This window comes from Mustela lutreola, chromosome 1 (assembly GCF_030435805.1).
Source record: "Mustela lutreola isolate mMusLut2 chromosome 1, mMusLut2.pri, whole genome shotgun sequence".
Taxonomy (NCBI): domain Eukaryota; kingdom Metazoa; phylum Chordata; class Mammalia; order Carnivora; family Mustelidae; genus Mustela; species Mustela lutreola.
In genome coordinates, this window is record NC_081290.1 from 200,108,298 (window position 1) to 200,230,193 (window position 121,896).

At 43.1% G+C, this 121,896-nt stretch overlaps 2 protein-coding genes and 1 pseudogene across 8 annotated transcripts; 2 read left to right on the top strand and 1 right to left on the bottom strand.

Annotated features, from left to right (window-relative positions):
* Window positions 1–44,701: 44,701 nt before the first annotated feature.
* On the top strand, window positions 44,702–77,969 carry TMEM45B (transmembrane protein 45B). 3 transcript variants are annotated; one of them, XM_059184902.1, is made up of 8 exons: window positions 44,740–44,844; window positions 45,795–46,014; window positions 64,776–64,876; window positions 72,126–72,321; window positions 74,094–74,300; window positions 75,165–75,349; window positions 75,825–75,970; window positions 77,010–77,969. In XM_059184902.1, exons 4-8 carry the CDS (start codon window positions 72,141–72,143, stop codon window positions 77,116–77,118), a joined length of 828 nt encoding a protein of 275 aa, XP_059040885.1. In that variant the 5' UTR covers window positions 44,740–44,844; window positions 45,795–46,014; window positions 64,776–64,876; window positions 72,126–72,140; the 3' UTR covers window positions 77,119–77,969. The 3 variants fall into 3 exon arrangements, with proteins under 3 accessions (XP_059040895.1, XP_059040877.1, XP_059040885.1); XM_059184894.1 differs by lacking the exon at window positions 45,795–46,014 and having other exon boundaries at window positions 44,707–44,844; XM_059184912.1 differs by lacking the exons at window positions 45,795–46,014; window positions 64,776–64,876 and having other exon boundaries at window positions 44,702–44,844.
* On the top strand, window positions 67,131–67,223 carry LOC131822952 (U6 spliceosomal RNA; annotated as a pseudogene).
* Window positions 77,970–81,197: 3,228 nt separating the features above from the next.
* Window positions 81,198–121,379, bottom strand: NFRKB (nuclear factor related to kappaB binding protein). Of its 5 annotated transcripts, none has more exons than XM_059184953.1 (27): window positions 121,273–121,379; window positions 120,128–120,211; window positions 118,334–118,489; window positions 115,669–115,870; window positions 106,112–106,239; window positions 105,447–105,621; window positions 104,759–104,860; window positions 104,080–104,153; window positions 102,990–103,074; window positions 102,363–102,543; window positions 102,001–102,109; window positions 101,660–101,786; window positions 101,352–101,417; window positions 97,612–97,691; window positions 97,457–97,503; window positions 93,642–93,702; window positions 93,039–93,213; window positions 91,645–91,751; window positions 91,103–91,226; window positions 90,847–90,926; window positions 90,492–90,712; window positions 90,099–90,369; window positions 89,299–89,511; window positions 86,257–87,024; window positions 82,778–82,884; window positions 81,853–81,988; window positions 81,198–81,737 (listed from the first exon to the last, which is right to left on the bottom strand). In XM_059184953.1, the coding sequence occupies exons 3-27, from the start codon at window positions 118,466–118,468 to the stop codon at window positions 81,612–81,614; spliced, it is 3,900 nt and encodes a 1,299-aa protein (XP_059040936.1). In that variant the 5' UTR covers window positions 118,469–118,489; window positions 120,128–120,211; window positions 121,273–121,379; the 3' UTR covers window positions 81,198–81,611. The 5 variants fall into 5 exon arrangements, with proteins under 5 accessions (XP_059040936.1, XP_059040926.1, XP_059040919.1 ...); XM_059184943.1 differs by having other exon boundaries at window positions 104,759–104,896; window positions 118,334–120,020; XM_059184936.1 differs by lacking the exon at window positions 121,273–121,379 and having other exon boundaries at window positions 104,759–104,896; window positions 118,334–120,020; window positions 120,128–121,062.
* Window positions 121,380–121,896: the final 517 nt, after the last annotated feature.

The following is a 121,896-nucleotide window of genomic DNA, read 5'->3' on the forward strand; positions in this document are numbered from 1 at the left end:
GAGTCAGTGGTGAGGGAATCATTAGATCCAGCAAGGGGCTCAGGAAAGGCATTCTGGAACCGTGAGGGCTTTCGGAAATTCTGAAAAGAAGGTAGGTGTTCACATCAAGCGTAGGTTCAGGGCACTGTGAACAGCATGGCAAGGGCGACAATGGATGAAATACAGTGAAAATTAATACTGGAGTGTGGGCAGGATTGAGAGAATTATTCCATTAATTCAGTTCCTAGAAGCACTTCCTTCTGAAGCAGCCAAGAACTCGATCTGAAGTCCTTGCTTTGGTCCAAATGGTCTGGAATTCTTCAAGGGAAGAAATGAGCCTTCCACCCTCACAAAGGAAATACCCGGCCCTGGTGGAACCCAGGCCCTCAGGAGACCTGCCCGAGGATGAAGGTCCACGGGACCACAAAGCCAGGCACCCGGGCCCTCCACGGGGAAGCACAGAGCACACTCCTCCTGCAGGGCTGGCGCTTCACACACCTGACTTCGCCTCAAGTTCAAGGATACTCTTTCATCTTTTCTGCCCATAGTGCCTAGCCCACTACTTTTTATACCAGAAATATTAACTGGCCAAAAGTATGGTGATCTTTTTCATGTGATTGCTTTTGGGTAGTAGGATGGGTGGTCTCTGAATTCGTTCTCTAAGGTTGAACAAAGTTACTGAACTGAGGGTAAAGATGTATAATGATCCCCGCTATTCCTTGCATGTCAGCTAACTGCCAGGCCCTGTACTAATTGCCTTTTTTATAGGTATAGATGATACAGATCTATCTCATTTAATACAGCAAACTTATAGGTAGAATTGCTGTCCATAGTCCACAAAGGAGAAAACTAACCACAGTCTGTACTCAAACTACACTTAAGTGGCTGGTCAGAGACTCAAAGTCAGGTCTTTCTGCTCTGTTACCAACATCCTGGCCTTGCACAGGGCATCAAAGACCACAGTCAAAGGTCTAAGAAGTGAGTTAAGGTATGATTTTCTCTGGTTCCTCTCCACCCAAAACTTCATCCACTTCTTGGACACTCAGATTGTCTCAATCCCTACCAGATTCACATCCTTTCATTTTCAACATTCAGTCTTCCCTCTTCCCTCCTGCCCCTGCCTGAGGGAGAGGAACTTTTGGAAGCAGAAAACCCATGCAGGGAAATAAAAGAGATTTGGACTCCATGAAATCTCTGACCTCACAGCTAGAATCACTTCAAGGGGTAAGGTGCTGGTAAGCCTTCAGTCACTTGTTCTCTGCCCAGGGCCATTTGGAGAGGATGGTTCCAGAAGGGATAACCTTGGCTTGTAGCATTCACCTCCGACGGAGGTCACCCAGCCTCCTGCCTCCCGGTCCTGCCTCTCTGATGAGCGTCCCAGGGTGCTAACTTGACAAGAACGGGGATAAGGAGGTGTGTTCCTTTCACCCTTGAAAAGAAAGATTTGCCAAAGAAATTCATACTTGTGCTAAGGATAGCATATGCCTAGGATCCAGTTTTGTGCCTCAATGACAGGCTCCCGCTGACAGATGCCAGGATGAAGCTGGGACACCTCTGTTGCTCATTCCGTAGGGCTTGTTCAGAATACCTTTTCATGCCTCCACTTTTTCAAACCCTGGTGTCCTCTCACCCTTCAGAATAATAAGAAGCTCAGAAGCCAGGAGAGAATACTGTTGTGAAACTGTCTTGGACCTGGGCTGTGTGGGACCGGAGATAAATCTTGGAAAGTAAGAGCAAAAGAGAGGAGATAGATTTTTGCCTCGTGGCTGCTGTGGGGGAGCTCTGCACAGTCCTGTACTTTCCAGGAGAGTTGAACATGAACGTGTCTCTGGATGAAACTTGGTCCAGAAGACTATTAACATAATCGCTCCAGCTGTATGGACACGCTGAGAATATCTGAGATTGATTTGGTGGTTCTGGTGTCTGCTCTAGGGAGCAAGAGTCAGAGGGCGCGCCCTCAGCAGTAATACGTCCCCAGGAGTGAGACAGCACCCCCTAGTGGCGAGGGCGTGCGGAGGTCATTGCAATAGCGTGGAAACAGCGCCACCTACTGAACATTCTGTAACATGGGGATTTGTCAACTCAAACTTTTCAGAAGGTACGTTTTCATTTGCTTATTTAAATTAGGCAGTATTGGGCTTATTGAAAGTGTACTGGTGACACGGAAAAGGAAAAAGAAAATACAAGATGGTTTGCTTACTGGAACAATGGGAATCAGAGAAAAATAGGCAGTCATTATTTCAATAGTAAGTGCTGTCTATGAATACTGAGTTGTGAACATAGGGCAGGCAGGAAGCATCTGCAGTGAAAAAAGCATGGATTTTGGAGTCAGACAACGGGATCAAATTCCCATTAGTTTTGTGAACTTGGGAAAGTTACTTAACATCTCGAAGCTCTAGTTTTCCGCATCTTGAAAGACCGAGGTCCTTGCCGTGTGTTACAGAAAAAGTTAAATGAAATAATGTATCAGAGTTAAAAATAAAATGTGTATCAAGTAAATCAGGTACTATGTATAAAAAACAGGCTTCGAAATCATAACATAAAATATCTAACATAGACATTTTCCCCAGTGTAAGAATTTTGAAATATTCCTGAAATGGATGCATCAAAAAGAGAAGAGAGAATATTTGTATTTTTTTAAGTAGTCTAAATTTTCTTTTCCCTAGAGTGGTTAATTCTGATGCTTCTCCAAAAAAAAATAATCCATTTCTGGTCACAGGGCCTAGAAACAGAGTTCAACAAAACTGAGATTCCACTCACATTTATTGACAATGTCGGCCACATGCTAGACATTTTCAGAGATGCTTATGAGCAATAAAATATGAAGCTCCGAGATCATCCCTTCTCTCCACCAGAAAAATCTTGGTCAAGAATAGAAAAACCTCCTACTTTCAAGACTCCTCAGAAAAATCCAATACCGGCAACAACCCAAATGTCCACTAACAAGAAGACAGATTGTAGTCTCTCCATACAATGTAATACCACCGGGCAAGAGAAAGGACAAACAACCAGACAAACACAACAATCTGGGTACATCTCAAATCTCAGGGGGAAAAAAGCTCAGATCGCCCCCCCCAAAAAATATATACACACACACACATATACATACGCTATATTTTGATGAAGTTCCAGAATACAAAAATCTAATCTGTGCTGGTAGAAATCAGAACAGTAGTTTGCACTGAATGGGGATGGGGACCGACAATCGGGGGCACTAGGGAACTTCTGGGTGATAGAAATGTTTTAAGTCTTAATTTCAGTGATGGTCACACAGGTGGGTACAGGCAATGCCATGCTGGAACCCACTGGAAACATTGAGAACACTGATTGCCACATTTTCAGGAAGTTTGCAGCCAGTTGATATCCGTAGGTTGGAATTCACTATGGTTAAAGTATTCATTCCACAGAAATTCAAATACTACAAAGCAGGGGCTTTTTATTCCACCAGACAACCAGAACTTAAACATTTACAAACATACCACTGTGCCTTCATACCTTTGTCAAAACTCATCAGACTATATGACTAATATCTCTGTATTTGCAAGCAATCAATCATGGAACACTACATCAAAAACCGATGAAGGACTATATGGTGACTAACATAACATAATAAAAAAATAAAGTTGAAAGAAAATAATACCTATGTATTACTCCATACCTCAGTAAATGAGAGGGAAATCTCCACTATCAAAGTGTGAAAAGGAACACAGCTGTGAGCCTCTGTTGGGCACTCAGTTGAGAGGGGAAGATTGTCAGCAGCTTCCTGGGGCTGACAAGGAGAACGTAAGGAGCCTTTTTGTCAGTCATAATGGATCCAAAGCAATAATCCAAATCAAAATACACAGACCTCATATACAAAGCCAAATTTTTACAGTAGAAACACAGATAATAGACCTTTGGCCTCACCTTAGTGAGGAGAAACTGGAGCCCTACATCAGAATGCGCTGTCCATCTTCTACAATTTTATTAACTTTATTTTTTAAATCATAAAAGAGATTCTCTTGTGTACAGTTCCATAATTTTAACACATGTAAAGAGTCCTGTAATCATCAGATTACGAAGTAGTGCCATCACCCCACAAAATTCCCTCACACCCTGCCTTTATAATCACAGCCCTCCCCCACACACAGACTTCTAACTCCTGGAAACCATTTGTCTATTCTCCATCACTACCTGTCTTTTCAAAAACTGCATATAAGTGGCATTTGAATGAGCAATATAAGATGTATTCTGTTGGAATGACATCTTCCACTCAGCATACTTTGGAGGGTCATTGATTGTCGCACATATAAATAGTTGATTCCTTTTTATTCTTGAGTAGTAGTGCATTATGTAGATGTACCACAATTGCTTATCCATTCTCCCACTGATGGACACTGGGATGTTTCCAGCCTGGGACAATTATGACTAGAACACTGGTAAACATTCATATACAGCTTTTTATGTGAATGTAAGTTTTAATTTCTCTAGGGAGTTGATCAATGTACATTGACTTTATAAGAAACTGCCAGAGTATTTTCCAGAATGGCTGTACCATTTTTCATTCCTCTCCCCGCCCCCGCCCCAGAAATGTATGAAAGTGAAGTTGCCCTTGATATTACTAGTGATTTTTATTTTAACTAGTCTAGGCATGTGGTGCTATCTTATGGCTTCGTGGTACCTTAATAGTACCTTTGTGGTTTTACTTCACAATTCCTTAATATGTAATGATGTTAACTTAATTGTGTGTGCTTATCTATATTCTTATGCTCTGCACAGGAGTCCTATGACAGACGTGTGATTTGCAAATATATTCTCCAGGACTGTATCTAGTATTTTCATTCTCTTAACAGCATCTTTCACAAAGGTTTTTAGTTCTGATGAAGAACAATATATTGGGGCGCCTGAGTGGCTCAGTGGGTTAAAGCCTCTGCCTTCGGCTCAGGTCATGATCCCGGGGTCCTGGGATCGAGCCCCACATCGGGCTCTCTGCTCAGTGGGGAGCCTGTTTCCCCCTCTCTCTCTGCCTGCCTCTCTGCCTACTTGGGATCTCTGTCTGTCAAATAAATAAATAAAATCTTTAAAAAAAAAAAAAGAACAATATATCAACTTTTTTTGTTATAAGCCATGCTTCTGTATCCTGTCTAAGGACTGTTTTCCCAGCCTCAGGTCACAGGGGTTTTCTCCTGTTTTCTTCTGAAAGTTTTAGTTTTCCATGTTACATTTAGATCTGTTATCTACACTGATCTCATTTTTGCCTTTGTAAATGCCGTGAGGTCAGAGTTCTTTTCTATGTTTGGTGTTTGTTTGTTTGTTTGCTTATGGAGCTCCAGTTATTCTAATATCATTCATTGAAAAGATGATCCATTCTGTCCCAAACTGTTTTTGTACCTTTGTCAAAAACTAGTTGGCCATGTTTGCATGGATCTATTTCTGGACTCATCTGTTCTACCAGTCAGTGTGTATCCGTCTGCAATTCCACATTGTCTTGATGATGGTAGCATCATGGCGTTTCTTAAAATTGCATAACTTTGATTCCTGCAACAGTGTTCTTATTTTTCAAAACTGTCTAAGCTATTCTAATCCTTTGCTTTTCTTTATAAATTTTCAAACCTATACCAACAAAATGTCGTGGTGAGATTCTGACTGGACTTGTGTTTAATCTATAGGTCAATTTCAGCAGATTTTACTTTTTCATGACATCTTCCCATTTATGAACATAGTGCGTCTCTTTATTTACTTAGGTCTTTGAGTTCTTTCACCAACATCACAGTGAGATTTTTATCTACATATTTCACTTTTGTGAAGATTTTTAAGTGATATTGTTTTTTAATTTTGCTTTCCAATCATTATTTCTGGTTGTGATCATCCATTTTCTGTCCAACTGGCTAGGCCATCCATGGTAGCCAGTACTGGGTAAGCACACCAGTCTCTTGATGTCTTGGTGAGGTAGTTTCCAGATAGGATTAACATTTAAATCCCTAGAGCCTGAATAAAACAGATCATCTTTCAGAGTGGGAGTGGGCTTCATCCAATTAGAGAAAAGATTAAGATCCCCCAAGGAAAAAGGAATTCTGCCTCCAGAGAGTCTTTTGCCAAGTCTTTCCTGGGTCACCAGCCTGCTGACCTGTCTGTAGACTCAAACTCACCAGCCCCCACAGTTGTGCGAGCCAACGCCTTAAAATAAATCTCTTTCTAGCTCTTTCTCATATATAAGAGAAAGATATATATATATATATATATATATATATATATATATATATATGCATAGGGAGACTAGAGAAAGAAATACACACACACACTCCATATACTTTTTCTTTTCACACATCCTATTGGTTGTGTTTCTCTGGAATACCCTGACTAATACACTGGTATACAGAAATATAATTCATTTTTTATATATTGACTTTATATCTTAGAATCTTGTTAAATTCACTTACCAGTTCTAGGAAGATTTTTACAGACTCCTTGAGATTTCCTACATACAGAATCATGTCAACTATAAATAGAGACCCCTTTATCTGGGCTGGGATGGAGAGCCCAGGGTAAGAGGGCAGTATCTCCTCAGATTTTCTTATTAGGTGAGATATTTTATGAGAGCAATGAATGTCCCTGGCCCTTTTGAAAGCATGAAAATTCTGAGAGAAAGGAACCGAGAACAAGGGTTTTCTCGATTGTGAGGTGGTAAGGAGAGGTGATGCAAACACCAGGGTAGGGAAAACGGGCCCAGACAGGGGGGCAGGAGACAAGCAGAACAAAACCCAAAGATAAACCCAGTGAGACCAGGCCTTTAGAGCAAGCAGGAATCTGAGCTTAAACGGAGGCTGAGTCCATCGCAGGGGTCCGTGTAAGTCTGGTGCATCTCTGGGAGTGCCCAGTCTTTTAAGGGGGTGAAGGGTGGAGCTGCTAAGAAGTTTTCGGGGCTACAGCTCATTATGGGAAAAGCAGAAATGGTCACTGCAAACTAACCCGGAACAGAGCCCAGGATAGAGCATTCTGAGCCCAGCAGGAGATATTTCATTGAAAGTCTCCAGAATTCTGAGACATAAGCATCCCTTCTTGGGAGCCCATCTATTAAACTGAAAGTCCAGGTTGAGAGAGGCTCCCCACAGCGTAACACATTGGCCGCTGGGCCCAGCAGAGCCGTGCTGGGACAAGTCCGCAAAACTCATGCTCAGTGTGCAGGAACGCACCCAGACCCGGAGGTGTAGCTGCTGTGCAGGGGCAGCTAATTTGTACGTGAGCTCATGAAATGCTCCTATAAGACCTAAGAGTCTGGTCACCATATCCAACTAGGAATCTGAACCCAATTTCAAGGTTGGCGGGGGGGTGCGGGTGCTGGAACTGCCGTACCACCAAGCAATTCTTAGACACCAGCTGGGTGTCTTACAATTCAACTCAATTCTGATGCTCTCTACACCAAGATAGCGTGTACACAGAAATAGTGTCTACACAGAAATAGCATCTACACAGAAATAGCGTCTACTCAGAGATAGCATCCGATCCCACAGGTTAAGGGTTCAGTCCCGCCAGGCCGTCCCCAACACACTCCCCTTTCAGATGCCAATCATAAACCCAGGTAGTCACCCGTGGCTTCTGAACAACCAAACCGTCCATAAATCAGAGATGACCACACCCCTCACCGTGGGTTCAATTAATTGTCTAGAGCAGCTCAAAGAACTCAGGGAAACATTTTAGTTACTAGACGACCAGTTTATTATTAAAGGATGTAAGTCAGAAGAGCCCGAGGGGTGGGAAGCAAAGGCCAGGTAGGCGGGAAGGCTCTCAGAGCTTCCAGGCCCTCTCCAGCATTTCCCCATGTTCACCAACCCAGAGGCTGTCTGAACTTCATCTGCTTGGGGTTTTATAGAGGCTTCAATACACAGGCTTGATTGATTAAATCACTGGTCATTAGTGACTGTACCCAATCTCCAGCCCCTCCCCCCTGGGTGGGGGCACTGAAAGTTCCAGCCCTCTAGTCACCTGGCTGATCCCCCTCGCAACCACCCCTCATTCTTAGGCCATTTAGGGGCTTTCCAAAAGTCATCCCATTAACATACCGAAATACACCTGTATTTCTCTTGACACAGGACAGCCCAAGAGTTCCAGGAGTCCTGGGCCAGAAACGGGGTCAAAGGCCAAATTTGTGTTTCTTATTATGAATCACTATATCCCAGGACAGCAGACACTTGGTGTAGACTTTGAAAGGTCTGGAGATCCTGTGAGATCATGGGGGTGCGGGGACCAGTGAAACTGGAGTTTTTAACCCATGATATGCTGTTTCTACAGGCTGTGAGGTCAAGAGAAATTTTTAACTAGGGAGATTGCATTTTTGTCCCTTGAGAACCCTCCCTATTCCTCCATCACAACACCTTGGAGACCTGCTTTTGCCGTTCCCACAGAACCGGAAGCTGTGACGGTGACCACCGACGAGGCTGCTGACGATGGCAGGATGTCGTCCGGTTCCGCCTGAGGCTGCCCGTTAATCATCACACCCCTCGCTCCTGCCTACTTTTCTCTCATCCCATGGAAAGTCCCTCACAGCTGTCCCCAAGTTCTCCCCGGCTATAGAAAGCTCTCCCTCAACAGTCTGTCAAAACACCATTAGTGCCCCCCAACACGGCCGCCGCTGCCCTGCGCCTTCCTCTGCCGACCACTCTTCTCTTCCGCCCCTCTATCTCCACCTCCAGCAACCTTCCCCAGCTTCCCTCGAACCCACTCCTCCCCATCCTTTCTCCGCCTCCTTCCCCAGTCCCCCACACCAAGACGGAACACTTGTCAGAGAGTGTGTTCCCTCCGGGCCCCTCGGAACCTCCCGCAGCCCAATCCCCGAGATTCTGGGGCTTCCTCTCCCCACCCAGCTCCCTGGCATCCCTGGGCCTCCCGACAGCTGGGCCCTTCCTGGATGCCCTCACACCACCAAGCTAAGCCAAGGTTCCAAAATAGCCTCCCAAACAATGATGACAACTGCGCGGTTATTTTGGAAGGTCTGTAAGGCCGAGACCCAGAACAATGCAAGAAGACAAGGTGACCACCGGGAGGGAAGCATGGCCAGCTGTTTGGATCGACAAATTCTCACGCCTGGACTTCTGCATTTCTACAAAAGGATGACCAGAGCATGGAGGAGCATGAAGGATGAATCTGAAACCAAATTCCTACAGCTCTCATCCCTGAAATACACAAGGACTGTGTTTAAAAAAAAAAAAAAAAAAAAAAATTCAATGGAGTAAATTCGAAGATTTCATTGGCTTTATTAAATGATTTATAAGTGGGCAGCATCCCATCTAGCAGATAGAGGGGAGTTCCACTGATGGAGACAAAAGAAAGGTTTTTAAGGGTAAAGACAGCGTATTTAAAGAAGAAGAAGAAGAAGAAGAAGAAGAAGAAGAAGAAGAAGAAGAAGAAGAAGAAGAAGAAGAAGAAGAAGAAGAAGGAGGAGGAGGAGGAGGAGGAAGGAATTTATTAGCAAGTAATGCATTGTTTAGGCAAGGCTGTGCTCCTAGGGGAGAGGAAGGGGTCTCTCAGTAAATTTCCTAGTATTAGCCAGGATTTTTCGTGTTGACTGATTAAAGGTTGCATTCCTACTGCACTTAGGTTAGGCATTAAGTCTTTGTTTGCTGCCTGGGCCTAAGTGACACCATTTGGGGCTTGTGGTTTTCTTTTCAACAACTGTGAAGACATTTCTTTAAAATTGGCTTTATTGTTTTCACAAGATGACCAGAATCAGGGCCGGGATTCTTATATATTAAGGTCTATGCTAAGCCCTGGCTCTCTTTAAAAAGTGATTTCAGGGGTCCTGGGCAGTTCAGTCAGTTAAGTGTCTGCCTTCAACTCAGGTCATGATCCCCGGGTCCTGGGATGGAGACCCACATTTTGTTTCTTGCTCAGCAGGGAGCCTGCTTCTTCCTCTGCCTACTGCTCCCTCTGCTTGTTCTCATTCTCCTTCTCTGTCAAATAAGATTTACTTATTTTAAGTAAATAAATTACTGAATTTACTTTACTTTACTAAATTACTAAATTTACTTTTTTTAAGTTTTTTTAAATAAAATAAATAAAAAATAAAGTGCCATTTCAAACTAGCCCTGAATGGATTCTAATTATGTATGACTGTATATTTATTTTTTGTGTTAAATGAAAATTCAACTGAGTAATTTAAAAACCCAACCAACTTTTTTGAATGGTTCATGAATCAGGTGGCATCCCATCTAGCAAACAGAAAGGAGCCCCATTAAGCTGCAGTAAAGGAAAGGTTTAAATATAGAGAGGGAGCTAGGGGAAAAGATATTAATAGCAAAGAACCCATTGTTTTAGGCAAAGTCACTCTCCTAAGGGGAATGGAAAGGGTCTATCAGTAAATTTCCTAGTGCTGGCCAGGAAATCCCAAGTTGACTGGTCAAAGGTTACACGGGGAGAGGAGCTGAATCTGTTCTTAGGTTAGGTTAAGTATTGTGTTTTGGGGGCGCCTGGGTGGCTTAGTGGGTTAAGCCACTACCTTCGGCTCAGGTCATGATCTCAGGGTCCTGGGATCAAGTCCCGCATCGGGCTCTCTGCTCAGCGGGGAGGCTGCTTCCTCCCCTCTCTCTCTCTGCCTGCCTCTATGCCGACTTGTGATCTCTCTCTGTCAAATAAATAAATAAAATCTTTAAAAAAAAAAAAAAAGTATTGTGTTTTGGTTTGCTGATGTGGGACCCTTAACATTGAGTGACTCCATTTGGGGCCTGTGGTTTTCTTTTTAACATCTGCAAATTTTATAAAACATACATATAGAAACATACATAAGTCATTAAACTCACAGCTTGATAAACATTCACCAAGCAGACCTACCTGGGTAACCAGCACTCAGATCAAAACACAGAATATTACAAAATCCCAGAAGCCCCCCAGCCCCACTTCCTGACGCTCTTCCATGCCCCCCAACCCCAAGACAACCAGTGTTTTAACTTCTAACATTACAGATTAACTTTCCTGTTTTTTTTTTTTTTTTAATCTAGTAAAATCATACAGTATGCACACTTTGGTGTCTGGCTTTTTTCACTCTGAGTAATTTTGTGAGATTCATTCTTCTTGTGTGTGTTTGTAGTTAATTCATTCTCATTGTTGTACAGTATATCAGGGAGTAACTACACCACAGTCTATGTTCATCCATTCCACTGTGGGCATTTGGGCACTTTCCAGTTTGGAGACATTAGGAATGGAGGTGTTGTGAACATTCTAGAACATGTCCTTTGGTAAACATTGCATGCAGTTCTGTTGGGTATATATTTTGGAATGGGGTTACAGTTCTGGGAAATATATTTCAAAGAAAGAGAAGCAAGCTCAAGTTTGATACAGACTTGATTGAATTCCACGAGTGTAGCACACCCAACATGGCCATGGGCAGTGAATGGAGCGTGTTTCCGAAACAACTATCGTACTTTGACACATGTACAGATCTCAAGGAGATTGTTTAGAAAAGCACCAGACTTCTTTAAAATCATGGGAAAGACAAATTAAAAAAAAATTAAAATTAAATGATGGGAAAGAGCCGTAGGAAATGATTCCAGAATCACTCAGATAAATAAGGCTAATGGGTGGGGCCAATAACTATCTTAAGAGAATGTAAGAGTATATAGTTATTCTTCATTCTTATATGTGGAAATTTCTGCTGTGAATCACTGGGAAAGGAGACAAGCAGGAGATGGGAAGAAGGGGACCATATGCGCTTGTAGGCCCTAAAAAATCTTCCCTGGGAGTTATTTATAATCCTGCATGGGGGTAAGGAGGCAGATCTTCTTCCTTAAGGAAAGAAGGTTCCATGTCACCATTCTATGTCCTTGGTCCTCATACTACATGGGAGTAAAATAATTTCATTAATGCCATCAGATTCGCTCACCCATATATACAAAATATTTATGAATAACCCTGTCATTTCTGCTCTTTAAAGATAAGGGACAGAATTAGTCTTACCATTTCAAAAATAGAAAAAATAGTACCAAGGGAGTCTGCATTTTCTAACTTCAGTTTTAGTCAATGATTTTGGAAGTTCTGTCCTAGCAACTGAAGTGACCCAGCCAGAGAACCCAACGGAGCCCAATTCATCTTCTCACGCTGACGAGGCAGAGTGGCTGTGCCTCGAGCGCCATCTTGTGTTCACCGTGTGACAGCGACACGTTCTACACATTGTGGCAAGCGTTAGTCAGTCATTCAATGTTGGGCACTATGCCTCCCTCACTCCATTAAGTCCAGGCCATTCAGAGATGGTAAGACAGTTTTAGAGTTCAAGTTTTTTTTGCCATATGGATTGGGGAAGCTTACTTTAACCTCACTGCGCCTCAGTTTCCTAAACCTGAAAATGGAGATAAAAGTAAGAAACTCGGGTTCTCAGAGGAGTATGAGAGGGAAGAAGCACAAGGCACATCAGGTGTTCGTCCACTTGGCAATCGCTCCACAGGTGGTAACCACAAAGCAGGCTCCCCTGAAGAGATGACATTCTCAGGGGGAAAGCGGGCACGTAAGTGGAACACAGAAAATACATGATGAGTATTGAAAAAGAAATACAAAATGTTTATGAATATTCAATCTGCATAGACAAGCATCAAAACTAATATTACTGTCATGGGTGACCTTCAGGCATTATGAATTAAGACTTCATTGATCTCAGTCAAAATATGAGTACGTGCTGGGGCACTTGGCTGACTTAGTCCAGAGAAGTATGTGACCCTTGATCTTGGGGTCATGAGTTTGAGCCCCATGTTGGGGTAGAGATTACTTAAATAAACTTTAAAAAGAATAAGTACGTCTTAAAACAACAATAGGGGACTTCATGTGTGTCCACAGACTTTCAGGCAGAGATAAGTTGCCTAACATCATTCTGTTTCAAACTCTATTTCTCAAGCCATTGTTGTTAGATATTCACATATTAATATATCATATCTATGTATTAACATTTCAGAAATTTATTTCATCTACACCAAATATTCTCTAAGTTCATTAACCTTAGAGAGTTAAAAGCAGAGACTAAGGTTGACAAGAATAATGGCATTTTTTTTAAATTTCTTTTCAGTGTAACAGTATTCATTCTTTTTACACCACACCCAGTGCTCCATGCAATCCGTGCCCTCTCTAATACCCACCACCTGGTTCCCCCAACCTCCCACTCCCCGCCCTTTCAAAACCCTCAGATTGTTTTTCAGAGTCCATAGTCTCTCATGGTTCACCTCCCCTTCCAATTTCCCTCAACTCCCTTCTCCTCTCCATCTCCCCTTGTCCTCCATGCTATTTGTTATGCTCCACAAATAAGTGAAACCATATGATAATTGACTCTCTCTGCTTGAGTTATTTCACTCAGCATAATCTCTTCCAGTCCCGTCCATGTTGCTACAAAAGTTGGGTATTCATCCTTTCTGATGGAGGCATAATACTCCATAGTGTATATGGACCACATCTTCCTTATCCATTCGTCTGTTGAAGAGCATCTTGGTTCTTTCCACAGTTTGGCGACCATGGCCAGAATGGCATTTGAATAACAGCAGTGCCTCTGTCTGGAACTCACCCCAGCAAAGACAGCAGGATACAGTTTGCTTTCAGCCTTGGTGCATGTTATCAGAGTTCCTGGGTGTTTTGAGAAAGGTCCCTCTAGCCTCCAGACACTACCAAACCATCTTCTTTGCAATCAGCTCCCTTCCACTGGTCAGCTGGTTTTTCCTCTCTTTGCCAGAGCTGCTTTCCTCTCTCTCTCTTATGACTCGCTTTACTGATACTAAAATCTCTCCCCTCGCTCACCCTCGAGCCCTACAGTGTCCTGAAGCTGGGCCCACATACTCCCACTGGAACCCTTCTAGTCACCATTACTCCCTCTGGCCTGAATGCACCCCCTCAGCTAGTCCCTAACACGGGTGTGGGTGCCTCAGGCCAGAGCGGGGACTGGAGGCTGCTGCTCCGGAAGAGGAAGACCCACTTTCCCTTCTTTCCTTGCGGCATCCCCAGGAGGCGGCCTCATGCCAGCAGCCCGGCTGGTAGCCACCCAGACCCTAAGTCTTTCACTCTCTTTCAGATACAGCACCGAACAAGTATAATGTGCAGTGTTTTGCCTCTCATTGAAAATTACCAGGCATGAAAACACACACACACACACAACTACCATCCATAATGAAGAGAAAAAGCAAACACGAAGCCAAATCCAGAAACAGCACAGGTTATACAATTAGTGGACAAGAACATTGAAACAGGTTGTGTGTAAGCATTTCCTGTATATTCAAGAAGTTAGAGGAGAGACTGAACATGTTGGCAGAGATGTGGAAGAAACAAAAAGACCCAAATTGAACTTCTGACATGACATGTGCCAAAATCAAGAGTCGGACCTTTGACCAACTGAGACACCCAGGCACCCTCAGCTTTCTTTTAAACTACAATTCTGAGATGAAAACACACTGCATTGGATTGACAGAAGATTATACAATGAAAAAGAAAAGGCTAGTGAACTTGGTGACAAAGCAGTGTACACCATCCACAAGGAAACACAGAGGGAAAAAATACTGAAAAAACTGAAAAGATCATCAGGGCACTGGATGACAACTTCAAGCCTAAGGTATGAAAAAGGAGACCCTAAGAAATCTTCCAAATGTAACAAGGAGTCCCCTAAAATGCCAGAGAGCCCATCAGAATTTTTTAATAATTTAAATGGAGTAAAAAATTTATTTTTCGTAGGCTGACATGCTGTCATCCTAGGACTTTCAATCACACTGCTCATTTATCAGTGTTTTTCTATTACTATAAAAATAATAATGACCAAGAATGGTTCATTTCAGTAATATGAGAGCTGTTCAACAGTGGGACTCCTGGCAACATAAACTATCATATTTGTATGCTAAAGAAGAAAACCTACATGATTTTATAAATAATTGCAAAGAAAGTTGTTTCCTCATATTTTTTTTTTAAGGTTTATTTATTTATCTGAGAGAGGGAGCACATGTGCGTATGGCAGGGGGAGGAGAGGAGAGAGAATCTCAAGCAGATTCTGCACTGAGCAGGCAGCCCTCGGCAGGGCTCAAATCACAACCCTGAGATCACAACCCAAGCCGAAACCGAGTTGGAGGCTTCAGTGACTGAGCCATCCAGGTGCCCGTGTTTCTTAATACTTAATAGTAGCTCTAATAAAAACACTAACTAAAATAGGAATAGAAAGAAACTTCTTAAATATGATGAAACTATTTAGCAAAAACCAACATTCAACTTCAGCTTTCAATCATAATGGAGTAAGAGACCAGATTCACGCTCCCTCCTTAAACAACCAAATGCTAGACCAAATATGTGAAACAAAAGTTTTTGGATGTTGTACTTCAGCCAGCGCAGGTCGGTGACCCCAGAGAGAAGGAAAATAAGCAAAGTGATCCCGAAAAGTGTCCCAGCTCACCACCGGAGAGTCTCTAGACTGGACACAGAAAGTGGAAACCAAAACAGAGCCCAGAATTCTCACTGGGTTAAGGAGAAAGTTTCAGAGCTGGAGGAGGGCAAGGTGAGGAAAATGCGTTAGCAAAGCATCAGCGAGGGAACTGTACAGAGAGAAAGCTCTGGAGATCCGCAGGGGCGTCCCTAGAGTCTTTGGCTGAGCACTACAGGGTCCTGCGTGTGGAAGGAAACCTGCAAGGCTGCATAAGGAACACCAAAGAGGAAGAGGTAGACCAAGCTGGGGAGCTCTCACAGGGCCAGAAATAGTGCTCCCCCGCTAGCCAGGGTGGGCAGACTGCCTGTCACCTGAACCCTCTGACACAGGGCTCAGAAGCATAGTGCCTCCGTTGGGCCAGATTGGCCCTTGATGAAAAGTTGGGTTACACCTGTCCTATCAGAGCCTAAAAGCAAACCTAAAAAAAACCAAAAAACAAAAAACAACCCTTTCCAAACAATGTACTGCATTCTAAACCAAGCCCATAAAAATCTAAAGGAATTAAAAAAAAAAAAAAAGCACCTGATAACAGACAACACACAATGTCTGGAGTCCAATCAAACATTACCAGGTATGCAAATAAGCAGGAACTATGACCTATATCCAGGGCGGGGCTAAGGGGGGCAAGGGTAGAGGGCGGGCTGGGGGGAAAATCTATCCATTGATCCACAAAAAAAAAAATCAATTTGAATGAACACAAAGAACTGTATTTTAACCAAGATTCCACATTCTGTCATCAAAGCTTTTAGCAGCGGATGCTGCCTCAAGGTTACAGAATTGGCAGATTTCCTCTCCCTGATTTTTGATGCTAATAAACCAAAAAGTTGTTAAAAGGGAAGAACAACCAAAGGCCAACTGACAGATTGCTCCTGGAGAATTCTCTAAGCTTCAAGGTTTCAAATCCTGCTTCGCTCTCGACTCCTTTCCATTCTTCCTGCATTGCGTGTGTGTTCCTTCCTTCTCTTGGTAAGTATATTCCTGTTTTTATTTTTAACAAAAAATATTTCAAAAACAAAAATTTATATGTATATAGACACACCCCAGCTTATGCCTGGCCACTATTAAATAGATGCTTCGATTTTATCCTTTTTGCTTTAGATCTCTCAAATAACAGAAAACACTTACAGTACACTGCTGTGTGCCAAGCCCAGTCAGAGCCGTGCACATATGTACATACTCTCATGTAAAATACATATGTTGGTAATCAGGTCAGCCCTGTGTGGCAGATACTATCATCATTCCTATTTTGCAGTTGAAGGAATTGAGTTCTGAAGGCTGCAGTAAGTCACACGGTTGATAACTGGCAGATTTGGGTTTGGGCTCAGATCATCTACAACCAGAGCCCATGATTTTGATCATAAACTCTACTGCCTTTAACTAATACAGAGGCTATAGGATAGATTATCTATTTTTTTAAAAAATTAAGCTATACAGATAAAACCAATACAGATCTCTCCCCTTCTTTTTCTCCCTATATCCCGCCAAATATTCCCTATCTCTCTCTCTCTCTCTGGCTGCCTCTCCGACTACTTGTGATTTCTCTCTGTCAAATTAATAAATAAAAAAAGCTTTAAAAAAATAAAAAATAAAATAAAAAAAATTAGGGGCGCCTGGGTGGCTCAGTGGTTTAAGCCGCTGCCTTCGGCTCAGGTCATGATCTCAGGGTCCTGGGATCGAGTCCCGCATCGGGCTCTCTGCTCAGCAGGGAGCCTGCTTCCCTATCTCTCTCTCTCTCTCTGGCTGCCTCTCCGACTACTTGTGATTTCTCTCTGTCAAATTAATAAATAAAAAAAGCTTTAAAAAAAAAATAAAAAATAAAATAAAAAATAAAAAATAAAATATATCCCGCCAAATAACCACTCAGCTGAAGATGTTCTCATACACATACATGATTTCCCCCTCACCTGTTCCCACCTTTGGATCTCGGATGAGGATGATTGAATGAATCCCACTCTCCAGTTTTCACCTTCATTGTTAACTATGATTTTCATAGTAGTATTACGCATAATATTCAAACGAGTTTTTTATGTGTCTTCTAAGTTCCATATTGGGATGCCTGGGTGGTTCAGTCTTTAAGCGTTTGTCTTCAGCTCAGGTCTTAATTCCAGAGTCCTGGGATCAAACCCTGCATCAGGCTCCCAGTTGTGCAGGAAGCCTGTTTCTCCCTCTCCAGCTTGTTTCCCTCTCTCACTGTGTCTCTCTGTCAAATTTAATAAACAAAATCGTTAAAAAGTAAAAAATTAATAAATTCTGTATTTAATGATTTAATGTGTATGTATCTTCTAAATTCCATATTTCATCCATGTTGGTGGTGATGGTAATGGTGTTTGTGTGTGTGCGCGCATGCTTTAAATTTATATAAAGGGCATTTTACTGTATAGACCTTGTATTATTTCTTACTATTTTTACTCAGCACCGTTTTTACAACATACCCTTGTTGTTACATACATTTCATTGTTGCTTCTAATGCACACAGCATTCCCTAATATGTATCAATTGCATTGTCTAATTGTCTCCAACTACAATGACCATTTATATACATGCCTTGCTGTGAGTCTGCATGTGAATTTCTCTGTGACATATGAATGCTTAATTTGACCCAATACTACAACTACTCTCCAAAGAAAACTGTACCAATGTCACCACTTCCCCCCAAGCAATGCGGGAGGGTTCTTATTTTTCCCACACTCTTACATTTTTTTAGCATTATGGTGATTTCTAATTTTTGCAAATCTTATGTTCAGTCTTTTAATACAGAGTACATTTTTCTAATTGCTAATGAACTAGAGTACCTCATTACTACTTTTCATTTGGGTTTCTCTGTTTGTAAATTTGGTTTATACCATTTGCCCATTTTTCTGTTGAGTTTCTCATTGTTGATTCACAAGAGTTGTTTATATATTCTAGCTAATAGATAGAGAATAATAGTCTCTTGTCAATTTTAGATATGGCAAATATATTCTCCCAGATCCTTCATTTAATACAAATCTGTAATTTTGATGCAATGAAATCCATTTAATTTTTTTGCTTCCTGCTTTGTGCTTTGTGGTCTTAAGTTGCCATAAAGATATTTTTATATAAGCTTTTTTAGGAATGTGCCTTTAGATCTTTGATACATCTGAAGTTCACCTCTATAAATAGGGAAAGATAAGGAAGAGATGCAGTTTTAGTTTTCTATTCATGGGCCAATTTTTCAAGAACATCTACTAAGCATTGATTTGTGGAACCAATGTTTGTCATGTATCAAGTTTATATAAACAGGTTGGTTCTATCTCTGAGCTCTCTGTTTTGTTCCATTAGGCTATTTGTTAATTCTCTTTAAATTGTCTTTGTCTAAAATGAATTAAGCATAAATGTAAGAATTCCTTTCTGGACTTTCAGTTCTGTTCCCTTGATCTATACACCTATACTCACACCCGTTCCACACTATCTTAACTAGCATATTATAATTTAAATTCAGAAAGTGTAGTCTGGGTGGTTCTGTGGGTTGAGTGTCTGCCTTAGGTTCAGGTCATGATCCTAGGGTCTGGCAGTCGATTCCTGCATCAGGCTCCCTGCTCAACTGGGAGTCTGCTTCTCTCTCTTCTGCCCTGCTTGTGTTCTCTCTCTCTCTCTCTTTCTCAAATAAATAAATAAAATCTTTTTTAAAATTTTTCAAAACATAGGGGCGCCTGGATGTCTCAGTTGTTAAGTGTCTGCCTTTGGCTCAGGTCATGATCCCAGATTCCTGATTCCCGCATCAGGCTCCCTGCTCCAAAGGAAGTCTATTCCCCCTCTCCTGCTCTCCCTACTTATGTTCCCTCTCTTGCTGTGTCTCTCTCTGTCAAATAATTAATTAAAGTCTTAAAAAAATTAAAAAAAAATTAAAAGTGTAAGTTCTCCAACTTAATTCATATGTAACAGGGCTATCCCTCAGCTTTTTAGAACATTTTATTATGCAATTTGTTAACACACAGAGAAGTAGAAGGAATAGTGTAATGAACTTTTATTACCTATTGTCCAGCTTCAACAATCTTGCTTCATCTGTACGTCTCCACCCAGTACCCGTGGTGGGTTATGATTTTTAATAGCTTTACTGAGATATAACTAACCCAAAAATCCACCAATTGTAATGCACAATTCAATGATTTTGAGTAAATTTAAGAAGATGTGCAAACATCACCACAGCTCAGTTGGAGAAAACTTCCATTGTCCCAGAATATTCCATCTTCCCCAACTGCCATCAGTCCCTACCCCTGCTCCTGCTCCAGCCCCAGGTGTCATGGCCTGCGTGCGACAAATAGCCAGGAAAAGTGAGGGTAAGAGTATGGTGAAAAGAAATTAAAAGACAAAGAGATGGGGGCAGGAGGAGCACTGAGGATGATGTCCAACAGTACCGATTTTATTCCACATCTTACAAGCATTTATAAGGCAGACCACAAGAGAAGGAGTAATACATCAGTACCTAGTCAGATGACCACAAGTTTCTGTAACAAGTTTACATTAACTACAAGCAAACCTCATGATGCCAGGTAGTCTCGGCTAATGGCATTAGCAAGACAATCAACCAGGGAGCGGGTTATGGGAGGTACAGGAACAACAAGGACCAATTAAGAGTCCATATACACTATGGAGTATTATGCCTCCATCAGAAAGGACGAATACCCAAATTTTGTGGCAACATGGACGGGACTGGAAGAGATTATGCTGAGTGAAATAAGTCAAGCAGAGAGAGTCAATTATCATATGGTTTCACTTATTTGTGGAGCATAACAAAAAGCATGGAGGACGTGGGGAGTTAGAGAGAAGGGGGTTGGGGTAAATTGGAAGGGGAGGTGAACCATGGGAGACTATGGACTCTGAAAAACAATCTGAGGAGGTTGGGGGATCCAGGTGGTGGGTATTATAGAGGGCATGGATTGCATGGAGCACTGGGTGTGGTGAAAAAATAATGATACTGTTATGCTGAAAATAAATAAATGAAAAAAAAAAATTCATGGCCCTGACCACATTATTCCCTTCTAAAGGGAGAGTGTGTGGGAAGTCACGTAGGCGAGCACATGACACAGAGCACAGACCCTTTCTCAGTGTTACTCAACTTTCCTGTCCTTGACTCCTTATCAAGGTGTCTGGACTTTAAAGGAGACACAAGTCAGGGCCTGGTTTAATCCACAGCTCCAACCATGCCGTATCCTCCAACACCCAGGCAACCAAACATTCATCTGCTTTCAATCTCTATACATTTGTCTTCTCCGAACATTTCTTATAAATGGAATCCTACAGTATGTGGTCTTTTCTAACTAGCTTCTTTCGCCCACTGTAGTTTTTACAGCCATACATGCTGAAGCTTATATTATTGAAGCTTATTTTGGTAGTTCATTACTTTCCACTCTTGAATAGGATTCCATTTTATAGATGTAACACATTATCATTCACCTGTGGACTGACCTTTGAATTGCTTCCAATTTTGAATACTACGTATAATGCTACTATGAAAATTTGCATGTAAGCCTTTGTGCTGATACATGTTTTCATTTTTTGGGGTATACAGCCAAGAGTTAAAATTTCTGGGTCAGATGATAAATTTGTTTAACATTTAAGAAACTGCCAGATTGTAATCCAGAGTGGCTGTTCTGCTTGATGTTGCTATAAGAAATATACGAAGGTTCGTTTATCCATATCGTCCCCAATTCTTACTATTTTCTGTATTTTATTTTTGTTTCCACAATTACTCCTGATTAATATCCACTTGGGTTTTGGGGGGGTTCCTTTATTTTTTAATCTAACTTAGTGTGTGTATTGGTATCTCATTATGGTTTAATTTGCATTTTCTTAGTTCTAATTTTGCTAACCATCCTTTTATAGGCTTTTGTTTATTTTTTAAAGATTGATTTATTTATTTGAGAGAGAGAGAGAGAAAGCACACGAGCAGGGGAAGGGGCACAAGGAGAGGGAGAGAGAATCTCAAGCAGGCTCCCCGATGAGCATGGAGGCCAACACAGGTCTCCATCCCAGGGCCCTGGGATCATGACCTGAGCTGACACTGAGAGTTGGACACCCAACCAACTGAGTCACACAGGCACCCTTGTTTGGGTGGGCTTTTAAATATTCATATACCTTTGTTGGTGAAACATCTTTTTAATCATTTTGTCAGTTTTTTAATTGAGCTCCCTTATTATTAAATTGTAAGTCTTCTTAGCACGTTCTAGACAAAAGTCTTTTATCAGATACATAACCTGGAAGTAGTTTCTCCCAGTCTGTGGCTTATCTTCATTTTCTCACTGGTGTCTTTTGAGTTTTTCATTTTGATCATGTCCAATTTATCAAAATTTTCTCTCTTAATCATGCTGTTGGTATGGATATCTTGGGTCCTCCTCGGTCCATCCTGTGCAGACATGTAGAAACCTATCCAGACCTATAACTGTCTCATATCCCAGATCCTCCTGTTACCTTTTTGGCCAGCTCCCCAGGTCATTGTTAATGCCAGCCAGGACTACAACCATTGGTTTTACCTCTCTGTTTGCTCCTGAGATCATATTTCTTCCAGTCCTGCTAGGAGTATGTTTTTTTGGTTTTTTTTTTTGTTTGTTTTTTATTCAAAACCAAGTGAGCCCCCTCTGATGGTGAAGCTGTGGGTGTTCACAGTTTGAACACCTTGGTAGAATATCCCACAAACTGAGGTGGAAGGTGGAAGAAATGGGAGCAGCCTCGGGTAAGAGAATCACAGAACCTACTGTTCGTTGGAGTTTTGTTTGTTTGTTTGTTTGTTTAACATTTTATTTATTTATTTGAGAGAGAGAGAGAAAGAATGAGAATGAGCATTGGGAAGAGGCAGAGGGAGAGGACCAAGCAGACGAAACCCCCCTCCCCCGCACCGAGTGGGTTGCCCAACACAGCGCTCCATCCCAGGACTTTGAGATCATGACCTGAGCTGAAGTCAGGTACTTAAACTGACTGAGCCATGCAGGTGCCCCAGAACCTACTGTTTCAATTCAAAGTTTAGCATTTCATTAATAACTACCTCTAAATTAGTCAGATGCCTTTGGTCAATCTCTAGGGCCCTGGAATGGTTGTTTTGACAATTTAGTCCAGTTTGATAATTAATTGTGGAGGAGAGAATTTGCTGGGGAGTTCCTTCTTGGCACTGATCAATACTGCTTTGGGGATGGAATAATGCAGGCAAAATGACACTTCTCTTTTTTCTATTTTATAGAATTTTTGTGTTTTATTTATTTATTTATTTTTAAATATTTTTTATATATTTTTTATTTTTTTTAATATTTTATTTATTTATTTATTTATTTGACAGAGAGATGAAACACAATGAGAGAGGAAACACAATAAGAGAGGAAACACAAGCAGAAGAAGTGGGAAAGGGAGAAGCAGTGCTTCCCGCCAAACAGGGAGCCTGATGTGGGGCTTGATCCCAGGACCCTGGGATCATGACCTGAGCTGATGCTTAATGGCTTAATGGCTGAGCCACCCAAGGCACCCCAAAAATGACACTTTTCTTCTAAGACTGGGAACAAGACAAGAGTGCCTCTCTCACCACTCCTATTCAATGCAATACTAGAAGTCATAGCCACAGCAATCAGACAAGTAAAAGTCATAAAAGATATCAAAAGCAGAAAAGAAGAAGTAAAATTTTCTTTGTAAATAATACAGTCTTGTGGAAATTCCTAAAGACTCCACCAAGAGACTTAAAACTGGGCATCTGGAATACAAATGGCGGCCTCCTGGTCTCCGGCCCAGAGGAGCCAAGAGCTCAGGGCCCCACTCCTCAGTGCGCCCTCAGAGAACAGCGCCCAGTTACTCCCGTCTGCCTGACCTCCGGCCGCGCTCTGAGCTCACCGAGCCTGCGACCGGTTCAAGCAAATCCTGGGACCAATCAGTGACACACAGGAATTAGAAGAGTTCTGGAAAGCTGTATTTCTGTCCTCCCTGTACCTGTCATGGAGAGAACTTCCCAATTCACATTGAATTGGCCAGCTCCCAGTAGGCTCCTCTGGGAGTAGAGTGCAATATGGGGCTTGAACTCATGACCCTGAGATCAAGATCTGAGCTAAGGTGGAGAGTTGGACACTTAACAAATCAAGCTACCCAGGCACCCCATGGAGTGACAAATCTTAACAAGACTTCCCTTCACGGTGTGGAATTCAGACGAGGGAAATATAGATGTCAAGTTCAGGAAGATCAGTAGTCTGATGCAGATTTTCTCTCCTCAACTTTAACCTCCCGGGTCCAACAGCATTTATCACTTTCAGGCTCACAGCTGGAAAGACAAACCAGAACAAGAGCCTTTCACAACTGTTCTAGCAAGATGAACACGTATGGAGATGGCCCATAGGGAGATCCTGTCCTGCTACCTGGGTGAAGTCCTGGCCGATACAGTAAGCAGTCATTTTTCAATGACGGAAAAAATACTATGGTAACTCATCATTAACAACCAATTTTGGTCCTTCAGTAAATATTGTCATGGAAAAGGCTGCATCAGAAAACAACTTAGTGAAAAAAATGCTTTATCATATATTGGAATTGCACCTCACGCCATATAGTATGTATCAATGTTTAGACAAATACATAATAAGTAAATGCTGGCAATGTATCATATTACTAAAGGTCTTTCAGAAGAGATTACCAATATGCCACAGTAGTATATTAAAGGTACCTAATAAGTAGTAAATTTGGTTGTTATTCTTATAATGCTTTATAATGATTACATTGTTTCTACCCTTTTCTATAAAATTGTAGAATAGATCTGGATAGATACTAAGGCTTGTTCTAATTTCTAAAATTTTGTGATTGAAAAAAAAAAAAAACTGGGCATCTGGGTGGTTCAGTCAGTTAAGCATCTGCCTTCAGCTCAGGTCATGATCCAGGGCTTCTGGGTTGGAGCCCCACATCAGGCGCCTTGCTCACTGGGGAGTCTGCTTCTCCCTCTCTCCCTGCCCCTCCCTCCTGCTCCTTCCCATTCTCTCTCTTGTTCTTGCTCTTGCTCTCGCTCTTCCTCAAATGAACAAGTAAAATCTTAAAAAAAAAAATAAATAAATGAAACTGTTAAAATTAATAAATTTATTTAAATTGCAGTATAGAAAATCAACCTAGAGATAATAGTTGTGTTTCTTGCTATACAAAACAACAAAGTATCTAGAAAAAAAGTAGTCAAGAAAAGTGTCATTCAAAATAGCATCAAAAAAGAAAATACTTAAGAGTAAATTTAACCAAAGACCTGAAAGTTCTATAAAACTATAGGACTTTGATTAAAGAAACTTAAGACATAAATAAGTGAGAAAATATCTAATTTTCATGTATTAGAAGATTGAATATTGTGTAAATGTCCAGATTCAATGCAGTCTCATCTTATCTATCTCTGTCCAATGGGTTTTTTTCCATAGAAATAGAAAAACCAATTCTAAAATGTGTATGGAATCAAAAAAGACCATGAGTACTCAAAGCAATCTTGAGAAAGAAGAACAAAGTTGTATGCATCTCACTTTCTGATTTCAAACTATACAGCAAAGCTATAGTAATCAAAATAGTATGATCCTAGCATAAAAATAGACATAGACCAATGGAACAGAATCAAGAGCCCAGAAATAAAGCATTGCATTTATGGTCAACTAATATTTGATAACAGTGCCAAGAACACTTAATGAAGAAAGGACAGTGTTTCCAAGAAATGGTGTTGGGAAAACTGGACATTTGTGTGAAAAAGAATGAAATTGGACCCCTGTCTTACACCACTCACAAAAATTAACTCAAAATGGGAGAAGGAATTGAATAGATTTAAGCATAAGAACTGAAACCATAAAACTCCTAGAAGAAGGCATAGGGGAAAAGCCCCTTGACATTTGTCTTGACAATGGTTTTTTTGGATGTGACACCAAAAGTAGAAGCAACCCAAGCAAAAATTAGTGAGTGGGACTATATCAAACTAAAAAGGTTCTGCACAAGGGCATCTGGGTGGCTCAGTCAATTAAGCATCTGCCTTTGGCTCAGGTCATTGTCCCAGCAACATGGGATTGAGCCCCACATCGGGCTCCCTGTTCAGCAGGGAGTCTCCCTCTCCCTCTGCCCCTCTCCTTGCTCATCTCTCTCCCTCTTTCTCTCTCTTGAATAAATAAAATTTTTATAAATAAATAAATAGCCTCTGCACAACGAAAGAAACAATCAACAAAATGAAAACAAAACCTACAGAATCAGAAAATACTTGCAAATTATATATCTGATAAGGAATTAATATCCAAAATATTTAGGAAACTCATACAACTCAATAACAAAAACAAAAAAACAAAACAACAATCTGGTTTTAAAATAGGCAAAGGACTTGAACAGACTTTTTTTTTTTTTTTCAAAGAAGACATACAAATGGCCAACAGGTACATGAGAAGATGCTCAACATCACTCATCATCTGGGAAATGCAAATCAAAACCACAATGAGGTGTCAGCTCATACCTGTTGAAATGGCTAATATCAAAAAGACAACAGATAACAAATGTTGGTGAGGTTGTGGAAAGGAACCTTTGTGTACTGTTGGTGGGAATGTAAGTTGAATATATAGAATATAGTTACTACAGGAATAGGTATGGAAAAAATTTTTAAATAGAACTACCATATGATCCAGCAATCCCACTCCTGAGTGTATACCACAATAAAATGAGATCACTATCTGATCAAGATACCTGCATCTCTGTGTTCATTGTAGCATTATTCACAACAGCCAAGACATGGGAAAAATCCATCAACATATGAATGGATAAAGAAAACATGAGATATATCAATCTGTCCATATCTATATCTATCTACATATGGAATTTTATTCAGCCATAAAGAGGAAGGAAATTCTGCTTTTTGCAACACAGATGAACTTTGAGGGCATAATGCTAACTGAAAAAAAGTCAGACAAAGGAAGACAAATACCATATGATTTCACTTACTTATGGAATCTAAATATCCAAACTCATAGAACTGGAGAGTAAATGGGTGGTTGCCTGGGGCTAGGGAGTGGGGGAAATGAGGAGATGTTGGTCCAAGGGTATAAGCCTTCAGTTACAAGTTGAGTAAGTTCTGGAAATCTAATATCAGAAGGGTGACTATAATAAATACACTGAATTGTGTACTTGAATGTTGCTAAGCATAGATCTTAAATGATCCCACTTTAACAACAACTTCCCAAAAATGGTAATTATGTGAAGTGACAGATGTGTTAACTATGTTATTGTGATAAACATTTCCCAAAATATACATATATCAAGTTATCACAATGTAAATCTTAGACTGACGTGTTATATGGCAATCATAGCCCAATAAAGCTGAAAAAATTTGAGAATTTTTACACATTTTACTGGATATTTATTCCTCTTTTTTAAGTGGCTATTTAACTCCTTTGTTTATATATTTCTTAAAGATTTTGTTTATTTATTTGACAGAGAGAGAGATCACAAGCAGGCAGAGAAGCAGGCAGAGAGAGAAAGAGGGAAGCAGGCTCCCTGCTGAGCAGAGACACCCCCCCACCCCCATTCGGGGCTCAAACCCAGGACCTTGAGATCACGACCTGAGCAGAAGGCAGAGGCTTAACCCACTGAGCCACACAGGTGCCTGCTCTATTTATTGAAAGACTATCCTTTCCACCAGGGCACTCCAAACTTTGACATAATTCAAGTGACAGATTATGTGTGGGTCAGCTGCTGGACTCTGTTTTCTGTTCCTTTTGTTAATTGGTCTGTTCTTGTGCCAATTTCCATACTATTATGCTTACTGCAACTTTGTAGTAAGTCTTGATAACTGATAACATGAGTCTTTCGGCTTTGTTCTTCAAGTTTGTTAGCAGTTCTTACCGTTTTTGCATTTCTGTGTCTGTTTTAAAATCAGTTTATTGTTTTCCACACACACACATCTTGAGTGATTGAGATCACATTGACTCTGTAGATCAATTTAGAGAAGATTAAATCATACTGAGTCTTTCAAAATGTGAACATGATATATCTCTCTTTTACATAGGTCTTTTTTCAACTCTCTCAGTGCTGTTTTATAGGTTTCTGGGTAGAAGTCTGGACATATTGTGTTAGATTTATTTATTAATGATGATTACCTAAGTTAATTGTCTCGTTAGAAATTGCCAAATGGTGGGGCACCTGGGTGGCTCACTCAGTTGCCTCTGACTCTTGATTTCAGCTCAGGCCATGATCTCAGGGTCATGAGATGGAGGGCCCTCCCCATTCCTCCCTGTGCTGGGCATGGAACCTCCTTAAGATTCTCTCTCCGCTTCCTTCCCTCCCATGCTTGTTCTCTCTCACTCTTTCTCAAAAAAAAAAAAATCCAGATGGTAATTTTCTAATTCTATCATCCATTCTGTACTTCCTAGATAGAATTTTTCTACAAATACTCTCCTGCATTCTCTAAAACTATCTAATTTTCTCTGCTTTACAGTTCATATAAGGAAGGAAGGATAGGGGCTCCTGGGTGGCACAGTTGGTTGAGTGTCTGACTCTTGGTTTCTGCTCGGGCCTGATCTCGGAGTTGCGAGATCAAGTTCCACATTGGAAGCCCAGAACGGAGCCTGGTTGAGATTCTCTCTCTCTCCCTCTCCCTCTGCCCCTCCTGCTTATGCTTTCATTCTCTCTCTAAAATAATTAAATCTCTCTCCCTCTCCCTCTGCCCCTCCTGCTTATGCTTTCATTCTCTCTCTAAAATAATTAAATAAGATTTTTTTTAATTTTAATTTTTATTTTTTTTTTTTAAAGATTTTATTTATTTATTTGTAAGAGAGAGAGAGAGAGTGAGAGCGAGCACAGGCAGACAGAGTGGAAGGCAGAGTCAGAGGGAGAAGCAGGCTCCCTGCGGAGCAAGTAGCCCGATGTGGGACTCGATCCCAGGACGCTGGGATCATGACCTGAGCCGAAGGCAGCTGCTTAACCAACTGAGCCACCCAGGCGTCCCGTAATTTTTATTTTTTATAAATATATATTTTTATCCCCCAGGGTACAGGTATGTGAATCGCCAGGTTTACACACTTCACAGCAAGATTTTTTTTTTTTTTAAAGAAGACGGAGGTGGAGGAGGAGGAGAAGAGAAAGAGGAAGGAGGAGGAGGGCAAGAGGAAGAAAAAGGAGGAGGAGGAGGGGGAGAAGGAGAGGAGGAGGAGGAGGCAGAGGAAGAAGAGGAAGAGGAAGAAGAAAGGCTTAATTCCTTCCCTTTAGTTACTAATGAGTTGGCACTCCAGCAACCCCCAAAACTCACTAGTTGTGCTCATTGGTAAAGGAAATCTCATGTGCAGTCTTTCAATCCCCAGTCAGCACCCTAAGAATGGGCCTTGGGCCCGGAACACTTCCTTACCAAGAGACACGCAGCCCGTACACCCGTGCCAGGCTTACAGCCTTCTTCTGCTTAAACATGTGTGTCGATGGCCTCAGGCACACCCCCTAGCATTCATTATTTCTGGCAACATGGGGAGGTGTTGGGGGTCTTTCCACTCTGGACAAGAAGGGCACCTACAGACCTATTGCCCTGCAGTGGCTGTCAGGAATGGAGGGGGACCTTGGTGGTCATGGGGTGGCCACACACACTATTGGAACTGACCTTGTGCTGTTTCGTTCTCTGTGAGAGTAAAGCTTTGTTCCATCCAGTGCTCTGCTGGCTTTGTTTTCCTTGGTGCCTCTGATACCAAGATGCAGTGAGCACAGTGTCTGGACTTCTACTCTGGGTGGCTGGCGTTGTGATAAGCTTTGCTATCCTCTAGGTAGTTGGAGTCCTCCCCTCACTGTGTTCTGCTTGACAGTCTGGCATAGTGAGCAAGGTCGCCCAACTGTGGCATGGTGGAAGCACAAGGGCTTGTCATCTGCATTGTCTGGGGGTGGTGCCGGCCCCTTAAGGATCATGGGCTGCTTCCCTCTGCCTTATGGGCATAAATGGGATGTAGATAATCTCCCTGTCAATAGGACTGAGCTGCTGCAATGGATGAGGGCAGAGGTACAAGAGGGGGGTCCTAAAAACACCTATACCCTGGCTCTTGGCCACCCTCGCATTGCTACACCACCAGCCAACTCGCATGGTATCCCAAAGGTCTGTCGGGGGAGTTCATTGAGACGACATGACTGCCGGTTAACTTGCAAGCTGGACTCAGGCAATGGAGGCTCTTCATCTCCTCCCTGTCCTGAGAACGGCATTCTGCTCAGCTTTCCAGCTCCCAGAATCTGCCCCAAGGATATAGCCTTGGATATAGTGGATATAGCCAAAAATAGAGTGATGTAGTATTGAGACCATCTGGATAGTAAATACGACTAAAACCCAGGTAAGGTGTCTACACAAACTTAAGATTCAGTAGGTAGGTATAGAGCTCTATTCATCTTGTAGCTGCCCAAGACAAATCTCATATTTAAGTACCATTGCTTGTTAAACCTGCCATCTACCAATCTGGAGTGGCCTGCCTCTTCAGTCTCTTCCTGCCTTCTGGGTATGGTGACCAGTTTCAGACTTTTTCTGGGAGGCTCCCAAGGTTGTGAACCAACAGGGTCACTGGTGATGTCCAAGGGAAGTAAGGGAGCCCTGTGGAGGTAGTTCCACCTAGTCCCCCTCATTTTGGGGCCTCACATAAGACCTGTTTTCACTCAATGCCAAACTACTGATGGCATCGCTAAAAACAAAACTGTTGAAATAAGATCCTTATCTGAAAATAAAATACAAAAACTGGAAGACAGATACAGACAGAGGCCAAGGTAATATCTTGCAGCATGGCTGGTGTTTCCATTTGATAAAGAGAGACCACAGACCCAAATGTCTCAGTCTGGGGGCCACAGTTAAGAATGGGGCCGAGGTCAATGGCCCTGTACCTCTGTCAGGATAAAAAGGGAAAAGAGAGAAATGGAGAGTTTTATGGGGCTCTTGGATACTGGTGCCATAAGGACCTGAAAATTAATGACTTTGGGACATTTGGGGGTAAATGAGGAACCCATGGCAGACAGGTGCTCATATGCTCAATATGCTAACTTGGGGTGGGACTTGACCTTCAATTAACCCAGGTCACCACAGGTGTTTTGGACATCCATCACATCAATGATATCTTAGCTGGAAAGTCCACCAAAAAACAGGAGGAGGTGACACTTCGGTTAGTCATTGGTACAATGACTAGTGGCAGCTGGGCTATAAACCTAGGGGAAGTACAGGACCCAACACAGCAGGTACATTTCTAGGGGTCACTTGGGCACAAAGCCAAAGAAGTATCCTTGAGAGAGTAAAGGGATTGTTGGCTCTGGTGGCATCCACTACTAAAAAGGAGGTCCAACATCTCATAGACCTTTTTGGGTCCTGGAGACAGCATGTACCCCACTTGGATGTTCTTTTGTTCCCCCTAGTTAAGGTGACCCACGAGGCTATCAGTTTTGAATCATGCCCTCTGTTGCAGCAGGTCTAGAAAGCTAATCAACTATCTGTGGCCCAGCCACTGCATTTGGGACCTTCAGAGCCTAGACACCACAGGTGTCCACAGCCTCCCTACGTGCTGATTAGGCTACGTGGCAACAAAAAACTGCCACTAGGGGGTGCTGGCCTCATGGATTCTGGACCTTAAGTTGCCTAAGGCAGCCACCAGAAACACTCCTGTTGAAGACCAACTCCTTGCTTGTTTTCCAGCCCTGGTAGGGACTAAACACCTCAGAGCCAGAGCACCACCTGTGACTCTGTGACCTGAACTGCCCATTCTTGCTTGGGTGCTTGCAGACTCCACCAATAAAATTGGACAAGCTCAATAGAGCTCAATTATTAAGTAGGAATGATATATCCAAGGTGAGGCCTAGCCACGGCCCCAAGGGACCAATAGCCTCCATGAACAAGCCAGTTCACCAGGAAGGGTTGAGCAACCCAGAGGGAATGCTTTGCTTTACCTCCATGGCTACTCAGCGCCCAAGATCCAAAGGTATTCCTGCTGACAATGTGGAATGGTTCACTGATGGCTCTGCAAACTAAAGACAGACAAAGTCATCACAGCTGTGGCCACCATTTAGCCATAGTGGTCATCTTTTGGCTGGGACTGGATATGGACACTCTGTTCAGTGGGCTGAACTCCAGGGTTGGTTGTGGTGATGGTTGTGTGGGCCACCATACAATGTAACCAACCCTTGTTACATTTTCACCAACTTGTGGGTCATTGCCAATGGCCTAGCCATCTGGTCAGGAGAATGGCAACTGAATGATTGGACTGTTAAGGGATTCCCTGTGTGGGGACAAGAACTACATCAGCAGCTTGCTGCCTGGAAAGGAAAAATATATAGTAATGCTCATGGCAAAGGACTTTTTTAAATGGAACATGAATGAACTCTCATACTAGTGAAGCTTGTGCCCAAGGAGTAACAATAGTAGCTCAATGGATACATCAATGAACTGGACATGGAAGCCCACTTGAGGCGCAGCAAAATGTAAAGGCCCAAGTAGTGATGCTGGAAGATGGCAAGACTAAGGACAAAGTACAATCTTGGGATTCTTGCCAAGGGACATACCATCCAACCAAGAGGGAGGTTCGAAGTGTTATTGGATCTGCCACCCACATACTTTGAGCCTTTCCGCCCCAGGCTCAAACAGTCCAAGCGTGGTCTGTTGCTCCTTTGATGGGGGTCCCAAGCCATCAGTGGTTCTGATCAGAGGCTGACGCCCTCAGTGCAGGTTCAGATCCATAGGGTACCTAGTACCCCATCCATGAGGCTTTCTTGGAACACAGACACAAAGCGAGAGGCAGACTTTAAATATCATTGATGGTAGAGGTCCGTCATCCATCAGGCAACTTTACTCTGCCACCTAACTTTCAGTTAAACTAGCCATGAGCTTCATACAATTGTTCTAGAGATTCTTCTAATGAGTGCTCCCTGACCAGAGAGACATGTGCTCCTCTGAGTTAGATGTTCTCTGAGGAGTACACTGGCTTATGAAGTGCTTGTCACCCTCAGAGGGGGATTTCTCTTTGGAATTGCAGGGTTCTTGGGTGTTACTACAAAATGATACTCTAAATTGGAAGGGCCCCACAATTGGGCCACACTGCAGGGTTTCCAGAGACACTACTAGAAAAACAGCTGGACAACTGGTTCCATTCTGCTGACTCTGTCCTCATACCTGGCAAAGGCTCACATGCCCTGGGGGGGAAAAATGGTATATCATTAACTATGGCAGAGATAGTTAACACTGCTCCCCACGCTATTCTCCGTGAACTCACTAGACGTGGAGGTGATGGAACAGGGCAGTATCCGTGCTGTTGCCAATGCCTCTTGCTGTGTAAAATATCAATAATTCAGAGAATGTAGAAACCAAACTAGAAAATCCAGGCTCCGATGGAATGGTTATCAGCTCTCATATCCCTGTAAACCTTGATGTGTTTAGTTGAAATAACAGGAGCACTTGGGGTTCCTGTTTGAGGACCATCCTCCAGGAAGGCCTGGCCATCCTCTTGGGTTTGGTCCTCCTAATAACCCTAGTAAAGTGTTGTCTCAAAATGACAGAGAGGCAACAAACCGCATCCATCTAGTAGGTGGTTTAGTAGCCCCATAAGACCAGATTTCACCTCCCACTTCAAGGTGGGCAAAGGTCCTGCTGGATTTGATGTGTTTCATCTGCTGTTTCAGTGGATGGGTGAGGATCGGTGGGAGGCTCAGAAAGTCAGTCTCATGCAGTCCTTCAACACTCAAGGCTACATAAGGATGGGTCCTAGGCCTGGAACACTTCCTCACTACGAGACAGAAAGCCTACACAACTGTCCTGGGCTTCCAGCCTTGTGTAGGAACACCTGTCACTGTTTCAGACTCAATGTATGCTCCTTTGTTCTGCTTGAGACTGCATCAGTGCCCCTCAGGCATACCCCAGCATTCAGTTTCTCACACTCTATGGTAGAGGAGCTGGGGTCCTTCTGCTCTAGCGTGAGGGGGTGCATGCAGACCAGTTGTCCTACATTGGCTGCCAGGGCTAGAGGGGCACAGTCTTCGAACTGTTTCTTCTCCGTGTGAGTAAAGCATTGCTCTGTCCAGTGCTTTACAATGTGTGTTTCCCTTGCTGACTCTGAAACCAAGAGGCAGTGGGCAAAATGTATGGATTGCTATTCCGGGTAATTGACACTGTGATGAGATTTGCTATTGTCTGTGCAGTAAGGGTCCTCTCCTGGGATTGGAAAACAGTGTGGTGTTCTACCCAACATTTTTTTTTTCTTTAAAGATTTTATTTATTTTTTTGACAGAGATCACAAGTAGGCAGAGAGGAAGGCAGAGAGAGAGAGAGAGGAGGAAGCAGGCCTCCTGTTGAGCAGAGAGCCCAATGCGGGGCTCAATCCCAGGACACTGAGATCATGACCTGAGCTGAAGGCAGAGGCTTTAACCCACTGAGCCACCCAGGCGCCCCCCAACATTTGTGGGTTTTTTTTAAGATTTTATTTATTTATTTGTTAGAGTGAGAGAGAGAGAGAGAGAGCACAGGCAGGCAGAGTGGCAGGCAGAGGCAGAGGGAGAAGCAGGCTCCCGTGGAGCAAGGAGCCCGATGCTGGACTCAATTCCAGGACACTGGGATCATGACCTGAGCTGAAGGCAGCCACCTAACCGACTGAGCCACCCAGGCATCCCTACTACCCAACATTTTTATCTTTCTCTTTTGAATATCACTATGTTTTTATAAATGGTTGGTAATCTATTGGATTTTCAATTTGTCCCATCTTTAGAGTGTCCCTTCAAGCTAGCTTCCTTGTCCTTTTGACAAAGCTCCTGTTCTTACCTAGGTTTCCCCAAGTCAGAGCCTGAGAAAAAAGTTTTTATGCAAGTAGTATATTCGGGCAAGTGATTCCAGAAAGCAGGAAGTGTCACAGAGAGGGGTGTGTCACAGGAAGGAGGGACAGTTGGCCACTGGGAATTTTTTGACTGATACTTCTTGAGGAATTTTTAAAAATATATATCAGAATTATCTACCCAGATCACCTGGGTGACTTAGTCGGTTAAGCATCTGCCTTTGGCTGAGGTCATGATCCTGTAGTCCTGGGATCAAGCCCCATGTCGTGTTCCCCATCTCCCTCTCCCCCTGTGCGCTGTCTCTCTCAAATAACTAAATAAAATCTTTTTTAAAAAATTTTTTTCAATTTATTTATTTTCAGAAAAACAGTATTCATTATTTTTTCACCACACCCAGTGCTCCATGCAATCTGTGCCCTCTATAATACCCACCACCTGGTACCCCAACCTCCCACACCCCCGCCACTTCAAACCCCTCAGATTGTTTTTCAGAGTCCATAGTCTCTTATGATTCACCTCCCCTTCCAATGTACCCCAACTCCCTTCTCCTCTCTAACACCCCTTGTCCTCCATGATATTTGTTATGCTCCACAAATAAGTGAAACCATATGATAATTGACTCTCTCTGCTTGACTTATTTGACTCAGCATAGTCTCTTCCAGTCCCATCCATGTTGCTACAAAAGTTGGGTATTCATCCTTTCTGATGGAGGCATAATACTCCACAGGGTATATGGACCACATCTTCCTTATCCATTCGTCCATTGAAGGGCATCTTGGTTCTTTCCATAGTTTGGCGACCGTGGCCAATGCTGCTATAAACATTGGGGTACAGATGGCCCTTATTTTCACGACATCTGTATCTTTGGGGTAAATACCCAGGAGTGCAATTGCAGGGTCATAGGGAAGTTCTATTTTTAATTTCTTGAGGAATCTCCACACTGTTCTCCAAAGAGGCTGCACCAACTTGCATTCCCACCAATAGTGTAAGAGGGTTCCCCTTTCTCCACATCCTCTCCAACACATGTTGTTTCCTGTTTTGTTAATTTGGCCATTCTAACTGGTGTAAGGTGATATCTCAATGTGGTTTTAATTTGAATCTCCCTGAGGGCTAATTTCAAAGAGCTGGAGAAAATAATCCTAAAATTTGTATGGAATCAGAAGAGACCCCGAATCGCTAAGGAAATGTTGAAAAACAAAAATAAAGCTGGGGGCATCACATTACCTGATTTCAAGCTTTATTACAAAGCTGTGATCACCAAGACAGCATGGTACTGGCATAAAAACAGACACATAGACCAATGGAACAGAGTAGAGAACCCAGATATGGACCCTCAACTCTATGGTCAATTCATCTTCGACAAAACAGGAAAAAATATACAGTGGAAAAAAGACAGTCTCTTCAATAAATGGTGCTGGGAAAACTGGACAGCTATATGTAGAAGAATAAAACTCGACCATTCTCTTACACCGTACACAAAGATAAACTCAAAATGGATAAAAGACCTCAACGTGAGACAGGAATCCAACAGAATCCTAGAGGAGAACATAGGCAATAATCTCTTCAATATCAGCCACAGCAACTTCTTTCAAGATATGTCTCCAAAGGCAAAGGAAACTAAAGCGAAAATAAACTTTTGGGACTTCATCAAAATCAAAAGCTTCTGCACAGTAAAGGAAACAGTCAAAAAAACAAAGAAGCAACCCACGGAATGGGAGAAGATATTTGCAAATGACAGTACAGACAAAAGGTTGATATCCAGGATCTATAATGAACTCCTCAAACTCAACACACACGAAACAGGCAAACATATCAAAAAACGGGAAGAAGATATGAACAGACACTTCTCCAATCAAGACATACAAATGGCTATCAGACACATGAAAAAATGTTCATCATCATTAGCCCTCAGGGAGATTCAAATTAAAACTAAATAAAATCTTAAAAAAAAAAAAAAACTATCCACCCATGGGACAAAAAGGGAAAGCATTTGTTGCTTAGATACTATTCCCCAATGATGGAGAATGGCTTCATGGCATTTATTCTTCCCAAATTCCCACTTGCACATTCATGACCACTGAGTGGAGTCATGCCAATGTTCTACATCCTGCAAGCCTCAAAAAAGCCCCAAGGCAGGAAGCAAGAGACCGTTGCACAACCAGGAGGGACGCGCTCTGTGACCGTACCTACACGAAGCCTGTCAAAGCTCAGCTGAACTGCTCACCACACCCACAACTAAATTGAGAAGAGTGACTGAGATGATTCTGAAGGGTTGCACAAGAGACGTCTAGTGCTATCCATTTTGAGGCACTCATCCTTCTCTTCAGTCCAATCCATCAAGGGGTTCCTTTCATGCCCTGGCTGATCGTCGTTTCTGCAAAAGGATGAGTGGAGCAAACACCAGTCCCCACAGCTCCGCTGCTTCTGAGGCTGTGACTGCGGTGGTCATCACATATGACCCAGTCTAATTCACCCCCACCAGCCCTTTAGCTTGGGGCACAATTCTGAAAAAGTTCTGTCTCCGGTCCAGTGCTGTTATTCTCATGAGTTAATCAAGGTAGCTTTTCACACTTTCCTTTTTACTCATACATGTAACATACACACCCTGCACTTGTGTGTGTGTATGTAGTATAACCTCATGATTGTGAATGAAACAACACACAAAAAGAGAAGAAAAAATAAACTGGATCTAACAGACATATACAGAATGCTTCACCCAACAAGGACAGAATACACATTCTTCTCAAGGGCAAATAGGACATTCTCCAGGATATACCGTATGTCAGGCCACAAATCAACTCTAGATTTTAAAAGACAGATATCATACAAAGTATCTTCTCTGAACACAAGAGGAGGCAGTTAGAAATCAATAACAGAAAGAAAACGAGAAAATTCACAAATTTGTGGGAAGTTATACAACACACCCTTAAATTCTCAATGAGTCAAAGAAGAAATCATGAGGGAAACTAGGAAATACTTAGTGATGAATGAGAATGAAAACAACACACTAAAACTTAATGGGATGCAACAAAAAGATACTAAGAGGGAAATTTATAGCCAGGAATGCTTGCATTAAAATCAAGATCTCAAATTAACAATCTATCTTAACCACTCGAGGAACTAGAAAGAAAAGAAAATAAGCCCAGTGGTAGCAGGAGGAAGGACATAATAAAAATGATGTCCAAGAGATAAGTAAAAGAGAGACCAGGAAATCAAGGAGACTGAAAGTTACTTTTTCAAAAAGATCAACAAAACTGACAAACCTTTAGCTAGCCTGACTGAGAGAAAAAGAGAAGCCTCAAAGTACTAAAATCTGAAATGAAAGTGCAGACAAATTACTACCTACTCTATAGAAATAAAAAGGAATTGGAGAGAACAATTGTACTATGAATGACCGTAGGCCAACAATCAGTAACCTAGATGAAATGGACAAATTCCTAGAAGTACACAATCTACCAAGATTGAATCATGAAAAAATAGAAAACCTGAACAGACTCCTTTCTCTCTCTCTCTCTCTCTCTCTCTCTCTCTCTCTTTTTTAAGGGGGAAAGGGGCAGAAGGAGAAAGAGAATCTTAATTAGGCTTCACACACAATGCGGAGCCTGACTTGGGCTCAGTCTCACAATCCTGAGATCATGACCTGAGACAAAATCAAGAGTCAGAGGTTTATCAAAAGAAATGAAATCTTGCCATTTACGATCACGTGGATGGAACTAGAGTGTATTATGCTTAATGAAATAAGTCAATCAGAGAAAAACAATTATCATATGATCTCCCTGATATGAGGAAGTCGAGAGGCAACGTGGGGGGCTTGGGGGTTAGGAAAAGAAAAATAAATGAAACAAGATGGGATCGGGAGGGAGACAAACCATAAGAGACTCTTAATCTCACAAAACAAACTGAGGGTTACGGGGGTGGAGGTAGGGTGAGGGTGGTGGGGTTATGGACATTGGGGAAGATTTGTGCTATGGTGAGTGCTGTGAAGTGTGTAAACCTAGTGATTCACAAAACTGTACTCCTGGGGGTAATAATACATTATATGTTAATAAAAAATAAAAAATTAGTAAAAAAAAAATTTTTTTAATTTTCTTAAAAAAGAGTCAGAGGCTTAACAGACTGAGCCACCCAAACACCCCAGACCCCTAACTCTTAAAAACATTGACTCAGTACTCAAAATCCTCCTGATAAAGAAAAGTCTTGGACCTAATGTCTTCACAGAGTAATTCTACCAAACATTTAAGGAAGAACTAACACCAATCTTTCTCAAACTCTTCCAAAAAATTGAAGCAGAAGAAACTTGTTCTAACTCATTTTTATGAGGTCTGCCTTTTCCTGATACCAAAACCAAATAAAAACACTGCAATTAAAGAAAATTATAGACCAATATCACTATGAACATTGATGCAGAAATCCTTAATGAAATACAAACAAATGGAATTCAACAACATCTCACAAGGATTATATAACATAACCAAATGAAACTTATTCATGAAATGCAAGGATAGTTCAACATATGAAAATCAATTGAGGGGCACCTGGGTGGCTCAGTCATTAAGTGTCTGCCTTTGGCTCAGGTCATGATCCCAGGGACCTGGAATCGAGCCTCACATTGGGCTCTCTGCTTGGTAGGAAGCCTGCTTCTCCCTCTCCCACTGCCCCTGCTGGTGCTCCCTCTCTTGCTGTCTCTCTCTATATATCAAATAAATAAGTAAAATCTTAAAAAAGAAGAAAATCAATCAATGTAATATACCACATTAATAGAACAAAAGGGGAGAAAACCTGATATGATCATCTCAATGAACAGAAAAAGCATTTGAGAAAATTCAATACCCCTTCAAAAAAAAACACTCAATAAACTTGAAATAGAAAGAGACCACCTCAACATAATAAAAGTCATATATGAAAAATACACAGTTAACAGGGTATTCAGTGGTGAGAAACTGAAAGCTTTTCCTCTAAGATTAAAACAAGAAAATTATGTTCACTTTTTCCATTCATATTCATTCATTTTCATTCTTATTCATTCATTTCATCCATTCTAGCCAGATCAATAGGCAAGAAAAGTTAGAAAGGAAGAAATAAAATTATTTCTATTCAAAAATAATATGATCTTTTATTTAGAAAACCCTGTTACACACACGTGCTTGCACACACATGAACTGTTAGAAGTAATAAAGTAGTAATTCAGCAAAGTGGAAGAAAACAAAATCAACACTCAAAAATCAGTTGTGTTTCTATACACCAACAACAAAAATCTGAAAAAGAAATTAAGAAAGCAATTCTATTTCCAAAACACCAAAGAGAATTAAATATTGGGGTACTGGGGGGCTCAGTCAGTTAAACATTTTACTCTTGGTTTTAGCTCAGGTTATGATCTCAGGGTTGTGGAATCAAGGCTACATCAGGCTCTGCACACAGCAGAGAGTCTGCTTGGGATTCTCTCCCTCCCTCTCCTTTTGCCCCTCCCCTCTCTCTCTGTCTCAAATAAATAAATTTTTTTTAGAAAGAATAAAATACTTAGGAATTACCTTAACCAAGAAAGTGACAGTCTTGTACACTAGAAACTACAAAATATTGTTGAAAGGAATTAAAGAAAACATAAAGAAATGGAAAGACGTCTTATGTCCACAGATTGGAAGACAATTTTAAAGCTACCCAAAGCAACCTACAGAGTCAGTGCAATCCCTATCAAAATCCGAAAGATTTTTTTCAGGAATAGAAAAATTCATCCAAAAATTCATCTGAAATTCAAGAATTCCCAAATAACCAAAACAATCTTGAAAAAGACGAGCAAATTTGGAAGACTCATACTTCCTGACCTAAAATTCACTGCAAAGCCACAATAATCAAAACAGTGTAGTTCTTGCATAAAGTCAAGCATATAGATCAAGGTAATAAAATAGAGATCCCAAAAATAAACCCTTGCATATAAAATCAAGTGATTTTTTTTTTTTTTTTTTGCAAGCATGCCAAGATGATTTAGTGGGGAAAGCATAATCTTTTCAAAAAATGGTGCTAGCGGGACGCCTGGGTGGCTCAGTTGGTCACGTAGCTGCCTTCGGCTCAGGTCATGATCCCAGTGTCCTGGGGTAGAGTCCCACATCAGGCTCCTTGCTCAGCAGGGAGCCTGCTTCTCCCTCTGCCTCTGCCTGCCACTCTGTCTGCCTGTGCTCACTTTCTCTGACAAATAAATAAATAAAAATCTTTAAAAAAAAATGGTGCTAGGAAAACTAGATATCCACAGATAAAAGAATGAAGTTATATCCTTACTTAACACCATTTACAAAAATTAAGTCAAAATGGATTAAAGATTTAAAGATTAAGAGCTAAAACTATGCAACTCTTAGAAGAGAAGGGGGAAATCTTCATGACATTGAACTTGGCAGTGATTTCTTGGATATGATATCCAAGAAATATCCAAGAGCTCATATCCAAGAAATATCCAAGAGCTCATATCCAGGAGCACAGGCAACAAAAGCAAAAATAGAAAACTGGATTTTATCAAAATTAAAACTTGTTGCATCAATAGACACTAACAGAGTAAAAATCAACCCACAGATTGGGAGAAAATATTTGCAAATCAAATATCTGATAAAAAAATTAATACCAAATATGTAGAGAATTCCTAGAAGTGAATGACAGCAGAGTATCCAATTCAAAAAAAAAAAATGAGCAACAGACATTACTCTAAAGAAGATATGTACAAATGGCCAATAAGCACAAGAAAAGATGTTCACCAGCATTAATAATTAGGGAAATGCAAATCAAAAATACTCATTTGGATTTGTACTCATTAGGATGGCTATTTTTTTTTTAAGATTTTGTTTATTTATTTGTCACAGTGAGCACAGGCAGACAGAGTGGCAGGCAGAGGCAGACGGAGAAGCAGGCTCCCGCTGAGCAAGGAGCGCAATGTGGGACTCGATCCCAGGATGCTGGAATCATGACCTGAGCCAAAGGCAGCGGTCAGGCGTCCCAGGCGTCCCAGGATTGCTATTTTTTTAAAAAAGATTTTATTTATTTATTTGACAGAGAGAGAGAGAGATCACAAGTAGGCAGAGCAGCAGGCAGAGAGAGAGAGGGAGAAGCAGGCTCCCTGCTGAGCAGAGAGCCCAACATAGGGCTCAATCCCAGGACCTTGAGAACATGACCTGAGCTGAAGACAGAGGCTTAACCCACTGAGCCACCCAGGCGCCCCTAGGATAGCTATTATCAACAAACAGAACACAAATGTTAGCAAGGATGTGTAGAAATTAGAACCCTGTGTACTACTGGTGGGAATGTAAAATGGTGCAGCTGCTCCAGAAAACAGTAAGGCAGTTCCTCAAAAAAACAGAATTACCATTTGATGCAATACTGCTTTTGGTTATATACACCAAAGAATTGAAAGCAGGAACCCAAAGAGTTATTTGTATACCAAAGTTTGTAACAGCATGGTTCACATAGCCAAAGGGTCCATGGACAGATGAGTGGATAAACAAAATGTAGCGTATTATATGTAGTGTGTGTCATATATATTTCTGCCTTAAAAGGAAAGAAATTGATACATGCTACAACATGGGTGAAGCTTGAAGACCTTGTGCTAATTGAAATAAGCTGGACACAAAAGGACAGATATTGTATGATTCCACTTTTATGAGATACCTCGAGTAGTCAAATTTATAGACAGAATCTAGAAAAGTGGTTATCAGGGGCTGGGGGACCAAGGAATGTGTCATTACTGCTTGATGAGTATAGAGTTTCAGTATAGGATGATGAAAAAGCTCTGGAGATAGATAGTGGTAATGACGGTACATTAATGTGAACATAATTGATACTACTGTTGTGTATAAGTTAAAATGGTAATTTTATGTTTTCTATATTTTCACACACACACACACACACACACACACATCCCATACCACTCTGCAAACTCTGTAAGTTTAACAATATACCATGACTATTTTCCTGGTCCCTATATACAAATCAAATTCAGACTTTTTAATAACTGCACACTATATCATAAAAGGACATGCTATGTCGGATTTAACCACTCCCACACTACACACATTTGCTATTATAAATAATGCTGTGGTCCAAATCTTTAAGGTTCATATGATGAATCAGTTCCATACAATGGAGCCTTCAAACTGCAATTACTGGGCAAAGTAAATAGTATATTTAGGTCGTTCTTTAATCTACCCGCAACTTTTTTTTTTTACTTTTTTTTTTTTTTTAGATTTTATTTATTTATTTGACAGACAGAGATCACAAGTAGGCAGAGAGGCAGGTAGAGAGAGAGAGAGAGAGAGAGAGAGGAGGAGGAAGCAGGCTCCCTGCAGAGCAGAGAGCCCGATGCGGGGCTCGATCCCGGGACCCTGGGATCATGACCTGAGCTTAAGGGAGAGGCCTTAACCCACTGAGCCACCCAGGCGCCCCAATCTACCCTCAACTTTTGTTTATTCATGGTTTAAAGCAAGGAGGAAAGATGCTCTGCATTAGTTAGGTTATGGATTTGGCTGCATACGACAAAAACCTCCAACTGCTGGGACTTATACCAGATATAATTTTATGTCTCTTTCACATAACCACCTGGAGATGGGCATTCCAGGACTGGTACGGAACCCAGCCTTCTTTCATCCCCTTACTCCACCAGTCATTTTCCAAGATGGCTCACTACCACCTCCACATTCTGGTCAGCAGGACAGGACAGGGGAGAGGATGGGCACATCCCCTTCTTTTCTAGACTCCACCCGGCAGTTGCCTGTACCACACTTCCGGCTCTTACCTATTGTCCTGAACTTAGTCATATAACCCATCCTAGCTAAAAGGGAGGCTGGAAAAAATGGTACTCATTCCAGGTGTCCATGTGCCCTATTACTATCATGATGGCCCAGGGGAGATCAGATAATGGTCAAGTCTGTGATAAGAGCTTCCAAAAGAACAGCCCATTATATCCCCAGTATTTATAAAGCAAACAATTTCCCATTGAATTTAATTCAAAAACCATTCTTGTGTTTATCAAGATCCACATACACTTGGATCTGTTTCTAGACACTAATCTGTTTCATTGTTTTATTAAATGGTTTTATCATAATTGGTAGCTGTTCTTGTATTAATTTATGGCTGTTGATATATTAATTACTTATTTTTTTGTTAACTGAAGCTAGTTGATTTGTGTTGTTTGTACAGATCAAGTTAAGGACAGTCAAACTTAATTTGCAAAAACTAGTTTGTCCTGGCACTTCGATATTATAATTTGAGGCAGGTATAATTTTCTTAGTTCCAATTTTTCAATGTTAAGAAGCATCTCTACCCAGCAATAACTACAACTGAAAGGTCACACATCTGTTTCATCCCCATAGCCTTAGAGGAAAACATCACTGAAGAGAAAGCCTGACCATTGCAGGGATCTTCTAGCGACAGAGTTTCCCAGGGTAACAGACATCCAGGACTCCACGTTCTCACCCATTTCAAAAACAATGGATGTGAGCAAGTGCCAAGAGAGGTCTGGTGGCTAGCTAAATTCCCAAATTGATGGGAAATAAAAGAGGAGCTCTCCCAGCTCCTGGGGCTGGCACACAATCCATCTGAATTGCGTGGCTCAATTAGCCTTTTAACTGATAGCAGCGCCTCTCTGCCATTATCTTCCATCAGGCCTCATTCACTCTGTCTCACAGAGGAAAGATTTACTCAGGTTGATGCCTTATTCTCAGAAGCGCCTTCATTTGATTTTATAGAAAAGAAAGGTTACTTGATCAAAAGAGGCTGTAGTCGGGATCTCGTCCCCTACCGCCCTGCTCCTGTATATCATTCACCTTTCTTTAAAACCTACGTAGACCATCTTGTCCATGAAGGCTTTCTTGGTTTCTAGCACTGATAACAACGGAACAAGCTGGAAGGCATCTTAGAGATCTAGAAGCGAGGTTCTCAACCCTGACTTCCTGAGGTCACCTAGGTAACTTTTCTAACAGGTCCTTCTGCCCTCACTCCTTCCCAGGTTCGGATCGGTAGGTCAGGTCTGACGTGGAGCCTTAGCTCTCGCTAAGGGGTAAGTTTTTAACTTCCACAGGGTGTTACGATTAAGAGTAGGAAACTACGAGGCCAACCCCTTACAGATGAGGGCACTGAGCACACACGGATACTACAAAGAAAGTCGTGCATTTCTTCGTCGGAAGCCAGCCCGTTCCAGCAGGGGCTTTGCTTCGCAGCTTTCTCCAGTGCCTGGAACTGTGCGGATCTAACATGCAGCAGATCGCGTGTGACCCTAAGCTAAAACCAGAAAATCGGACTCTGGTCCAGGATATGACTCCACAGCATTCCTTTGCTGCAGGGAGATCCGTGACTAGGTCGCCGGTGTGTTCACCGCGACTGCCCGCTCGGTAAACAGCCTTCTTGCGACAGCCTCTGCTCCCGAAGCCTCGCCGCCTCCCAGGCTCTGCAAGCGCTTTGCATCATAGGAGGTCACGGTGGCTCGCCGTCCGCCTCGGGTGCCCAGGAACCGGCTGCCGTCCGAGCACACCCCAGGGCGTGTCTTGGGTCCGGAGAGCACCTCGGCGGGAGTGTCGGGGCGTGGAGGGAAGTGCGGGCATTGGGACGGGAGGCCCCGCACGCCCGCGAGGGCGGGGAGAGCCGGGCAGGGGTGGGGAGCGCCGGCTGGCGGCGCTGCCTGGGCCGGGCCGGGCGCTCGCACCTGCCGGGCGGCTGCGGCAGTGGGCGCTCGACGCGGGCAGCGGAAGACTCCGGGGCGCTCGGCGCAGGTGAGCCGCCGCTGCGGGCTGGGGGCGAGGACGGCCAGCGGGCTGGGCCAGGGGACGCGGCCTCCCGCGGGGTGGATGGGGCGGAAGAGTGGGGGGCATGCAGCGCGCAAGAGAGTCGGAGGGGCCGGCCGGCCCAGGGCTGGGGCAGCTGATCGGGGAGGCCCCTGGGCGCGCACCGCTGTCGGGTCGCCGGCGGCCGCGGCCACGGCCGGTCAGGCAGACCGTGCGGCTGGGCCAGAGGAGCTTCGAAGTGCGAAGCCCCCGCCGTCCATTCCGCCCCGCGGGTCCCAGGATCCGAGGACACCCCGCCCGCAGGGCTCCTCTCGGGCCGAGACCGGCCGGTCCCACGTCGCCGCGGGCACTCAGCGCCCTACCGTCGGCCTCGTGAGCGCCTGCCCACAAATAGGACGAGCCGGAGCCTCTCCCCGAGCCAGGAAGCCCGGGATTCAGTAACAACAGGCGACCGGCCGACAAAGCTCCCGAGTTGTGACTTAGCTTCAGCCACTGCGGCCTCCGTGGGTAGGGGCCGAGGGGCGGTGAGCAGGGCTCGGGGAGGTTTACACTGGACCCAAACATCGTTTCAGGCGACCCGTCTGGGTCCAGAGTCTAACCTCTGCAGATACATTCCAGCCCCAGATGTAGAAAGGATCTGCGCTTCAGAAAGGGAAACCGGTCGCTTCATGAAAGAGATCTTTGAAAAAATTTTTGACAGCCACCTCTTCTGCGAAGCGACCATTGATTCCACGTGCCCTTCGGCCAGGTCCCTTCACAGCTGCCATGTTCCTCCGCGACCCTGACCGTTTGCCCCACGGCCCCGCCCACCGCTCCAACAGTGGTTGCTGGGATCATAAAGTGGCGTAAAAATCTTATCTGGGTCTTTACATTCACCTTAATAGGTAGTACGACTTATTGTTCTAAGAAACATGTACTACTTAACCTGTTCGGTACAGCCTGGAGTTTGTCGGTGTCAAACTTTGTGGAGGAGAGTCATAACATACCGGAAGACGCGGGCCGGCGTCACTTCCGGCGGCGCCCTTCTTGGCTGAGGGCTCTTCCGCTTCGTGAGGCTGTGCTTGCCCCCCGCTCCTGGAGTTTCTGGAACAGACGTGGAACTGATATGAAGGCCTTATTGAATATGGTGTCTTGATTTTACAAGGGAGAATGCCTAATGTAAGCAGAAGGGAAGCGTTACTTCTGGTTGGGCATTATTAGTTCTGGTGTGACGCATTCCGTTTCCTTTGAAAGGACTTTGGTTTCCTCTCACTTCTTCCATGGGAGGTAGCGACAGTACCACTCCTTACCTCAGGCTGCAGGTTTTTCCTTGTATTCTGTGGATTCCTCCCTCACCCTTCTGGTGGACAATGGTTATGACGACCCAGGTGAACTATCAAAGCTGGAGTTTGACACCAGTGATTCTATTTGGGGTGTGCTCCAGTATGTCTTTGGTTGTGTCTCTTGCCTCATCTTGGCAAATGGCACTGTGAGATAGGGAGAGAAAAGGAGTAAAAAGAAAGACAGACAACTGCTAACTCGAAAGGTAACATCGGCTGCCATGCTTAATCGGTCAAAGTACAGATATTACTTACGTTGATTGTAATCAAAGGATTATCTCTTTTCCTCAAACGCGTTTGCCTGTTGGAAATGGATAAGGGCAGTTTTACCATATGTGGAACCGCTCCCATAGCCAAAGTTCTGTTATTGCAAAACTTTTTATAATTGCGCTAAGAGAGTGGAAGTCACCACTGTGTCATCAACTAATGGATGTATACCAGGCAGATTTCACATCTGTATTTATTTCTAGAGACAGGTTGCAAGACCAAAACTAGATCATGCACAGTACTACACAATATCCAGTAGGAACAATTAGAGGAACCAGTAAGTTTTGTAATCCCCACACTTCCTTTGAACTCAGCCTTCCTTTTAACCACTCTTGTCCCCCAAACCTTTGCTGGGGGCTAGAGGTGACTTGAATTTTAGATCTTTGTTTCTGTCTTATCTTTTCTCTGTGTCACAGGCTGCACTCCTGAAAGGACAGAGAAACTCAAAACATGTATCCCCCTTATGTGAGGAAGAATTTAAACTGAAAATACCAAAGCATACTCATTTATTCCCTTGCAGATTTAGATATAATGAGCTGTTATTGATATCTTGCTGGTATCACATCGTAAGGGGGCTTTACATTGTACAAGGTGATTTCCATAAGCAGCAGTGTGAGGAAAGAGTAATTGCTTAGTTCATAAATGGGGAAGGTGAGTCTTATAATACTGAGTATCTGGCCTGGGGTTATCGAGCTGGTAAGTGGCAGGGCCAGGACTCAAACCAGAACTTCTTCTATAATACCTCAGTACCTTACATGGTGTCTTTTTATTTGTTCATTTAATTTGAGGATGGGGAGTTCTTTGTGATAGTTTCTCCTGACTTTTTTATTGAATATAGTCTCTGACTTGAACTCTTAGAATCTAAATTCAGAAACATTCTTGTTTGGCATATTTCATGCGAACCTTTGTTCAGTGTAACTGCAAAAATATTTTAGAGCCGAGCATAGCCTGAAATATTACCAAGCCCAATCTTTTAGTTTATTCAAAGAGCAAGGGGAGATACAGGGAAAACTAAGCAAGTACCCAAACCTATTTTGTTAGAAGTTAGGCCTCCTGGCATTCAGACTCTTTCCAGCATGTGGTCTCTTGAGGATTTCCTAGATATGTATATAAATCAAGTTGTTCAGTTTGATGTACTGTGTTGCTTTGGTGTCTGGGATAACAAACCATAGCCTCTCTGAATCCTGGACTCAAATATCTGTAGATTCTTTAGCTATAACTGGATTCCACATTCTATGAAGGAAAGAGCCTAATTGATTTGGTGCATTGTGTTATTCTAAGCACAGGAGGCGCTCAACAAAATGTGTTCAATACCCATCAAATAAACATTTGAACAAGTGTGAGATGTCATTAGGACTTCATTCAGCTTCAAGTAACAGAAAATCCCACCGGAGTAACATAAGTGAGGAGTTTGTTTTTCTCAGATAGCTAGATGTCTAGAGGTGAGAAGCTCAGGACTGGGCCAGTATCCTCTGTCTTTCTGTACCACCATCCTTAGAATATGGCTTTCCTACTCACTGAAAGACAGGCATCTCTTCTTTTCAGAGAGGGCTTACCAGAAAAAAGGGCACAACAAAGGACAGAAGGTGTGTGCCAGCTGAACCTGTGTTTTTATAATAATAGATCATTCTTGAAAGCTCTACCCAATAGACTTCTTGTACCTCATTCATATAAGAACTAAGTCACAAAGCCACTCCTTACTGTAAGGGAGCCTGAGCAAAGCTAGTGGTTTAGCTGACCATGTTGCCAATACAACAAAGTAGGGATTCTTTCAAGGAAGAAGAGGATAATGGATATTGGGTAAACAACTAGCAGTTCCTACCATAGTGTGTTTTATGAGTCATTGACTCTTTGTTTCTACATGGATTATCCTTGCTGTTTTATTTTTACTTTTTGTTGTTCTTTGGTTTACTAAAAAAGCAATAGATAATGCAGTGGTTGTAGAGAACTTTTTAAAATTATGGATTCTGAGGTCCAGTCCAAGAAATGCTGATTATTTAGGCCTGGGATGAGTCTGTAAATCTGAATTATATAAACTAGCGCTCCAGATAATTTGAATGCAGGTGGTCACAGGAGCACAATCTGAAAAACATGGAATTGGGAAGTGGTTTAGAAGAGGCACCTTCAGTTTATTTCCAAAGTCTTTCCTGGCTCATTTATTCCTCTTGAAGCTATTACTTTCTTTTTTAATTTTCTATTTTGGTCAATATAAATAAATATGTAGCCTTTTTTAAAAATAAATATGTAGTCTGAAAAGTCACAAGTTCTTACTAAGTCTACACTGAGCTATCTCCCTTGAGGCAACTATTTTCAGTGCTCTCAGCTGTTTCTATCATATTTACCTTCATACTGCCAAATAACATGCTAATACTGGCTATTTCTCTTTTTTTTCCCCTAGTTCTGGATAGTATCTACTGACGTCCTGCCTGGGAGGATAAGGATCTCTCCCTTATGCCCTCATTTTTCTTTATCACATTTGCTTCCCTTTCTTACAATGTCCCAATATAGTTATAGCCTAACTTTTTTGATATAGCAATGTTTAGTGTTTACATTATTATGACTCTGTAAATGTTATTCACAACCCAGCTGTGTGATAAATCATGATTTCTACACTTCCTTTCTCATATAAGCTTTTTCTATCCCCTGGACTTAGTTACTGCTACCTCTTCTTCAGTTGCTTAGTGTTTTTTGAACACTCACTACAATTCTGACTCAAACTTTGACAGGAGGGTAAAGTTCCTCCCAATAAAGCATCAAGAAAGTAGTCAGTTTGATTTGCTTTTCTTGGAAGCATCCTGGCTCAGCGTCCCCAACCCCATTCTCTGGGACTGGTTATTCTGAGTCCCTTGTTACCCTGGGAGCTCCCCTGGCTGCCATCTTGTTGATGGTACTGGATTCTGATTCTTGGAATACATGCCTTCTCACTCAGTTTGGTTTTGCTGGAGCATAACTTCCTGAGAAAGGGCATGTGGAGGATGAGGTGGATTTGTCCTGAAGGTGCTGAAGTTCACATGGCCACTGTGAGGGCTGCAACCTGTTGCAAGTTGACCCACGGGGAGGAAAAGCCAAGTAGCCATCATGAAGCATTTGTGTCACATTTTTTAAAGAGATCTTAGAAGCAAGAGCTTTGAGCCTCCAAGGCTCCCATTTGTTGTGATTTCTTTTCTCAATATAAATAAATATTCACATCCACACCCAATTTTGTGTTTGTAACTTGACAACTTTTCCTTAAAGTGGGCTCCCCAAATTATGCAAGATGCAGGCCCCACAAGACCTTGCCGCTTTTTCAGACTTTGTACATTCAAGATATCATTTTTCTTCCTTCACATTTGATTGATGGTTTGGCTGAATATAGGATATTAACTGGAATTAACTTCCCCTCAAATATTGAAAGTATTTCTCCATTTTCCTCTGTCTTTAAATAGCTTGGTTGAGAAGTTGATGCCATTCTGATTTCCGATCCCTTGTATTTAGTTTTTATCTCTGAAAGGTTGTAGGGTTTTCTTTTGTTCATTCCTCCTGTTCTGATATGTCATGATGTTGTTAGTTGATTTTGGCTTTGGCTTCCCCCAACCCGCCAGTCATTGTTCTAGGTACTTTAAAGTCCTTTTCAGTCTAAAAATCATTTTCTTCAGTTCTCAGGTTTCTTCTTTGCATAATTTCCTCTGTTCTGTCTTTCTGCAACTTGTACTTTCTGCAACTTAAATTACTTAGATGCTGGATCTCTTGCATCTGCCCTCTTATCTTTTCTATTTCTATTTTTTTTTTATGATTTTATTTATTTATTTGACAGACAGAGATCACAAGTAGGCAGAGAGGCAGGCGGAGAGAGAGAGGAGGAAGCAGGCTCCCTGCTGAGCAGAGAGCCTGATGCGGCCAGGCTCGATCCCCTGGGTTCACGACCTGAGCCGAAGGCAGAGGCTTTAACCCACTGAGCCACCCAGGCGCCCCAATTTTTCATTTCTATTTTTAAAAAACCTCTCATCTTTTAGTTCTAATAAGTCTTCCTATCCTCGTATTAAACTTTTACATTTCTATTATGATATATATGATATAAACATATATATTTTTTCTTTTTTAGAGAGAGAGCTTGAGCATGAGCATAGAAGAAGGAGAGGGAGAAGCATGGGGGGGTGGTATTTGATCCCAGGACCCTGGGACTATGACCTGAGCTAAGTAAGGGTTGATGCTTAAGAGCTGGGTGGCAGATTAAGCCACCAGGTACCTCTTTTTTTTTTTTTTTTTTTTTTTTTAAGATTTTATTTATTTGACAGACGGAGATCACAAGTAGGCAGAGAAGCAGGCAGAGAGTGAGGAGGAAGCAGGCTCCCTGCTGAGCAGAGAGCCCAATGCAGGGCTCTATCCCAGGACCCTGGGATCATGACCTGAGCCGAAGGCAGAGGCTTTAACCCACTGAGCCACCCAGACGCCCCCACCAGGTACCTCTTAACAGGTCATTTACAAGAAGGTTTTAAATAAGATGGAAAATGATAATTAGCTTAGTATTTTTCTTTAAGAGGTTATATTGAGAAAATATTTTTCTAATACCACTAGAGAATGTCTTAGTTATAGAATTTGGGAGAAATATTCTGCCCTTGAAAGTCACTCTCCAAAGCCATAGTATTTTCCTTTTTTGCTCAGCCTGACATGTGATAACCCAAACCTGGGGCAGATTCGGCACTCCTCTTTGCTAGGAAAGTTTTAGATCACGTAAAGTCATCAGATAATATGGTTCACTGATTTAGCTTTCAGTGCTGTCTTCACAGGAAAGCCTAGGCATGAGATACCAGATTTTCTACTGTTGGATCTTCCTTCTCAGGCATCTTTAAAGACAACTAACTGCAAAGCCCTTTCAGGCTGGGGCCCAACCTTGCTATCTCTGTTTCTCCAGCATCTAGAACCATGCTGATACACAAGAGGCCCTGGGTAAATGTTGCTTGAATCAAATCAACTCCACTACCCGTTTTATTTTTTTTTTTAAGATTTTATTTATTTACTTATTTGAAAGAGACAGAGCGAGCAAGAGAGGGGGAAGGTAAGAGGGAGAAGCAGACTCCCTGCTGAACAGGGAGCCTGATGGAGGACTTGATCCCAGGATCCTGGGATCATGACCTGAGCCAAAGGCAGTTGCTTAACCAACTATACCACCCAGGCACCCCCATTACCCGTTTTAAATTAACCCTTCCTAATGGTCCCCTTGCTGTTTCCTCTGTTTCTCAAATTTGATGTGTAGATGTGTTGAAAAACAGACTAGGAAGATTTTCTACCAGGACTCCAGGTATAATTTCCGGGGGTAAAACTCCCTATATCATCTTACTGAAGATGTAATAATTTCTTAGGTCATCACCAAACACCCTAAGTCTGGTACCATCTTGAACAACAGTTCTATTTGAATGCTTTTTTCCCCTCATGTTCAATGCCTCACTTATACTGTCCTTTGCTTCCTCCCACTCCTTGATCCCCGCTTTGACCCAGACCTTCTCTTTGTTCTGTTATAATGTTGTTTTTCTGCCTCCTCTCCCCTACCTTCATCTGCCCTCTGGTATATTTTGCAGAAAGCACAGTGACATACTAATTTCAAAAGACCTACCCTGACTACCAAGCAGACATCTTTTTAAACTAACCCAGGTTGCAGAATGAAGAATCTCTCTCTTCTGGCTGTTGTTGGAATTGTTTCTATGCTTTGTTCCCACTGGGATTGTTTGTTTTTATATAGAAGACTCTAGAACAAGAGCTAAACTACAAGATCATTGTAAAATAGTGATTGGTAGATTAGTGTCTCTCAAACACTATTACTCACCACAGAACTTATACTCTCATGGCATGGAGTCTTGGATGAAATTAGGATGGCTTAAGCTACAGTCTCTCTTAATGCTAAAAAAAGTATATGCTACCCCAAAATACATCTCTATTTGTTTTAACTTGAAGATCATTTTCTCCGAAATCTTGAAGTGATATTGGTACTCCAGGATCATAACCCTGTGAGTCATATGATTCCAGATATATTTTGGCTTAACCATACATGGGTCTAAGAGGCATAGTACAAGATGATCTCTGAAGGACTCATTTAGCTCTAAAAATCATATGCAAAAGTAATGTTAGCCACAGCCTTACTAATTACTGGATTTAGGAGCTAGTTTCCTCATGATTCAGGATTACAGCTAAGGTGAATCAGTTCAGTTCAGATCAAGAACTATTATTATATGGCAGGTTTTGTGCTAAGCCATGGGAAGTTTAAGATGAAGCTGATAAGATCTCTGCTCTTGAGGTACTCATAGTCTTGTGAGTAAGGCATGTAAATGTGTAATTTTCATATAACAAGCTAAGTGATAAAAATCAAGATAAGTGTAAGATACTATGGTAAAACTGAAAAAGGTAGAGGGAATAACATGAACAAAGTGTATACTATAAGGTTTGTGGTGGAAAGAAATGGGAAATGAGGCTCAAGGGACAGGCTAAGAGCCAGGTTCTGGGTATATGCCATGAAAAGGGGCGGATTACATCGGTGTGGTGGTTAGTCAATGAAATATTTTAAATTTTATAGTAGTGTAGTCAGATTGTAAGATCTGTAAGCAGATGACTCTGGTAGCAGAGTGGAAGGAGGATTTATGGAAGGCATGATTATAAGCATTACAGTAATCAAAGCAAAAGACAACAAAAGCCTAAATGAGATAACTATTGTAGGAACAGAAAGGAAACAGAACACCAGAAAATTTGGAGAGACAAAATGAGCAGAGTATTTTAGTCTCTTGTGAAATTGGAATACTGTGGGACAGAGTGGAGGATGAGGGGGTGTCTAGGGTGAGTCTTAGGAATCTGACTTTAGGAATGACTGAATGTTAAGCTATTACCTGAGTTTGAGATACAGAACAGAAGCCAAATTGATGGGGAAGGAAGATGATGAATTCAGGTTGGGACATGTTGACTCTGAGATGTCTAAGAAGAATCTGTGTGTTTATGTGTGTGTGTGTTGGTTCAGCAGGTAGTTAGATATATGAGTCTGAAACTCAGGGAAGAGGTCAAGGCTAGAGATAAGTGTCATCAGTGTGCAGGTGGTTATTGAACTATGGGTGTGTGTGTGTGTTCTTGCAAGAAGAAGATCTATAGAAGAACAGTGGACCAAAGTCTGCTAGGGTTTAAGAGACAGGACAGGAGTCAAAGGAGAGGAAGTCAAAGTAGAGGAAGAAGATTACAGAAGATGAAGAGAGCCAGGACAGAAGAGTATCATGAAAGCCAAAAACAGAAGGTTAATTCCGAAAGTAAGTGACTAAGTGACATCTTCAACTGGAGCAACACAAGAACAGAAGAGAAGTCTATTCACGTGATATATTAAAGACTTCATTGAAACAGTATGAGGAACATAAAGATTTCATTGAAACAGTATGAGGAACATTTGGTGACATCTATGAATCATTTCATTGTCATGGTGGAGAAGGAGGAGCAATAAATGGAGAAAACAGTTGTATTTCCAGGTTTTTCCAAGAAATTTAAATGATTTTGACAATGTTTGATTGCATTACACAAACCATCAAAATTCCTTTCTATCCAAAGAAAATTTCATGTAAGTGGTAATTTATTTCAGTAATTTACTGACTTGTCAAAGAATTTCAATATTAGAAATTGTTTTTAATTATCTATAAGTAGACCTATTATCAAAGGTATTTTGTCTCTGGACTAGGGGAGATGGTAAGAAAAAGATCCACATATTTTGAGAAAAAAAATATATATATAAAGTTAAAAACTTTGTAAAACTGTATTTTGTTTGGAGATAATATATGTAGTAAGTATGTAGTATATAATAAAACAAAAGTGAGTGAATGCTGAACACACATTTCAAAATGATGCTTATTTCTCAAGAGGGAGGAAGGGGAAAAGCCATCAAGAGGTGTCAACAGGAAGCTCCAAGGATGTTAGTAGTGTTCTTTTTCTTAAGCTGGGTCATCAGACACAGTTGTTAAGTTACTCTTTATAACTCTTTATATACATTAGCTATGTTATTTTTATGTTTGAAATAGTAAATAGGAAGAGGTACACAGTGGTTCTTCAGAGAGCCAGGGTCAAAGCAGATTTTTTTTTGTTTCTTTTTCCTGATTTCTTTTGTTATTTTGTGTGGGAAAAGCCTTGTGCCTGGTCATAGTTGGAAGGAAGAAAGCAACAACAAGTGAGAGAAGTTCCTGAGTAATAGAAGTAGACCCAGAGGACACAGATGGAAGACTGGCCTATCAGAGAGGTGAATTTGAGAAGAATAGGTGTAGAAAGATATGAATTCATAGGTGAGGAAAAGGAAATTGAGATGATTGGTGCCTTGTAGTCTCGATTGTTTTCCTGGAATGAGAGGAAAGATTTACCTAGGGTTGAGTGAACTCAGCTCTGAGGGAAGGGACGAGTTTTCAGACACCAGTCTATGGGAAATGGGAGTAAGACCTTGCATGTGTCCAGAAGCGCTGCTGAATGCAGTAGAAGGCCCAGCATCCATCTTGTTCACTGACTTAAATGCCAGGCACGTTCACTGATAGTACAGAAGGAAGGAAAAATACATGAGAAATGGTTTCTTGGTGCTTAAAAAATAAGCGAGCCTTTCAAGTCTAGGGATGCCCCCTCCTGCTGTAATGTACGCAGAAGTGACTGCTTGTCCTCTTTGGTCATATCCACAACTTTAGTTCCATTTTCTCCCCATGTTCATGTCTGAACTTGCTCTGTCCTTTTCATGTTTCAGTTCATTTTTTGTATTGTGTTAGGGGCGAACATGGAAAGTGATTTTAGAACTAGGAGAAGCCATGGAGAGAACCTCTTCCAAACTACCATTTAACAAAGAAGTTATGATCCTGAGAGGTTATATATCTTGCTCAAGGTCACAAAGTAAGTTCATAACAAAACATGGACTAGAATCCAGGTCAGCTGACTCAGAGGCCAGTGTTCTTTATTAGTTCTTGAGAACTCATGGAACTTAGCCCAGATATGTTCTTCAGTTTTTAATTCAAGATTCCACTAAGACTAATTTTCATGACAGTTTGAAAGAGGCAATCAAGAAAGGCCCAACTGTAATGCCAGCCCCCTCTGTGACTAGAGAATTACAATCCATATATTTCCTGACATTCAAACTTTCACAAGTATATAGCTCCATACTAGATTATAAACTCCTCAAGGAGAGGGGTCATTTCTTTTCTTTTCTTTTCTTTTTTTAAGTTTTTATTTTAATCCCCTGGCGCTTATCATGACACGTGCACTCCTTAATCCCCATCACCTGTTCCACCCATCCCCCACCCACCTCTTCTCTGGTAACCATATTTGTTCTCTATAGTTAAGAATCTATAGTTTTGGGCGCCTGGGTGGCTCTGTGGGTTGAGCCTCTGCCTTCATCTTGGGTCATGATCTCAGGGTCCTGGGATCGAGTCCCGCATCAGGCTCTCTGCTCAGCGGGGAGTCTGCTTCCCCCTCTCTTTCTCTGCCTGCCTCTCTGCCTACTCGTGATCTCTCTCTGTCAAGTAAATAAATAAATAAATCTTAAAAAAAAAAAAAAGACTCCATAATTCATTCATTCCTTCCTTCCTTCCTTCCTTCCTTCCTTCCCTCCTTCCTTCCTTCCTTCCTCCTTCCCTCCCTTTCTTCCTTCCTTCCTTTCCTTTCCCTTCTTTTCCTTTCCTTTTTTATTTATTTGTCAGAGAGACAGAGAAAGAGAGAGCACAAGCAGGAGGAGCAGCAGTCAGAGAGAGAAGCAGGCTGGCTCCCTACTGAACAAGGAGCCTGATGCGGGGCTTGATCCCAAGAACTTGAGATCATGACTTGAGCCAAAGACACTTAACTGACTAAGCCAGCCAGGCACCCCAAGAGTCTATAGTTTCTGGATTTGCCTTTCTTTTTTCTTTTTTTTGCTTTGTTTCTTAAATTCCACATATGAGTGAAATCATACAATATTTGTCTTTCTGTTACTGACTCATTTCGCTTAGCATAATACTCTCTAGTCCCACCCATGTCATTGAAATGGCAAGATCTCATTTTTATGGCTGAGTAATATTGCATTGTATGTATACATATATGTATATATAAATATATATTTCATGTATATATATAAGATATATATATTATTAAATAAGTACAATAGCCAAAATATGTACTTATTAAATAAGTACAATAGCCAAAATATATATAAGATAGATAGATAGATAGATACCAATCTTCTTTATCCATTCATCACTTGGATGGGTGAAGTGGACACTTGGGCTGTTACTATATTTTGGCTATTGTACTTATTTAATCCTGCTATAAACATGGGGTGCATGTATCCCTTTGAATAGTATTTTTGTATCAGTATTTTTGTATTCTTTGGGTAAACACCCAGTAGTGTGATTGCTGGGTCATCGGGCAGCTCTGTTTTTAATTTTTTGAGGAACCTCCATACTGTTCTCCAGAGTGGCTGCACCAGTTTGTATTCCCATCAACAGTGCATAATTGTTCCTTTTTTTCCACATCTGTTGTTTCTTGTGTTGTTGATTTTAGCCATTCTGACAGGTGTATAGTGATATCTCATTATAGTTTTGATTTGCACTTCTCCAATAATGCGTGATGATCAGCACCTTTTCATGTGTCTGTCGGTCATCTGTATGTCTTCTTTGGAGAAATGTCTGCTCATGTCTTCTGCCCACTTTAAATTGGATTATTTGGTTTTTGAATGTTGAGTTTTATAAGTTCTTATATATTTTGGATATGTTGGATATGTCATTTTCAAATACCATCTCCCATTCCATAGGTCGCGGTTTAGTTTTTCTGATTGTTTCCTTCACTGTGCGTAAGTTTTTATTTTGATGTACTCCCAGTAGTTTATTTTTGCTTGCATTTCCCTTGCCTCAAGGAACCTATCTAGAAAAAAGTGGTTATAGCCAGTGTCAGAGAAATTACTGCCTGTGCTGTCTTCGGGATTTTTATGGCTACAGGTCTCACATTTAGGTCTTTAATCCATTTTGAATTTATTTTTGTGTATGGTATAAGAAAGTGATCCAGGGGCACCTGAGTGTCTCAGTGGATTAAGCCTCTACCTTCAGCTCGAGTCATGATCTCAGGGTCCTGGGATTGAGTCCCACATCAGGCTCTCTGCTCTGCGCCTGCCCACCCTCCACCTGCCTCTCTGCCTACTTGTGATTTCTGTCTGTCAAATAAATAAATAAAATCTTTTTTTTTTCTAAGAAAGAAAGAAAGTGGTCCAGTTTCATCCTTTTGCATGTTGCCATCCAGTTTTCCCAATGGCATTTGCTGAAGAGACTATATTTCTCCCAATAATACTCTTTTCTGCTTCATCAAAGATTAATTGATGATATAATTGTGGGTTTGTTTCTGGATTTTCTATTTTGTTCCATTCATCTCTGTGTCTATCTTTATGACTATACTATACTGTATTGACTACTACAGCTTTGTACTATAACTTGAAGTTCAGAATTGTGATGCTGTGCTCACTTCCACAGCACATATACTAAAATCAGAATTGTGATGCTTCCAGCTTTGCTTTTCTTTTTGAAGATTGCTTTGGTTATTCAGGATCTTTTGTGGGTCCATACAAATTTTAGGAGGGGTCATTTCTTATTCACTTTATTATTTCCTCATCACCCAGCACAGAGTCTTCTAGTTAATAGGATCACATGAAGGGGAAAAAAAAAAGAAAGAAAGAAAGAAAGCAGGACTAAGACCATCTTTCGCTTAGAAATCAAACTCAGCTGGAAAGAAACTGAGCTCTGATAGGAATGACACATTGATACATGCTATAAGATTGGATGAACCTTGAAACCATGTTAAGTTCATGGAATGTTGTTCCATAGCTCATGAACTCATGCCAGACAAGTTTCAGATTCTTATTCTGGTCTTATGCCTTCTGACTAGTTGTTCAAGGACCCACCTACCCACTTACAGAGAAAATAACAGTGACAGTAGTAGTTATGAAATTTTAAAAAGAGTGATAGCTTCCAGAGTGACATAAGGGCTCTCAGGTACTGTAAAGCAGGGGTACACTCTGCCTGAAGTTCAGTGAAGTTCACTGTCACATCAGCTGTGGGCAACAGAGAACTTTCACCTCTGTACTTCTGCTTTCTCTGCATCTTACTACCAAGCAGCTCATAGAAGAAGGAGGGGTATTAAGCTTGTTATTTGCAGAGTAACAGAAAGCTGAGTCAGGTAGGGTTGGTTATATTCCAAAGTAAACTCAGACCAGAAGCCATCTGAGTGTTTCTGTTGGCAAGAATAGATTCAAAAAGTATAAAAACCGTGTTGTGGAGTAAAGTAATATTCTGTATCCTCCCCATAACCTACTTGCCTACTGACCAAACACACATCCCATTCCTATTAAAAAGATATTCAACGGGGGTGCCTGGGTGGCTCAGTCGTTAAGCGTCTGCCTTCAACTTGGGTTGTGGTCCCGGAGTCCTGGGATCCAGCCCCGCATCGGGCTCCCTGCTCAGTGGGAAGCCTGCTTCTCCCTCTCCCGCTCCCCCGCTTGTGTTCCCTCTCTCACTGTCAAATAAATAAATAAAACCTTTAAAAAAAAAAAAAAAAGATACTCAACGGCTACCTTCTTCAGGGTCAGTAAATGTGCCATATGATTCCTCCCTCTCCACTTGGAAATAAGTACCAAAGGCAAAGGACAACAGCCTTAGTTCAATAATTATACTTCCGCTAAGAGAGAAGCCCAAGTTTCTCCCCCCATTAGTTGTGGGAATAAGTATAAGAATACCAGAGAAGAGAGGAAACTAACATTTGTTAAACACTCACTCTAGTTAGCTGCTAGAAACTCTCAGTTAATCTTCACAAGATGCTTCTGTTGAGGTCCCTGTTTTGGAAAAGGGGGTATTGAAATCCAGAGAAGTTAGGGAACTTACGCAAGCTCTTACCAGCAGGAGTAGCAAAAGAAGGATCTATACTCCATAGTTCATGTTCTTTCTATTATGTGACTATATTTCTTCTTAAAGGAACGTGTAAGAACCCAGTTTCCTTTAGGGAAATCTGGGAAATTGAATGCACCCGAACTAACATAAAACTTGACTTGCATCTTTTCTAACTTAACCTTCCTCAGGCCCATTTGTGAGTTGGTTCATATCATTTCCAGAGACCCTGGGCACACAGGACCCCAAGGTTTGGCTTATTTGACTTGAAGTATACTGCTTTGTTCATTCCCATTCTGAGATAATTTCAAGGGTTAATGGATTCGACCCATGGAAGAGAGTGACATTTGGTCTTTGTTGGTAAAGAAGGTAGGAATAGCAGGGTGAAGAGAGTAAGCAACATTACCTGTCTCAACTCTGACTGTATGGATGATTAGCTGCACCTGCTTCTTCACCTTTGCATGTACTATTTGCTCTGCCTGGCACTGTATCCACCCTACCTATGCTTACCTGTTTTTCAAGGAAGTTTTAGGGACACTTCCCTTTATAATCTTTCTCCTATTTCTTGCGGGGTGAGTCAGAGTCCTCCTTGCATTGTCATAACTCTGCACACTCTTTTAAAATACTTAATATATGTGTCATAAGAGTTGAAGTACTCTTTCTTCACCAGAGTTTCACCTTATTGTAGTCAAGGTCCTTCTCTGAAGATTGACAAAATCCATTTTCAAGAGTAGAAACGTAAATGGACAGGCACCAAGACAATTCAAAGGGGAAAAGAATCTCTTCACCAGATGGCTGGGACAGTTGGATATGCAAAAATGAAGTTGGATCATGACCTCACAACATATACAAAAGTTAATTAAAATGGATCATAGACATAAATGTAAGAAATAAAACTGTAAAAATCTTAGAAAACACAGGAGTGAATCTTCATGTTTTTGAGTTAAGCAGTGGTTTCTTAGGACACCAAAAGCACAAACCACAAAAGAAAAAAAATAGGTAAACTGGACTTCATTAAAATCAAAAGCTTCTGGGATGCATGGGTGGCTCCATCTGTTAAGCATCTGCCCTCAGCTCAGGTCATGATCCCAGGTTCCTGAAATTCAGCTCTGCATCAGGCTCGCTGCTCAGTAGAGCGCCTGCTTCTCCCTCTCCCTCTACTGCTTCTCCTGCCTGTGTGCTCATTCTCTTGCTCTCGCTCCCGCTCTCTCAAATAAATATATTTTTTTAATTTTATTTATTTATTTTGACAGAGAGAGATCACAGCAGGCAGAGAGGCAGGCAGAGAAAAAAGGGGAAGCAGGCTCCCCACTGAGCAGATAGCCCCATGTGGGGCTCAATCCCAGGACCCTGAGACCATGACCCAAGCTAAAGGCAGAGGCTTTAACCCACTGAGCCACCCAGGTGCCCCTCAAATAAGTATTTTTAAAGATTTTTGAAAGATTAAAATTTAAAAACCAGATGCATAGCTAAACAAAATATGCCAGATCTGTACAATGGAGTATTATTCAACAATAAAAATGAATGGAGGTGCCTGGGTAGCTCAGTTGGTAAGCATCGGACTCTTGGTTTCCAAAGGCTCAGGTCATGATCTTAGGGTCATAAGATAGAGTCCCCCAAGTTGGGCTCCCCACTCAGCAGGGAGTCTGCTTGAGCATTACTCAACCTCTCTCTCCCTCCTGCTTGCACTCTCTCTCCCTCTGAAATAACAACAGCAATAAAAAAGAGTGAAGCACTGATACATGCTACAAGATTGGATGAACCTTGAAACCATGCTAAGTGAAAGAGGCAGAAAAAAAAAAAAAAGAGTCCTATAGGATTACACTTATAGGAAATATCTAGAATAGGCAAACCCATGGAAACGTAAAGGAGGCTAGTGGTTGCCAGGGTCAGAGGGATTGGGAGGAAATGGGGAATGATGGCTTTGGGTTGATGAAAATGTTCTAAAATCAGACGGTGGTAATGGTTGCACAACTATGAAGATACCAGCAATCACTGAATTATATGCTTTGAAGTACTGAATTTTATGGCATATGAATTATATGTCAACAAAGCTATTATTTGAAAAAAGAAAAAGAGAAATAGCAAGAAAGCACTAAGACTTCTAGAACCATATGAGGGTGACTTTCAGATTCATTAGGAAAAACTGTCCCAGGAATACAAAGAAGGAACACTTAGCAAAGTTGTTGAAACCTTCAGAGTGTCTTCTTAGATACATCTGAGTTGTCTTTTGTAGTGGTTTAGTAATTAAATCTATAAAAGTATATGGAACTGTGAATTAAGTGATTAACAGATAAATAAAATGGGGTGTTATGGGCTGAATTATGCTCCCCACCCCCCACCAATTCATATGTTGTTGAAGTCCTAGCCTCCAGTACTTCAGAAGGTGACTATATTTGAAGACATGGTCTTTAAAGAGATAATTAAGTTACAATGACATCATCAGGGAGGGCTCTAATCTAATCTAGCTGTTGCCCTATAAGAAGAGGACACAGGCGCATACTAAGGGAAGATAAATGTGAAGGTGTGCCATCTTCAAACCCAGGACAAAGGCCTCAGAAAAAACCAACCCTGCCAACACCTCCATTTCAGACTTCTAACCTCCAGAACTGTGAGAAAATAATTTTTTTTTTTTTTAAACCACCCGGTGTGGTTTGTTACGGCAGCCCCAGCAAACCAATAGATGCGTTATATGCATACAATGAAATATTCAGCCATAGAAAGGGATAAGTAGCGATGCATGCCACAACGTGGATGAACCTTGAAAACATGATGCAAAAAGAAAGAAACCAGTCTGCGGGCGCCTGGCTGGCTCAGTTGGGAGAGCATGTGACTCTTGATCTTGAGGTTGTGAGTTCGAGCCCCATCCTGGGTGTAGCAATTAAACAATTAAAAAAAAAAAGTCAGTCTCAAGTAACTACATGTTGTTTGACTCAATTTATGTAAAATGTCCAGAATAGGTAAATTAGTAGAGATAAAAAGTACATTAGTGGTTCCCTAGAGCTTTTAGGAAAGAGGACTTGGGAAAATGGAGTCACTAATGGGTTAGGGGAATTTTTTTGTGGGTATGAAAATGTTCTAAAATTGACTGTGGTGATTGATTGTACAACTCCATAGATATATGCAAAACCACTGAATTTTATACTGTAGGTAAAAAATGGTATGTGAATTATATCTCCATAAAGCTGTTACTTAAAAACAAACAAAAAGAGCATCATGGCAAGCAAGGGAGATAATTTCTAGGAAAGTGAGTTTATGCCCCATAAACAGTTTTGAAGGTAGAACACTCTAATAAGTGGTGACATACACAACAAATAAAGGCAGCCGGATCTCTGCTTCCTTCAGAAAGTAAACAAGATAGGGAGCTATCCTAGAATAGATCAGGGTCTCAGGGTCTCACAGCCTCAGCATTACTGAGAGTTGAGCTGCAGAATTGCTTTGTCATGGGGGGTGTCCTGCATACTGCAAAACGCTTAGCAGGACTTCCAGGCTCTACCCACTGGATGCGAACAACACTGCCATCACCCCCATTTGTGACAATGACCAGAAGTATCCACAGACACATCGCCACTGTTGAGAATGCAGCGGTGGGGGGGGGGGGGGGGGTTGGAGAAATGGCCCTAGAGGTTAACCTTACAATGTAACAAACAGACCCCCCACTTGCTCGAATTTTAATTTTGCTGCCTTTTAAGGCAGGGCAGTAGGGTGGAGGTAGAAGAACTCAGGCACCATTTCGAAAGAGAAAATGTGTCTATCAGATATCAGAAAGACAAGGGGGGGGAGTCAGGACAGTTGCAGATACAATTTGCCAAAATTGTCTTTTGCAACTTTTTGGTACAAATTCTGCCATTCTTCATGACATCATAACTTCTTCCCTTGAAATAGTAAAGCTTTCCAATATCTTTTTAAAGAAACTGCAAAAGCCTGAGTGTCCTACCTATAACATGTTGATCCTGTACATCCGTATGACTCATAACAATTTAGGTAATGCTGGATAAAAACAATCCGCAAAGCTTAGTGGCTCATTACACGTTTATTTTTCTCATGCCATGTGTTCATCATGGCTTGTTTGGGGCTCTGCTCCATGTTTCCTCACTCTGGAATCTGGGCTCTTAGAAGAGCTACTGTCATGAATATTGATAGTAACGTGGTAAAGGGAAATGTGTTCGGGGGGGGTGGGGGGGAGTCCTTGAACTGGCAATCACATGTTTCTGCCCAGAACTAACTCTTCTGCCCACAATTCCCAAGACCCCACCCAACCACAGGGGGCCAGAAAATGCAATCATACCATGTGCCCAGAAGACAGAGAGCCAGACATACTTAATATATAGTATTACATACCCTCAAAGTACCCTTCCATATTGCTTTCCCTGTTCATATAATCAGATACCTGTACACATATATAATATACATATGCAGGTCAGTACCACTGTTGCTCCAAATGGTTCATATTATTTGTTTTTGTTTGTTTTGTTTTGTTTTAAATGGGTCATGTTATAAGTATTCTTTTCCATCATGCTTGTCTCAGCCAACTCTTTCATGGAAAACCTTCCAGTACAACTGGTATAGCTCTAATTCATTCTTTTTAATGATTACATAATTTCCCATCGTGAAGATAAACCATAATTTACTAAGTCAAATGGATGGCTAGAACTAAGAAGAGGTCCAGGTTCTCTGATATTTGGTAATCTATATATTTGTATCCTGTCATCTCAAATTGGGAGAAATTGGCTTTAATTCCAACCCCCCTTCCATGAATGCCAAGTCCTTAGTTCTAATGTCAGAGAGTGCTGGTTGCTAAGCCCAGGCACTCAAGGAAGAAAATAAAATTTGATTTCCTTATTTTTGATTCTCTCACTCATCTAACTGCATCCTTTCCCTACTTTCTTCATCTAAAAGAAGGGAAAATATGGGCTTTATTAAGAAGCAAAAGGCACCATATCAAGTTTTATTTTTAACTACAGGCAAACCGCATCAAGCATAATTTCTCCTTTGCTCTGCTCACTCCCTCTACTTCTCTGACTCTCCAGTCCTCCTCTTTCCCTGTCTTCTCCTCGTCCTTACTCTTCCCTCTTTTTTCTCTTCTGGACATGTTCAACTTGTCTTCCATTTCACTTATCTCAAATTAAAATTAGAGAATGTAGAGGAGGGAAATGGTTAAAGAGAAGGAGGACAAGGAAAAGCATGTCAAACCTCTTATGCAAATGATGTTCCTGGTCCAGTGATCTCCTTAAGACAGGACATGAAAAGGTACCCAAACCACTAGGCTTCTCAGCTGTCAGCTGTAACTTAAAGCTACTACCTCTCCAAAACACTCAGCCCTCCCTTCACACTGTAGCTAGTGCAATATCAAAAAAAGAGCAAATATATTAAAATAAGAAAGGAAGGTTGTCTTTGCAGAAGCACTTTCTGACGTTTTCTCTGTGGGTTTTCCTTAGATTGATTTTTTTTTTTTTTTTTAAAATCTCAGGTTTGTGAGTACAAGCCCTGTGGAGCCTACTTTTAAAAAAGGGGGAAAAAAGACCTGAGCCAAAATCAAGAGTTGGACGCTTACCTGACTGAACCACCCAGGTACCTCTGAAGTATTTTAGAGTGTAATTCTAAAGGACTTATCCCTTAAACATCTGCTTTTTAATTTATTTTTAAATTATTATTTTTTAAAGCTAGACTCCTCGGGGACTTAGCCTCTTTGAATGGTGTTATCCAAATTATTAGAAGTCTAAATTTTTATTTTTTTAATTTGAAGTTAGTTCCTTTTTCCTCTTTATTGAAACTGACCTATCCTATATCTGTACTACATGTCCTATGAGGTAGCTAATCAAGTAAAGTAATCTACTAATTGGTTACTGGAAGAAATCTACCTCCCTGCTCCTCTCCCTCATCAAATCAAGGTACTCAGCTTTCCAAGTAGCATAAGTAAGTTCAGAAATAGTGTCTACAGATGTGCTGCAGGCCCTGCATTCACTGATGTGAATCCGAAACCAGGTAAAAAGGGAGGGTGAAGCCTGACAAACTGGTGTGAACAGACAAGGACTCTGCCTTCATTCAGGGTATTGCTCCTCAAAAAATGGGGAAGGACAGGAAGGATTTGCAGAGCTGGTTTTTCTGCACTTCTGGCTAAGAAAACAAGGGAGTAGAACAGGCTTGATCATGAAGGGGACCTGTGTTGAACACTAAATGAAAACGGAGGCTTTTTTAAAATGTTGATCAATACAGGGTTTAAAAGGAATGAGAAGAGAGCCTTCCGGTAATGGAAGCATGAATAGACTGGCAATTTCTTTCTGCAAAAACCAAATGAAAAAATGTATAAAGTTAGAAAAAATGGTCAAAACTAGCCATTTCCAGGAACTGGAAATTGACCAAAGTCAGACCACAAATCAAGACACTGTTGTGACTTTGTTAAATTGACGTTTGTTAAGTAAGAGTCCTGGGGCATCTGATGGCGAGTCTCTGTTTACCAAAAGATGACTATTGAAACAGAGATTTGTATTTTCCAAAGGTTCTGGAGAAGGTGCAAGTCACACCTTGAGGGACCACATGGGGAGGTCAAGGCAGAGTACAGGTAGAGAGTGTGACAGGACCTGGCACACATATCCACAAGTGGAGCCCCTGGGATTCCCAGACTAGGCCTGGACTGGTCAGTTCCAATCAGAAAGAACAGGATTTGGTAAGCTTCACAGGGGTCTTATTTAACGAGCCGGGGAAGGCCCTGGGTGGGGAGTGAAGGTGGGGAGGGTGGAGAGGGGGTTGGGGGGTGGGGACACACCCCTGGGGTAGTGGTACCAGGAACTTCCGTGTACTCATGACTCTGCTGTTGATCTCTGGGGCTTGCTCGCAGGACGGGCTCGTGCCAGTTCAAGGCCACTGCTGGCTACTTGCCCACACAAAATGGTGGAGAGGACAGCGGTATTATGGAGTAATTCAGCTAAACTCCCAACAGCAGCTTTTGTTTTTGAAAAGCTACTATATCTTCAGGCAAAGCAGTTGGAGGCCATGGGCTTTTTGCCTGAGGCTGCTGCCATTAACACCTCCACTCAGTCAATGACTTATTTTTCCTTTTTTTTTTTTTTATTGACATATAATGTACTATTTGCCCCAGGGGTACAGGTCTGTGAAGTAATGTGGAGCTAGCTATGTAAACAAGTAGTTTAGCTGCCAGGAGAAACAGATGCAATTTAGGGTGGCAACCGGGATTGAAAATCCTTGGCTCTCTGAGTTAAACAAGGGAATGAGCAGGGAAGGGGAGGCCGAGAGAGGGGGGAGTCAGAAAAGATAACTGAGGAATTAATGGCTGAAAACTTCTCAAGTTTGATGAAAAATATTAAACTACAGACCCAAGCCACTTAGCCAAGATCAAAGAATAAAACAAAACAAAACACAGAAGAACTGCAAAAAGATATATTAGAGTCAGACTGCTGAAAGCCAACGATAAGAGGAAAAACTTGAATGCAGGAAGAAAAGTAACTCCCTGGGGGATAACAATATAATTAATAGCTGATTTCTCATCAGCCAGAAGCCAATGGAATGACATAATCAAAATGTTGAAAGGAAAAACTGCCAACTAAGACTTCTGTATCCAGCCTATTTTTCAAAAATGAAAATGAAATAAAGATATTTCCGGGTAAACAAAACAGAAAGAATTCATTGGTAACAGAACTGATCTATAAGAAATATTAAAGGATCTCCTTCCTGTTGGAAGTAAATGAGATTAAAGTATTATTCAAATGCACAGGAAGGAATGAAGAGCACTCGAAATGGTAAATACGTAATTAAATATAAAGGCTATATATCCGTCTCTATTTCCTGCAAAATGTAAGACTATTCAGTGCTCAGTTCAACAGCATAGATACTAAAATTGGAATGATACAGAGAAGATTAACATGGCCTCTGCACAAGCAGAATATGCAAACATATTTTTGTATTGAATCACTATATTGTACACCTAAAACTAATATAACACATATGTTAACTATACTGGAATTAAAATTAAAAACTTACTAAGAAGTTTTTTGAAATGACTATTTAAAGCAATAATTGTAATGCTGTTGGTTTATAATATAGATGTTATATACATAAATTTATATTTCTTCATCATTAATACATGTCTCAACAATGGCATGATGAAGGGCGTAGGATATGGAGCTATAAATTAGCAAAATGGCTATATTTTACCAGAATTAAGTTAATATTAACCTAAGTAGACAGTGATGCATACCGTAATTTCTAGAGCCAGCACTAGAAAAGAATATTTTCAAAACTATAGCTTAAAAATATGAAAAGAGGAATTAGAATAATACATCCAAATTATGTTATACACAAAAGACAGCAGTAAATAAGGAAAAGAGGAACAAAACGGTATGAAAGAACAAGAGGAATTTGAAATTAAAAACACATTACATTAGCAACCCCCCAAAAAGAAATACTTAGGTGTAAAACTAACACAGTAAGTACAAGATCTGTTTGAAGAAAACCACAAAACTTGGATGAATGAAACGAAAGAATTAAATAAATGGAGAAATATTCCATGTGCATGGATAGGAAAACAAGGTCTTGATATGGTCAAGATATCAGTTCTTCCTGAGTCAACTAATAATTAAATATAATCTCAATCAAGAGCCCAGCAAGTTGGGGCACTTGGGTGGCTCAGTAGGTTGAGCCTCTGCCTTCAGCTCAGGTCATAATCTCAGGGTCCTGGGATGGAGTCCCACATAGGGCTATCTCCTCAGCAGGGAGCCTGTTTCCACCCACCCCTGCCTGCCTCTCTGCCTACTTGTGCTCTCTCTGTTAAATAAATAAATAAAATCTTCAAAAAAGAAAGAAAGAAAGAAGAAAAGAGCCCAGCAAGTTATTTCATATTTTATATGGAGAGGCAAAAGACCCAGAATAGCCAACACAATACTGAAGAAGAACAAAGAACAAAGGACTCATGTGACCCAACTTCAAGACTTATTATAAATCTACAGTTATCAAGAGACTGTGGTATTGGCAAAGAAATAGGCAAATAGATCAATGAAACAGAAATATAGAGCCTAGAAATAGACCCTGATCAATTAATTGATCTTTGACAGAAGAGCCAAGGTAACTAACACAATGAAGCAATACAGTCTCTTCAACAAATAGCTCTGAACAACTGGATATCCACTTGCAAAAAATTAATCTAGACACAGACCTTACCCATCACAAAAGATGACTCAAAATGAACCATAGATCTAAATGTAAAATGTAAAGCTATAAAATTCCTAGAAGACATATAAGAGAAAACCTAGATGACCCGAGGTATGGTGATGCTTTTTTAGATACAACACCAAAGACATAATCCATGAAAGAAATAACTGGTAAGTTGGACTTCATTAAAATTAGTAATTTTTTTTAAAGATTTTATTTATTTGATAGAGAGACACAGTGAGAGAAAGAGAGAGCACAGCAGAGGGAGTGGGAGAGGGAGAAGCAGACTCTCCACCGGGCAGGGAGCCCAAGACGGGGCTCGATCCCAGGACCCTGGGATCATGACCGGAGCTGAAGGCAGATACCCAACAACTGAGCCACCCAGGCACCCCTAAAATTAATGTTTATAAAAATGTTTATAAAAACATTTTGTAATACGCTTTTTAAAGTACTTTATAATACATTGTCTCATTTGATTCCTATAATAATGATAACCATGGCAACTGTGTTTCCTATATATAATTATATGTTAAAATTAAAAAAACTTCTGCTCTGCAAGACAAAGTCAAGAAAATGAGAAGACAAACCACAGACTGGAAGACAGTATTTGCAAAAGACATCTGATAAAGGACTGCTATCCAAAATAAACAACTCTTAAAACTGAAGAAAAAAAAATTAAAAATGAGTCAAAAACCTTGACAGACACTTCACCAAAGATACACAAATAAGCATCTGAAAAGATGCTCCCCATCATAGTATGTCATCAGATAACTGCAAATTCAAATGATGACATACTACTACATACCTCTTAGAATGGCCAAATTCAGTGTCCGCAACACTGACAACAACAAATGCTGGTGAGCTGCATATGTTGCTAGTGAGAATACAAAGTGGTACAGCCACTCTGGAAGACAGTTTGGCAGTTCCTACAAAACACACACTTACCATACTATCCGGCAGTCTCACTCCTTGTGTTTACCCAAAGGAGATAAAAACTTATGTTCACACAAACACCTGCACACAGATGTAACAGCTTTATTCATGATTCCCAAATCTTTTTTTTTTTTTTAAGATTTTATTTACTTATTTGAGAGAGTGAGAGAGAGAGAGAGAGAGCATGAGAGGAGAGAGGTCAGCAGGAGAAGCAGACTCCCCGCTGAGCAGTAAGCCCGATGTGGGCCTCAACCCCGGGCTCCAGAATCATGACCCGAGCTGAAGGCAGTTGCCCAACCAACTGAGCCACCCAGGTGCCCCATGATTCCCAAATCTTAAAAGCAATCAGGATGTCCTACAGTAGGTGAATGGATAAACTGTGGTACATCCAGACATGAAAAGACACAAAAGAAAAGTGCGTATTACTAAATGAGAGAAGCCAATCTCAAGAGGCTACATATTTTAAGATTCCAACTTTCGACATTCTAGATAAAGCAAAACTGTGGAGACAGTAAAAAGGGGTGGTGTGGGGGGTGGGGGAGGGGAAGAGATGAACAAGCAGAGCACAGAGAATTTTTAGGGCAGTGAAAATACTGTGTGATATTTATAATGATGGATACATGTCATTATACTTTTGTCCAAACCCACAGAATGCACAACATGGAGTGAACCCTAGGGGCACCTGGCTGGTTCAGTCAGTTAAGCGTCTGTCTTCAGCTCAGGTCATGATCCTGGGGTCCTGGGATGGAGCCCCAAATTAGGCTCCCTGCTCAGTGGGGAGCCTGCCTCTCCCTCTCCCTGTGCCCTTCCCACCACCCCCACCCAATACCTGCACACTCTCTCTCAAATAAACAAAATCTTAAAAAAAAAAAAAAAAAAAAAAGGTGAACCCTAAGGTGAACTGTGGACTTGGGGTGAGATGATGTGTCAGTGTGGATTCATCCTTGGTTTAAAAAAAAAAAAAAATCACCGAATATTACTCAGGCATCAGAAAGGATGAATACCCACCATTTCCATCGACATGGGTGGAACCAGAGGGGATTATGCTGAGTGAAATAAGTCAAGCAGAGAAAGTCAATATATGGTTTCCCTTATATGTGGAACACAAGGGATAGCGTGGAGGATATTAGGAGAAGAAAGGGGAAAATGAAGGGGTTGGAAATCAGAGGGGGAGATGAATGATAAGAGACTGTGGACTCCAGAAAACAAACTAAGGGTTTTAAAGGGAAGGGGAGATGGGTTGGCCGGGTGGTGGGTATTAGGGAGGGCACAGATTGCACGGAGCACTGGGTGTTATATGCAAACGATGAATCATGGAGCACTACATCAAAAACTGATGATGTACTGTATGATGACTAAAACAGTAATTTTAAAAAGCGCCATTCAGGTGAGTGATATCCATAATGGGGGAGACTATGCATCTGTGCAGGCAAAAGCTGTGTGAAAAATCTACCTTACTCTCAATTTTGCTGTAAACCTACAACAGCTCTTAAAAAAAGAAAAATGCTGAAAACGTACCCTGTAATATACTACTTGGATGAGCATGTATTTGTTCCACAAATGCTTGAGTGCTTACTCAGGCCCCCCTGTAGGCACTGGGCTAACTGCAGTAACAAAACAGAGTAAATCCCTACTTTCAGGGACTTTACATTCCAGTGGATAGAGCTGGATGCTTTAAAAAAAAATCAATATGTAATATCAGATAGTGATCCATGTTTCTAAAGAAAATTTAGACGTATAGCTGGATAGCATTTGGTAGGTAGTTCTTAGCTGTAAATAATAAACATACAATGAATAAATTTTTTTAAAAAGCATACCTGGATTGAAAAATGGGATGTGCCTGCTACTTTATACAAAGTAGTCTGGGAATAGAGTAACATTTGAATGGAGACTTGAGAAACATGAAGGGAGACCTGTTGGCTTTTTGTGAAAAGCCTGCTGGCAATAGCAGACGGCTCAAGCCCTGAAGCAGGAGCTGTCTGTGCTTGGGAATGGAGGCCTGGGAAGGGACCCCGTGGCGTGGGGCTGGAGGGGTGGGTCGGAGAGGTCAAAGGGATAGCAGGGATCATGTAGGGCTTATCATCCGCGGTAAGGACTTTGGATCGACAGTGCCATAATAATGAAACCAATGATTGAAGCAAATGAACATCATGTGACTGCGGTGCCCGTGAGGGTTGAGGAGGGAGAGCTCCAGGAAGCTGACAGACAAGGCCCCACGGAGACGAACGAGCAAATGGGAGCCTGCACAAATGCACAAGAATCCTACAGGCAAATACCAGAAGAGATAGTGGAAAGGGTTCAGAGTGATTTCACTAGTGGGTGGGGAGGGAAGGGTCACAGGGCTGCTGCTTTCCATTAGAAGCCTTTTAAATATGGTTTGACTTGTTTTTAATGATAAGGGTTTTTTAAAACTTGGGAAAGTTCTTAAGGAAGGGTGAGATGCTCAATTGTAAGGGTATCAGATGTGAAACAGACCATGTAGCCAGTGCTCAGGGGTGGAAGTCCTGACGGCCAGGGTTGGAATAGTCATTCTCATAAAATAAGCCTTCATGTTATGCCCTTGAAGTCTTATCTGCTGAACGCCTGCCCATGAGAATGAGGGGGGGCCTTCTTCCCTGGCCTTATGATTTGGAATTCTCAGTCACATATCGTGTTTCCTGCCAAAATATCCTTTTCTGTTTTCTTCGTTCAGCCACATGACAGCTGTCCCCTATTTTCTTAGGTGCCGGAGAACACAATGGCGAACTTTAAGGGCCACGCTCTCCCAGGGAGTTTCTTCTTGATAGTTGGGCTGTGGTGGTCAGTAAAGTACCCGCTGATATACTTTCACCAGAAGGGGAAAAGCAGCCGACTGACTCGTTACCAACAGCGTCTCGAGATCATTGAAGCTGCAATCAGAACCTTGTTTTCAGTCATTGGTAAGAAGGGGGTCATCTGGTTCAGGGCTCTCCCCACCACACCCAGCCACTTTAACCCATTTTCTGGACTCTGTGAAATGGAATGTTTCCACTGACAGTTAACAAAACAAGGATTTTCAGTGCACCACTAAATATTTTATAGTATCTATTGTGATCCAAGTTTCGTCAGTGTTAATAGTTAATAGCACTTTACACCATAGTGCGCTGTGAGAAACTACCAAATAAACATTCTTTGCCCTAGAAGGACATAGGTCTAAGTAGTAGGAATAGAAGACCTACTTGATGAAAGAGATAAAACATAAATAATAGAAAAAATAATAGAGTAAGCTCATGTACATGAATTAGGGAAGTACTAATGGAGTTTAGACCCACGCACTTCCATGGTGACTCGTCATCCCTTCCACTCCACTCATGGCCACATGAGAAGGGGCCCGCAGTGCCAACAGTAGAAAAAAGTGTTCTTCCTCAGGATCCGCCCATCATAGGGGTAACAGGGGACTTCATTCTGCAGTTGCGTTTTGCTGCTTCTCATCTTAGGCCCACAGCGTCTCAGAAGGAGCTGAAGCAACACCAGCAGCCCCTCTTGGAGTGAGCGGAGGCACCTAGCTTGCTTTGCTCAGCCCCGCTGGGTTTTCCCATCGCCCAAGCAGACATTCAGGCATCTCATCTTTCTGGAGTCAAGAGGTGATGGGAACTACACAACTTAAATGCTAAAGACAGCATCAGTGTTGCCTAGAAAAAGAGGTAGAAAAGTCTTTGGCCTCTTCGCTGGGTAAAACCACTGCTCATCCAACGAGATCTCCTGAGCTCCTACCCAGCAGGAACTCACTATTCCAGGTCTCGGGGATACAGCTGGGAACCAAGCAGAGTCCCTGCCCTCCCAGAGCTCCCATTCCAGTGTCAGGGGGATTTCTTCCCCCGGTCCTTGCCATCAGTTCCTTGACCCTTCACATATAAATTTGGGAAGGGGCTGGGTTTAAGGGAAAAACGTTTGGGGAACAGGGTCCAGAATGTTGTCATGAAGCATTATTCTAGGCCCCAAGAACGTTCTGGGCACCGGGCATAAAGGCCAATCTTTTGCCTTTCAGAACAGATGATGAAGTCGGAGGGCTAAGAACTACGAGCCACTGTCTCAAAGGGTTGCCTCTTTTAAGACACAGAAACCCCGGTGACGTGCCTCCACCTGCTTCTCCCAGTATTTAGGTTACGGAGACCGAAAGCTACGCGAAGGGCTCACAGCTTACAGAGCTCACTCTGTGCTCAGGAAAACCACTCACTCGAAGGCTGCCCTGATGACCACGCACCGGGAGCTGCTTCTCCCCCCTCACCCCCTCAGACACACTCCACTATCTCCACCACCAGTGTGTCTTTGCTCGGGTCCCCTTATTTTCAACCTAATGGTTTCGTTCCAGGATTTCCTTCACTGCTCACTTAGCCCAAAGATTAATGCATCAGCGACATTCTCACCGAAGTAATTGTGCCTTGCTTTCAGCTCAGTCACCAAACAAATATCCTGGGGACCTGTGTGGCTGTTTCTACTGCTGCTCCTCTCCGCATCCCATCCCCAAAGGAACAAAGGCAAGATGTCCACACAGGTTCCCCGGCAAAAGCCTCATTTTGCACTGAAATAGCTGCATCTGAGGGAGCAAAGTAGGCCCAGTGAAGTGTGGGCTACTTTCACCCTCGTGTCTCAACTTCACTCATGACCTGAGGGTGTTTTCATCTGTGCTGAGCTCCTCCTCCCTCTCATCCTCTGCTCTCATGCCCCACAGGGATCCTGGCAGAGCAGTTTGTTCCCGACGGGCCCCACCTCCACCTGTACCACGAAAGCGGGTGGGTGAAGTTAATGAACTGGCAGCACAGCACCATGTACTTATTCTTCGCCGTCTCGGGGATCGTGGATCTGCTCACCTGCCTCGTCAGCCATGTTCCCCTGGGGCTGGACAGACTGGTTATGGCCGTGGCGACATTCACCGAAGGTAACTTAGTGGTGCGGATGGGAAAAAGAACAAAGCAAGAGACTGACAAATTGTGTTTATGACGGATCAGGATAAAAAGACCAGAAATACTGCAAATACAGTAACTTTCCCCCAGAAAGCCCCAATCTCTGAATTTCAGAAACCTGAACAGGACTGGGTCCTGTGCTCTGGATGATACAGGGGATGTAGTCCGTAAAACAGCACATGAAAACATAAGGCTTTTAGCCCAAATCTCTGGATCTCTCTGTGCATAAACTCCCTAGCCCCTCCCCGATCATGGTTGCACGTGTGCACATCCACACTCACACACACACACAGTAGCTCTCCCAAACCTGGCCGGATGCCACCCCGCATCAGAACTCCCTCTGCTCGGGGAAGAGAAACTGCACTCCACCTCCCACCCTGGAGTGTGTTCCTGTCTGGACTCCATCACAACCCTCGCTCCCCTTCTCCCCACAGAACTCACACTAACTGGGATAAGGAAAAAGCATTTTGTAATCCAACAACCTCCCCTACTTCCGTACCTCAAGAAGGCTGGGGGAGTAGAAAGGTTGAATGAGGGCAAAACTGAACTTCTAATACACACGCACAGTCTTGTCACAAATCAGCAACCTGTTTCACCTACGCAGCTGCATGAAGGCATTTACTTAAAGGATCCATCCTTTGCAGCACAGATCCACTTAGTACGTAACACGAAATCAATCTGCTGTAGCCCTGTAATGTTGTATCAGCTGACTTCCTAACTGCTGAAAGATCGAGCTTTGAGACAGGTGTAGGAGGGCATTCTAGGAACGGGAACAGTGCAGATGACGCCTTTGGAGCAGAAAGCAGTGAATCCGTGGTGGCTGAAATTGCTTTGTGCAGGTTTCCTCTTCTACTACCACGTCCATAACCGCCCACCCCTGGACCAGCATATCCACTCGCTCCTGCTGTGCGCCGTGTTCGGAGGGGCCTTCAGCATCTTCGTAGAGGTGATCCTTCGGGACAACATCGTGCTGCAGCTCTTCCGAACCAGTCTCGTTATTCTTCAGGGCACCTGGTTCTGGCAGGTATGAAAAACGGTGCTCTTCACACGCATGGATTCCAGGTGCCACGCTGAGCTCGTGTAAGGCAGGTCCCACCAGGCTAGCACAGGAAGAGCTCCGAAGGGCAACTTTTCTTCCCATGCCTACCCTCCCCTTAAGTCATTTCATCCGGTAGCATCTTACTGATGGATCAACGGGCGGAACCACACAGCACAGAGCGAGCATATTAAAGAACACCCCATCTGCCCTGTGGTGCAGACACTGTTACAGGCTCCACTTGCCTGAAATGGATGTCCTGAAATGTTGTCTTTAAATAAGCTCATGCTACACCCAGAGAGTAATCCTCCTGCCTTTCTCTGCCTCCAGTATAGGTATGAGGAAGATGAGCCAGTGGGGGAGATCCAAGTGGGGGAGATCTGGACAATGGGGGGAGTGTGGGAAGGCAGTGGGCTCGCTTCTCAGGAGCAACTAAGGCCAGCTTCTCTGTATAACCCACCAGATTGGGTTTGTGCTGTTCCCACCTTTTGGAGGACCCGAATGGGACCAGAAAGATCACGCAAACCTAATGTTCGTCACCATGTGCTTCTGCTGGCACTACTTGGCTGCCCTCTGCATTGTGGCCATCAGCTACTCGCTCGTTTTCTGGTAAGGGAAGACAAGTTCTGTCTAGTTTTTTTCCTCCTAACAACCCCTTATCCTCAAAACCCATTACACTACATCATTTTTATTTCCAGTGACTGAGCTTCCATAACTAAGCAGTGCTAACTTGTACCACTTCTTGAGAGCCAACTATCTGCCCAGTGCTGCGGATAAGGGTGGTGAGATTCTGAGAAGTTAAAGGACTGTCTGTCATAGTAACCCAACAGACCCAGGTTTTAAAGGCAGTTCTGATAGACTTGAAGGAAAACTCTCAATTAGGCATCAGTACTGGACTGCAGACACCACTCTGCCATTGTTTTGAACCCATCACCTTATTCCTGGATTTGCCCCTCCTCCTTCCCAGAGATGTGGCAATCAGACAGTGCCGTAACAGCAGGCGCGCTTTCAAGTGCTCGTCAGAGGTTACTAGAATAGCTGACCATTCCCAGGTACTCACTGTCCCAGGCCCTGCGGTAAGAACCGCACGTCTATTATCCCACTGAATCCTCATTATTTTATGAAGTATGTGCTGTTAAGGTTTTACAGATGGGGAAACCAAGGCTTCAAAGACTTAGTAACTTGATCGAAGTCACCCACTGAGTCAGCAGCAGACAGGGCCTTGAACTGTGGAGCGAATGATTTTTGGGGTATGCTAGTAATTAGTTCTGTTGTAGCTGCCCCTCATTTTTTCTAGTTTCCAATCTCCCTCCCCAAAGCAGATAGACTTCACACACACACACACACACACCAAACAGAAGGGAGCTTAAGGTCACACTTTCCCTTTAGTTCTACTGTCTGGCCAGTGAAACAATAAAGTGGGAGATAGGAGACCTATGTTTAGTCTGTTATGACATTAACCATTAAATATTATTAATCATCTACCAGTGAATAGTGTCCAAGAAGTGAGATATACAGAAAGCCACAGTATTTTACAGACATGTAAAGAAAATGCTTTAAGAACCAATGGATGCCTTAATGTCCTTGGTTGAGAGAACAAGGGACTTCAGAGCTAATGTCATGTGCTTTTACTGTTGCTCTGTTACAGCCATTTGACCCGGTTAAAGAGGCCCGGAGGAGAAATCATTGGTATTCAGAAGCTGAAGTCAGATCACACTTACCAGACAGCCCTCTTGAGTGGCTCGGATGAGGAATGAGAGGAGGCCACCCGTCACCAGTGCGGGGTGGATGTGCCCCTCTGAGTTCAACATGCCAGAGTGTGCAAAGAGGTAGCTCATCTCCCTTTCAGTGCCTGCTGTGGTCTGCAGGGTTTATACATTCGCACCTTCTCATTAAACTAAGGTCTCTGTTGCTATGGTATCCTTCATAGAGAAAAATGAAGCAACAAGCCCTTATTTATGTTCCCATATGAAGGGAAATCAAAGACTCTGAAAGTTTCAGAATAGGATGTGGCCTCATGGATGAATCCAGGATATGAATCCAACAGAAAATACTGCTTTTGATAAATTATTCCTTTTTCTCTCAAGAAAACAGGTACTTTCTTAGCAGAAATTAAGTAAACAAGACTGCCTTTATTTTAAAGATGCAATTCTAGCACATTTTTTTTTAAAGTAAAAATTCACAAGCTTTGGTACTTTAAATATTACTTGTTAAACTTTTCCTAATTAACCATTAATATTCCACAATACTGCAATACTACTGATAAGTGATGATGCTGGGCCAAAGGTGACTTTTTTTTCTTTTTTTGAATTAGGAAGCTAGTTAGTGGCCCAGCTGAGAGCTGGAACATAGATGTTCTGGGTCCTCAAAAGTACTCTAATAAGAAGATGCTAACAGGAAGTCTGTATAATGAGGTAGAGAGAAAAAGGCAGGTTACTAAAGACCTTGAATTTAAATATAGCTGAAAGCAGAGGGTAAGAATCCTGCAGAAGATGTGGATCTTGAACTAGTAATGTAAAGTCTCAATACTGTAATGTTGGTTCTGGATGTTTCTTGTTTTTTAACTTCCTTCAACAAATATTTATTAAACATCTGCTTTGCACCAGCATGGAAATGGTTGGAAGGATCACTGAGATACCTGTCCAACCAGGAATTCAGTCTAATGGGAGAGATATGCAACCAGTTACCTACAGAGTGACTGGTGCCATGAGGGGTAAGTGCAACTACCGTGAAATACGAGGGAGGGAGCAGATGGGGAGTCTGCCCTGTAGAAAAAGCACATTCCAGGCATAGAGAACAGGAAGCACAAAGTTCACAAAATCACAAAGGAACACAGAGAGTTAAGTTCCACAAACTGACAGAAGTGGGCTAGGACAAGCTGGAAAGGTCTTCCAGACCAACAGTAACATTTGTGTGTACAGCACTCCCCTCATTCTGAAAGGCACTGTCTCCCATGTGACCTGCACAACCACTTGTAATGGAAGCACACTTGGTTCTGCAGAGAAGCTGATGAGCCAAAGGTCACAGAGCTACAAAGTTGCAAAGCCAGCCTTTAGGACTACAAAGCCAGCTTACTTCTGGACAGAGGACCCCCTCCCCACGACCACTACTTCAGACCACTACTTCATACAAATACAGCAGAGATCTTCGACATGAAGCACTGTGCGCTCTCTGGCAGAAATGCACTTACGTGAGAGCTGACCTCCCACGGTTAGCCAGCACTTCAGTACTGAGTTCACAACTAAGGGGTTAAAAATTAACTACCTGAAACTGGGATTTAATTATGAGAAGAGAACCTGTGGATTGCCTTTCAGGATCCACTTCCATTTGCCTGCTAAGTAGGAACCCAAACATCCATTCAGTAAGTACTGGAGGACCCATTATGGGCAATTAACATAAAACACATTCTTTTCTTAGGGACTGGCATGGGGTAAGAACCTACTTACAGTGTTAGTTGCATGTAAAGATCTCCTCTGCGGATGGAAGGGGCGAAGACAGTGCAGCACACTGTAAGGAAATGTAGTATTTTCTCCAGAGTGAGGGGCTGAGGTGTGAAGATCAGAGAGAAAACACTGATTGCTGTGATGCCCCTTTCACAGCACCTTCATGGAACTCATCTACCTTGGAGAAAAATCTTAGAAGTGGTATCAAAATACAAACCCATCACAGTGCTAGTCACCAAGTCAGTCTTAGGCACACAGTCTGAATAACTGTACCAACCTCTGAATCTTAGGTACACAGGCTCAATTGTTCCCATATGTTCTTCTGGACGTGTTCCCCCAAAGTATCCACCATAGCTCCCACATCTCTACAAGACCCTTGTCTGTATCCAAGGAACCATGTTTGATGCAAATGCTGCTCACATCCCTTGAACAACTACAGCAGGGGCTGCCATTCCTCAGCATCCACCGACTGGCCAGGCCATACCGAAACATACTCACCAGGGACCCAGGCCTACCCTAGCATCCTGAAAAGTCCCTGTTCTCTGAGCACGCAGGTGGAGGTCTCCAGGCACTAAGGAGACAGACACGGCCAGGTGACTTTAGTAAACAAAAGAAGGAGGCAGGGCTGGGGCTGAATGTCCAAACTACTTTCCTACAATCACTTGAAAAGTAACTTCAGGAAGGGTGTGTTTTAACCAGCAATAAAGACCTGAGACAGGGTCCCTCAGATGTCTACCATTTTCTCATTTAGAAACTGTCAGGTGGACTCTTCTAGGAAACAATGACATGCAAATATCAAAGGACTGGAAACAACAGATGCCCTCTCCTCGACTCAGCTAAAAGGCCATTTTTCTTCTTCGTGGCATCCCTACCTTTCCCCTTCCTAGTCTGACTTCTGTGCCAGCCCCCGATCACCAGCAAAAGCTCAGTCACCCTTCAGCCAATTCACATCCGCACTCTGTAACTGGGGCTTACCACCCTTACTTGTTACTTGAACAAGTTACTTGAACTTGTTCCCACTTCTCAGCAGGACACATCACAGCCACCCTCCCCCGGGAAGGCAGCAAAAAGGATACTTGACATAGAATCAGAAGACTGGATGTACATCTTGCTTCTCTTTAACCTCAACTCAGACTTGCCAATTTGTCACAGGGATGAGAAGTCAGAAGAGGGAGAAGAATGTCTATTTTATAGAACTGCTTTAAGAATCAAATCTGAGGTCTAGAAAGCCACCAGCCACTCTGACCTTTGCAGCCTATCTCATCACTAGGCACCACCAAGCAACCCCCTCTAAACTAGGCCGTTGAGATTTTCTGCACCTTAACTCCACTTCCTCACCAGACCACATAAAAGATCATCACCGAATTTCCACAGATTAAAGACATGTTTTTAATAATCTGGACACTCTCAAGAGAGAAAAGGAAGCTCTGACCCTGCAGGAAAGCTCCACCATCCAACCCCTGCTCCCACACAAAAGAGGCCTATGCTGTTAACAACCAGGGCTTTATTACTTCTGACAGTTTCCAGTATTGTTCGGAACTCTGCCTAGAGCTTGGTGACACAGCCAGGATGAGAAGACTGGTAAATCCCAGCTGACCTAAGACCGAGCTGCAGGGTGTGCACACCACTCTCTTCTTGCTGTCTCTACTCTGGAGCAGAAGTCAGCAAAGTTTTACCTAAAGGGCCTACAGATATAAGTATTTTAGGCCTAAGGGCCACATAGACTCTATGGCAATGACTCAGGTCTGCCTCTCACTGAAAGCAGCCATGGGTAATGGTACAGAGACAAATGGCCACAGGCTGTGTTCCAATAAGACTTTATTTACAAAAACAGGTAGCCAGCCCCGAGGCTGTGGTTTGCAGACTCTTGCTCTGGAGCAAAGCAAACCTATCATCTCTGAACCGTAATAACGTCGGAGCTGCGACAGCAGCGTTTCTGCTGGCACTTGCCTACTCTGTCCACTGACTCTGGACTTTGGTTTGAACAGGCTTGACAAGGAGGACAAAGTCAGCAGGTGAAGGTAAGGACCACAATCAAGATCCTGATGCCTCATCTCTATGAGGTGGTGCCAAATTCATACCATTTCAGGGAACCCGCACTCTCTCGCTCCCTAGGGTTCCTGACCACCTTGGAGCCTCCCCACTACTATGCAGTGATCATGTCAGCCACCAAGTTACTAAGAATCCTGCTATTCTCTCATTATGGTCAAGAGTAAGTCCTCAGTTTGAGGGGCGGGGGGGGAGAGGGCTAAAGCCCAAGTTTCTATTGGATAAACATGTACAACAGGTTCTTTAAAAAAATAAGTTACATAAAAATTTCTGGACACAAAACTCCTATCTAGACCACTAGTCACATCGCTTCTCGGCCTTTTGGCTAAGATCAAGTGTAGACCACTAGTCACAGAGAAGAGCAGAAGCTAGAAAATCCAATCCCCACAGAGAACATGGCTTCCTGACGGTCTGCACACTCTGTGGCTATGAACCTGCCCCTGGTGTCTGGCTCTTAGGAAGAGAACTGGGGCTCGTGTGGCACAACAATGACCTCACGCCACCCTGCAGAGGAGCTTCTCCCGATCGCAACCGCACAGCGCCGGGAAGTCTGGCGGGGACTTTTCTCGGAGTGCTCCACCGTGGAGTATGGCAGCAGATTCCAGGCCACGGATGCCGTCACGCCACTGCCGGCCTTCCCCAACCAGACAAGCTGAGAAGAACGCCGCCGCCTCCCAGCTCCCCTCGTCTCAGCCAGGAGGGCAAACCGGGCGGGCTTGCGTGAGTGCGTGCACGGACACCATCTCTCTCTCCCCGAATCACTGCTGTTCAGGTGCCTGTTTAGGAGATGGAGCTGTGGTCACGACGACAGTGGAGACTGCTTTGGAGGAACCAGAAGCTGTTCCCTGTTGAAGATGGGATGCGGGGACAGTCTGGATGCGCACCTGTGTACAAAGACAGAAGGTCCGGTTAGGAGGTCACAGATGAGCCCCTCAGCTGCAAAGAAACAGTGACAGGGAGAGAAGTCTGGTATGGCCGACAGCTCTCCTTGGCCCTTACCTGTGTGGCCTGACCTTGTTGCTGAAGCTGCTGCAACTGCTGTGCAGTGAGGAAACTCACAGGCTTATTGCCAGCAATGAGCTTAGTACCCGCCGGCATGGTGGTGAGGATGATATTGCGGCCCAACCCACTGAGGCTGTGGAGGGAAAGCAGGGGTGAGGCGTCATGATAGGCAAGGTGTCACCTCTGGCCCAGAAGCAGGCCACATGCTTAAGGGTGACAGGGAGATCTGCAGTCCTGCGAAACTTCCTGCATTCTGGACTGAAATAGAAACCAGCTGGTGAGACCACCTTTCTCCTAGCTTCTAGGCTTCCCATAAAGCTCCAAGGCCCTCAGTGCTCTGAATACAACGGCTCTGACACTGTATCCAGATCAGGAGAAATAATGGACAGGACTCCAGGGAAATGTGCATTCCAGAAAACAAACTCTTCTTCTCCATGACAGCTGTCTTGAGACTATCTGATTTCATCATGCCCCTTATCCCTGTTTAGGTCAGGACCACACAAAGCCCCCAAGTAAGTCCTCCTCCTCTGAACTACCGTAACACAGAGCTCAGTGTCAAAATGATGCCTTCCCTAACACCCACACTGCGAACTGCCATCTGAGCCACAGCACCAGCACAACCTATCCCAGCACTTCCCATCCCCCTCCTTTTTTCTCCATAGTACGTCTCACCATGCTACATGGTATTTTACTCCATTATTTCACTCCTCCCCCTATGATGTAATCTTGAAAACAGCATGGCCTTTTGTCTGTTTTAATCACGGCTCTGTTTCCCCAGTGCCTAAAAACAATACTAGGTACTCGATAAATGTTAATGAGCACAAGAAAGGAGAAATATCCAAAAGCCCCAGAAACACGAGCTGCCCTTCCCCTGTGTGGCAGGGAGCCATGTGGAAGCCCTGCCCTTCTCGCCAGCACTTACTTGGCTCCAAGGTTGCCTTTGATGATGGGGGCCGTGACCACACTTTTGCCCTTCATAGGCTGGCTAATAACAGACAGTGGAACCGTGATCCTCGTGGGCAGCTTCCCCTAAAGAAAAAAAGAAATCAGGCTCACGGCAAGTGTCACCTACTGGGCCACTAGCTAGGAGCAAGCGCCCCAATGCTCTCATTTCCTATACTCTGCAGGGGCCCAGTATTTCTCCTAAAACTGCCGATAGGCTGTAGTAAGTGTTCATATATTCTATTTAGGTCTCATCTGACATTAACCATCCTCCTTCACACACCCTAAAGCAGCAAACAAACACAGATAACCACTGCCATCAGCATAAAAACGTGTACTAAACTGCAAAGAGAAGCCTCATGTTCACTTAAGCATAGTAGGAGTTTGAGCTCCGTAGAGGATGGGCTCTCAATCATCCGTGTACCTCCCGATACTTGGCACACAACTACTATCTGCAGGAAGTGTGACGAACAACAGAGGCACGCGGCAGTTACTAAAGTGCACAGTCCTGCTTCCCTGGAACGCAGGCTCACTGGCGCGGTGCATGCAGCTCGGCATGCTAGATTGGGAACAGGTCAAATTTTCCAGGTGCTTTCCCTCTCTCCCAGAGATAAGAGAGGTTAGTTAAGGGACATTAATAATAAACTCAACGAAGTGAAAAGTCCAACCCCAAAGCCAATAAAGGCCGAAAAGGAACAAAGTAGAAGGTGAACAGGCCTAGAGTCTTTAAATTTCAGGATGGCGAAGATTAGCTCACATAATCACCGATGTTCAGGGGTGCCTCTTAACCCTTGGCTGGTAATAAAATTTAAACACAGTAAAATCTTGTGTAAATCTGGTTTTTAAAAATAATTCAAGGGGCGCCTGAGTGGCTCAGTGGGTTAGAGCCTCTGCCTTTGGCTCAGGTCATGATCCCAGTCCTGGGATCGAGCCCCGCATCAGGCTCTACTCAGTGGGGAACCTGCTTCCCCCACCTGCCCCTGCTTCCCTCTGCGTACTTGTGATCTCTGTCTGTCAAATAAATACATAAAATCCTAAAAAAAAGATTCAAGGGACGCCTTGGCTCAGTCATGCTCGGGTCATAATCCCAGGGTGCTGGGATTGAGTCCTGCATCAGGCTCCCTGCTCGGTAGGGAGCCTGCTTCTCCCTCTGCCTGCTCTGCCTGCTGCTCCCCGTGCTTCTGCTGACTGATAAATAAAAAAAAAAAAAAAAAAAAAAAGATTCAAGAGGGGTGGTCATTAGGATACTCAGAAAGGGCATCAACACTTCCCAAGGGCAAGCTATTTCTCAAGAAGCCAGGCACTCAGGTACAAAACTGTGTGTCACAGGTCCCGATACCAATCTCCAGCTGATTCACAAGTTGTAGCCCATCAGAAAGCTCAACGATGTCAACAGACAAGAGAATAACTTGAGATGGTACCTACAGGTGGATTTACTTATGGTTTTTATTTTAAGAATGCCTCAGCTGGGGCGCCTGGGTGGCTCAGTGGGTTAAAGCCTCTGCCTTCAGCTCAGGTTATGATCCCGGGGTCATGAGATCGAGCCCCGCATCAGGCTCTCTGCGCAGTTGAGAGCTGCCTGCCCCCCTCTCTCTCTCTGCCTGCCTCTCTGCCTACTTGTGATTTCTGTCAAATAAATAAATAAATAAAAATCTTAAAAGAAAAAAAAAATGCCTCAGCTGCTTTCAACCTTCAGACCACCGTAACACCAGCTGGAATCGTCCCTTTGTGACCAGCCTAACTTGCTGAATAGACCGGGAAAAAAAAGCACTGCTTTATGCTTCGTGCCCCTCACAGGCTCTTGGGCTGTGACGGAGTAGATGCCACGGGCTTACTACGTTTCTGTATTAGGAGAAAGATTCAATGAAACAAAAGTGGATCAAGTACACACTGTCTTCTTTTTTCCTTAATTTAACTTCTGTGATAATGAGAACCTAAATAAATATTTTCTTTTAAGCCACACTATATTTCAGGGTTTTTTGGCTGGTTGGTTTTACTAATGTCCTCCTTCCTCTACCACTCTGGCTTTTATCCAGATTCCTGAGGATTTACTATATATGTTGCTTAGAAAAGTAAAAACTGTGTTTAATACTGTGCATATGCACCCCACTCTACAGAAGAATGCTCCTTATCCACAGGCTAAAGAATAAAAACATGCACCCAGAAACATACCTGTGTTGATATGGGAATTTGCTTTATGATAAGTGTAGTATTTCAAGTTAGTGAGTAAGGAATAAACTGATCAGTGATGTTGGAATAAAGTAAGAACTATAAAATGACATCTCTACAACATGCCATTCACAGAACATATTTCAAATGCATTATCAACTATACTTTTTCTAAAACCCTGAAAATATTTTATTAAAATGAAGGCTAATATCTTTATTCCCTGGAGTAAGAAAAGCACAAGACGCAAAACCCAGGAACCATAAAAGAAAATGTTGATAGATCTAAACCGATAAAATACCTGTAGAGCAAAGGCTCCAAGGTTAAAAAAGGACAGGCTGGAACGAAGTATTTTCTACACATATCAAGAATAACATCCAGAAGAAATAAAGAGCCATCTCAAACAACAGGAAAAAGCCAAATACCCCAGAAGAAAACTGGCAAAGATTTATTTACCCCTGGACAGCACATGGCAAAATGGATGCCCAACTCCTCTAAAGATCAGAGAAATGAAACAGAAGAACTCTCTTCACCAGTTAGATAAAGTTAAAACAACAAATCCCAGGATGCCCAGCATCGGTTAGGAGAGCTGCCAAGGGAAGTGTAAGGTGGTGTGAGCTTTTTGGTTGCATGACTGGTGTTAACAAAGCTTTCCGTGTGTATCCCTGCCCCCTTCTAGCATCCTCCACTCCACAGATGCTTTTCTGCATTCACCGTAGCACTGGTCTTCAACAGAACAGAGGTTCAAGCACACCGCTTCTTAGAAAAGTAAAATATGAATATGCACTGATACAGGATTACCATGTATCAGTAAAAAGAATGCTATCAATATCTACAGGGGATCTAGAATAATGCCCAAGATATATTTTTAAATAAGTAAGGCAAAGCACAGAATAGTACTCAGATTTAAGGTCTCTCACAGGGATTTCTTTTCAAACTATGTGTACATACTGCATGAAAACGCTCAGGAAAAGGACTCGAAGGATAAATGCCAAAATACCAGTAGTAATGAGCACTCATGAAGAGTGAAGTAGAGGGTGATTGAAAAAATTTTATCTTTTACTCTAAGTATTTTTGTACGTTTTAATCCTTTATAAGAGCGAACACATACACTACTTCATAAATTTGTTTTGAAAAAAAGCTAGGCTACTAGGCTAGCTAGTAGGCTTAAATAAGCATACTAGGAAGTAAGCCTGTTTGGGTCAAACGAAGCAATAGAGAGCGGGTGTACTTTCCGTTCCTAAAAAGAGAAGCTCCCTAAGGAGAAGGGCTATTCTTCCCCGTGTTACTCACAGCCTGGGATGTGGAAACCACCGTGGTGCTGACAGGGACCTGCCGCACTGCAGAGGCTCCCGTCCCGATGCTGATGGGCGTGCTGGCAGCCCCAGAAGCCACGGCCACAGTCTTGGACACAGCAGCATTCATACTGGGCAAGGACACCGCTGAAGTATGGACAGTTCCAGACCCACTGGCCACTGAGGACCCTTGCTTGGCATGGGTCGCAACTGTGATGGTCTGGCCTGCTTTGGGGGGCATCACTCCCAGGCCCTGCACGATGCGGATCGTGGCAGCTGGTTTTGCTTCTGAAGAAGCCACCGTGTTTTTCGCCTTCTGGTCTGCCACACTCACACCAAGTGCTGGCATCAAGCGGAAAGCTGAACTTGAGGCTTCTGTTGGCTTGAGGTCAGGAGTCACTTTAACCACGGTGGTACCTGTCGGAGTGGACGCAGGGGCACTAGCTGAACTGGCCTTGGCAGGGCTCTCTGTGGCATGGACCGGATTGGAAGTGACGTGTAAGGTAGCAGAAATGCCTTTGCCTGCAGTGCCGCTTCCTGTCCCAAAGAGGTCCTGGGTCAATTTGACTGTTGTGACCTGGGACTTGGCCAATGTGGCCATCATGTCCGGAGTGATTCGCAGAACCGTCTGGCCTTTGGCATCTGTGGTGATGGAAGAGGGCGGCAGACGCAAGACATCCTTACCCTGGATATGGAAGTTAGTGGCTGTGAGTGGAATGCTGTTGCCCGTCTGGGGCTTCACACCAAGCTGCCCAGTGATGGCCACCTGGATAGGAAAGAAAGAGCACTGACAAGGGGATCCGCAGTGCTAAGCTGCTTGTGCAGAGTAATGAGACAAATCTCCATTTCCTGGGGGTGTGTGCTTCAGATATTTTTCTAACTTTTTGTTATGAAAACTGGTGGATGTTTACAAAAGTGGAGAATGGTGTGTAACAAATCCATGTACCCAGCTTCAAAGTGATCACTTTGCCAATCTTGTTTTATCTGCCCCACTTTTCCTTTTTTGGGGGGGGTGGAGAGAGGAGCTGGAATATTTTAAAGTAAACCACTATATCATTTTACTGATCAATACTTCTGTACACACTTCTAACCTAGAAAAGGACTTTTTTTTTAAAGTAAAAAAAATCACCTACACATTAGACCAGATGGGTTTAACACACATATGGAACATTACATCCCCAAAGAGCAGAATACATGTTCTTAAGTGCACACAGAATGTTTTCCAAGACAGATCACGTATTAGGCCACAGCCCCCACCCCAACACACCCAACTACTAAAACCTAATAACATCTATAAATACTATCTAGTAATATATATTTGCATTTCCCCAACTGTTTCAAAAATGTCTTTTATTTACAGTTATGATGACCTTTAATTTCAAGAGCAGACAATGGCACCAGTGGTTCACAGCATGGGCTTTGGAGCCAGACTTCCTGGATTCCTACACCAACTCCTATCTAAGGTCAATATCCCATGTGTAACACATGAACTCTTCTAGCCTCAAGGACCTTCTCTACGTTGCATTTCATCAGTATGCAAAGATGCTCTAACATTTCTCAACCTACGAAGCAACAGACCTTCCTTTACTCCACATGCCGTCCCCTCTCCCAGCCCCACTTCTCTGCTCTCTTCAGAAACAGAATTGCTGAAAAACTGCCAATATTCCTTGTCTCTACTTCCTCACCTTACATTCTCTCTTGAACCCATTCCCAAACAGCCACCAATCCACTGGTGGCCAGTCAAGCAAGCAGAGTGTGATCCGCCTGCAGCCTCACGTCTCTCACACTTCCACAGCCGACACAGGTGCTGACTTCATAAACACACTGTTCTCCAGGTCTGAATTCCAGTATCCGCACCTCAGTGTTTGCAAGCTTGGGAGATGATATCACAGTCTACCTAATCACTCAAGCCCGAAGCTGTGGGACACACTCAAATCCCTTCTTTCAACAGACCCCCCTAATCTGCCCACCGGAGAATCACACAAGCTCAACCGCCAACCATATATCCAGAATCCCAGCACCTCTCCGACCTCCAATGATGATGCACACAAGCCAGCACCATCTTCCTGGACTGCCTCGACTACCTCCCAGTCTCCCTGCTTCCATGTCCCCTGAAGCCCATCCTACGCAGCAGCCAGAGAGCTTTTTAAACATAAACCAATCAACTTATTCTGGCCCACGATCTTTCAGTGACTCCCCACGTTAAAGTTAAAATCAAAGTGTGATGTGATTTAACCACAGCCAACTTCTCAAGCAACCACCTTCGAACGCTTTCACACCTGCTTACTAAGTTTCACACACAATGGCTTTCCCGTTGCTCCTCAAGCGTATGACGTGAAAACAACAGATTCCCTGCACTTTCATTTACTTCATCTGATGCCTAGAATGCTGCTGCCAGATAATCCAAATATGGCACACTCTAACCTCATTTCGTCCCTCTTCCAAATGCCATCCCCTCAGGCCTGCACAGATGGCCTTAGCTAAAATGGCACACTGTCACTCTCTACCCCTCCCCGTTTACTGCTCTCCTTAGCTATTACACCTGTCCCGGAAGCAGCTCTGTCCCCTAGCTCTATGGGAAGATAAGCTCCAAAAAGGCAGGGATTCGGTCTCTGGAATACACCACTACATCCCCAATAGTCTGGACTGTGCCTGGCACAAAAAAAGCACTCAATAAATATTTGGTCAATGAAAACAATGTTCAAAAATTCAATGATCATCCTTGCACATTCACAAGCAGGAAAGTACAAATGTATCCTACTGTTATCAGAGATAAGCAAAAACACCAAAAAAGTATATGTTATACCACAAGATTGTCATTAAATAAATTCATGAAACATCTACTCTGAATCCAGAAACTACTAACTGCTAAATTATATGGAAAAGAAATAGAAGAAATCTTTGGCATCTAAAAGACTGTATCAGGGAACTTACCCTTGAAATACCGTGAGCTAAAGATCAAAGATTACAAATCAATAAGATCTCCAATGGTCCTGCTTTAGGACAAAGGCGTCGAATCCACCCAGAGATTTCCACCAACCTGCTTGATGATGTTCTGTCCTGTGACATTCTGAATGACAGCAGCCGTGGAAGCACTTGGAGCGGAGCTGCCGGGAGAACTCGTGGCTGGCTTGCTCGCGGGGTTGGCTGTGGCAGGGAGACTGGTCATCGTGAGCCCCGTCTGCCCGGGGCCAGGACGCTGCACAGTGGCTGCCGCAGTCTGGGCTTTGACTGGAACAGTAGCCATAACTGTCTGGTTCAAGTGTGAGACCAAGAGCTTGATAAGACACCGAAATGCAGCCCAGCCCACCAAGCTGCCCCCAGCATGCCCCCAGCCAGAAGTGTCTCTCTAAGAGCACATGTACTCTACCACTGCTTAAGGCTTGCTACACTCATAAGTGGACACTGTAAAGTTCTTGTATCTGTGTGGAGCATCTTAATTTTCAGAAAGCTTTCACGCTGAACCTCCCATTTTATTCCTACACAATGAGAACAAATATTATACCACTTTTAGGGTAAAGGAAACTGAGGCAGGAGTAAGACTCTTCTCTAAAATTACCCGACTAGTTAGTGGCATGACCAGATGAAAGGCAAATGGAAGGAGCCTGAGATTTAGAAACACATCCCACTTCCACAAGTGTCCTGACATTACAGTCCTGGGTAAATCACTCAACTGCTCCGAAATTCTGATTCCCACCATGTAAAACACAACTTATTAGTCATGCTTACTCAGCTGTGAATATTAAATGAGCTGCTGCGTCAGGCTTCTTGGTCCCTCCCCAGCCTGCCCACTGGACTCATGAGACCATGGCAGGGTCCAGGCTTGCTGTCCCTGTTTACCTGGGGCACGACTTTGGTCTGTGGAGCGCTGGCTGGAGCACGAATCTGTGGTCCGGCCGGCATCTGGGGCAGCGTCTGTGTCTGCCCTGTGGACTGCTGAGGCACAGTGGGAAGGCCCGGCTGGGCCACCACCCGTACCTGGGGCAGTCCAGCCGGGCCAGAGTGGCTCACAACACGGGCAGGGGCCTGAGAACTTGGTGGAGTCTGGCTGGCAGCCGGGGAAAGCATTGTTCCTAGCTGTGGCATTGTCGGTGAAGAAACCAGAAGAACACTGCAAGGAGATGGGGAAATGAGGGGGGTGGAAGGGAACATGACAAAAACCAAACAACTGAAGCCACACATCCAAAAGGCCTTTAGAGGGAGAAAGCTGGAGGAAAAAATGGAGGACCTTACCCTGAGCTAGATTTGGCTGGTTCTGAGACAGTAGTAGGGCCACTTTTGTTCACCGATGACACAGGTGGAGGGGAGATTGGAGTGGCAGGCAGAGCTGGAGTGGTGGGGGTCACAGGTGTGACCGGGGTGGGTGGCATGCTAGAGTCACTGAGGCTCATCTGGCTCTGCTCGGAGGGACCACTGCTGAGGACCTTCAGTGAACTCTCCTTGCTACCAGATTTCTACAGGCAGAGGAGAAATGTGGGTGCAGTTTAACCAAAGTCACCAAAGGATGGCACGGCACTGCGGTTCAAGGCAGGCCTCACTGCCACCCACCATGACACCCCTAAGGCAATTGCCCTCAGAGGTCACTTACCACCTTGGACGGGGGCTTGGGTTTTTGCTGAAGGGCTTTCCGCGCTTTAGCTGCAGCAGCTTGTGCTTGGTGAATCCGCTCTGTAAACAAGAGTGGTAAGCCTCAGCACAGTAAGCAGGGTGCCTTCATTAGGAGCCAAGCCCTGGCTGGTGGCCTCCCCAGCGGGCAAGGTCCTGCCTGAATGTCACTGGGAAGTGTCATGGCCCTGGGGCAGGAAGCCAAAAGCACCCCTATTCTGCTCGGGGCCTCAACGCACCGAACTCCTCCTCACTCCGGTCTCGATGCAGGTAGATCCACAGCTTTCGCCCGATGTCATATTTCACACACGGGTCTTTCTCATAATGCAGCCGATCCAGCGCTCCACTCACCACTGTGTTCACCTGAGAACCAGAGCAAAGGGAAAGGGACCCGTCAGACTCAGACACCAGAGGCAAATCGCCAGGTGTTAAGCTGCAGGTGACAAACAGACCCTCTCCTGCCTGCTGGCCATACTGCCGATGGCTCACTGCAGCACCTAGCAACACTCCAAGATTCCTGAGAGACTGAGCTGCTCCCCGAAGGAGCGGGGAACAAAGAAGCCATAGAAGCTGAAGGGAAGTGCGAGTGAAATCTGTGCTCCACAGGGTCTTAGGTCATCACTGTTCCCCTTTCTCAGGACCTCTTCCTTTCCTTTTCTTCATTCAATTAAAAAAAACAAAAAAAAAAACAAAAAAAAAAACTATGACATTTTATGTTTCCTTGTAAGTTTTCTCAAATCCGTTCTGAAACAAAACAAACACCACCTCTTTTCCATCCTACCTGGGTGCTGGTGACATCTGGGGCGAGAAACTGGGAGTCCTTGAGCAGCTCACAGATCTCTGCCCGGGTACCTTCCCCATTAGGCAGCCGGGCCGCAGCATCTCGAACTGATGGCATCAGAAAATGGAAAGTCCAAGAGTCAAGCATGGCTGTCACTGCAGAGCACTGTCCTCTAACCTGCTCTCATGGGGAGCAGCTCACTGAGGAGTGCCTCAGACTTAGTCAGACTCGGCATTATCACCTATTATGACAGTAATAAGGGGACAGTATCCTACACCCTTCATATGTTCAGCCAAGACTAAAGTCCGTAAATTCAGGTGGGAAAAAATTTTCCACATCTGACTGAAATATAGCATTTCCTTCAATTATGAGCAAAGGTAACAAATCTTATGTTGGCAGTGATAGGATCAGAAATCAGGTATTTTCATTATCACATCACAGCATCATTTCTACCCAACACTATTTGGAAATTATAGGAGATAAAAGACCTGCTGCTGAGGGCTGTCATTTAATATCGTAATAAAAACATACATATTTCTGCATCATAAATTTAACATTTTGATAAATATTTTAACAGGACCATTTTCTTTAGTAACTCTATGCATTTCATTTTATGCATTTAAAGACCAAATCCTGGGGCGCCTGAGTGGCTCAGTGGGTTAAGCCTCTGCCTTCGGCTCAGGTCATAGTCTCAGGGTCCTGGGATCAAGCCCCGCATCAGGTTCTCTGCTCAGCAGGGAGCCTGCTTCCCTTCCTCTCTCTCTCTGCCTGCTTCTCTGCCTACTTGTGATCTCTGTCTGTCAAATAAATAAATAAAATCTTTAAAAAAAAAAAAATAAATAAAGACCAAATCCTGAGGTGGAGTCTGTAGGATTTACCAGACCACCAAAAAGCTTCACGGCATAAAAAATATTAAAAACCTCATCTTTAAAACAGTCTAGAGAAAGCAAATTCCCAAACTTAACTATTTAGCTGGCCTGTGAAAAATTTCCACATGGAAAATAAATGTGAGCCTAGACTTCAGGGGAGAATCACGGATTCTCACATCGATCTCTGGGGACAGAATTCCCTCTTCGTGTCCCAAACTCCAAGGCCTCCTAAAACTTATCTGACCCTCAAAGCCCTTCTTGGAGTTGGCAGGGGAGACAGCTGATTACAGAAAGAAGGGATCCCTGACAAGAGACAAATGGCACAGGGGCGCCGGGTGGCTCAGAGGTTTAAATCCTCTGCCTTCGGCTCAAGTCATGATCCCAGGGTCCTGGGATCGAGCCCCGCATCAGGCTCTCTGCTTCCTCCTCTCTCTCTTCCCACCTCTCTGCCTACTTGGGATCTCTGTCAAATAAATAAATAAAATCTTAAAACAAAAACAAAAAAAAGAGACAAATGGCACATACCAAGAGATAGGATGGTGACATAGGCAGGCCGGTCAGAGCGTAGCAGGGAGTGCTCCCGAGCCTTGTTGAGTGAGGTCTCCTTGTCAAAAACACCCTTCACAGGCCCCACTACAGACTCGAAGCCATGCATGCGGAAGGTGAATGCCTTATGAGGTTGGCTGTATCTGTAGCGCTCCTACCAAGAGAAAAGAGACAGGGCTGCTAAGTCACTATTAGTGGGGTTCTGACACTTTCACACAATAAGGGGTTGACCTGGAGAGACTAAAACAAGGAAACAGGTTATTGCACTAGGAATACTGAGCCAAACGTAGTGGGAAAAGGATGATTTCCAAAGAGCTCACTAGCAAAGGGACAGAGAGAGAAATATAGAGGTATTCTGCTCTCTGGAACAAAAGCCCAACAAAACATTTGTTTTGAAAACAAAATCATTTGTTTTCTTCACACCCATTCCACCCCAGCAAACAATCTCAACCAGGAGAAGATCTAAGGTTAAGGGTGTGAGCTTCCTCTAAGAATATGGACTCAAGGAGAGCTAGGCTCAGAGCTTTCTCTGCATGGTCCCACAGATGAAACGATTTTCAGTGGATACTAGCAATCCCTTACCTGCTCCTGAAAAACTCGTTTCTCTTCCCCCGTGCTGGGCCGCACCACATAGTCAGTTCTTCTGGAACATAAAGAATTCTGTATCCATCACCCCTTCTCCAGTACCCAGAACCAGTCCTTTGCACCATGAAAAGAATTTCCCTTCATTAGTATTCTGTTCCTGCAAAGGCCAAAAAGTCCACTTTCCAGACCCTACCAAGTAACTCCTATATTTCCAAAAATTACCTGAGTCTTAGAAATCCAGAAAGTTATTAGGTAGGTAAGAAAGAGGCTGATATTTTTACCTGTTTTCAGTACTGTTGCTAAGTAAACCCCACCTAATAGCAACAAAAAAATTCAGCTTTAGAGGAACAAAGGACTTCAAATTTGTAACAGGACAAGAACAGTTTTTCTGCTCCCAAGAGAAACTGAGTTCTACACCACTGTTATGTAAGACAACAGTTCTGCCATATTCAGGCTGGCCCTCTCTGCTGGTGCTCAGGGCCCTATAGAACCGCATCACAGCATCAAAGCAATAAAATACTTAGAAATACCGCAGGTTCAGACATTTGGTGTATGTGCTTGGCTGAGGAGCCAATGGGGCGAAGCTACCATCTGTGGGATTATGACTGAACGCCTCTAAGTCAGAATCCCGCCCAGGCGGAACGATATGGCAGCGCCGCGGAGCCTCGGTTGGCCTCGGATAGCCGGTCCCCCGCCGTCCCCGCCGGCGGGCCGCTGCGCGCTCCCCGCGTGGCGTGGCGTGCCCCGCCGCGCGTCGGGACCGGGGTCCGGTGCGGAGAGCCCCTCGTCCCGGGAAACGGGGCGCGGCCGGAAAGGGGGCCGCCCCCTCGCCCGTCACGCAACGCACGTTCGTGGGGAACCTGGTGCTAAACCATTCGTAGACGACCTGCTTCTGGGTCGGGGTTTCGTACGTAGCAGAGCAGCTCCCTCGCTGCGATCTATTGAAAGTCAGCCCTCGACACAAGGGTTTGTAAAAAAAAGATTAAAAAAAAAAAAAAGAAAATACTTAGAAATAAATTTTTTTTTTAAGATTTTATTTATTTATTTGACAGAGAGAGATCACAAGCAGGCAGAGAGGTAGGCAGAGAAAGAGAAGGAAGCAGGGTCTCTGCTGAGCAGAGAGCCCGACACGGGACTCGATCCCAGGACCTTGAGATCATGACCCGAGCCAAAGACAGCAGCTCAACCCACTGAGCCACCCAGGCGCCCCCTTGGAAATAAATTTAACAGAAGAGGAGAAAGATCTGTACACTGAAAAGTACAAGAATCTGATTAAAGAAACTGAAAAACACACACACACACAAATAAACAAAAAGATTGCCTATGTTCATGGACCAGAAAAATATTGTTAAAACGTCTATATTGGGGTGCGTGGGTGGCTCAGTGGGTTAAGCCTCTGCCTTCAGCTCAGGTCATGATCTCAGGGCCCTGGGATCAGGCCCCGCATCGGGCTCTCTGCTCAGCCGGGAGCCTGCTTCCCCCTTTCTCTCTGCCTGCCTCTCTGACTACTTGTGATCTCTGTCAGGTAAATAAATAAAATCTTAAAAAAAAAAAAAAAGTCTGTATTACGGGGGCACTTGGGTGGCACAGTCGGTTGAGAATCTGACTCGGTTTTGACTCATATCATGATCTCAGGATCATGGTAAGAGCTCTGATCTGGGCTCTGCGCTCAGCAGGGAATCTGCTTGGGACTTTCTCTCCCTTTCCCCCTCCCCAATGCTCTTCTCTAAATCAATCTTTAAATAAGAAAAAATAAATAAAAAGTCCAATTACCTCAAATCACCTATAGATTCAATGTAATCTCTATTAAAAGCGCAATACCATTTTTCATAGAAATAGAAAAAAAAAATCCTAAAATTTATATGGAACCACAAACAACCCCAAATAGCCACCGCAATCCTGGGAAGCATCACATTTGCTGATTTCAAACTTTATTACAAAGTTATAATAGTCAAAATAGTACAGTACAGCACTGGCATAAAAGAAGACACATAAGCCGATGGAACAGAATCAAAAGACCAGAAACAAACCATTGTGTATATAGTCAAACTATTGGCTCCATATCTGACAATGGAGCCAAGAATACTCAGTAAGGAAAGGACACTCTCTTCAGTAAATGGTGTTGGGAAAACTGGAGAGCCACATGGGAAGACTGAATTTGGAACCCTACCCTATACCACTCACAAAAATTAACTCAAAATGGATTAAAGACTTAAACATAACACCTAACACTGTAAAACTCCTAGAAGAAAACATATGAAAGAGGCTTCCCAGACACTGGTCTAAGCAACAATTTTTTAGACATGATACAAAAACACAAGCAATAAAAATAAAAATATACAAGTAAGACTATTTCAATCAAAATCTTGTGCACTGCAAAGGAAAAAAACAAAATGAAAAAGCAACCTACCAAATGGGAGGAAATATTTGCAAATCATAACCACAATGAGATACCACCTCACACGTGTTTGAACAGCTATTACCAAAAAGATAAGAAATAAGCATTAGGAAGGATGCAGGGAACAGAGAACCATTGTGCACTGCTGGCAGGAATGTAAATTGCTTTAGCCACTACACAGAAAGCATATGGACATTCCTCAAAAAGTTAGGTTAAAAAAAAAAAAAACTAGATCACATGGTTCAGCAATCCTACTTCCGGGTGTACTTCTGAAGGAAATGAAATCACGATCTTGAAAAGGTATGTGCACCTTTATGTTCATCACAGCATTATTTACAATAGCTACACACAAAAACAACCCAACTGCCTATCAGTGGATGAATAGGCACAGAAAATGTGGTATATAATACTCCATAAGACAGAATATTATGCAGCCGTAAAAAAGAAGGAACTCCTGCCATTTGCAACAATATGGATGGTTTTCAAGGCATTATGCTAAGTGAAATAAGTCAGAGACGACAAATACTGTTATGACCTCACATATGTTGAATCTAAAAAAAGCTGAACTCACAGAAACAGGAGAATGGCCATTATCAAGGAATGGTGGATGGGTGAAATGGGAAATGGGGAGAGGTTGGTCAAAGGGTATAAACTTCCAATTAGAACACAAGTCCATTCTGGGGATCTGACCTACAGCAAAATGACTACAGTTATCAATACTGTTTCATACACTTAAAAGTTGCTAATAGAGATCTTAAATGTTCTCACCACTAAAATGAACTGATGATTATGTGACATAATGAATATGACTAATATTACGGTAATCGATACATAATATACACATGTATCAATTCAAACACGTTCTATACTTCAAACTTACACAATACTGTATGTCAACTGTATCTCTACAAAGCTTGGTGGGGTGTGGGTGGGGGGAGGACAAAAAGGACCACATCAGACTAGAAACAATCACATGACAACGATGTGATATCAAGAGCTCATGATTAGAGCCAAGAGGCCTAAATTCTAGATGAGGTCCTGTCACTAACCTTCAGCAGGTCATTTAACCTCATGCCTCAATTTTTTCATAGGTAGAATAAGAAAGATCATATCTCTCTCAAATGGGAACTGAAGGAGAATTCAGGGAAAGGACTACGCCCTCCGACAAGGTGGATCACAAGCTCTTCAGAGCATCTACTATGCAATCCTCTGTCCAGTTCAGAATCCTTTGCTCGGAAAGCCATTCTTACTGATAGGAGCATGTTACCCTTCTCAGGTATGTTAAGGCAGGTCAGAATCAGGGGACACCTAGTTCACTACATTCTAACATACTAAGAAATATCATCAAAACCATGGCAGGACCTTAAACTATAATTTCATGGACTACCACCCCCCATTAAAGTATTATACTCACACCCGAGGAACAGGTGTTGTGGCATCTGAGCTGTCTTCATTCTCTTGCTGGAGAAAGAAGAAACATTAACAGGTAAACACATTAAAGAATTTTGGCTAATTTAAGGGCTCTAGAAATCCAATAGGAAAAGTCTGGTTATTTCTTAAAAACCGTACCTTACAGAAAGCCTGGTCTTTGGTTTCCAGCCATAGCTGGAAGAGTGCAGCTAATTCCTTTTCATTATCTTGGGCCTGGCCTATCAAAAAATTAAAAAGGCAAATAACAACAACAACAATAATAATAGAACAATCTAAGGTATTACTCAGAATCCCACTTTCTTCTTGCTTGCTGTATCTATGCCAGAGAAAGAACCCATCAGAACCTATGGTGTAATGGTCCTTTGCACTTACTATCCCCTCAGCCTGTATTGCCTTCCATTCTCTGTCTGCCTGGACCAACACTTCTGATGCTTCCTGAGTGAACTGCTCATTTCCCAGGGATTTGCTGAGCAGCCACCACGTGCCACACACTGCATGAGAGGCGGGGTTACTCAGTGAACTCAGTCTCTGTTCTCACAGAGTTTATAGTCAAGTGAGAAAAGAATACATGTTAATAAAATCTCAAAGTGAAAGGTATCACAAAAAATATCATGAGAGCTTACACTAGGCAAGTTTTCCTATCTTTGTGGGGTCAGAAAAGGCTTCTTCTCATAGTGGGGCAACAGAAGCATTCTACCAACTCGTACAGCAATGAGCAGGCCCTCAGGCAGGAGAAAAGCTTGACCCCCTTGACCCACCTAGAGAAATAAGCACGTCCCTCTGTGCCCTCCTCCCCTACTACTTTGTTCGGTCTCCTAAGGAAGCACCCATCACAGGACAGTCCCTATGTCTCCTGCCCAGGCTAGAAGCCACAGAGACCACCAGCACTTGGGTCTGCTTGTGGGAAGAATGCAGCCCCCCAGGGCCTACCCTTCTCAAAGCAGCTGAGATGACACTTCTGAGGACTCAAAACATGCTCTCCATCGTCAGGCACAGTCCCACTGTCCCCGAAAAGTACTGCACTTTCTCATCCTGGGAAGACTCCCCTACTCCTCTGCCTTCTAGAATTGCTCCTTCATAGTCCATTTCCCCACAGCCTAATCCCCTTCTCAATCACTCCCTCCACATCCTTATTGGATGTGAAGTCTGCTTCTCCACAGTCTACCTTGGGGAGTACTGGTGGCCTGTCCTCTCACAGCCACGCCCTTCTGCACAAGTTCCTCCTTCCATCCCATCACTGCTTCCGGACTACCTTTCCCCAGCTCTTCTGGAAAATCAAAATAAAACAAAGGCCTGGTCCCCAAGACTCTTACCATCACCCACCCACCTGTTCCACCCTGCCCCCTGCTTCTTGCAGCTACTGACCTAGTCATTTCTCACAGAGCACTGGCTCACCTGGCCTCTTACCATGACACTTCCTGCCAGCACACTGGGCAACTAGCACATCCAGATGGGCAGTACGGCCAATATGCAAACCTTGTGGTTCTTTCTGTCCACACGACCTCCCTCCACTGCACTCCAGCCACTCACTCCCACAGTCACAAATGGACTCTGTCATTACCTGAAACTCCTCCATCCTCCACATGTCTAATGCAATGTTCCTCAACCCCAGCCCTATCCACAGAATCATCACCTGGGAACTTTTAAAAACACAGCCCGCCAGGTGACTGCTGGGTGTCCACCACCTGCCCCCACAGTAAGAACTGCACTCTCTCCTGTCGACCGAGGCCAATCCCTTTCCCTCTTTCTCAGGCGTTTTCATGGTGAATTCCCCCTTCTCTTCTGCATTTTCAATCTCCCTCTCTCCACTGTACTCTTCACATCAACACTTAGACTCAGAGTTTCTCTCATTGAAAAAAATGCCTTTCTTGGCTACAAGTCCCTCTTACTATCATCCCCTTCCCTGTTAAGCCTCTAAGAAGGTGTTTAGATTCATCGTCTCTTTAACCAGAGGTATGATGGTCAATATTTAACTGACTATAGAAAAGGGGGCCCTGACTGGTAGCACCTGCAGATTTCCAAGGGGTACATTACATACGGGTCAGCAAACTGGCCACCTGTCTTATCAGGTCCACAAGCTTAAAATCCTTATTAGCTGGTCCTATAAGGTTTACCACCCCGGGCATAGGTCCTCTTCCAGGCTGACTTCCAGCCACTAGTAGGCTGACAGAGCCGGAAAGAGCAACACAGTCAGCAATCACAGGTTGCCTTCAGCCCCCCACTGTCCTTGATGCCCGTCACCCTGATAAGGAATCACTCTTATAAGAAATTCACCAGCTCTTCCATGCCCTCGAATCCATGCGCTTTATCTTACTGAACCTTTTAGGATGATCAAGGCTAATGACTACTCCCCAATTCCTGACTGGGTCCTTCCCTGGCTTCCAAGATCCAACTATTTCATGGTTTCCCCCCAAGTGTCCTTGGGGAGGATGCTCTCCTGCTCAGCCTGCCCTGTCTTGGAGCTTCTCAAAGCCTCGTCAAAGGTTCTCATTTCTCTTCACTTCGCCTCTGGGTTTGACTACTGTAGATATGCCAACAACTCCCTGCCCTGACTCTCCCATCTGGATTCTAAACCCACACTCTCTACTCCCTCTCACCCACACTGCCTACTCAACATCGACACTTTAACATCTTGAAGGCAGCTCACACTCAGCACGTCTAAAACTAAACTCAGGATCTCCACCCTCACCCTCCACAGCCGCCTACCACAATGAATGGCAGCTTCACCACAAGGCACAAATCTGGAAGTGATGCTTGACAGCACTCTCCCTTTACTCCCCACAGCCAGTCATAACCAAGTCGTATGGCTTTAACCACCTACAACTTCTCAATTTGTCCATTCTCTCTCCTCGCCCCCAGATTCTCATCATCTATACGTAGGCCTGTGTGATTTTCTCGCATCCATTCTTCCCTAGCTGACCCATACGGTTTCCCCCACATGGAAAGCTCTTCCCCTCAGTCTGCCTCCCTCCCTCCCAGGCATCATTAACATCTCTGCTGAAATGTTCCTTCCTCAGGAAAGTCCTCCCAACTCTGCAGAATACACCAATACCTTGTCATAAACTTCCATCTTTCTAGTACTTTCCCCTCACAGAATGTAAATGTTTGTTTTTTCATGTGAATGAATATTTGTTCATTATATACTCTGGCACCTAACACAATCCCTGACATCTAAAAGCCAAATAAACATTTTAAGGAATAAATTAATCTACTGCACTTAAAATCTTCTCTCCTTCTTTCCCTTCATAGATCACTCTAGGGGGTAAAGAGAAAGGTTAGTGAGTTTCAGTAGGAAATCAACATGGAATTTTCCTCTGATCACCATCATTGGTAAAAGTCATCAAAGTGCTTCAGATACATGATACTAAAACTTAGTAAGTGGGACTTTATAAATTTAAAAAAGAAAAAAACAATCCTGCTACTTGGAAATAGTGTATTCAGGGCTGTCTGACATCCTGTTGCACGTTATCCTCAATAGCAAAGCCCACTGTTAGGAAAGAAAAATAGTTACACTATTGCAGGTTAATCTACAAGAACAGGTGCAATTAATATGACTATGGGTCCTACTGTAAAAGAGCCCCACAGATATAAACCCAGCCAACACCAGAGTGCATTGTCCTAGAAAGGCCATCCATCCACCCCAACTTGGGGGAGCCAAAATCCAGAGGAGGGGTGAAACTTAGACCCTGAGATACCAAAAGAGTCACAAAGGATTTTTTTTTTACAGATATTTTGCTTCTTTTACTGAACAAAGTAAGGCTTAATACTGCTGTTCTCAACATCCTATTGGGCTGTATGGACTGGAAGGCAAAAGCAGCTGAGCAGGGATGGGAAAGGATGAAAACCCACTGCTATGAGGAGCAGAATGAATTACTCACCCAGCAATTTCCACTGCTGCGTTTTCTCTTTGAATTCAACAAACGGAGAGAAACTGGAAGGTACGGCTGCCAAGAAATGGATCACATGAACAAGCGGCAGAGGTCAGAAAGAGCGCAAAACTCCGAATAACTGCGATCCCCGAGCCCCAAGAGAACTTCTGAATGTTTCATAGTGGATCAGGACAGTGGAGACCCCCACGGCACAGCAGTAGGTGAAACCACAGGGCTTTAACCAGGAATGTTGCGGTTTACAGGAAAATGAATTAAATGGGGGAGGATACTTGACCCTAAGGAAAAAAGTATCTTACCCCGACTTTCCCCAGCAAGATACTGCAGAGCTGGTAACACCAACTCTGCCCAGTTGGGGGCCGCAGAGAACCAGCTATTGAGGGAGCTGGCTGGAGAGGACTGCCAATCCAAAACCCGTTCCTCCAGCTAAGGGAACACAAAGGCAGAAGCCAGTCAGAGTTCTGTTCCACATCAGCAACCCTGCAGACTCGCCCGAGCAAGCTAGAATCTATCTACAAGTCACAGAGCAAGTGAGCTGCAGAACTCTGAGAGGAACCTGGAATTCCTCGCCAGCTGAACACTGCCAGTCTTCTACAATTTGAAAACTCTAATGTACATCTGACCTTTCCAAAACTCTTACCATGGGAAGGCTAGCTTGCCCCTCTAGCAGCAAGATCTCTAATAGAAGAGAGAAGAAACTGGAAGATATTTCATTGATTCCAAGGCAAGGTTTGAGATCTTCAAGAGGCCTAAGGAAGGAAAAAATATGTAAGAACAACTGAAGAGACCAAGAACACATTCCCAGATGGTTTAGGTCCTCCAAACCCTCTAAGAGTCATACAAAAGTTCAATAAAGGACCACACCAAACACGTTCCCTAGCAGGTCCCCTGGGACTCTGGTCTTGCAGATTCAACATGCACAGGCTTCTTCCACGCATGAGTGCTGGGTAAACTGCGGGTTCATCTTTCACCCTTGAGCAGGAATCTCTGTTGCTCACTTACTCCTCCTTAATGGCAGGTATAGCCAGTGGAGAAGGGGCCTGGGAGAGAGGTGGGATCCCATCAGCACTGCTTAAGGGTTCAGCCAAATCCTCTGCCTCTGATTTGATCAGTTTTATTTTCTTCTTCTTCTTCTCCTCTTTTTCCTTAACCTTTTTTTTAAGGACAGCCAAGTCATATAGGGCTAGGAAGAAAAGACAACACAAATCACAGAACTGCATTTTCTACATCAAGAAGGGAGGGTCCTAAAAAACAAACAACAACAACAACAACAACAAAAAAAAAGGGAGGGTCCCATCTAAATGCTATTTTCTGAACATCCACCAGTAGATGGAGAAAAAAAAAGTCTTAAGTAATAAGACACTGAGTTCTTTTTTCTTTTTTTTTGTTTTTTTTAACCAAATCCACTGAAAGATTTCACAAGTTAATTTTAACACCTATTAAACAGCCAAAGATGTAGTGTATTGATCTTATACTCATTTTTCATCTGTAAGTCCATAACAAGCAATAACTAAACAAAAGCTATCAACAAGAAGAAAGCTGTGGTCTCATTTATTTTTGCCACACAGACAGGCTCATGTAACATAACACAACAGTCCGATGATATATACCTAAAAAGGACATCTTTACCTGCTAGAGAGCCCTTTCTGCCAGCATTTACTCGAGTCATGATGTCATTGAGTGTGAGGTCCCCTGTCAAAAGGTCCGGATGATCCTGGATGTGATATTCAAAGATTTGTTATACAGGCCCCCAAAAAAAGCTAAAACTGCTGATTATTTTCCCAATTTACCTAGATACAATCAGATATTAGGCACACTTGGGGAAATCATGTTCAATTAAAAATATATGGAGGGGGACCTGGGTGACTCAGTGTGTTAAAGCCTTTGCCTTCAGCTCAGGTCATGATCTCAGGGTCCTGGGATCAAGCCCCGCATCAGGCTCTCTGCTCAGCAGGGAGCCTGCCTCCCCCTCTCTCTTTGCCTGCCTCTCTGCCTACTTGTGAGTTCTATCAAATAAATAAATAAAGTCTTTTATATATATATATATATAGAGAGAGAGAGAGACACAAAGACAAAAACTACTTCCCTTCATAACGGGACACAGAACTCACTTCCAACCTTTCTATTGCATGACATTTAGTTTATAAAGCTCTTCTGCATTCCTTATCTTACTGCTCTTCAAACAAGCTTATTAAATATCATTATATTTTATATTATAGTCTGAAAATGCGGTTCATAAAAGGTAAGGAATTTGCTGATTTCCAATGTGGGACGCTTCCCACCTCCCCGCCTTTTCTTGGACGGGAGCTCTGCTCTCTGACTTGGCTGCACTGGCATCACCTTGACTCAGCAGAGTAACAGAGAGTAAAAAGTGGGAAGAACACAGAATCTGACTCCTGACTTCCTAGCAGTAGGGCCAAGGACAAGCTCCTTAACCTCTCTGAACACAGGTAAAATGTATATAGTGATTCATATACCATATAAATCAGACACTAGGTCAAGCATCTGTCTTCCTCTCATATTGCTGGTGTAACTAGCCACTATAGTGGCTCTTGTTCCCCAACAGCGAAAGAAAAGGAAGCATAAACAATATGGTGACTACCTTATCTCCTAAAAGCCTATCCAAAGATATTTGATATGGTGACTACCTTTATCTCCCAAACGCCAATCCAAAGATGTTAGACCAAAAACCACTAGTGACCACCCCACCCAATCTTACTGGTTGATGTTTCCGCTTCTCATGGTGCTTCTTTAACATTATCTTCAGGTCACTGTCCCCCAGTTCTATTTTATCTGAGAGAAAATGAACCAAACCATATGGACTAGGTCATTCACTAGCATGATGCTCAAATTCAAGTCTTTCTGGTCACTTGTGATACTCAAAGTAACCTGTTTCTGAGTGTCCCTTCTGACTCCCATGTACTGTAAGCACGCACAATCTTGAAATAGTCACAGGATCAACTCTTCAGCTTTTCTCTATGTTGATGGATAAGAATGATCTCAGCTGCTCCTAAAACACCTCAAAAATTCTTAACCATCTTCTTTGATTCCTATCCCAGTTAAAAGTTCTTCTCTAATTTCACATTCTAAGAAACTTCTCTGATTACCTCTCTTGTTCTATTACTGAACTGCCCCTAAATATTGCTATTTTAAAAATCTTGCTTTCTTCAGTCCAAAATACCATCTGATCAGCAACTAAGGAAAAGCTTCAAAACAAAGGAAGGAAGAAAGGCAGGCCTACCTACTTGGAGACAAGTGGAATCCTACAGAAACTTCTAATCTCCCACTTCTAAGGAATGCTTCGATTCCCTGGTAGGTAAGAATCCAGCACCCCCGTCCTAGTTCTCAGATCTAGGTCCTGCTCTCCCGAAGTGTCCACAGCATCACTCAGCTCTCACCTGCAGTTCTCATATCCGTGGTTGAAAGCGTGGGCACCACCCTCAGGGGCACCGCAGGGCTAGGAGAACGCGCTGGAGAGCTCGGAAGCCATGAGCTGAGATCTTCAAAAGAAAATTTTTCTTGTAAATCCAACGTGGCTGTGGACTCCAATAGGGGAGATTGGGTAAGTGGCCATTTGGGTTCAACAAGGCTAAGCCAACAACATGGAGGCCAGGGTTCCACCATTCCTTTCTGACCCTTCTCCAGACGAACTGGAGCACATTTAGGTCATTTAAACGGCTCTTCCAGGAAGAGAGACTTCAACAGAGTGATGGGGTCGCATTGCAGCAGGCCAACAGTCACTACTACTCTCCTGTAAGGGGAAAAGCAGTTCTCTCAAGTGGCACAATAGGACCAGAAGGCCTACTGTGGAGAGCCCTGCCATGCAGGGATTCATCTCATCTAAACTCAAATGCCACTTAAGCATCAAGGGTAAAAAAGGTATGCAGTCACACCCCACCTAACAGGAACGTCTCAGAGCCCAAAGACTAAGGAGTTCTGAGTCCCATCATCCACCTCCCCCCAAGAGAGACAACTGGGATAGCTTCCTTCACGGGAGATAAATGGCTACCACTGGCTCCAACTGAACAACAAGCTGCTGGTGTAAATCCAACATCCCAGCTACTCCAAGTGCCCACAGACACTCACCCTCTTCATCAGATGACAGGTCTGTGTCACCACACTCCTCCTTCACTTCCCTCAAGACCTTCAAGTAACGCTGCTGGGTCCGCCACTCCCGCTCCTCAGGGGTCCGGGACGGTGAAGGGCGCTTCTGGCGGAAGGGAAGGGCTGGGCCACTCCGTCGGGCCATCTCCAGTAGGTCCTAGGAAGAGAGCAGATGGGCATACACGTCATCACCCAAAGTTTGTTCTGGTGCGTTCCTGAAGTCTACAACACGTGCCTCTAAAATTACCACACAGGTCCAACTCCCAGGCCATCAAGCCTGGTGCCCTATTCATCCGTCAGGGTATCTGGAGGCCTGTGTGCTCTCGCATGTCAGCTGTGCAGCAACTTGCTTCTCCTAAACAACCCACGATGGATCTCAAAGCCATCTGCTGACCTTGCTAAAGACTGAAGCTATATTTCATCAGTTTTAAGAGATACCATTTTTCCATGTTTTCACATCTCTGAAACCAGGCTACATCTTAAAATGAGTAAGAAAGGACAATACAGCCTAACTGTGTGGTGACTTTACTGGTCCCGTTTTCTTCTTACTGCTATCGCCGGCGTGCGGTACCCGAACCACTTCTTGAAGTGATGAGATGTGTGCGTTCAGCGTCCCCGTGCCACACACAGGGGCCAGCACTACTTACGCTCCGGGAGGCCAGGATCTGCTTGAGCAGCCTGTGGAAGTACTGCTGCTGACATGTCAGGTAGCGCTTGTACTGGGACTTGAAGCACAGCTGCCGGTACTTGACCACCTCCGGGTTGAAGTGTCCATCTGAGAAGAACAGAGGCAAAACTGTGTGTGAATACGGGTCAACAAATATCTAACACATGCTTAAAAGGTGCTAGATACCAGAAGACAGGACAGGAGAGTAAAAGATGACTGTTGCATATGTGGAGCCTACAGTCCATGGGAGGCAGAAAATAAGCAGTTAAACAGATAGATACTCTTTTTAAGTACTCTGGGGAATTAATTTGAAGCAACTACCGAGAGTGAGCAGGGGTATATTCGGGAAAGAGATCTCTAAGGAACAAAACATAAAATGAAGCCTAATAAAAGCAACTACGGTAAAATGTTAACAACTGATAAATATTAAAAAGTTACACAGACGTTTGTTATACTATTTGCCAACTTTTCCGTTTGTTTAAAAATTTTCAAAACAAAAAATTGGGAGGAAAATCAATGGGAATTTAAAAGTAAGAAGTAAAAATGGGGGGAAGGCAGAAGGAACAGTCCATGCTAAGAAAGATTTGATGCAAGCAAGGACTCTGCACAACCCAAAGCTGGAGGAAATGTATGACTAACACAGAGTGGTCTAAAGCTGAGGTAGCGGGCGACGCCCTGGGAAGGCAGGCAGAGATCTAACCACACAGAAACCCATAGGGCACGGGTGGAGCTGTATTTTATCCTAAGTGCAACAGGAATAATTTGAAGGGTTTAAAGCAGGACATGGTGGAGAGCAAGAGAGAAGAAAGAAAACTCCTGCAGGAGGTCTAGGTGAGAGAGGATGGCAGCTTCCCTCCACACTCAGAATAAAAGCCCAGGTCTGAAAGATAGCCTGGAAGGCCCTTCATGTGTCCTGGGCTCCCTCTGGCCTCATCTTCCACCAGTCTTCTCTTTGCTCCCTCTATCTCAGCCCTACTGGCCTCCAAGCTGTTTCCTGAATAGGCTACATACCCTATTTTCTCAAGGCCTTTGTACTTAAAGTTCCCTCTAAATGCAAGGCTTCCTACTAACACCCAGTGTTTTCAGAGCTTGGTCATCCTATCCTCATTAAGTCCCTGTCTTGATACCATCTCATCAGAGAAATCTTCACCAACTACCATGTCTAAAAGAGCTCCTTCCCATCATTCTAGTCCCATTCTAAAAAGTACTTAATGCCCATAAGTATTTTCTTGTTTATTATCATGTTCTTCCCTATGAGAATGTAAGATCATTACCATATTTCCAGAACCTCAAAGAATGTCTGGCACCTATTAGCTGACTAGTAAGTAAAATAGTGGTTACATGAACAGAAGTAGAGACTAGAGATACATTCCTAAGGGAGAAGGATTAAACCAGCTGATAGTTCAGATCCTGGAACAGGATGGGGGCCACACAGAGGTCAACTAAGCATGGTACCCTGATTAGTGGACATGACAAACTAATATTATCATCTGAGATAAAAAGGTCGAGGAGAGGTCTACTTCGGACATATGGATTTGAGCTGATAGACCATGATGAAAACTGAGAAGGAAAGACTGAAAAGCTAATCTCAGAAGGCTAAAATGAGAAGTTAAAGTACACAGTGTTTCTCTTTTTTGTCCCAACCACCCTAATACCATCCAATGTAACTAATAATAGCAAATGTTTACTTAGAACAGCCCCTGACTGGGGAGCCTGGGTGGCTCAGTGGGTTAAAGCCTCTGCCTTCGGCTCAGGTCATAATCCCAGGTTCCTGGAATCGAGCCCCGAGTTGGGCTCTCTGCTCAGCAGGGAGCCTGCTTCCCTTCCTCTCTCTCTGCCTGCCTCTCCGCCTACTTTTGATCCCTGCCAAATACATAATAAATAAAATCTTAAAAAAAAAAAAAGACCAGCCCTTGACAACTGCCACTATATAAGGATCCTGCGTCTATTAACTCATTTAATCTTCAAAACCACCCCATAGAAAGCACTACTAAATCCTCATTTTGCAGATGAAGAAACTGAAGGATAGGAAATTTAAATAACTTGTCCAAGGTCACACACCTAATAAAAGGGGAAAGCAGGTGTGAACCCAGGTAATCCAGCTCCACAGTCCAAGGTCTTACCCACCATGCTATGCTGCCTGCTTCTGGGAAACAGGATGTGACCTTCAAGAAACGAGCCAGGAGTTGAATGCTACTGATGCTGTTTGATATATAAAAACTGAGTATCTTTTTTGCCTCTGTACTCCTTTGAAGTTATGTTCCTTCAGCATTTAGTTTCCCCCACTTTTTGAAAGCCATTAAATGCCATACCTCTGTGAAAAAAATATTCTGTATGTATTAAGGAAAATACTGGAGGACCTGGGTGGCTCAGTGGTTGGGCATCTGCCTTTGGCTCAGGTCATGATCCCAGGTCCTGGGATCGAGCCCCATATCGGGCTCCCTGCTCAGCAGGAGGCCTGCTTCTCTCTCTTCCACTCCCCCTGCTTATGTTCCCTCTCTCGCTTGTCTCTCCCTGTCATATAAATAAATAAAATCTTTAAAAAAAAAAAAAGGAAAGAAATTAATAATAATTATAATAGATCAAAATGTCTCATTAAAATTAACTGCCTTTATGATTCTTAACGCAGCTACTGGAAAATTTTAACTTGAACACACATATTTCATCTTTTTTTTTTTTTAAGATTTATTTATTTGAGAGAAGGAGAGCAAGGCGGGGGGAAGAGCAGAGGAAAAGGGAGTGACGCAGCCTTCCCACTGAGTGGGGAGTCAATGCCAGACTCGATCTCACAACCCTGAGCTGAAATCAAGAGTCACTTAACCAGCTGAGCCACCAGGTGCCCCGGTTCATGTAACATTTCTATTGGCTGGTGGCGGGCTAGTTAACAGTGAGGAAAGGAGAGCGCAGTACCAGATGAAGTTGGGATAAGTGGGCAAGGCCAGGTCACATAGAGCCCTGCAGACACTGAATTTTATTTTAAGTGAAGGCAACTGCTAAATATTCTGAGAAGGGAGGTTTTAAGGAGCTCGCTGTAGCAGCTGTGTGGAGGTGGCTGCTAAAGCAGCCCAGCAGTCGGCAGTGAAGAGACAGTGAATGAAAGCAGACAAGTACAGAGGTAAGAACGGTGCCTCAACAGCAGTAACACAGACGGGACCAGTGAGCGGAACAGGGGTTAGCAGAGAAACTGGGGTGCGTGAGGTAGGGTGTCAGAAACCAGGAGGAGATCCAGGCCAAGGAAGAGTCACTGATGCAAAAGGGAGGAAAGTCTCAAGATGAAGAAAGTGCCCATGACAGCAGATGCTGGGCTCCCCAGGGGCACCCGACTGACTCAGCTGGTAGAACATGAGACTCTTCATCTTGGGGTCATGAGTTCAAGCCCCATGTTGGGTGTAGAGCTTGCTAAAATAGTAATTAAAAAAATAAAAAATAAAAAAAAGACTGTGATGCTGTGCACGGAGCAAGTAGAGAACTAAAAAGCATCTGCTGGGGGTGTCTGGGTGGCTCAGTCAGTTAAGCGTCTACCTCTGGATTTTAGCTCTAATCATGATCTCAAGGTCATGGGAGTGAGCCCTGGAACAAGCTGCACACTCAGCAGGAAATCTGCTTGAGATTCTCCCTCTCCCTCTTTCCCTCCCCATACGTGTGCTCTTACACTCCCACTCTCTCAAATAAATATATCTTTTTAAAAAAATAAAAAATAAAATAAAATGCATCTGCTGGTTTAGAAATTACTTGCTCACTAAAGAGACATGGAGCAGGGAAAATGCTCACTGGTGAGATGTGATGTAACTAGGTAACAGCTCATCTATGTTACATTTTACATGTACATACAGAATTTAAACACAGAAAAATTCTGTACTTGTAGTATCTCTGAATCTGATCATTTGTGGTTATGTAAGAAAATGTTCTTATTCTTCAGACATTAATGATGAAAAATGTAGGGCTGCAATGTCTGCAATACTCTCAAATGGTTCAGCAAAAAAACGACAGTAATAATCTACAGTAACGATGAGAGCCAATGTGGCAAGATGTTAATGTTAATAATGGTGGATCTGGTGAAGAGCAGAGCTGACCCTTGAACATCATGAGTTTGAAAGCATGTGGGTCAAGTTCTATGTGGATTTTTTTATGGTACTTACTGTAAATATATTTTCCTTATGATTTTCTTATTAGCATTTTCTTTTCTCTAGCTTAAAGAAATAAAATAGTTGTAAATAAAATAAATAAAAATAAAAAATTAATAAAATAAAAATAAAAAATAAAAAAGTTGTAAATAAAAGTTGTAAAATACAGTATGTATCACATATAAATACAATATGTAAATAACATGTTAATCGACTGTTGTAAGACTTCCAGTCAATACCAGGCTATGAGGTAAGCTTTGGGGGAGTCAAAAGTTACACATGGACCTGTGAGTGAGTGGGAAGCAGGCGCCCCTCAGCCCCACAGTGTTCACAGGTCAACTGTATATGGGTGTCCATTATAAAGTCTTGTGACCTTTCTGTAGCTTTGAAATCTAAAAGTAAAAAAGTTGAAGGAAAAAAAAGGTCACTGGTGGCATTAGTGAGAGCACTGTCTGTGAGGTAAAAATGGAAGAGTCACAAGGGAATAGGGGCAGAATGACTGAAAGGAATAGCTATGGATGTCTTTCAACCAGCTTGGAGATAAAAAGGCAAATGATAGGAGCGCCTGGGTGGCTCAGTGGGTTAAGCCACTGCCTTCGGCTCAGGTCATAATCTCAGGTTCTGGGATCGAGTCCCACATTAGGCTCTCTGCTCGGCAGGGAGCCTGCTTCCTCCTCTCTCTCTGCCTGCCTCTCTGCCTACTTGTGATCTCTGTCTGTCAAATAAATAAATAAAATCTTTAAAAAAAAAAAAAAAAGGCAAATGATAGAGGACAACTGAGGGAACAGATGGTGAAGGACTTTTTTTTAGTGTGAGACTCCTGAACACATCTGTAGGCTGAAGAAGAGCCAGTGGAACGAACAGCGAGATAGAGTGAATACACAGTACAGAAGGGATGGTTAACTGAAGGAAAAGAGGTCCCAGAGGAGGTAAAAGATGAAAGGATCAAAAGCAGAGGTTAATCTCAAACAGAAGACAAAACTCCTTTCTCCTCAGAGACAAGTAAAGAATGTCAGAAACTGTGTGTGCGAGAGCACACAGACCTCCAGATACCCTGACGGATGAATAGGGCACCAGGCTTCGTGGCTCCAGGGTCTGGACCTATGTGGTAATCTTTGAGGCACATGGTTGTGGCTCTGAGTGGATCTTAGGCTCGGATGTGGAAATGGTGGGTGCCCATATAATACGTATTCACTCTTGAAGGAGCAGTTTGCCAGTCAGATTTAAGATATTTTGCCATGTGGGAATCAGCAGAGGCTCTTTTTATTTGGATGTGTTCTCCTACGTGCATCTCTGATCTGAAGGGGGCAATTCAGCTTGTTAAACAATGGAGAGAAGAAAATGAAGGTCCCAGAGGAGGTAAAAGATGAAAGGATCAAGAGCAGAGGTTAATCGCAAAGAGAAGGACAAAACTCCTTCCTCCTCAAAGACAAGAACATCAGAATGGAAATGAAAACAGGGAGCAGGAGTATAGGTTGGAAGTAGGAAGTAGGGAGTTTATGACAGAAGATCCTTTATGAAGCAGGAAGCAAGAGTCTGCTAAGCATGTGGAACTTAAGGAAAAGGTGAACACTTAAAACAGAATCAGGAAAGCTAAGCAAGGTGAAAAAATACAAGTAAGCACAGTCATGCAGCTGTCGGCAGCAACACTAGAACAAAATATGACTGCGCTCAGAGTGAAACGCACAGGATTTCCTGTCTTGACATTCCTTGTTTGCGTCCTCACCACACCAGCACACTGCTGTGGGGGGAAACATGCCAGCACAGCAGCCCAGGCATACGTTTCACAAGGTCCCTGTCACAACCCCACCAAAAGCAGGCAGGCTCTATCGGAAGAGATGGTTTACTCCTACCTGAGGCCCCTGCTGCAGAGAAGTACACCTTTGCCAGCTACACAGCTGGTAAACCAGTAGCTCACTAAAGAATGGAAAGCTAGTTTAAAACAGCAGAGATAATAAAAGTTCTGCAATGATAAGCCTGCCCTGTCCAGGCTTTTATAGTGATTGTGCCCAATTTTCCAAAACTCAGGGAAATGCACTGTACTTTTAGGGCCTCCTGCCAAAGTAAAGTCACCCCAGAAAGGGGAGAAGAGGCCTCTTCTGCTGCTCTCCCTGGGAGGGAGAGGAAACCGTGGCTTAATAGTGGCCCCAAACCATTTTGCAATCCCCAATGTAATAACTGACTCAGGGCAAGGATCATTAATGGGTGTTAAACCACTGAGTAAAACAAAGGCTTTTGGGAAAAAAGTACCATTTTACATTTTTTTCCTCTGAATTATGAAGGAAAAAAGGTACTGTTACAAGGAGTATGTCTGGCAGACACCACTTAACCAAGTAATCAAATGCATCATTACCAACACTAGAAAAACTGACCTCATATGCCTCCTGAGATGATGGTGGGAAAGAAGTAACAAAATGTTTAAGCCAAATCCAGTGATGAGGAAACAAGACAATTCCCCAGAAAGCAGGACATTTTAGAATTCAAGTGTCCTGGACTCTTCAAAAATATCAGTGTGTTTTGTATGGAACCACAAAAGGCCCCAAATAGCCAAGGCAATCTTGAGAAAGAAAGACAAAGCTAGAGAGATCATGCTCCTTTATTTCAAACTACACTATAAAGCTACGGTAATCAGAACATGATGGTACTGGCACAAAGAGACACACAGATCGAGGGGAACAGAATAGAGTCCAGAAATAAACCTACTAGGTTATATAATCAATTAATTTACAGCAAAGGAGACAGAATATACAAAAGAGGAAAGAGTTTCTTCTTTGAAGAAGAAATGGTGCTGGCAAAGCTGGACAGCTACATGCAAAAGAATAAAACTAGATTGCTTTCTTACACCACACACAAAAATAAATTAAAAATGGATTAAAAACTTAAATGTAAGGGGGGCCTGGGAAGCTCAGTCGGTTAAGCATCTGCCTCTGGTTCAGATCATGATCTTGAAGTCCTAAGCTACAGCTCAGTCTTTGGCTCCCCACTAAGCAGGGAGTCTGTCTTTCCCGCTCCCTCTACCTCTCCCCACTGCTTGTGCTCTCTCAAATAAGTAAAATCCTAAAAAAAAAACTTAAATGTAAGGCTGAAAATCCCAAGCTTCTAGAAAAAAACACAGGCAGTAAACTCTTGGGAACCAGTCTTAGAGAATTTTTTTGGATCTCTCTCTTCAAGCAAGGGCAACAAAAGCAAAAAACAAAAACAAAATAAAAACCAACAAACAAAACCAAATGGATCTACATCAAATTAGAAAACAAAGGAAAGCAAAGAAAACCATCAACAAAACAAAAAGGCAACCTATCTGGGAGAACATATCTGCAAATGACATATCCAGTAAGGAATTAATATTTAAATTATATAAAGAATTCCAATTCAACATCAAAAAAACAATCCAATTAAAAATAAGCAGAGGATGTGAACAAACGTTTCTCCAAAGAAGACATACAGATGGACAACAGGCACATGAAAAGATGCTCAACATCACTCATCACCAGGGAACTGCAAATCAAAACTGCCAAATATCACCTTATACCTGTGAGAATGGTTATTATCAAAAAGACAAGAAATGACAAGTGACAAGGATGTGGGGAAAATGGAACCCTCAGTGCACTGTTGGTGGAAATGAGCAGCCACTATGGAAAACGGTATAAAGTTCCTTAAAAAATTAAAAACAGAACTACCATTCAGCAATTCCACTTCTGGGTATTTATCTGAAGAAACTGAAAACACTAATTCAAAAAGTGTACATACATCCCTATGTTCACCGAGGTATTATTTACACGAGTCAAGCCATGGAAGCAATGTAACACATTCATCCATAGAAGAATGGATGAGGATGACTATATGGATAAAGAGTTTACAGATAGATATAATAGACTACTATTCAGCCTAAAAAAAGAATGAAATCTTGTCACTTGAGACAACATGGATGGACCCAGAGGGTACTGTGCTTACTGAACGAAGTCAGAGAAAAACAAGTATCAGAGTTTTATTTGTATATAAAATCTGAAAAACAAATGAACAACCAAAAGAACAGACTCAGCAGATACAGAGAACAATTGTGTTTGGGGGATGGGGGGTTGGTATAAGCAAAATAGGAGAAAGGGATTAAGCTACAAACATCCAGTTATAAATATGACAAAAGGATACAATGTACAGCATACCGAAAATAGTTAATAATATGTAACAACTTGTATGAGGACAGGTGGTAGCTAGATGTATCATGGGGATCACTTCAAAATATAGAGAACTGGGGCACCTGGGTGGCTCAGTGGGTTAAGCCTCTGCCTTTGGCTCAGGTCATGGTCCCTGGGTCCTGGGATCAAGTCCATCAGGCTCTCCACTCAGCGGGGAGCCTGTTTCCCTTCCTCTCTCTCTGACTGCCTCTCTGCCTACTTGTGATCTGTCAAATAAATAAATAAAATCTTAAAAAAAATATATATATATACAGAGAATCAAGAGGTACACCTAAAAAAAATATATTGCATGTCAGTCACACTTAAAAAAAAAGAAATCATTGTTTTTTGAAAGACAAAAAAGCCAGAGGGCCTTAGGTTCAGGAAGCCAAGAGACATGAAATCCAAACACAATGCATAAACTTGAATAGATATGAACTTAAAAGGAAAAAAATTAAATAGGCCACCATAAAGGAGATTTAGGAAACCACTGATAACTTCTGAATAGGAGATATTCTATGGTATTTGTGCAGTATAAATTTTCTTGGGTGTGAGAACAGGACTGTGATTACATGGCAGCACATCCTTGTTAAGAGACACATGCATGCTCAAGTGCCTGACAGTAAAGTATCACATTTTCTGCAGAAAAAGTGTATGTATGTGTGACACACAAATACACATACACACATCTGTATGCAGGAAAAAGCAAATGATACACTGTTTAGAAATTTTTTTAAAGACTACTCAAAAAGGGTGCCTATAAGACACAAGTAATGTTTTATTTCTTGATCCAGGTGGTGGTTACACAGTTAAGTTCATTTTACAACAAATCATTTATGATTGATATATTTCCTGTGTAAATTAAAAATTTTATTAAAAAAAGAATTGCCTACGCAAAGTGTTACACACAATTGGGCTCTGAGTCAATATCAGTACATGAAAATAAATACAATAAATGAAGAAAGTAGTACTCACATAAGTGAACGTGTTCCTTCTCTTTCACTCCTCTCAAAAAAAAGAATGCCGGGGCACCTGCGTGGCTCAGTGGGTTAAAGCCTCTGCCTTTGGCTCAGGTCATGATCCCAGGGTCCTGGGATTGAGACCCGCATCTAGCGCTCTGCTCAGCAAGGAGCCTGCTTCACCCTCTCTCTCTCTGCCTGCCTCTCTGCCTACTTGTAATCTCTGTCAAATAAATAAATAAAATCTTTAAAAAAAAAAAAAAAGAATGCCAACCTACATACCTCGGAAAAGCTTCTGGGCAATGTGCAGAGGGTTCCCAAAGCGGAAGTTCTCCCCACTGAATAGGGCTAGGATGAGCTGATTTTGCTGCTCAAAACTGTCTTCAGGAAAGCGAGGCAGAAACTGCTGGAGGTGTTCACGTTGAGAGTCACTCAATACTTCTTGCCATGTTGAGAGGCTGACTACATCAAAGAATATCTCAGGCTAGGACAATGAGGAAAAGCAGACAAGTGAATAAGAGAGAAACAAAAACTTTTAAGTTTATCCATGAGCGGTAAAATATACATAAAATTTACCATTTTATCCATTTTTAAGTGTACAGTGATATTAGGTACATTTACACTGTTGTGCAACCATCACTATACCCAAGTTTTTAAGTTGGTTTAAACCAAAATGTTACTGGGATGCCTGGGTGGCTCAGTTAGTTAAGCACCTGCCTTGGGCTCAGGTCATGATTCCAGGGTCCTGGGATCGAGTCCTGCATTGGGCTCCCTGCTCAGTGGGAAGCCTACTTCTCCGTCTGCCTGCCACTCCCCCTGCTTGTGTGTATGCACTCTCTAACAAATAAATAAAATCTTAACAACAACAAAAAAAGTCATCGATCTTTACTCAATTCTCAAATCTTAGATATTAACAACAACATTTAAACCACTATCTTATACCCAACAGTAAATAATAACCCAAAGGAAAAACAATGTCAGTTTCTACCTGAATTCAGCTTGAGATGAGGGGCAGGAAAAAGTTAACATGGGAGGAGAGGAAGAGCAGTTGAGTCACCTGCCAAGAGTGACAAGCAGCAGGACGGAGTTCAATCTCAGCTCAGTTATATACTGTATACCTTCTATGTGCTGAGTACTAAGCTAGGCGGCTTGTTTCGGTGGGGGTAGGGGGGAGACAAGCAATTACAATGTACCTAAGGAAAAGCTGATGTGCACAGAAGCATACAGGAGAAGCCCGTGTCCCACACCCAAGGTGTCAAGAGAACACCTACCAGAAAAAGTGACATTTAAGAGAGTTAAAGGATAAAAAAAAAAAGGAAAAGGAAAAAAAGTGCTGAAGGAGGAGAGTTAAAAATCTAACAGAGCAGGGGCACCCAGCTGGCTCAGTTGGTAGAGCATGTGGATCATGAGTTCAAGCTTCACGCTGGGCATAGAAATTAAAGATAAATAAACAAAAATTTAAAAATCCAGAGCAAAACCATAAAAAAAGAAGAAGAATGAATATAAAAGATACCTGTGGGGGCCTGAATAGTATTGGCAACGTTCTACTTCTTGTAGCTACATGGTTGTTTTATCCGTGTTTTATTTATATGGATTTTATATACTCTTCTTCTATATGATACAGTCCATTTTTTTGAATAATGAAAAGAGTTGAGGCAATGCATAGCTAGCACAAGGACGCAGAGGGAGGGAGCAGCAGACAGAAGAGGAGCAAGGGACCTAAAAACATGTTAAGTACCTGTGACTTTATCCTAAGGACAATGGAGAGCCACCAAAGGGCTGAAGCAGGAGAAAAGCCAGAATTCGAACCACCTACCAGGCATCTCTTGCATGCATGTACCAAGAGCACCTCAGTGTCCAAACTGTCCCCCTGCAAGTCTACTTTTGCACACCACTTTATTCCTGTGTCTCAGTTCTGCCCAAGTAGGTAAGTAATAAAGTAAGCGTTTGCTGACTAAATGAATAACAGAAAGAGATTTATCTGAAAGAGTGTGCAAAGAAACATGGATGGGAAGGATATATATGTCACTTCAGTAGTTGTTACTTCAGGTGGCAGAGAAAATAAATGGTGGCATTATTTTATCTATAATATTTGACATATTAGGAACGAAAAAATCTGAACCGCAGAGGACTAAGTGCAATTATCTCCTAAAACTGAATGATGTACAAATGAATGCTTGATATGACACCCTACACCTGTTTGTATATGTGATAATGGCAAAAGAAAGGAGAAAAATAAATACACTTTTTGGCATACACAATGCCTTACACATAAGCACTTAATAAGTGGGAGCCGCCTTAATGATGATGACGATTACATAGCCTGCCTGTGAAAGGGGCCAAAAGCACACAGATATCCCATCCAGGACATGTACTACTAACGGACTAAAGGTTACTTGCTTGATGAACAGATACAGTATGCCTGGATTTTGTTTCACGATCCACAAGGTGGGTAACAAATTCAATGTAAGTACATCCATAATTCTGTCCTCAAAATATCTAATTTCTTGTTAACTGCTCAGAATTATCTGGTTAAAAATAGGGCTTCGGGGGACGCCTGGGTGGCTCAGTTGGTTAAGCAGCTGCCTTCGACTCAGTTCATGATCCCGGCATCCTGGGATCGAGTCCCACATCGGGCTCCTTGGTTGGCAGGGAGTCTGCTTCTCCCTCTACCTCTGCCTGCCATTCTGTGTTCGTGCGCTCTCTCTCTCTGACAAATAAAAAAAAAAGGGGGGGGGGCTTCGGTATACAGCTTGAACTTTCTTCTCTGAACACATTATTAAAGACTTTACATTAAAAAAGTGAGAGATATCACTCTGGCTGCATTGTAGAAAATGAAACCAAAGGGTACACAAAAGACTGAAAACCTTCAGTGTGTGGAAAAGGTTTAGAATAGTGGTTAGGGGCAAGGTAACAGAAAGAAGACGGTGGTGTTGCTACTACTTACGTCCTCCAGAAGGTCCTCGGGCAGACTAACCCTGGTGCCCCCCAGGAGGCAGTCTTCCATAATACGAGTGCCATGGCCATCTCCACATGGACCCAGTTCCAAGGGATCCGTCAGCATATGGTCCAAGGAGTCCATTGTTTATGTTCCAAAGAAAATCTAGACAAATATATGAAGTCATACCTCCAGATAGAAAGGTAAGAATCCCAGGGGTCTGGGTGATACTAACACTCCTTCAAAAAATATTCTGGCCCAGAAAATAGTCAAACTCAAGTCCAGTTTTTAATATTTTATCCTCTTACCTTAACTACAGCTACACACCTCTTCTCTCTTCTACCACTGCATTCTCATCTCAATCTTCAAACCTTTTCTAGCAGGTCTCCTGCTGCTCAGAATGCTTCTAAAGTAACTCCCAAATCTGCAGAATTTCTTATACCTTCATTTTACACTTGAGCAAAGTGAGACTTAGAGATTAAACAGATAACTGATAAACAGATCAGAGTTCATAACTTAAAACTTCTCAGGCCAATAATCTCTCTACCATAAGATAATTTCTTGGAGTGCCTGGGTGGCTCGGTTGGTTACGCATCTTCCTTCGGCTCAGGGCATGATCCCCGGGTCCTGAGATCTAGCCCTGCAACAGGCTCTCTGCTCACTTCTCCCTCTCCCTCTGTCCCTCCCCCTGCTCATGCTCCCTTTCTCTCTCCCTCTCTCAAATAAATAGATAAAATCTTTAAAAGATAATAATTAAAAAATAATATTAAAAAATAATTTCTTTAACAATTATTGCTTTGTTTTTTTTAGTAACTCTTTGTTATGCCTTCATGAAGAAAAAAATCAACCATATAGACTAGTAAAGCTCAGACACTGACAATAAATTATTTAATGAGGGCCTATTAAGTGCCTGGCCTTTCATGAATCTCATTTAATTCCTACAACTGTGCAACACAAGGTCATCAGATCTATTCTACAGATACTAAAACTGAGGATCAAAGTAGATAAATAACTTGCCCAATCTCAACAGTTATGAATGAATGAAACTCAGGTCTGTCACACATTCTTAACACTACACCTCCTACATAAACTGTCAATTGCAATTTTGAAAGGGGAACATGTTAATATGACTTCAATCCACATAAGCTCTGGGGTCTTGGGACGCCTGGGTGGCTGTCTAAGCGTCTGCCTTTAGCTCAGGTCATGATCCCAGGCTCCTGGGATGAGTCCCACAGCAGGCTCCTTGCTCAGAAGGGAGCCTGCTTCTCCCTCTGCCTGCCCTCACTGCTTGTGCTCTCCCTCACTCACTCTCTGTCTCAGAGACAAATAAATAAAATCTTTAAAAACAAAAACAAAACAACTTGGAGTCTCCAAGCATTTGACCACACCAGTAAACTTAGTAGCTAATCTGCCAACTAAGGGTCCATTTGGTATTTGTAACCATGTAAATATAATGCTATTTTTTTCCTTCTTATAATAAATGAACACTGCTGGTCTTCTTTATAAATGTATAAATCAACACATCTTCAGAGGGTTGTCTGGGGGGCACAGTCGATTAAGGGTCCAACTCTTCTTGGTTTTGCTCAGGCTGTAATCTCAGGGTCGTGAGATCGAGCTCTGTATCAGGCTCCATGCTCAGTGGGGAATCCACATGAGATTGCTAAATCAATTCCATCTCCTATTCCTACCAAATGGACTGAGAAGCACAATAAAATGGAAAGAAAAACACAAAACAAAACAGACTTAACAGTCAAAATGCCAAACTTCTAGCCTAATCTCGGTGACTTTAGGCAAAATTCTTACCTTGCCAGGTGTCAATTTCCTTATCTGTAAGACAAAGGGGAGTTGTACCAGGTCCTCTGTACAGTTATTTCCAATCTTGGAATCCTACAATAAATAATCTCCAGATGGATGACAGTTTATATGACTTAATGCAGTCACAGAAACAGTAATGTAATGACTTCTGATCCCAAAACTCTTAAATGATAAAAAGCAGAGCTGTAATACCACTAGTAAAATAAGCATCTTCCCACAAATTATCTCAGGTTATCTTTGAGAGATTTCAGATGTATGTAGAGATACTGCAGGAAGATTAGTGTTGGACAAACCAGATGGTCTCCAAACAATTGTGCTCCATCACCTTTCAGTACATGGGGAATGTCAACATCCTGAACGTTGCTGGTGCCTAAGTAACTGAAGCAGGTGAGAAAGCACATGGCGCATGAGTTTAACAAAACTTTAAAATAGAAAAATTGGCAGAAGCAACCTGATGCTTAGAGCAAGACACTCTTCACAGAACTGACATAGAACAGGACAGTAACTGCAAAGCCAGTGTTCTGACTCTTAGGAGGATCACCCCTGTTTCACAACTTGTTCACAAGTTTCTTCAACTATGATGGATGTGTAGCTAAATTTAATCTATTTGAGTGGCAACCTTTGCCCTGCTACTATTCTGAATAGGATCTCAAAACACAAAAAACAGGGAGCTGCCAGAGGATTGAAACCCCGGAAGCCAAGGATTTCTGAGTCTTGCGGCGTCCTGAACCTCTGTACCGGACCGGGACGGTGTCTCCCGATGGCCCTTCCTCTGCACCTGGGCTAGCCTTGGCTCTTGGACCCTCCCCAACGCAAAAAGCTAAACCCTGGGCTGCTTCCGGAGCAAACGCCGGCTCCAAATCCGCCGCCCCTGCAACTAAACCCCTCCCCAGCCAACCCGGCCCTGCCCAAGGCCGGGTACCGCCCCTCTAAACTGCACCTCTGCGCCCACGGCCCCTCCCCCACACCGTGCCTAACCCTAACCCCCACCCACCCGGCAGCCCGGCTCCCAACCCGCCCGCCTCCCCTGCCCCAGGTCCCCAGGAGCAGCGACCCTCGGAGACCCAGCCGCTCCTTCCCTCAGCTCCCCGGCTACGCTTTTAACCCTTTCGCCGTCCTGGGCCCGCCCTCACCTGAGTCGCAGGCGCGGGTCTCCCAACCCGCAGCGCTTCTCGGCCCGCGGGCTCCCGGACGCGCTCGCTCCCGCAAGGCGTCTCGGTGCGTGCACGCTCCGGGCTCGGCGGCGGAAGGGGCGGGGTTTCGAGGGGCGGGACCTGGAGGGTGCCGGGGGCGGGGCCTCGAAGGGCGGGGCCTGGGGCGGTGCGAGCCCGCGCTGCTGGGTTTGGGTTGCAGTTTTCTCGCGGCCCATGGTCTCACCTGCTTTTTCAGAAAGAACAGTGTCCGTAGTCTACCTGGCCGCGAACTGAGGCCCATGAATGGTGAATGCAATTTTATTCGCCAGCGTTTGCGGAGAGTATACTCTGTACCGGGCACTATGCTAAGCACTTTCTAGCCCCTATCTCTGTACTACAGCTGTCTGCTCTTATGCACTATTCCCATTTTACAACTGAGGAAACTGCAGTTTCTTGAGTTTCAGGGAGGAAGGAAAACACAGGAGCCTGTGCCCTTGCGTATCTCCGTATCTTCCTTCTGTCCCTGGGCCCCTGACCTTCAGAAAGAAAGTATAAACACGTCGAAGAAATACATTTAAAATTAAACTCGATAACATTCCTCTGTTAAGAATCTAGGCCCTAGGC

Coding starts and splice junctions, on each gene's coding strand:
- TMEM45B (XM_059184912.1), top strand. CDS start 72,141: ATGGCGAACTTTAAGGGCCACGCTCTCCCAGGGAGTTTCTTCTTGATA. Junction 72,322..74,093: donor AACCTTGTTTTCAGTCATTG/GTAAGAAGGGGG, acceptor CATGCCCCACAG/GGATCCTGGCAGAGCAGTTT. Junction 75,350..75,824: donor AGGGCACCTGGTTCTGGCAG/GTATGAAAAACG, acceptor ATAACCCACCAG/ATTGGGTTTGTGCTGTTCCC.
- NFRKB (XM_059184943.1), bottom strand. CDS start 118,468: ATGGACTCCTTGGACCATATGCTGACGGATCCCTTGGAACTGGGTCCA. Junction 101,787..102,000: donor GGCAAGCTAGCCTTCCCATG/GTAAGAGTTTTG, acceptor GTGTTCCCTTAG/CTGGAGGAACGGGTTTTGGA. Junction 81,989..82,777: donor AAAGGCAACCTTGGAGCCAA/GTAAGTGCTGGC, acceptor TTCCCTCCACAG/CCTCAGTGGGTTGGGCCGCA.